The 144,179-nt window shown below is 37.9% G+C and overlaps 1 protein-coding gene across 1 annotated transcript; it reads left to right on the top strand.

Annotated features, from left to right (window-relative positions):
• The first annotated feature begins 118,785 nt into the window (after nucleotides 1–118,785).
• On the top strand, nucleotides 118,786–121,088 carry LOC149257026 (GDSL esterase/lipase 7-like). The gene is made up of 5 exons (XM_089368943.1): nucleotides 118,786–119,124; nucleotides 119,229–119,356; nucleotides 119,453–119,698; nucleotides 119,941–120,199; nucleotides 120,282–121,088. The coding sequence occupies exons 1-5, from the start codon at nucleotides 118,893–118,895 to the stop codon at nucleotides 120,503–120,505; spliced, it is 1,089 nt and encodes a 362-aa protein (XP_089225069.1). The 5' UTR covers nucleotides 118,786–118,892; the 3' UTR covers nucleotides 120,506–121,088.
• The last annotated feature ends 23,091 nt before the right edge of the window (nucleotides 121,089–144,179 follow it).

Here is a 144,179-nt window from a genome sequence, read left to right as displayed (position 1 = left end):
GTAAATGTAGTCCATGACAATATAAAGTGGTATTGCTTGTTCTTATCACTTGTTAGATTTCTTCCAAAAATTTTTGTAGTGAATTATAATGTGGATGAAACTATCTAGGAGAGTAGAGAGCATTGATCTAGGGGAGAAAGAAAAGGGAAACTTTAAAACATTAAGTAATTTGACTCATATCAAACATTAGGAGAATGCAAAAGAGAATTTAGAGGTAACATTCGTTCTACCATATTTGTTGACAACCAATTCTATTTGTACAATTGCTGAAGCTAATAATAATTTAAGGTTGAAAGACTATAAGCACAACCATAGATTATATCATTAGAAGTACCACATTAGTTTATGTTTGTTCACATTTATTTGGAGTTGTCTAGCAACATATAAATAAAGAACATGATTTTTCTGAGTATAAAGTACAATTTGGAAATTATGTTAGCATCGATTTTGAACAGAATAAATGATTTCTCAAATTATAAGACAACAATCACTAAATATATTCAAACATTTTAAACCAGTGAAGGCACAAACATAAATTTTCTAAAATTGCAAAAAATTGAACATGGAAAAAACATACATTTCCCAATTCAATAAATATTTAAATGTTTCTTTTAAGAATCTACATTTAACCTAGTGAATCTCGAGTGATTGTATATAAAAACTTATTGGAGAGGCCTATATTCTTCAAGACATTGTCACTTGTTCATTCATTCTTAGCCACTCTACTATAGTTGTTCCAAATATGTCGTTAATGATGGGAATGCCCATAAGAAGTAATATAATCAAGAAACAACAAAGTCTGAATTTTCATGACAAGCTTTATTCATAGAAACCTTTTAATATCTTCCATCTCACCAAATAACAATTTCTAGTAGTAACCCATCTTGGTTCATGCCATGCCATAACATTACTAACTAACCATTATCTTTTCCCAAGCTAGTTCTCTCTTGAGCATTTTCTTACCTTCTCGAAAACATGCAACAACTAGTTCCCTCTTGAGCGTCTTCTTAACTTCCTGAAAGCATGCAACACATTGATATGCATCCAAATCGAATAATTTTGAGTGGTTAGTTAATCAAAAGAAGAAATGTTTCATTGTATAACAAATTTGTGAAAATGTATAGCATGGCAGGACATGCAATCAATTCATTCACATGTTTATAATAATCACACACAACATGGTAGCAACACCACTTGAAGGACATTCCCCTCTAGTTGACGAGGCGTTTGACATAGATTCTCAACTTTTGCAACATTTTGCAGATGCAATTTCTCTAATATTGTTTTCTCCTACTAAATAGAGTGGAGTTGCTATAGTTTATTTGAAAACAATAGATGAGTTGATCTCAATACCTATCTATCCATACATTCAAATCCACCTTTGTTGAGATTATGTTTGTGGGATTGTACTACAACATTTCCTGCAAACCATCACAAAGTTTGTTTTTATCTTAATATCTTAAAGGGAAACAAGAATTTAAAAAATATGAAAAATATCATCGGTTTGACAACAAGAAAATAATATTGAGAAGATGGAGACCACTAGCAGAAAGATTTGGAATTTGTGAAACAAGGTCCATAAGCTTCCATTGAGGACATTCATTTTAGTCACTTAGAATTTTTATACTAGGCCACATTTCCTCCATTGGAGCTACAAACAAAATTTCATACAAACATGAAATTCAACTTAGTTCATTTTGTGATTGAATGAGTTGGCACTCTAAAAAAATAAATTCCAAACCATTTTTAAAAAATATTTGAACATATAAAGGAGTTGTTTCATATTTGAATGCTCAAGAAAAAAGTGGTTTCTCACCATTTTAGCTAAAAGTGTCTAAACAAAAAGTTGGTTATTAATTCTACAACTTAATAGCAAATTGGAAATAATTATAGGGGTGAGACTATGCAAAAAAGTGAAAATGTGAAACATCCTACTGAATGTTTCTTGTGTAGTTCCATACTCACCAAAAATGCATCTAACTGATCAAATGTCCACAAGGATAGAATAGTGGGTGGAAGATCAAAAATATATCTAGAGCTCTGTACCATAGGATGACAATTTGCAAATATAGAAATCAAAGCCTAATTCTAGATCTCAATTAAGAACCAATAGCTTAAAGGATGGTAACTCAAAAGAGGTTTTCTTTATCTAATGGCAAACAAATAAGGAAAAGCCCAATTCGTATAATTTCTCATAGGCATAATAAAAGCCCTCACAAGTCCTAGATTGGTAATTTTAAATAAGACTTTACTTTTCTCCACCAATAAGTTATGTGGCCTTGAGCTACTCCTAAACCCATATACACAAATTATAGCCTTGCCTTTAGAGAAATAGAAATACAATGCAACACTAAGAATAGAAGAGAAACATACTCAATGAAGGAAATACTTAAAACAATATTTGGTGGGAAATTACTACCACTGACATTGTAGTGATCATAGTGTATGAGTTTTTTGAAATTTGAGAAGTAATCTCGCCAACTATAAAAGCAACAAAATAAACCATTTCCATGAATTTTGAAATAAATCTAAATATCACTAGATCCCGCCCTTAGGCAATTATAAATAAGACAAACACATTCCAAATGTATTTTTGAAAATACATTAAGCAAATCCTAAACACAAATAAATTCCCCATAATACAAAATAGAGATGCAATAGAGGATGTGTACAATATAAGTATAGATATCATCGTAGGTGGAAAATCGGAACCTGCACTCAACGTGAGAGAACAACCATGTTTTTGATCACTGAAAGGGTTTTGTCTGCCCTTTCGTGCGTTGTGAAGCCAGGAACATCCGTTAGTTCTCTAATGAGCAAGGTTGGAATTTCAAAACAAATTTATCTGACGATTTTCACACTTCCCTCACTGGTTTTCACAATTTCAAAAAAATTATTACCAAAATTATAAATTTATAAATTGTATTTGATGAGAAAATCACACTGTAAGCAAAATTTACCTCTCAAATTCCATCCTAGTTGATGGGTCATGCAATGCAGTCCTCTGTTTATTGTGATTGACCACAGGGTTGACATTAAATGTAAATTTAATAGTAAGAATAAATAGATAAATGGAAAAGGGCATATCATGCGTCCTTGATGAGATGCCAGCAGTTTGGTAAGTCTCCCACCCATGTTTAAATCTTTGGAGGCAACACCCATACGGCCGTAGTGTAGGAGGATATAAGCAATATGAAAGAAATTCCCATCACCAACTCTAGCCTCTGGAGTTTTGGTGTTTGGAATCGATTTGCAGTAGTCCCACCCATGTTCAAATCTCTGGAGGCATCACCCATACGCCCATAGTGTAGGAGGATACAAGAAATATAAAAGCAAGTCCCATCACCAACTTTGACCTTTGGAGTTTTGGTGTTTGGAATCGATTTGCAGTTGTCCCACCCATGTTCAAATCTCTGGAGGCGTCACCCATACACTAGTAGTGTAGGAAGATACAAGCAATATGAAAGCAAGTCCCATAAAAAATTTCAGCCTCTAGAGTTTTGGTGTTTGGAATCGATTTACAGTAGTCCCACCCATGTTCTGCCTTATTTTCAACAGAATCATTTTGTCGCTTCGTGCGTGTGTATGTTAAGGAGATCACATAGAGAAAATAATGTGATGTCTTATTAATAAGAGAGGCATATCATCTCATGTACTTTGTTGAATTTCTCTTATATTCGTGTGTTAAAAAACTATGATGAAACTGGTACTAGATGATCCCTTGTGAATAATCATCCCTTTTGAATTTTAATGGTGAAAAATAAAGAAAATGAGGGAACTGAAAAGAGGTGGATGAACCTAACATTGTTTTGGAGCATTCCATGGATTGTAGGTGAAACCAATATAAGTTTTGAAAGGGACTATACTCCAATTTAGTAATCTAACCCTTAATGAAAGGTAAGGTAGGTTATGACATCACAAGGCAACCCATGATATGGTAAAATATAGTGTAGAAATAAATTTAAGGTGGGGAATAATTAGAAGAAAAAAACATGATAAAACAAAAGTGAAAAAATAGTTTTGTTTTAAACCACAAAAATCAATAAATTATTGGAGTGATGTAGAGATGAAACCTATATGTTTCCACTATAACCCAAGAGTATATCCAACAACAACTATAACCAAAGAGTATATCCAAAAATACACATTAAAGTGGACCTGTCATAGACATTTTTGGGCACTGCAACCCCAATCATAAATGTCCATAAACCAAGGGCTCTTAAGTCCCTAAAAGTGTTGTTCCAACCTCTAAAAGAACAAGAAAAGAAAAAGGTCAACTGATTACATCTTCTCCCAGAAGTTCTCCATGAAAAATTACTCAGAACTGGTCAAAACTGGACCATCTCACCTGCTCCATGGTCAAAGTGTGCTGCATCCCACCTAAATACACACGGGAGGTGCGATGCATACTGAAAAGCCCTTCTATGGGATGCGATGGGCGAGAGTGGACAAATGGCAGGGTCAATCTGCAAGGTGGAGGATCATGGAATCTTCTAGAAACTTCTCCTGTGACACTTGCCTCTCTGCATTCGCCCAGGGATGAGTAAGAGATCATCAATCTCCAAGTGGAATCAAGAACTATAAGAAAGAGGACACTAATCAAATCTCAAAAGCTGACTCACCCCCCTTGCAAACATCTATATATGGATCCCTCATCCCAGAGATCTAGAGGCTGGAATTTTGTATCTTGTAAGGAAGTGCTGCTAGTTTCTTGGTGTAACATCATAGTGTTGGGTGATCTAAGCTTTTCATGAGGTGAAGAAGGGCTTTCTTGCTGAGAGGATGATGCTGGGTCAGAACAATTGGTTGTAATCCTCTTTGCTATTCTTGATTATTAATAAAGCTATTCAAGTTTTCCTCCACATTCTTGTATGATTGATGATATATGCATTTGTGTGGTCAATATATATCTGGTCCTTTATTGTTTATGATAGTAGACCTATGTTCTTGGATATCGTTATGCTGCTTTGATTCTACAGGTGCTCTTTGAAGCTGGGTAGACGAGGAAGCGAGTGGCAAAGATCTATCAGAAGGGAGAGGAATCAAGCAAGGAACCAAGCGCAAGACAGAGGTTGGTATCCTTATTTCCCCTCTTATCTACTTCTCATAAAGGAAAACGAAAGTGGTTTTAGTTTGTTTGCTTCTAAGGTAGCTACCAGCCTTAGTGGGACTAGCAGCTTTGCATAGACACTAGATTTTCCAATAACAAAATGGTGACTCCGTTGGGGAGTGAATAGATTGTTTGTTTGTCTATATTTGTTTACTTTATAAACTTACAGACGGAGCTTGAAGTCAAGCCAGCTAGCCTTCGAATTGCATTTGCTATGCAAGTGCAAAGTAGATCAATGCTGCTTCAGTCTATCTCCGGGTTTTGTTTATGAACTGAACAATCGATTTACAAGCTCTCTAATTGCCCTTGTGGTGGCTCTAGTAACCTCCTTAGATCTACCCCTGTGATTTATTTACTGATTACCACTTGCTCGGCCTAAATCCCTGAACTGAGCTACAAACTGTGACCCGGAACCCAGTTGAAGTCTCGTCCCTGGACCATCGCACTGTCTCTTCTTTGGAAGCTGGATGCATCACACTTCCCGTGTGTAGTAGGTGTGCTGCATCTCATTTTCCCTGTGTTACAGGTGCGCTGATTAGACAAGACCTCTTCTGCTATTAGATTTTGGTTTCTGTGTTCACTCTTTTCAGCTCTATTCAGGAGTTTTGCTGTCTGTAGTCAGTATACATCGGTTGAAACCCCATTCCTTGCCATTATTCCACCTCCATTGTGCAATGAAATGTAAATGTTTTTATGTATTGTGATCCATTTTCAGTTCTCTTTACAAAGAAGTAGCGTAATTGAACTATCGTTTCTTGATTTGAAAGTGTCGCAAGTGTCATTTTCAGTTATAGAAGAGAATCCGATTGTTCTTGATAGTCGATTACACTATTACTCTTGTATTTGATTTGAATTAGTAGTTTTTCAAGGGTCGAAAGCAAGTTTTCAATTCCAAATCGCAAAGTGTCATCATTGCCTTCATTTTGTCTTGAAAAGAAACTTGTTAGTAATGTCGCTTTGAAAATAATTCAGATTTGCGCTTCGCTTTCTTTTTATCATTCACACATTAAGAAGGCTGAAAACAAATACATGCATGTGCATTTGCATTTAGACTGTTTGTTGGTTTGATTTAGGACAGTGCATATAGTGTGTGTTCTCTGCTCTATGTTGAAAGAATATCGTCTCTCTTTCCTTAGTAGCTAGGATTTTCATTGCAAAAAAGAAGATTAAACAATTGTTTATCATCTTAGATTGCATTTTAGGGATTGTATATCTACATCAAGTGGTGAACCTGAAAGGAAAATTTCTTAAGCAAGATCAACTGTAAAATAAATTTAATGAATCTAAAAACGCTTCGGAACCTAACACACAACATTTAGAAGTCTAGGCTAGAGACGTATTCTGGCGTCGTAAAGCCTGGTAACTGTTGTTTTCATTGCTGGTTGGGTGATCCCTCCACTTTGAGACGATAAGTGTTGGTACGGACTTGTGCTCCCAAGTACCGTCGAGTATACATTGGGAGACCACAATAGGCTTTATCCTTTATCCATAGGAAGCCGTGTCTGCCGCCCTATCGATCGCAATGCACTGAACACAACATTCGGGAAGATTGACTGCCGTACCGTGAAAAGTATTCTGCAGTTTTGCGATTGGTTTGGTAATCCCTCTGTCTAGATTTTCAGAGTAGTCTCTTTCGTTCCTTTTCAGACTCCTTAAAGGAAAAGGTCCATCTGAGCACTTGTCACTTCAGGCTCATTAAAAATTGAAGGCGACTAGAGTCATCTTTTGTTTTTTCTCGACTCTTAAAAATTGAAAAAACAAGTCGTGTCAAAGCGTCTAAAATTTATTTTAATCGGAATAAACATCACCTTTCCTACGTTGGTCTTAGGTTGAGAAAAATGGAGTCCACCAACCAAGGATTTCCCCTTGGAGGAAATCCTAGTCCTTTCTCCTCTTGTGGAGATGTTGGTGCACCCCACATGGCCACATTGTCGCTTCCAGGATTGACAATCAGCTTGCCCGTATGGCTCTTCTCAACCTCCGTCGTTCAGAACACCGTGATTCTTGAACAATCAAGTCAGCAACTAAATGATGCCAAAGTTATCCCCCAACCTTCTACTTCGTCCAGTTCTCCCTCTCCTCCTTCCTCTTCGCTTGATAAAGCTGGTAAAGCCAAAAATCAAGTAACTGAGAAGAAGAAGGAGAAGAAGAAGAAAGAGAAGAAGAAGAAAGAGAAGAAGAAGAAGGAGCCAAAGGCGAAAAGGGGTGACCAGGCATCGTCTAGCGAAAATCCACACACTGCACCGTCCAGGCCTAAATAGCCATGTGTCACTTACAAAGGAGACCACTATCATTGAGATTTCCCTTGCATCCCTCGGATCTTAAGGGACTGGTCTCCTTGTTTGCATAATCCAGTGTCATCAACCTCTGATGATCATGTTGAAAATACACTGTCAACTAGTGAAAGTGAAGCACCTGGACAAAAAGGAAAATGTAAATTTCCTTGTAAACTGTGTGAAGGCGATCACGTCATCCACCGTTGTCCCTTCTTAGACGAGGCTAAAAGATTTTTGGACGATCTTCTGGTTTCACCGTTATGATTTCCTCCTGGATATAAGAAACTCTTGCCGAGTCCGTCACTAGTTGAAAATCCGGCTGACACGCCATTGTGGTCGGCCGAAGCGTCTATCAATGAAGATAAACCATCTGAATCCACACCAGGCGAAATTCAAAAGGTCAAGGCGACAGTTGACCCGGTCTTTCCTTCAGAGGATCCATCTTCAGATGATACAGTCACCGGAGAGAACAAGAACGACACCGTCCAAATTCTTTTCGTAAGCACAGACTCCGATGAACATGGAGGCAGTCTACCCATTCCTTTACCGCAGGAAGGAAGTTCGTCAGAGTCATATCCAGCCATCTATTTGGTCCCACCTCCAAGCAACCTAGTTGTTTCCTTCGATTGGAATCTACTAGGTAGACCCCACTTACCGGCTAGTGTACCATTTCGAAACATTGCTCAAATATATAGAATGGTCATGGCTGGTACCATCATAGATGAAGGAGTTTCTGTGAGTATCCTTTCCTCAACGGCTTGGAAAGCACTTGGTTCGCCATCGCTTTTGCCTGAAATGAGAAATCTAACAGTTTTTGACAAAGGAACCAGTCGACCGTTAGGGATCCTTCCTAATGTGCCGATAACATTGAGAAAGAAAACCGTTCACATGAACGTAATGGTAGTCCAAGGACCCCTGGATTATAATCTACTCCTTGGACGTGACTATATTTATTGCATGGGAGCCATTGTCTTCTCACTCTTTAGAGTAATGTGTTTTTCGCATGAAGGAAGAGGGTCAAGCTCGTAGACCAGCTTTCATTCCCCAGTTCACACATCAAAAATAGTCAAATACCATCCCTGAATGGTCTTTTCACGCAAGGAATGTCTCATCAATCCCCAGTCCGTCCACCTGATGAGCGCGAGTGATTCAGAGGACATGGCTGAAACCCAAGGGGCATGCACCCTGGCCTGTTTCGACAGGAAAACCTTGGGTGTAGGGTAGGTTTCCGCGAAGGATATATGACTAGTTTATGAAATTAGACTAGAATAAGATTCCTTCATCAAAGTTATGTGAGTGGATCCAGTTGCGCCACTCACCTTTGTTTATTTCGGTAGACATCGCCGAGGAAGTGTTTTGCCTGAAGTATAGATAGAACAATCTTTGGTAACCTGGAAATTTTTCGCTATACCTGGGGGCATGCAAACCTTTTGGCATACAAGCGAAGAGCGACCATTTATTTTTTAAATTTGTAGGTCCTCTAACCCTTTAAACTCATAGGATTGGTCATTTCCTAACTTGCATAAAGAAAGGATGCGGGGCAAAGCTTTGAAAAAATGCCTGTTATATGAGACATCCTTATTATACGATTGGATCGAGCAGTTTTAACGCGGAATTCAAGCTCGTTAAAAATAAACATAAGCAATGAGCAAATGTTCCCCCAGAGTTTAAGCTCATTATAAAATGAACCATTTTCTGGTAAATAACCATCGTGAATGTATTATCATCAGCCTTTGAAGCCTTGGTCGTGCTCTCATCATCACCTCCACTCTGTATTGGCCGATCATTCACCTCCATTTGATTGTTTATCCTTTTTGAGGAACAACTGCAAAGAGTGATCCTGTTAGCCATCCTTGTGACACTGCCGTGATTGGAAAATTCCAAACCTTACCTGGAATCAGCGGCTACCCGAATTTATCACTCGTTCCTCGAAAAACGAGTCTCCTTTAAGCTCTTTTCATCTGACTCGTAAAATATGAAAAGATTGCCGAGCAATTGGCCTCTCTAGCTCGTTAAAGTGACCGGAAGTGCTATCCCTCCTTTATATTTTAATATTTTTGGACTTGAGGGATTATTACACAAAAAGATCGAGCGCTTGTTTTGTTCGGCTCGTTAAAAGTACCGAAAATTCATCTCTTTTGTATTGTTTTATACTTTTTCGGACTCAAGGGATTATATGATGAAAAAGGATTATTGGAGTTTTCTTTACATCCCTTTTTCAGACTCTCTAAAATTGAAAAGGACCGAGTTATCTTTGTCGTTAAACTCGTTAAAACTCAATAGTGACAAACTTGTCCATACAGACAAGAACGAGTTTCACTATCGCTAGGCTCGTTAAAACATAGCGATGGGTTTGCCCGAAGGGAAAATTATAGAACAAGCATATGTTATCCTCCTCAAGCTTGACAAAAATAAATAGGTACTGGTCAGCAATGACTAGGGAAAAATTGGGAAGAAAACTTGAAGAAACTTTATTGGTAGCAAGTCGCTCTTGAACATGACACTTTCACTCCGCATCCGAGTCGGGTTGGGTTGTTCCGTTCACTGGTCATATCACCATGGGTCCATCACACCATCCATATTTGGGGTTAACGCTACCAATCGATCATGTCAGTGTCGCCGATATGTTCAAGAGAAGTCGCTCAGAGAATTCACCTGTGTCTCATCCAATGCAATACATTTACACTCCATCCTTTCATGACCGCCTCCCTGAACCTTATATCATCAGATCATTTTCACCTCCATTAAAATCATTTGCTCCGTTCCGTGTCATTGATGTGGGATTCACTAAGGCCCTTCTATGACGGATCGCTTCTTGTCGACATCAACTCATTATCCAGGAAGTCGATCTAGGAACAACCCTTTCAGTACTTTGAAGCTTGCATGCCTCAATGACAAGTTTCTCACTTCCGGCGACAGGTTTACATCAATGGCCTTTGACCGAAAGATTTTGTGTGGTGTTCGACGCCAAGTCCCTTATTCACACCACGTAAATTGTATTGTAGTACCTTGAGGGTCATCATCATTATCGGTGATTCCTCTTGCGCCTGTTAACAACTTACATCATTGGCTAGTAATCAGGCGATGTCTTTCCATGTTCGACTCCAAAACATCTCTCACATGGATCGACTTGTACTTTGAGTGAAGATCGAACGAGATTGAAGACCCCGGATCTAGTTTCATCCATCCGGGCTGCGATATATATTGAAGAAAATAAAGACATCAAATGTACATCATTACTGCACAGATAATCATCCAATCCAAAGGATGATGGCTCTACCAGAATCATCAGTCTGCACTCAGACGATTGTTTGTCTTATGTACATGAAAATGAATTTATAAAGCTGAGCATGGGAATGCCCGCCTCAGCTAGATCATGAAAATATTATGAAGATAATGTATTGTATTGTATCTTATTACAGGTCGCCTTCCAGCTCGAAAAAACTTCAGATCCTCATGATAAAGCATTTCACCCGACATCAACAGATTAACGACCTCATGCTTTAGGGGGCAACTGTTATAGACATTTTTGGGCACTGTAACCCCAATCATAAATGTCCATAAACCAAGGGCTCTTAAGTCCCTAAAAGTGTTGTTCCAACCTCTAAAAGAACAAGGTCAATTTATTACATCTTCTCCCAGAAGTTCTCCATGAAAAACTACTCAGAACTGGTCAAAACTGGACCATCTCACCTGCTCCATGGTCAAAGTGCGCTGCATACCACCTAAATACACACGGGAGGTGCGATGCATATTGAAAAGCCCTTATATGGGGTGCGATGGGCGAGAGTGGACAAATGGCAGGGTCAATCTGCAAGGTGGAGGATCATGGAATCTTCCAGAAACTTCTCCTGTGACACTTGCCTCTCTGCATTCGCCCAGGGATGAGTAAGAGATCATCAATCTCCAAGTGGAATCAAGAACTATCAGAAAGAGGACACTAATCAATTCTCAAAAACTGACTCACCCCCCTTGCAAACATCTATATATGGATCCCTCATCCTAGAGATCCAGAGGCTGGAATTTTGTATCTTGTAAGGAAGTGCTGCTAGTTTCTTGGTGTAACATCATAGTGTTGGGTGATCTAAGCTTTTCATGAGGTGAAGAAGGGCTTTCTTGCTAAGAGGATGATGCTGGGTTAGAACAATTGGTTGTAATCCTCTTTGCTATTCTTGATTATTAATAAAGCTATTCAAGTTTTCCTCCACATTCTTGTATGATTGATGATATATGCATTTTTGTGGTCAATATATATCTGGTCCTATATTGTTTATGATAGTAGATCTATGTTCTTGGATAGTGTTATGCTGCTTTGATTCTACAGATGCTCTTTGAAGCTGGGTAGACGAGGAAGCGAGTGGCAAAGATCTATCAGAAGGGAGAGGAATCAAGCAAGGAACCAAGCACAAGACAGAGGTTGTTCTCCTTCTTTCCCCTCTTATCTACTTCTCATAAAGGAAAACGAAAGTGGTTTTAGTTTGTTTGTTTCTAAGGTAGCTACTAGCCTTAGTGGGACTAGCAGCTCTGCATAGACACTAGATTTCCCGATAACAGGACCTCTAACCCAAGGGTGATCTACCCTTCTAGCCTTATCACGGTAGGCCAACACTTGAGAATTGAACGCATGCGGGGAAGAGAATGAAGAGTCATCCCAACCACCTTATTTATTAACCCTAAATAATTAATTTATCAAGTTAAGGCAAGGTAGGTTATGACATCAAAAGAAAACCCATGATATGGTAGAAATAATTTAGAAATAAATTTAAAGTGGGTAATAAGTAGACTTGGAAAAAAACACGATAAAAGAAAAGTGAAATAATTGATGTTTTTTTTAACCACAAAGACAGATAACTTATTGGAGTGATCTAGGCTAGGTTTGAGATCAAACCTATATGTCTCCAATATACCCAAGAGTATATCATACAACCACTATAACCCAAAAGTATATCCAAAAAACACATTAGGGTGGACCTCTAACCAAAGGGTGATCTACCCATCAACCTTATCACAATAGGCCAACACTTGAGAATTGAGCCCATGTGGGGAGGAGAATGAAGATTCCACTCAATTACCCTAGTTATAAACCTAAATAATTAATTTAACAAGTTAAATTTTAATTGAAGGAATTATGGATCCAAAAGAGTTCAAAATTGAATGATTCACAATTAGAAATACAAAATCCAACAATAATCACATAAATCTACCTTAACTTTAAATTTGTTTAACATTAATAAAAATTAAAAATTAAAAATACTTTATCAAAATTGAAAAGATTGAAATAAGATAAATAATAATAATAACCCATGGGGCTAGGCCAACCATGGATGGCATTTTCCAAGCAATATAGGGACCCACCCAAATCCGAAACTCGGTTTATGTTATATACCTAGGGGGGATAATATGGGGTACGAAGGGAGGTACCTAAGGTAATAATGTAATAATGGGATGGGCCATAGTAATAAATAAGGTGGTTAACCCATATCATGTAAGGGACCACAAGTAGTTAGTAATAAGGTAATGGACCCATGGTATTATTTTGATGGTATGAGGGAACCATGGTAATGACCCATGGTATTGTATGTATGAGGCCTATATAGAGGCTAGATACTCCACATGGAGATTGTCAAGGATTATTGTATGAACATGCATATGGCTTGTGGAGTGCTCTCCTTCCTTAAGGAGTGAATGTATGGTGTTGCCCTACCTTAAGGGTTTGATGAATAAAGAATCATTTCATATTATTTCTGGGTTTATTTGCATTGTCTTATATTTTCATATCAGATCTATAATATCTCTGGTTAGATCATAACAAGTGGTATCAGAGCACTTTCTTGGGAAAAAGTGGAGTTTTTTTTTTTTTGCAAGATTTCGGGGGCGGCGAGTTTGCAAATCAAATCTATATGTTTTGGAGCAAGATATAAAAAATATAATTGTATATTTGGATTCTTTGTGAAAAAATAGCCGATTTCAAAAAAAAAATCGGTTGAATCGGAGTCCGGATGAAGGAGATATTGCTGATCTAAAAATCAGTGGGGTTGCAGACAATTTTTCAGGGCAGCGAGTTTGCGGCGGAGATCTGGACGTCTTGGTGCAAGATCTGCAAAATATAATTGTAGATATGGATTCTATGTGAAAAAAAAGTTGATTTCAAAAAAAAATCGGTCGAATCAGAGTTCGGATGAGGGAGATATAGCTAATTTAAAATCAGCTCTTTTTGCAGAAATTTTGGTGACGACGGGAGAGTTGCAGCACATATATGAAATTCCAGTGCCTGGATCAAGATTTCTATCATATGGGTAGATGCAGAATGATTGTTCCATTTTTTAAAACATTTCATAATAGGGATTCTGAGCAATATTGATTAAACTGTGACAACTTCAAATTTTTGCCAAGTTTTTTCAAAACCCTCTTCATGGCGGGTCTAGGTTTTACAGGAAAAGATAATGGTCCTACTATTGAAGAATACATAAAAGAACAGAAATCATTAGGGAAAAACAATTGGAAATGGTGGGTAGTGGAGCTATTTAGAGAGGAGGTAGCCACATGGTGGGGATTACTTAACAAAACGAAGTGTTACAACCTGCCCGATGAAGAATTTGAAAAATTACTTTTAGACCGATGGTCTCATGCCAGAAAACAAGATAAGGAGAAACATGTGGGGCTATTTCATACTGGTATATCCTTATTGCAGGTTCATGGATTGATTCAGAAGGAGAAGATCATTATTTCTATAAATCCTAGTTGCAGGCATAATTTCATCAATGTTAATTTGGCAAAAAAATTGCAAATTCCAGCAAAACACATTGAAAACACACAAGTGGATAATGATGATGTTCTAGTGTATAAGGATTTGAAGATTTCTATGGATAAGTATGTGTTGCATGGTGATTTTTATACTTCAGAGATGGATGATATGGATGTTGTTTTGGGATATACTTGGATGGAATCTGCGGGTACTATCAATATTAATGTGCAGAAGAAATTCCTGAAGCTCTGGCATAAACATAAGAAAATTACATTACAGGATATTTCCATCAATAAAAAGGTAGAGTACATGGAGGCTAAAGCAGCAGATGTTCCAGGGACTGACATATCAGATGATGAGCCTTTGATGATCGACAATCAAACACAAACAGAGGCTGAAGAAGAAAATGTTACAGGTACATCAGATGAGGGCTCAGTGGTTGAAGTCATATTGGAAAAGAAGACACCACAACAGGCACCACAGCAGGGTGAATTAAAGAAAAAGACACCGTGGGTTAAAACTTCAACATATCATCACCCACATCACCCCGCAAGAAAACAACCAACAAGATGGAAACCAATTAGCCACAAGGACAACAACCCCCGTATGACAGATAGCGAGGAGCGAAGATCCACCTACTACACATCAACACAGAAGAGCTGCCATGGTCAACTTCCATCTCAAGCGAGCGAGGCACCAGCAAGATCAAGGGTTCACCTTTCTCTTGGATGGCTAGATGCACGTGCATGGTACCAGTGGACTACTCTTTTGAGTAGATCTTATTATTTGTGTTCTTCCCATGTTTCGGGGATGAAACATGCTAAAGGGGGTGGAATGTTATATACCTAGGGGGGATAATATGGGGTACCAAGGGAGGTACCCAAGGTAATAATGTAATAATGGGATGGGCCATAGTAATAAATAAGGTGGTTAACCCATATCATGTAAGGGACCACAAATAGTTAGTAATAAGGTAATGGACCCATGGTATTAGTTTGATGGTATGAGGGAACCATGGTAATGACCCATGGTATTGCATGTATGAGGCTTATATAGAGGCTAGAGACTCCACATGGAGATTGTCAAGGATTATTGTATGGACATGCATATGGCTTGTGGAGTGCTCTCCTTCCTTAAGGAGTGAATGTATGGTGTTGCCCTACCTTAAGGGTTTGATGAATAAAGAATCATTTCATATTATTTTTGGGTTTATTTGCATTGTCTTATATTTTCATATCAGATCTATAATATTTCTGGGTTAGATCTATAACAGTTTACTTATAGAGCAAGGCTTGTGAGTGATTGGACTAGGCTTAATAAGAGTGCCATTGACTCAATCCAAGATCTCATTGATGACAAGTGACAAGTCTCTTGATAAATTAAAAATATAAGAAACTAAATAAGAATAATTAATATTATTTTTCATTTGATATATTAATTTTCTCTCTCTCTCACACACACACACATACACACACACACAGACACACACACACATATATCATAAAATGTAAATTTTATATATGTCATCAATTTCTGACCAAAATCTATCGAAGGGTCACTGCTACATACAAGATTCCAAGAGTCACAAGTCTCCAATGTTCCCTAAACAAGGGTAATAAGATTCAACGTTCAGAAGCCTTAAATGTTCCATCAGCAAGGTGTTGGAAAGGAAGAGGAAGTAAGGAACAAATAATTCACACCAATAATTCACACACACAATAACACAAATAATTCACACACACAATAACGCGAGCTACGACTCTTTTATTGATCAAACAAAACTTGATGATTACAATGAACCTGGTGAGGGGTATTTAATATTTTTTTGACCAACGACTTGCCCATAATAACTTAACATGCAACCACACACAAAATTTGGCTGTACCCAAAATATGACTTGACTTGAATCAACTTGACTTCGTTAACTAAATCTCTAATTTTATTTAACTCTTCATGCATGAGTAATTACCCATCTTTAACATTCCCCCTTAATTACGACCGCTAAACTAGGACATGACTCATGGAAACTCAAACATACTTGTTGGTCTATGTCTCAGCTAGGCTTACAACACCCAATTTTGTTATTTGAAACTCAAATACATATTTTGCTAATGGCTTAGTGAATATATCATCTAATTGATCACTTGATTTACAAGGCTTCAAGTGGATTTCTCCATTGTTCACAAGTGCTCTAATAAATGATATCTAGTATCAATATGCTTGCTTTTTTTATGAAACACATTATTCTTGGATAGTGCAATAGTTGAGGTGTTGTCATAATATATTATTGTTGATCCTTGTTGTTTTTGCTTGAGTTCATCCAATACTCTTTTTAACCATACTGCTTGACATGCTGCTGATGTTGCTGCTACATATTCTGCTTCTACTGACGATACTGTCACAATAGGATGCTTCTCAGATGCCCATGAAATCACACCTAAACCAAGATGGAACATATAACCAGAATTGCTCTTCCTATGATCCAAACTGCCTGCAAAACCACTATCTGTATATCCAATCAAATCCTTCTTCTCTGTGCTTGCATACATTATGTCACAATCTGTAGTTCTTGCTATTTATCTCAGAATTTTTTTTCCTACTGGCTAATGTGAGTCTTTTGGGGTCTCCATAAATTTGGAAATCAAACTAACTCCCTGCATAATATCTGGTCTTGTAGTTGTGAGATACATGAGGCTTCCAACCAATCTTTTAAATAGAGTTGGATTGAAATATGATCCTTCATCATCCTTGCTTAACTTTGTACCTGTTGCAACTGGTGTAGGGGTAGGTTTACAATTTTCCATCTTGAATATTTTCAACAAATATTTAGCATATTTATTTTGAAAAATAAAAATTCCCTTCTCAGATTGCTCAACTTCTATGCCAAGAAAATATTTCATGAGACCAAGATCTATCATCTCAAATTATTTCTTCATGTCTGCTTTAAATTCATCTAATTCAAGATCACTTGTATAAATCATGTCATCAACATATAATCAAACAATCAAAATTTGTCCATGCTCATTTACCTTTGTGTACAAGGTATGCTGAATGATGCTTCTACAAAATCCACTTTTGATCATGTAGCTGTCAATTCTGCTATACCAAGATCTAGGCACTTGCTTGACTCCATAGAGCATTTTCTTCAATATGTAAACTTTATCTTCTTGTCCTTCAACTTCATATCCTAAAGGTTGCTGCACATAAATTTCTTCTTCTAGAATTCCATTCAAGAAGGATGATTTCACATCCATCTGATATACTTTCCACTTGTTCTGAGTTGTTGTGGCTAGAAGTTCTCTTACAGTATCCAATTTGGCTACTAGAACAAACATTTCTACAAAATCTATTCCTGGTTTTTGCGAGAACCCTTTTGCTACAAGCCTTGCTTTAAATCTGTCAATTTCTCCTTTCTCATTCAACTTTTTCATGTACACCCATTTCACACCAACGAGATTTTTATTTTTCGGCAAATCAACCAAATCCCATGTATCATTCTTTTCAATAGTTTCAATTTCTTCACCCATGGCTTGCACCTAATTTTCATCATTGATTGCTTTCTTAAATGAAGAAGGTGGGAATGACAACAATGAAAAGTTTGAACTAACATCCAAATCATCATAAATATCTTTAAGATTTCTCATCTTTCTCTTACAATTGTTTGATTCATCACTTGATTGACTATTAGGAGAATTTTGATTTGTTGATCTGCTTGAAGATCCATGATCAAAATATCTTTGACTCCTTTCTCATCTACTTTTAGATCTACGGTTGACTCAACAAATTGTGACACATTTTGTCGTTGCATGTCACTCCTCCTTGCACCAAATTCTTCCATGCTTCCTTGGAAGTTGTAGCTTTTTCTACCTTGCACAAAAATTTCTCATCCAATATCTGTTTTATAAAATTCAATGCCAAAGAATCACATACGTCATCATATGTGTTATTATACCAATACTCAATTAAGTCTTTAGCATGAAGAAAAGTTTGCATTTTGATAAGCCAATGATCAAAATATTTACCAGTAAACATAGGAGGTGGTAGAATATTAAAGTTACACCAATCACTCTTGATCTCTTCTCCATCTTTTGCTAGACTTCTTATTTCTTCAGCTACGCCCTGAACCTCTCAAAAGATGGCAACGTTTTTTGCTTCTTCCTTTCGATTTTTTTCTTAATCTTCTTCAGTCGTGCTTTGCGACCTGTTATATTCCTATACCAATAGGAGTCATAATTTTTGAATGGCTGAGGTCAAATCTGTAATATGTACATACCTTTTCTTTCTGCAAATGTTTTCCATATTCAAAAAATACAAAAATTAAAAAATGTAAAGAGGGTATATCCTAAAAGAAAAATCAAAGGACAAAAAGAATGAAAAGGTCAAAAAAAAGATGAAAAATGAACCCCAAGAAACAAAAAGACCATGAAAGTGTGCAAGTACAAATTCCACTACTATTTACTTTTCTGCATAATAATGATTTTGTGCAACTTGTTATTCATGCCACAATCCATGGTAATCAAACAGTTTAATCTTGGTTATTCCATGCTTTGAATTTCATGCTTAGAGATAGAGAATAAAATCTGACCAAATTGTTTAATCTTGGTAGACAAGTAGATAGGTAGAATTAATAAAGGAGCTTAACTGTTTAATCTGAGCCATTTGATGTAATAAGGATGGACTTAGATAGATTCCTATTCTAAAAGAAAAGAAAATGTTTTGATAAGCTTAAGTGCACCCTAATAAAGAGTAGAAAAACTGGTAGGATGAGTAGATGGGTAAGCAGTTGCATGGTTGCAGAATTATGATGATTGATCAGATAAAATCATATCATTTACTTTCATCATCTTGTTGCTAAAGTATGGATGAAAATGGAGCATCTACACAAAGTCAAGTGATTAATTTCCCCATTCATTTTACCCCTAATTTTACTAATTTCCCATAAGCAAAGTCAAAAGTGCCTAAAACCTTAAGTTAAAGGGGCTCAGAGCATTTCTTTGACTTCTGGAGGGACCGGACCCTCGACCCAATAACTTGTAGGTCCTAAGTACTAAAAGTCCCCTCACAAACATTCACCCCCTTCAATTCATTCATTTTCCCCTTAAAAATCCCTTTTCCTAAGGTAAAACCATCATTTGCCTAGGGAAAGTAATCACCCCCAAGCAAACCCCTTTTTCACAAAAACCCACAAATGCACATTTAGCCTAAGTTATAATGTTCTATGTGAAAATGTAAATAAACTTAATATACATTATACTTAGCGCACTTCGTTTTCTGCTCTCATTTCATATTTACTTCTAACATTATTTATTAATTCCCAAAGAATCAACCCTTTCCCGTATATTTTATTTAAAACCCATATGTTAATATCCCGCCCCAAAGTTTGAAACATAAACTTATTAATAAACTGATTAATGGGATTAATTAAGTTGATCAGCGACTAATTAATAACCATGACCCACCGTCGAAATAAAAAGATTAATTAGTCAATTAGTGATTAATTAAATCTGTCCCCGCCAATGAAATCATTCCCGACGTCATTAAACCTTCGTAATCCTTCATTAATTAATCCCTCCGCACATTAAAACCCCGTCGGGCCCCTCCATTAAACCTCACATCAAATCATCGCCCCGATCACCGTGTGATCTGACCCCAATTGATCCAACAGTTGACACTCATATCAGGCAGCCTCCAAAGGCCGACCTTTACCCGCCCGATATGGGTGGTTTTACTATTCACCCCGCCACTACGTGGCACTCGATGAATTGCATCGGGCATCCTCCCCCCAAAACCACTTCATTCCAAAAGCGGTGCGATATGATCCCGCTTACTGCCTCCCACTAAATGACAAAATGTCACATCCCCCGCGTAACTCCAAGTGTCCTTTTCCCTGTGTACCTGCCAAAATCATTAACTTTATGAATAAAACTAAAAAACTCATGGTTTTTGTTTTATTGTGAAAAAAGAACACTCTGACCTCCATGCAAGCACCAGAGTACGTGCAACCGTCAACCTACGTCCAACTACCAATTTACCGAAGCTGCTGAAACTCCAGACCACCTTGCAGTCCTGTGTGCTTCCAACAAATAGTGCACAGTTGCCATTACTCCGTCCAAAAGCCGAAACCAGGTATTTATCCCAATTCACTGAGAAACCCTATTTTGTTCCACTTAGACTAAATTGATTCCAATTCCTAAGTAATTTAGTACGAAAAATTGCTTGGTGACTCCAAAACACCTGAATTATGCTAGTTTTTCCCAAAATTCACTAAAAACCCTTTGCCCCCATCCTTGAATCCATAAGAACCAAGGATGTCTGCCCCAATTGCATTGAATATCATGCCCATTTCTACTCCTCATAGGGATTTAGATCATCTCCCACTGGCTGATAAAGATTTCCATATTAAAGATACCTCTGTCTCAGAATCCCCTTTGAAACTATTCTGCAGGTGCAAACACCAATACCTGAACCATGCAGACTATATACGGCTTTGGGAATCAAGATTATCCAAATACCAATTCCCCAGAGCTCACATCTTCCGAGGGATTTTGCATTACTGCCACATGAACTATGATCCCAGCCAAAGGGCAGTGAGAACCCCTGACCAGTCTGTATTATTTACCATCACTATTGAGTCCATAAATGAAATGCTGCAATTACAACCAAGCCAAAGCCTAACTCCTCTTTATATTGGGGATTTGCTGAATAGATACCCTACACTCACCTCAACCAAACTTGCTCGGTTATACCAAAACTTCATCAGGGAAGAACAATACACTCCAAAAGACTCTCCCCCTTACCTGTGGAATATATTCTCTGACCTTGGCTGAGACACCATAGACATGATATCCAGTGTGTTAGGTTATACTACAAGTGAATTTGTTGATGAAATCATTATAGCCTTTATGTCAATCTACTCTCCTGGGCAACCACCAGCCATCATGTTTAACTATGCTAAGTTCATTGCTGATAAAATGCATGATTGTTTAGGAACAAATTCCCTTAGGGTCTTGGGTCGATGCCCTAGCAGATCGGGGGTTATCTACAAAGAAAAACAAGCATTCCACACAACCATGATGATAATATAAACAATCTTCACAAAGAGAGGTGCACCTGGGGGTCCTTCGTTTGGGAAGATCCAGCCAGGGTCCAAACCCTCTTGGAGTTCTTTTTGATCCTTCAACCTACAAAACAACCAATTCAAGAAACCATAGCAGTATATGGACCAAGCATCATAAGTAAATCAACTTCACAGCATATTGAAAGGTAGTTAGTTATACAATTAAAACAACCATTCATATGTAAATCATAACATTGGTACCATAAGCATGAAGAAGATCAATATCAGGAACAATACAAGTGTTTCTTTTATTATAGATAACTAAAGTACAGAAAGGAATGATTTCACCTAAGTCTTCCTTTCACAGGCTCCAAGCGGAACCGTCCTCCGGATTCGTCCAGTCTCAAGCCTTCAACAAACTCCTTCCATGACTCACTCCAAGATATCTCAACTAATGGAAAGACATCATAACTCAAGGAAACAAGGGTTTCCTGTAATGGGGGAAGTGCTGGAAGCACAAGGATCTTTAGACCTGGTCAGGGATAATCTCAGTAGAGTGATTTTTCTCTCTCTTCTCTCCTCCTTAGGCCTTCCCATTGAAGCCTTTTTATACTTCTCCCAAAGTAGTTTTTTAGTTGGGAATTCGTTGGGAATAGTTGGGCCACAAGCACTAATAGGTAATCAACAGGTAAAACCCGTGATCTCCGCCCAAAATTAAGGAGATTTAATTTTTTTAAGTGTTTTAAGACATATACACAGGTTGGGTATACACAGACCCACGTACACACGCATTTAGCTCAGGGCAATGTCGCGTATAGGGAGTAAAACACTATTTTTTAAGTATTTGGACTAGGTCTGGAAGGAGGGGTTGCCCTAGGCCATGAGTGCAGCATCAAAAACATCAAGAGTGAGATTTGGAGCTATAACAATGATCAATTCATGAGGTTGGATAATTAAAGAGTATTTAAATATTCTTCAGTTCTATATCATTTGTTCTTGTATTATCAAGCTGATAAATTTCCAATCACCCTCCAAAAGCTTGATACCAAAGGCAACCCCAGATCAGTGGTCTTCTGGACTTCATTGATCCACCAATTTGACTCTCAATATTCTTATACTGATTTCATAGATCTCTTTGTGTACCCAGTAACAACTATGCTATTAGGAAGCCCTCCCCCCAGAATCAGTGTAGACATCAGGAGGGTCCTTTAGTTATCAAAACAGTATAGAGTGGGGGATTGGTACCTGTACCAAAACCACACTGAAATCAGAATCTATGGATGTGAGTTGGCTCCCTACAAACTGCCCAGATACCTCCCTATGAGATTGTTTTCCCTGGAGTACTATAGAAAAATGATCAATTCAGATGAGGTGCATTTTGTGAAAGCCAAGAAGAAAGCTCAGCTTAGGATAAAAGATCAGCTTGGTCCTTTCATATGTAACAGTAGAGAAGCAGGAAAGGAAGCAGAGGAAATCCTCCAAAGGTTGAGACTGAAACAAAGTTTCATCTGGAATTATGACCCCTTAGAGTTCATTTGCAATAGGAGGCAAAAGAATAAATTATCTCCTTATATCCACCATAGAATCCCTGAAATTGAACAATATGCAAATCAGTTTGAATGGGTGGAAAACACTTTGGTAGACTGGGATAGCATAGAAACTGTTGTCAACAATGTATTGATTGATTTAGATAGAAGACTTGATGAGGATTCATTTGTATAGGTGTTAGGAGAAACTCAATCTCAAAGACAATCATAGGGACATAGTGGGAAAACAACAGAAGAAGGACCTTCAGAGCAACCAGAAGCATCAAAGCACCCAGAGGGAACAGAGCAGCCAGAGGAATCTGAACAGCCTGAGATTTCAGAAGAACTTGCTCAACCAGAGAAAATCATGAGCAATCCTCCCATTTTGCAGACTCCTCTAAATGAGGAGAGGAATCTAAAAAGAGATAGAGAGGAGGCCACCCCTTCTAGTAGACCTGTTGCCTAGACCTATGTCAAGAGGCAAAGGTTGAACCCATTTTCAGAACAGGAGTTTACCGAGGAGACAACAGGAACTGTAGGAGCAGAAAGCAGGCATACCACTCCTTCAGGAGGCACACAAGAACCTTCCACCTCACAGACTCAAATGCTAGAAAGGAAATAGAGTGTGGAAGTATCCTCCTTTAGGGCTCCTAAGATATCAAAGGGAAATACAAAGAAATCAAAGCAAGAAATGAAAGATTAAAAGCCCAAAGTTATGCACACTACCTGAAAATGGCTCCAACAAATCAAACAAGGCTAACGTTAGCCTTTGACATAAAGGAAGGTAAAATGCAAATGAGTTTTTTAAAACCAACTACACAACAACCTAGATCAATGGAAGATTATCTGAAAACAGACTTTGAAGTATTGGCAAAGGATATCCATCCTATTGACCAAATTGAGTTACATAAGCAGACTGGCGAAATGGTTTACTCCACCTTGACCAGCAAGGAAATTGCATCCCACTAGCTCCAGAATTTGCTAAATAATATATCAGCACAATTCCAATTGGAGAAGGACTCTTCACAGGCCAAGGACACTAGAATAAAGTCTTTAGAGGACTTGGTCATAGAACTGGGACATGATCCCAAGGATGTGAAAGCTACAGAAAATCTTATCAAGAAGAAAAACGATGACATAGCTGCATTGAAGAAGCAGCTCAAAATTCCCCCACTACATCATCCTCACATAGTTGAAGTGTTGAAAAATCAGGAGGAGGGAGAGCTTATGTACTTAGTCCTAAAGCTGAATGAGAAATTGAAAGAGATAAAGAAATAACTAGATAACTTAATACAGTCTAAGAAGAGTGAGTTGGCCACCACTCCTCAGACTGTAATTCATACAGTCTCCACTACAATACCCTCCACATTGGCCACTGCCTTAGCACCCACACTTCCACCAACTACAACTTTTCCAGTAATAGGTACATCGGTAGGCATAGGGGCATCTACAAGCGCAGGTACTTCCACAGAAAAAACAATTGAATTGGTAAGGGCCATGGAGGAAATGAGCATCCAGGCCACTGAACTTAAGAAACTTAGAGAAAAAGTGTCAAATTTGGAGACTGACTGTAAACTTGCCCAGATACAACAAAAGGAAGAAGTTCAGAAAAACCAAAGAATGGTAGAAAGGATAAAAGTCCTTGAAAAGGACTTAACATTGCAAGAACCACTTGGAGATATGAAGGAAATTCTTTGGGCCAACATCATTGATTCCATCAATGATGTTTGGCCATCTATTCAAGTTATTTTTGAACAAACTGAACTAGTGAAAGTGGCTACAGAAGCAGTCCACAAAACAAGAGAAGAGATGGGAGATAAACCTGAAGAGGCCAACTTATTGATCATATTTTTGAGCAACAGAAATGGGTACCAGCTGGATGAACTAGAAATAGAGGATAGAATGACAACCATCATAGGAATAAAGAAGGTTCTCACAAAAAGGAACCTAATGCTCAATCTAGAGAAAAGGTGTCAAAGCATTCAAGCAGACATTGACAATTTTATGACAAAGTATGGAATTTTGAGAGAAAAAGGACTTCCTAGTCCTATGGTAATAAACGACAAGATGATGACTCAAGATGATTATATTGAAAGGCTAAACAAGATGGCCAGAAGCCAAACTAGTACCTCAGGAGTAAAATCTATACCCACTGGAAAGGTACTATATGATAGTTTGGAAAATCTGTTTTACATAGAGCATGAGGTAAAACACTTGTTTACCAGCAGACAAAATTTTGCTAAGTATACAAAAGCTGATAAGATATACAGGAAAATGATAAGGATAAAATTACCTGACAGTGAATGGTGGACAAATCTAACTGATTTACTATAAAGTTACTGCAGTAAATCTATATAGTAAAACATTGCTGCCAGGTGAAACAGGTAAGACAGAGTCAAAGTAGAACAGGTAAAGAGTATCAGTGGGTAGAAGATAGAAGTGATTCCATCACACAACTACAAAGCAATTGAAAGAGCCAAATCTGAGTTAGAACAACCAGCACAGTCATAATAAAAGGGACAACAAGAAGACAGTTCTCCATCTGTCTCTATCTTCGTGTTGAAGATATTTTTTGGTTTCCTAAAATAATTCTCATATTGTTATGAGATATTTTGTAGCATATTTTGTATAAATACTTCATATTTTGAAGTAATGAGTGTGGATTAAAATACATTTCTGTAGACATTTTATTTTTGGGCCAAGGAGCTATTGTACTCAAGGCTGGACTGGTTTTGCTGGATATGAAATAAAGCTAAGGACATTTCACTGGATTCTTGTGCATAGTTGGAACAAATAAGTATTATCTCTTCGTGTTTAAATATTGTTTTCTCTTCATGTTATGAATATTCATATGTGTCTCTTATAAAATCTATAAAGTAAACAAGGAATAATATCTCAGAATTAGCTTAAATGCTCTCTGTTTTAACTGTTTACTTTTTATATGTTTTCTACTAAACTATCTTGGTCTGGGAATTCTTAATTGCTCCGTTACTTCCGTAGTTTACCCCCCCCCCCTTTGGTCCATAGTAAAGGATTTTTCATTGCCCTTTGCTACTGATCATCCTTCCTTTCTTCATCTTAATCTCGGTTAAGGATTCTTCATTTCCCTTTGCCCTGGTTAGGACTACTTCATCCATTTGAACCTGTAGATTTTCTTTTTGCTGTGCTAGCCTGCCCTGTGAACTCTTACCTTAGTGATTGATCAGATCCAGTTAAGCCACTCTTGATTGAATCCATAGCCCAATGGCCTGAATACTTTCTCTGCTCATTTGTTTTCTTAATTCCACCACCCAATCAAAACAAAACCCCTTGAGCACTAATAACTAGCCTGAAATCTACCCAAAACAAAGTTAAATTCTAAAGAGAGAGCCCTCTCTGGACTTAGGTTGGCTAGAACCTGAGTCTAAAAGATTAGGTTTGTGGTTACCTCGGACTCTTCCTTCTTTGATAACTTCTAGGGAAAAATCTGAGTGATAACACGACCCATGACCGTTGTCTTTCCTTTGTCTTATAACTGCTTTCTTGATTGCATGAGGTTATCTTCGATATCGCCCCCAAAATAAAATATGATTTTTAATATGCGCCCTCGTAAAGCACAATTTTCACCCAAAACACTGTCACGCTTAACAAAACAACAGATTTTTTTGTAGACTAACGAACTTTGCAAAACCTTAAACACCCTTTTGAATAAATCTCTTTTCTCACTCCACTTTTTTTAATATATATTTTTTTAAAATAAACCTTTGTTTTAAAAAATCCTTCCAAACATTTTAAAATACCCTTTCAATAACTTTCGGCAACCCATTTAAAAAAATACTTTAATTATGCCTTAAGGCATTTCCCTTTGAAATGAATTATCCTCTAGTCCTTGTTGTCCTCGCTATGCACCATCAGATTAGATGTTATATGACTGAAATGATTCCCTTTGTTAATCTCATAACTAACTCCTTACAGCTCAACTGACTCACTCATTAATCTCATAACTAACTCCTTACTGCTTGATCCGAGTTGACTTAACTTCCGGATTTAACCAAGATCTTTTGCTTCTGTGATGTAGTTAGAATTGCATTTTAACATAGCATAAATGAAAATATATGCATGCTTAAGAAAATGGAAACATAATGACAATCAACAAATCATAGACATGAGACGTTGATAACAGAGTTCATTCAGTGTGGACTACATCTCTGGGCTGGGTGTCAAGATGGTGTTGATCGCTTCATTCAGTGTTGGAAATGGTGAAGGTGTACATGGACTATGTTTTCTATCATACAAGGACATGTGCCCTCTACATGAGTGGCAAAGTCTCTCCACGAGACATTCCGCTACAGGAACTATCACTCACTCAGTTCAGTGTTATCGCATAGTACTATATATGTATTTTTATGTTTTAATGTAACTATACTATGATATAATGAAGATCCAATTCATCTTTATTTTCATTGTAGTTTCTAGAATATTCTAGAAAGTGGATTGACAGAAATACAAAGTGAACTGTTTGATTTAACTCATTCAAAAATATTTTGAAATCTGCAATCTAATTAAACATGATTATGCTTAAGTAATTAATACTTCTCAATCTAAATGCTGGAAAATTTAACTTGCAACCAAAAAATCTTATTCAAAACAAAATTAACCGGGCTTACCCAAATTAGAGTCATCTATAGTGAACTACTTTGGCCATGTTTTCTACTAGTCGTGAGACAGGCCATAGAGCTTTGTTATCTTTTCAAAATGGCATTAGACCTGAAACCAATTCTAGAATCAGGTGTTACGGCTCCTCCTCTTCTCTCACATTTTTTTAGTAGTACTACTTTAAAATATACCAAGTTGAAAAGTAAATATATTTAGGACTATTTCATACATTAAAATGTCTTAGGTTCGTTGATAAATTTTAAAAAAATTCTAAGTAATTGGGGTGTAAAATTGCCCTCAATATGCATTTTGAACTCAAGGTTGATGCCCACTGATGAAAGATTCATTTTTTTTTTATCCCAATGAAATCAAGATGCCCATACTTTCTCTTCCAAACTATAGCATAAAAATAGGAAACCATAAGTTGAGGCTATAAAAAACAATTTTTAATAAAGATATCAAGGCCGACAAATAATTCATCGTTCCAATCGAGTATGAATACATCCATGGGAAGAGGTTATCAAACTCATAGTTTTTTATTAAAGATATCAAGGCCTGCATGACCTAAATGTAAAAGCAAAAATATAATTCATTATTCCAACTGAGTATGCATTCATCTCATCTTTTGATTTCACTATGTTTTATATTAATAGCCTAAACAAATTTAACATTTTTTTAAGTAATGCTTTGAATATCATGGAAATTAATCAATGCTATAAGATTATCTCAAGTCTTAATCTAAATTTAAATATTTTAAAGAGTAGTTCTTTTATCTTTAAATTTCATGTATTAGTTCTTTTATATTAAAAAATAAAAAGAAATCCGTTGCATTATTTAATAAATCTATTAAAATAAATTTATACTATAATGATTTATTTTCATTCAATTTAATTTTTCCAGTTAAAACAACATGAGAACGTCCATTCCACTGTAAAACACCACCTCTATGAAATCAATCGTTGTTGACATGGTGGAGAATCTATTGAACATAGCAATCCATGCCATGATAGAAAAAAAACTTCCAAGATGAACATTATGGGTCTTTTCCATATGTCAAGCATAAGGTGTTACCATTTTTTGATCTTAGTAAATGGTATAAAGCATAAGTTTTATTTTATTTTTTTAGCTTTCTGGGTTTTACCTAAATCTCTTTTAAGTGGTTGGAAGATTTTGGCTACCTTATCATCCTGTGTAGTGTGTTTTCTAATAAGACACTGATTCCAAATTCCATTATACATGAATGTTTTTTTCCATTACAAAGGCTTAAGATGTTAGTGCAATGAGATAAATTTAGGCTAATGTGTTTTCTAATAAGACACTGATTCCAAATTCCATTATACATGAATGTTTTTTTCCATTACAAAGGATTAAGATGTTAGTGCAATGAGATATATTTAAGCTAATGTAAAAATTCAACAGGTCTAGGATGGATCTTTATTTATTTATTGACCTATTTTTCCTAGACACAAATTCTGATTAGATAATGGACAAATTTAGAGCTTGTTTTCTCACTGTAGATGGATTTCATCTTGTCGGTTGTCAAGAATCTTGTGCACTTGATGATGCAGGTCTATTTTGGACAAGAAAATTGGTGTTGGCCAGCCAAGGTGCATCGAGAATGCAATAATTTTGGTGGAAAATTCTGCCATGGATACTGATAAGATCAAAATTTATGGAGCTCGTGTACGGGTAGATTCGATGGCAAAAGTAGCATAGATTGAGACAACAGAGAAAGAGAAAATGAGGATGAAGGCGCAAAAGATTATTGCAGATGGAATTAATTGCTTTCTAAACAAACAATTAATTTATAATTTCCAGAAGAGTTGTTTGTTGATTCTGGAATACTTGCCATTGAGCATGCTAATTTTGATGGAATTGAATGGAGCTCTTGTAACTAGGGAGAAACTGCTTCAACTTTGTACAACCCAGAATCGGTTAAACTTGCAAACTAATTGAGGAAATCATGATCGGGGAGGACAAGTTAATTCACTTTTCAGGAGTTGAGTTGGGATAAGCTTGTACTATAGTCCTGAGAGTAGAAAAGTAATTATATAACATCAATGAACACAATTCAGAGGGAAAACAAGTAGCAAATCTAGGTGCAGATACGTTGAGTGATCGAGTTGGAAATTCTTAACTTAGCAATTGGGTGTAGAGTCCAAGTACTATAGAGCATCACTATAGAGAAATGATGTTCAACAAGCAGACTCCTAAATTACAAAGGTGTTTCCACTCCAGAGAAATGATGTTCAACTTACGCACAATTTTCTTGCAATTAAACCAAGAGTTGTCAATTTTAGCAATTACATTAGTTTCATTTGATACCATGCCCTGCAACCAACCAATTTTGACCAACAAATATCAACAATAATCCTACTGTAAATATATCCTCTAAGGGAAAAGCCAACCAAAAGACAATTGTCTGATTATTGTTACTTTAAAATATGGGTATATTCTTTGAGGCCTTGCCTGAATATATTTGAATAGAATATTGACCCTCAAGGACTCATATGTTGCACTTTTCAGGGGAACACCTTCGGGTACAAAAATACGATGATAATTCTTTGTAAGCCCATTTTCCAGAGTCACCTGTTAGGTTGCATGAGTATGGTTTTCTTCTTTTTATAAAGCAATGAATATCCCACTAAACTATAGTCATTAAAAATAGGCCCTCCAAATAAATATGCATCTGTAGACTCAACTATTTTAGCACAGAATGCAATACTTGTTGCACCCTAGTAAGTCCCTATGAAATGAGGGTGTATCTCTAGAAAAATGCAATACTTGCTGCACCCCAATAAGTTCCTATGAAATGAGGGTGTATCTCTAGAAAAATGTAATACTTGTTGCACCCCAGTAAGTCCCTATGAAATGAGGGAGTGTTTCTATAGCTTGTCCCTTAGTAGCTGGCATTACAACCACATCATAAGCCGATGCATATATGCCAATTCCATAAATAAACCAGATTCTTGTGAATGAAATGGTCCAGCTCAAATAATGGCTAAGGCAGTAAAACACCAATGCAAACAAAAAGTGCAAATTCACGAGAAAATTGTTTAGCCAACAAAAAAATGGACCAAAACCTAGAATGTAACAAATTAAGAAATATCAAGAACAATACAATTTATTTTGCAGGAAATGGTTGGTCAAATACCCTGGATATGAATGCAAATCAATATATTGTTATAAGTTGTTTTTGGAATTATTTTTATAAGTTGTTTTTGGAATTAAACCGTGAGAAAGTGAAATGTCTAAAGTGTCTCGTGAACAGTCTATTATATGAGAAAAATTATGAAAATAGCTCGTAGCTTTATAAATAATTACAAAATCTTACATTCTTCAAATCATAACTATATAACTTACTTTGTCAAAATCAGTATGAATGTTAAAATCCAACTTCCAAGAATACCAAAACTTTTCAGATGTTAGCATTGGAAAAAGGAGATCAAAATCATTTGTCACTATTAGTCCTCTTAGAATTCAGAAAGTTATTTGACAACAAACGATAAATAAGATAAAAACTATCCATTCAAAGACCTAGAATGCAAATTTCATAAATTGCATATAAAGTCGTTATTGGTGCTAGATCATCTGGACTGGCATTGTAATTGCTTAACTTGGACCTAGCCCTGGAACCGTAGGAAGGGATGACTTTGCAACTCGAAGGGATGCTTTCTCTGCTCGATCAACTTACACCCTCTATTTATTCCCATAAGCACCACAACATTTACTCCAATTGAATCAAAGGAAAATGTATACTCCACATCATAATCATAAGCATCAAGATATCGCTCACCACGAAGGTCAGACTCTGGATCACGATCTCGAAGTCGAAGCTCACCATGAAGTTCAGACTCTGAAAATCCTCTATCATGCTACAAGAATAATATCCCTAACATGCGCGATATCCTAAATGGTCTTCCTCCTTTGATCTCTCTAAGAACTCCCATGAGGCCCAGAAAGTCGCGTAGAGTGGTTTAGATATCACTATTATGAACCAAATATAGAATCTGAACTGTAATTGAAAATATGGCCCTTACGTACCCTTAATTGAAAACATGAAATTGGGGCTACCACATATCCTTATCCAAAGAGTCGGGCCTTTAATTGCGCTAATGGAGACGTGTATAAATAGAACACCTTTGGAGATTACTCCCATATAAATTTGATCTAGAACCATTACCATATGAGGGTGAACGATTCAGTCTCGCTGAGGTGATAAAAGGAAAAAGTCTAGTCTGGGATGCAATTGTTAATAAAAATAAGCTCTTGGATTGAGCACTTACTAAGGAAGTTGCATATGCCTCTGTTTTGAGCAAATTGTTTGATTGTATTACATTTAACATTAACATTCTTTTTTTGTTCAAATTAAACTATAGTTAGATGATATAACATATGACATCCTTTTTCATCTATACTCTTTCTCTATACACACTACCTTTTTTCTTTTTTCTTCTTTTTTTCTTTTTTTTTTTTTTTTTTTTTTTTTTTTTAACCGAAGGTGGCAAAACCTATCAAACTCAGGTGTCAAACCAACAGTGAGGACAACCATCTCTGGCTGCTATCCGCAAATGTAGATTTGACTCATCACCGTTATCAAGGAAAACCACGCCACCTGTAATAACCCGCTGGTGGTCCGTAAGGGAGCAGGCTTTCACTCCTGCCAGATGCCTCTGGGTCTTGGGCCGTTAACCTGTTTCCTTACGTCCGAGGAAGACGAGCTCTTAGCCAAGCAGAAGCAGTTTTACGGCATACTCCAGGCCGATCTATACACACTACCTATATGGCACTACCTGCATTTAATATAATACTAACATATATAAAAATTAAACCTAACAGAAAAACAAACACGCAGTCATGCGTAAAAAAACCCACTTGACTTTTCAAAAGAACCTTTCGTGACGCGCGTTGCACTTGAACTTGAACTCTCACGGGCTCCATGTTTTTTATTTAATACTTGCCCACGTGGTCTTCGGGCTTTTCCCACTTTGACCGACGCACCTGGTGTTCTGTGCGATTAACACGACTGCTGAATTTCTACTGTGCGTTGATAACGTGCGGCTTCTGTAGGTTGTGGGCGCGTTAGTCGTTTCACCCTTCACGAAAAAAAATTATTCCCATGACTTTTCTCTCACCCAGTGCGGCTCGCGGCTCTGCACGCTGTAGTTGCAGGCTCTCTCACTCCTGAAATCTTCTATGACATCAATTTCCGACCAAAATCTAACGAAGGGTCACTGCTACGTACAAGATTCCAAGAGTCACAAGACTCCAATGTTCCCTTAACAACGGTAGTAATATTTCAACGTTCAGAAGCCTCTAATGTTCCCTTACCAAGGGTCATTGGATTCCAACGTTCACGAAGCAACCCTTTTTTCGTAAGTGAACAACTAATCGAAAATGTTGATAAACCTTGGGAACCTTCTGCCAAAAGAAATTACTTAGAAGTTGTTAATAATGATATTACTTATTTGGCTCAAGAATCTTGCTACTGTGACGCAGCTTTACTCACGTATTTTGAGTTAAACGGAACACTTTCATTAATGTCATGGAATTCCATGAGGGGTTTTAACTTTTAGCACATTAATGTCATGGAATTTAGGGGTTTTGTATCAGATGTCAGCCATAGCGAGCCTTGTGATGAGCTTGGTGACGTGGTTGTTGTTACCTGTGTCCAAAAGTGAATATCGAAGATGAAAATGCAGGAGGTAGACATAACAGTTAATGAATGTAAATGAAATGAAATGATATTTTAATGTCTACGAGACTAAAAATAGTCTATGAGACCATTAGTTCCCTGTTTTTCAGTTTTTGCAATTCAATCATTTTCCGATTCAAATTGATGATAAACTGGGCCAACCTTCCAACAATCCCCTCGCTAAAAAGACAATCCCAAGAAACTGATGCTAACATGTTCTCATAACTTTCTCTGATGTCTTTGAATGCATCACATTCCAAAATGAATTGTTTTTCTGATTCCACAGCCCCAAATATACAAAATGTACACACCCGTTCTTCCCAAGCTTCTTTAGGCCTTTTCCACCATTCTATTTCACACCAAAGTTGATGTGAGATGGTCTTTAATTGAGAAATAAGAACCTTTGCCCTCCATGAAATGCTAGCTCCAATGAACTCTTTTTGTTGTAGATCACATGTAGGGTTGAATTCCTCAATGTAATATTCCTTATTTCTACCCAACTCTTTTCCCCATACCCTTTTATGAAACTTCTCCATAACAAAATCCTTTATCTCCTTGCTATCTGTGGGACAGGCATTGAGGTAGATATTCCATTGTTGCATCCATGTTCAGTTTTGTTTCATCCATGTTTTCTTTCTTTCACTCATGCCTTCATTGAAGATAACATTAGGCCATCTACCTACACTCTTTTTTTTGCTGAAGCAAGCGCCGATCCTTCTATTTCATTAATTCAAAAGAAAAATTACATATTGTACAAAAACTCGATTCTTTACAAGAACACGGGAAAAAAGAATCCTTGCCAATGTCAAAGACCCCCACCCTACTACAATGTTCACCCATCTTAAGAGAAGCTGACGTGGAAAGGCTACAAGAACCCCCACCCATTAGGGAAGTTCTGTACAAATACATTCCCCGAAGCTGACCAACAACCACAGACATCCCCAACCGCGTGAAACCCACACCCCACAAGAGAGGGAAAAGACGTGCCAAATAAGCGTAATGTATAAAGCCCACCTGGCCCCACAAAACCAAACGATCTATCCCTGCCGTTGATCCTGGCTGCTGGATCCAACGGCCAGGAATCATATCGCGCATCCGAACATGCCTGAAAGATAATGTGCGATCAAGGGCGGTTTTCAAGTCAATCCCTCTGCCACGTGTAGCAATCCCAATGGGATCGCTCCTGAAACTACAAAACCACAAACTGCTCATGAGTCGTGCGATCACCGGAGAGCCGACCCGGGCGTGGTTTTCAGACCTGAAAGCTGGAAGGGGGAGAATACCAGCTGCCGGAAAAACCATTCTCACTTTTTGTCTATTCTTTCTACGGAGCCTGTCCCCGATACTGAGCTTGTTTGAGAAAAGACCCAGTAAATTGTCTTCCGAGAACCTAGGGACCCCATTCAACTGACTTCGGTAGAGAGTGAGACATAACCTAGCTTGCCTTTCTACCATATGCATTCAGATAGGTTGAGAAAAAACTTGCCAGATAAATCAATTCATGCTTGTTATCCGGGTCCGATAACGAAACACTTCTCTGTCTTCTGCAGCTTGTTCATCACAGAGAGCCTTTAAACGGTTTTGAGGAATCTCCTGCCACTTGTTCGCCATCCCACAATCTGCATTGTTCACCCCTTGGTTGGCCAGAAGGTCCGCTAGTTTATTGGCCGAACGTTGAACATGGTTGAAACTCACCGTTCGAAGCCCCTGGAGGTGAACTTGGATTCTTTGGTAAACCAGGATTAGTTTCCAGTGATTAGAAACTTTCTCTGGCCGAGTACCACAATTAATTCTTTTCACAGAGTTAATGGTAATCTCCGAGTCTGCTTCAACAATGACATTTGAGCAATGGTTATGGATTAGAAACTCTAGACATTGTTCTAGAGCCATTAATTCTGCCATATTATTTGTGGCTCTACCTAGATGATAGTGGAAGATAAAAATAATTCTGCCCTCTTCATCTCTTAAAACTCCTCCAAAACCAGTTGTTCCCGGGTTGCCTTTTGAAGCCCCATCAATGTTGTATTTCAGATAACCTTTCGGTGGAGGTTTCCAGAACTCCTTCTCTATATTCATAGCTGTGTCCTTTCTGATTAGACCTTGGGGAATAATCTCTTTCATTCCCAATTGTCTGAAAATTCTTAGCTCAGACAACGAGGGAGGATTTTTGGGGAGATTGCAAACAGTGGTACCAACCGTCTCTCGATGCTGTTTCAGGATCAGTTCAAATAGACAATGAGGGGTGGACTTTTCATTTTTAAAAATTATTTTACTCCTTTCTTTCCAAACATTCCAGATAATGAAGTTTGGCATGAAGGCCCAGGCCAGATTAATGAACTCATTCTCCGAATAGTTTACTCTCCATTTGTTTAGGGTATTAGTGATACTACTTTTGTCCCTATTTGATTGATGGAAAATGGAAGAGAAGGAATCCCATAACCAGGTGGTATAAGCTGTTAAAAATGTGCTCCATATTCTCCTCCTACTCTTCAAAAAGCTAGCATCTGGAAGGCCCCATAACAACCCTTTTCCTAATGTTGTCCCAAGTTAAAATTTTCTTATGATGAACCAACCACATGAAAAGCTTGAGTTTCATCCAGCCATGGTGCTTCCAGAGGTGTTGCCATGTCTTGTTTGGAACACTAGAATCAAGCCCAAGGAGAATACTTTTAGCTTCCTTAAGATTAAAGGTGCCTTTATTGTTATTGCCCCATCTCAATTGATCTTGCCCGTCTGTAACTAAAATCATCCTTTGTTTAAGCAAGCTCCCAAGAACCCCTGCTTTAATTTTAACGGGGCTATCATCTCTGCAGTCAATTTTTCTCCAGCTTTTCCACTTTCCGGAGGTCTGAGCAAGATCCCAGAAATCCTTGACTTTGTTTAACCCTTGGTGTCTGTTTCCTGTTTGATGCTAACAAAATCCTCTGTTAACAGCGTTGGTTCTTGCTGCCACTTGTCTTCCCAAAAGAGTGCAAGATCTCTTGCTTTGATTTCCCAGAAGCTATTATTTTGAACTAGGCTTCTTTTTTCCCAAGCTCCATTCCAAATGTGAGAACCTTTTACATTACTAGACATTCTTATGAGATCCTTAGTGTGCCAAGAGCTGGCATATTTCTCTTTCCAGATTCTTGCCCACTGTGCTTTTGGCTCTTGAACCCAGCACCACCAAAGCTTGGCTCCTAGAACTTTATTAAGAATCTCCTGATCATCCAAGCCTAGTCCCCCCTGTCTCTTGGGTTTACAGATTTTGTCCCAAGAGACCAGGGCCCATTTCTTCTTAGTTTCTTCCTTACCCCAGAGGAAATCTCTTTGTATGCTCCTGAATTGCTCTAAAACACCTTTGGGAGCTGGGAGGGCAGATAACATGAAAACCGGGATAGATTGCAGGACCGCCTTTGTCAGAACCAACCTGCCTACTAGGTTCAAGACCCGGAAGGTCCAATTTTTGACTTTGTCTTGCAATTTATTAAGCACCGGTTCCCAGATACTCTTGTGCATTGGTCTGGCTGTGAGAGGAATTCCCAAATACTTTGTGGGGAGGGAATCCCTTTGGAAGCCCAGAATTCTTGAAATGTTTCTCTGAATAGCAATGTTAGTGTTTAAGAAGAAGATTTTTGACTTAGAGAGATTGACTTCCATACCTATAGCCAAGGCAAATTCCTTCAGGATTTGATTGTAGGTTGAAGCTTCTTTGATTGTGGGGAGCCCTTGCAGCATGGTATCATCTACAAATTGTTGGTGAGTCAGAGCTTGACCATTCTCAGATAATTGAAGACCTTTGATTTTGCCCATTGCCTTGGCATGCTTAATGGATCTTCCAAGTCCCTCCATCATAAGAATGAAAAGAAAGGGAGAGAGCGGGTCTCCCTACCTGAGGCCTCTAGAAGGAATGAAGATCTCTGAGGGAGAGCCATTCACCAAAATTGAAAAGCTGGAAGAGGTCACCAGAGCCATGACCCATCGGATCCAGTTGTGGTCGAACCCAAAAGTAGTGAGAACCTTTTTGATGTAGATCCAATTAACTTTGTCATAGGCTTTGGCTATATCCAATTGCATGATCATCCCTGCCTGCTTTTTACTGGTAAGCATGTGGACCACCTCATGGGCTTGAATAATGTTATTTAAGATTTGTCTGCCCTCCACATAACCTGATTGTTCCTCTGAAACTAAAGAAGGAAGGAGAGGTTTAAGTCTATTAGCCACTACCTTGGAAATTATCTTGTAAACCACATTGCATAAAGCTATGGGTCTGTATTTGTCTGCAGTTTGAGCTGAGTCCTGTTTGGGGATCAGGGAGATGAAGGAGGTGTTGAGGGCTTTCAGGATCATTTTGCTGCACCTGGAATCCTCCACCACTTCCAGAATATCCTGTTTGACAATATGCCAACAAGATTTAAAAAAATCCACATTGAAACCATCCGACCCTGGTGCTTTGCAGTTCTTCTTGTCTTTGAGAACCTCGCTGACTTCCTCTTTAGTAACAGGTCTGTTGAGGTTAAAATTGTCCTCTCTAGACACCAACTTAGGGATATGCCTTGTAATTTCCTTGATGGAATGTTCCATGTCTAGATTGTTTTCTCGAGTGATGTTTCGGAAATACTGAATAAGAACGGCTTCAATATTCTTATGGGTGTTTTTGAGCTTTCCATTCTCATCATTTATTGTATAGATTCTATTGTATGCTCTGTTAGCCATAGTGGATCTATGGAAGAATCTTGTATTCCGCTCTCCTTCCTTGAGCCATTGAACCCTAGACTTCTGCCTCCAAAATGTTTCCTCTTGTTTGCATAAATTATCCCATTCTTGGTGATGCATATCAGCCTGATCACTTTTGACTTTATCAAAGCCGTCTTTGATCAGAGCCTGGTTGAGTTCCTGTATTTTGATTTCCAATGATCTTTTGTTTACAAAAATGTTACCAAAATCCTTTCTGTTCCATTCTTTTAGCCTGAACTTGACATGCTTTAGTCTTTCATGAAGGAGGTACATTTTTGAGCCTTGGAATTGCAAGTCTTCCAACTACCATTTTTCGATGTTACTAATGAAATCTAGGTGGGAGAGCCAAATATTCTCGAATTTGAAGGGCCTGTTCCTGGGAGAAATCAAACCCTTGATTTCTAGTTGAATCGGCCAGTGATCGGAACCTCCAAAGGGAAGGACTTTTGCTGTTATTTCTTTATCTGTAAGCAAAAGCTCCTTTGATATCATGAACCTGTCCAATTTAGAGGCTACCTATGCCTCACCTCCTCTTTTGTTGTTCCAGGTAAAAAGGCCATTGCTCAGGTCTGAATCAACCAATTTCATATCATCTGTGAAAGTCTGGAATGCTAAGGAGTCTTTGTTTAGCGCTCTGGTGCCTCCTTTTTTTTCCGAAAGAGATTTGATCATATTAAAGTCCCCTCCCATGATCCAAGGAATCCCAGCTTGTCTGTTCCTGAGATCAATTAGGGATTCTAACAATTTGAGTTTGTCATCTATTCTTTGAGGACCATAAACATTTGTGACCAGGAAGGTTTTTGGATCCCCCACTGGTTGAATGACCACTGATAAGTAGTTTCTAGATGCTTCTGCATTTGTTATACTGATTTTCTGGGGATTCCAAAGAGTTAGAATGCCCCCCGCTGTGTTTTCAGCTTTAACCTCTAGGAACTCAAATCTATTGAGCCATTTGCTGTGAATTTGTTTTATTTTCTGAATGGAACATTTTGTTTCCTGGATGAAGATAATATTCGACATTTCCTGTTTCATTCTATGACTAAGCATTCTTTGTTTTCTTTTACTACCTAGACCTCTGATATTCCATGATGTGAACTTCATATTTAAAGATTTGTAAATGAGTAACTGGTTAGGTCTTTCATCTTACCTGAGTCTATCATTAACTTTCCACACTCCATCAAGAGGTCCTTCTGCTTTTTCCTGCCCCTCTTCTTTCCTGCATTTCTGGTAGCTAATCCTGGAGTTGATTTCATTATTTTCATGCCTCTGTATTCCTGCTTTTCAATGGTTTTTCCTTTATCTAATCCTCTTTCCTGAGTTTTCCATAAGAACAACTGCTGAATTTTGTTGCAGTCTTCTTGGGGTAGTGAGTCTATCCCTCCCGTGGATCCCTGCATCAAGAACCCTTCTAGATCTAGATGTTCCTTATCTAGAATTTCCTGAAGTTCATGATCCTCCAGATCTGTTTCACTCTGGGTCATTTCCTGATCCATCTCTAGTTCTGTTTCACTCATTATAGTTTCTTTCTTATTATCAGTCTCTTGTGTTGGGTAGCAGTTTTCTTTCGTTTCTGTTTCCTTTTCATTAGGGCCGTCCTCCATAGATTGGTCTTCATTTGCCATTTCTACATTCTCTTCCAGTGCTTGATACCTATTTTCACTGACCTTTTGACCCTCATTACGAAGTTGCCTTGGTCCTTTTTTGCCGCCTTTTCCTCTACTTGTAACTTTCTGGAAGTTATCTGTGTCCTTCATTTCCTTAGGTTTGCCCTTGTTGTCTTCTTGACTAAGAGGGCAATATCTGAACAAGTGTCCATGTTCATGGCATTTACGACATCTGAATGGGATATGCTCATAGTCTATGGTTTGCACCAATTCCTCATCAAAAACTTCCAGGATGACCTCATCCGGAAGAGCTCCTGATAGATCCATTTCTACACAGATCCTTGCATAGGAAGTGTATTTGCCTCTTTTTGTGGCTTCCGAAGCTTTGACAAAATGTCTTAGTTTGTTGCCAATGGCAGCAAGCAATTCAGTTTGTCAATAATCAAGAGGTAGAGAATAGAGCCTTACCCAGACCGGTATCGAAGTGAAAGTTTCCCACTATGGAGCAAATTTCATCTTCCAAGGTCGCATATAGAGGCCAGCTGCTGCATAAAAGTAGGGTCCTCCTTCAAATATTCTGTCTTTGTCTTTGATGTTTGTGAACACCATAGTGAAAAATCCCTTTCACCCAAGATGAAGTTCTATACTTCCTTTGGGTTTCCAGTGATACTTGCTCCATAACTGTAAAGCCTTTTCCATGGGCCATAATCCCATAAACTTGCAGATTATAGTGTAGGTCCCCATATGTTCCCTGTGTGCCTGCAGTGCAGGATTGTTTAACACTACTCTAGGAGTAATCTCCATTTTGGGTCTGCACGGTCCCTTTTGTTTATTGTTCCTTGTGCCTTGGCTTTTATCTTCTTCCTCCTTGTTTTTAGTTCTGACATTTTCCTTGGGCCTACCCCCGTCTGTCTCCTTTTCAGTATTACTCTTTTCCTCTTCCACAGAATCTTTGACTTTACCCAGAGAGGACTTGCCTTTGCTGGCAACAACACTTTTGTAGGAGGGAGGGGATCTCCCTCCTTTGCGTTCCTCCATTAGGAGCAAGCACTGAACTTCTTCGAAACCCCGGCTGCGTGTTTTTCTCCCGCTCTCCCAAAATCCTCCGACATCGCTTTCTCAGGCCATCTACCTACACTCATTTGCTCAATTCTTTTTAGATATCTTATGAGCTGCACCATAGCAATTGTTTCAATGGGAGTTGCTCTTGCTTCAGTCAACATTATCTCATAAGGTATTGAAGTTTTTATTTTGAACTTGCCCATGGTCAAACGTTTTTGTATTTTCTCAATTTTTTTCCATTTTGAGATGGGAGTGCTGCTAGCCCACAATTCACACCCATATATCATCGCTGGACAAACTAGGGGACCAAAAAGCACTTTAATCATTTTCCAATCCCATAACTCTGCCTCTTTACATCTGTTTTGAAGAGCATATAATGCTTTCCACCCTCCTAAAATTCTCTTCTTTCTGCAGTCCTCCCAATTGAGTTTGTTGTTAAATCAATCCAAGGTACTTGTACTCATTTACTTATTCAAGAATGTTTCCTTCAAAAAAGAAAGTATGCTCGCTTTGCTTCCTTTTATTAGAAAAAATCATTATTTTGGTCTTGCTAGTATTGACTTGCATCCCCACTACTCTACAAAAATGCTCAAGGGCATATAAGTGCATTTGCAATCCATGGGCCAATTTAGAAATCAATACAATATCGTCAGTGTATAAAAGAAGTTTTATCACAAACTCCCCCAACCGAACACCATCTCCACCTTGCAAATTTAGTCACTTTTCTAATTTATCAATATATAGACCAAAAATAGTAGGGGATAGAGGGCAACCTTGGTTGAATCCAATGTCACTTCTAAAGATTTATGAAATACCTGTTGAGGTTCTAATTTTAACTTTCACTTCTTCATAAAGTCTATGGACAACTGCTCTATAATGCACATGAATTTCAAGTTCTTCCATTCTATGCCACAACTTATCCCTAGGTACGGTGTCAAATTATTTTTTGAAGTCAACAACACATCAAAATACTTCTTCTTTTTCCTCCCAAACCTTTTCAGCAATGTGTCTCAACATGATGCCATGATCCACTGTAGAATGTTTCGGCCTAAAACCCGCTTGCCCTCTTGCCCTCTTTTATTTTACGTCTACCCACTTACTAATTCTATCTTCTACCATGCTACCGAAAAGCTTTGCAAACAAAGGATTGATCATAATTGTTCTACAGTTGGATGGATTATTAATGTATCCACTTTTAGAAAGGGGTATTGCTATGTTGGTTGTCCAGTCACTTGGGAATCCTTGCTGAATGATGTTGTTGAATATTTCCATGATGTGTAGCGCAAGAGTGTTCATTCCCAATTTTAGATACTCTATTTGAAGTTCAACCAAGTCCTTTGCATTTCCCATTTTCAGTTTCTTAATTCCATTCTCCACCTTCTGTAATGTTAAGAGCTTTGAATTTGTGTTGGGGACTCCGCCTCAGATTCTTTCTCATAGATTTGCCTTGCATATTCAAACCATTGATTGGCTATAATATTATTTTCAATTTGTTTCTTCCTTGGTTGCAATTCCTGCTAGAAAAACGTCAGATTATTCTTGCTTAAATATATTAACTCTTCTCTCCTTGTTTGCATGAACCCATCCTTTTTCCCTTTAGAAATTATCACATCCATGTTTGTTGTTATTAATCCTTTCATGCTTTTCCATTCTTGTTTTCCTGTCTTTAAAGCCTCTTGTAACATTGTTACCTGTTCTTCCTATTCTTTTAAAATTCTATTACCTTCCATTAGACATCGGTTTGCAACTATGATCTCTGAAATTTTGCGGTCCCTTTCTTATTCTCTAGCTTCCAAAATCTCTAGCCTTGTCTTAGCCTTTATAAGTTCTTGGACATATAGATCTTATGAATAAGTAAGAAGTGTAGATGTGGGAATGTAAATGATTGATTCTTCTTATTTTTGTTTCTCTTATTTATTTTCTTTCTCTTGATCGGTTTTCTTTACATTTGCCCCGTTTAAGGCGAGCAAGCCTACACCTTAAAATGCTCTCATATTGCTTTGTGTTTATCCAAATCCACTTTCATGTTTTGTTTGTTGAAGCAATTCTGATTTAACCAAAATGATTTGTTTCCACAAAATATAAAATTCCCTTACTCTTTACGCCTTGACTCTTCCGAGCGTTTTCCATGTTCAGAGCACCGATGGATTCCCGGCGTCATTCAAATCCTCAATGGATTTCGAACCACAGAAGCAATTTTCGATTTAATAACTGTTATTTCTGGAATTCCTGGTATATGGATAGCAATCACCAAACAATTCGAGAGGTTTTCCTGTAAATCGCCAAACTATGGATGCTGCTGCCAGGTCATCGTCTTACGTGTCCTTCACATACGTTGGAAACTCAGGCATGTACTGCCCATATCATCTGCTAATTCATGTCGCTGCTATTGACATGCCTAAGAATTGATCTCTAGACCTCAAGGTTCCTTCAGGTCAACCTTCGGTATCCTCCGCCGACTTACGCCTTCAGATTACGGCCCTGAGCGCACGCAAGGATCCGAGCAAACACCATAGCTGGAAAGCAAGAGTGCTCGGGTTTACAAGCAATGGTGCCCGCCATTATAGTACCGGCTGAACGGTTACTGCATGTTACATTACTAGCAGTTCCACTCCTCTAATTGCATCACCACCACCAACGTAACAAAACTGTGTCCACGAGCGAATAGTCGAAGATGAAAATGCAGGAGGCAGACAAGCAGTTAATGAATGCATCGTCACCATCAGTGTAACAAAACTTGCCGATGTAAAACGTGACATACTTTAGCCGTGGAGGTCATTAAACTATTCAATTAAAATGACGATAAATTAATATTTTAATTATTATTTAAATATATTATATAAAATAAATATTTAAATATTAATTTGGTTTAAGTGGGAAAGAAGGTTGTTAGGCTATTCACTGGGTTTAAGTAGGAAAGAAGGTTATTTACATATTTTGTATGATTTGTATTTTTGGGCCGACATGAACAAAATTTCAACTTTGATGGTTTACAAGGTTACACATCATACTGGTTGTAGAATGGTCTTTTTGGCTCAATTAATTCCTAAAAATATTATTATTTTATTTTAAAAAATTGGTGTAATTAAATAACATTTATTATATCGTAAGGTGTTCCTTTTAAGAGAAACTTTCTTCCTGCGTTCCTGTCGTCACCTCGCACCATTGGAGGATGTTCAACCATTGAATCATCATAGACAAAGGTATTTGGAAAGGAATCAATACTCCATTAGATTGGTTGTTTATTAATAACTTTAGCATTGTAGTTGGAAGGAATTGAAAATCCATAATAGGTGTTCAAACGTCACGACAAGATTTAGAAAGCATTTGAAGGCATGTGTGGACACAATACAGGTAAACTTACCCTCATGGTAGTAGTTTCTCATGTGACTTACCCTTTTTCTCACGGTTGAGCATCTTTCTCTTGGTCGGATTATCTCTTGGTGACTTCTTACAATAGTCTTGAAATTTCCTGAGTTTTCCTAGTAGTTTTGAAACTTTCTGATTGACACCAATTTTATTAGAGTTAACTCACTATTTTATTCACGGTGGTTGCAGGTTTCCCAATGTGGTACAGGGTACTATGCTATCTACCATTTTGTCTAGGGTTTTGAAAGCCTTTGCGCAAGACAACTATCTGATTCTTGCTCTTTTTCCACAAAGGGTTGTTTTTTGGGTTATTGCAAAAGAATAATAAATTTTGAGGTTACTTCAAGGATCATTCTAGCAAATGAGATAATAGAATCAAAGTTCTTAATCTCTCCAAATTCATAGTAATATTTTTTCACTAAACATTGTTCTATTTATTCTCTCTTAGTTTTGTTTCAAATTATGGTTGTTAATTTATTGGATTAGTTGTTTGTTTTCGGGTTATGGTTTACAGTTTTAATGCAATTCTTTCCCCCATTTCAAGTATTCAAGAGGGTTTCACAAATTTACCATTACAACAACCCTAGCCAAATGAAAACCCTCATCTGCGCTATCTTTCACAAGTAAACCCACCAACTTATCCACTGCTCAGACTACACAGCCATATGAAAACCCTCATCTGCCTTGTCTTTCACAGGTAAACCCACCAAGCCACTTCTCTGACTACACAACCGAATGAAAACCCTCATTTGCATTGTCTCTCACAGGTAAACCCACCAAGCCATTGCTTTGAAATCTGTGTAATTTCAAAATAGTAAAGAACCCCAAAATCTTACCAACTTGTTCTTACTAGCAAAGGAGCTACCTACTGTAAGTCCCAGAATATTGTTGTCTGGCCTTGCAGGTCTGTTGTCTTTCTTTCTTACCAGACAATTTCTTAGTATATTATTATCATTAAGTTATGTATTCATTTTATCTAGTATCTTCTCTTATTTTTAACTCTTATTGCAGGCTCCAAGACATATGAGGAGATGCTAGTAAAGGCTTTCACGAATCATTTTGATGCAAAATTGCTTATTTTTCATAGTAGTTCAATGCCATTGGTAAGTTGTTCAATGTTATAATGTCAATCAAGGTGGACTATTATTATTTCATGCTCACTATAGTATATGAGTTTTTTAATTGAAATGGAAGCAGCAGATGATTTTAAATGAGCTATTTTTCTTGAGTGTAACAAGAGTAATTTGGGCAATTAGTGTTTTACTTTTTTGAAGTACAAAATTTCTTGTTCCATTTTGGTTACTTTGCGAAAAAAAATTACTCATTTGTCTCTGTCATAGTGATGTTCATTCATTTGTATTATTTTGTAGGGCTCATAATGAAGGATGCAGAGGTTTTCAAGGAAGGCTTAAGATCTGAAAGTAACTGTGTATGCTTTAAGTAAAACCCAGTACATGGTGATAATTTGCAATAAAAAAGTGGGGCTTCAACAGGCATTGAAGTTGACATAGCATGTTGTTCTCAGCCAAGCACTACATTAAAGTCATAAGCAATGCCAAAGCAGGAGACGTTAGGTGCGCCTTCCTTTAGAACTACTTCAAAATTTCATTCGTTTAAGACATGTAGGTGATTTAGATGACAATGCTCTTCTATGGTCTCATTCAAATTCACTTGATATTTTGAAGTGTTTGTTGAGTAAACTATTAATTTTTTATTAGGTGATCACATAAAATATACTAGATTTCCTCAAAATCCAGGTCATCCTTCCCCTATCCAACCTCCTTCCAGGTAAGGGTTTGGGTTTTGTTCATCTTAGTTTCTAGATTCCGCTACTTGTCAATCTCTGTAGCAGCTAATCCTTGGACTAATTGTAGGTATGTTACATGTTTCAGTTTACATTGTCATGTATTAAGTGGTCTTGAGAAGATAGTCCAACAATGAAAAATCTACCAAGTGCCCCACCCCCATAACTTGCTCAATCTACACACAAAAATGGCTATTTAATAAATTCTCAAACCCTCAAATTATGAAAGATTTATCTGTTTCCCTTCTTCCCAATTTCCCCATTCCCCATACTTCGCTCAATTTGCACACATAAATTCCTATTCAATAATTTCTATTGATGCCACTATTAATTTAAGTTGAAGTTCTCTACAAGGGATGTTTGGTCTCTATAGGGCTCTTAACACAAAACACATAAGCTATATACATAATCCATGCATATAACACATAAGGAAAGATTCTCGTGCTAAGTATCCCTAGATGTTCTTTTACTAGAATTTGGAACTACTAATGAAAAGAGAGTACTGAAAACACTACCAAATTTGGAAATAAGAACTCACTACAATCACCATATTATATATTCTTGATTTTGTTTTTCACTCCATTGCTAAGCATTTATTCAAGTGAGAAAATCAACATATGATCCAAATGGCACAATTGATATTCCAATGAGTGACAAAGCAACCATTATTTTGTCTGCAAATATAACAACAAAAAATGAACATTTAAATCTTGACAACTCAGATGTTGTGCTTGAGACAAATATTGGAAAGTATTTCGTGTTAAATGAATCATTGAGACCTCTTTTGAAATTTCTGACAACATCAAATCACTACAACAACATGGATTTAAGTGGACATATTTTTTAATAATTTTGTGAAGGGAGGAGAGAAGGTGGAAGAGATGTTGACTCGTCGATCATGTCTACTAAATGCAAAGCTTTGAAGGAATATTTATGAAGAGGGATTATTGATGGAAAATGCACCAATGTCTCATTTGATAACTCCCAGTATTACCTGAGGTAAATGGGATTTTTTTTTACTGTCACATTTCATGATAATTATATGGTTTGGTCATGGGTACTCACACAAGAAAGTGTCATCAGATCTATATTATACCTCATTTATATTATGTGTTTCTAAAAGAAATCATTTGGTTTTCCCAATGAAAATATATTGTCTTTGCAAAGGTTTGAAAATTTGACCCTTATGTGATGCTTGTGTTTCCTTGTGTGCTAATTAGATTTTATGTTGGTTTTTGCATATCCTCCATTGGATTCAAAATGTTTTTAAAATGAGTTTTTTTATTAGTTGAGATCCCACACTATTGATTGGTAGCTAAGACCAAGAAAAGCAAAATTCAAGTGACTCATGGTCAAAATATATTCTGATTTTGAACTTTGTTGTCTAATATTTATTTTTTATTTATTTTTGTTTTTTTTTCTCTCAACTATACATATGTTTGAACACTGATTCCGAAGGATAATTTATATATTATTTAGCTTTAGAATTTCTTCAAATTATGTTAATCATAGCTTCTAGAATGTGGCATAAGAAAGAGAGGCAAGTCATTTCTGGTAGGTTGTTACTATAGAAAAGGAAAAGTGTCATGTTCTACATTGTGATGTATTTTTCATTAGCAAAAGCTTGGGTTTCTTGTCATATATTGTCAATGTTTTGATTCTGAGCTTTAGCATTGAAGTCTGGTTCAATTGTTTGATTGGCAAGCTGCTTGAAATCCTTTATAGTGAGAACACAAAGAGTGTGTTGATTGCATCAACCTTTATCCATTTGAAGCGTAGATAATTCAAAAAATTTGATCATGTAAGAGGAATGCACGAATTCAAACAAACTAATGCAAGTATATAAAGAAAATTACCAACTTCAAACAAACAAGACAAGTCCAAGGCTTTTTTCTAATAGATACAACATATCAACGAACAATAGCAATTTCACAACATTTCTCATTTGAAAATTAGACAAAAATTGCACCTCTTATAAAAACTTCAATTGCCACACAAACAATTTAGCAGGCTAAAAAATCCCTGAGATTTCACAACTCAAATAAAATTGCAATTCCAACAAATTCTTGACAACTAGAAACTACATTGGAAAACCTCCAAAAATGTCATAAAAATAGACCACAAAATGTAGAAATATTGTATCGATAAAGACAATGATACTTCAATACTAAATGTAAAGATAATTTGAAAGAATGTGACCCATTTTTCAACAGTTGCATCCCCAAATTTGACCCATGAACCCAATGAAATACCACATGGTATAGAACCCTTGCACTCTTAAATAGAACATTAAAATCCATTCAGTATGATGCATGACAACAACCATTACCCCCAAATTATTTCTAACTGTAGAACATGAACAAAAACGTTGTGGTCATCCATGTGTGGAGATACACCCCAGGCCGTCTAAAAAGACTTTATCCTTTCTTCTAGTAATGTCCTTATGATTTTTTTTTTGTAGAAAGGTGATGAATGTACATTCACTTTTTGGTAGCTTTATATTGAACAACATACCAACGATAGTTACAATGATGTCTTGAGTTGTTTTGATACTCTGCCGATATGAATGCATCAAGATTCCAGTGGATTCATTTTAACTAAGTACTTTATCCCCTAGGTTTGTACAATACACTTTCTTTATGCCATTCCTATTCAAATAATTGAATTTTATTGAACCTCTGAAACTTATAATCCTTTTTGTCTCAGTAACATTATTTTCAGAGAACTCAAGTGACCACTCGAAAAATTCAATTTGAGGGAAGCAAGAAAGAAATCATGATGGAACCTATTACACTGTGAAGACAGAGGATAATAATAAAAATACATTTGGATTTGTGGTGGTGTTAGTTTTGTCAATCTTTTTCATTGCACTCAACCTAAATTTGTGACCTTGTTGTCTTAGAGAAATTAGGGTTCAAGGCTTACAGTAAAAAAATAGGAATGGAATTTTTTATTCTCTTGGTCTCTTGCGATGGAGTTCCTTATTATTATTGATTTGGTTTGGGGGTTTTATTATAGCATAAAGAGAGGTTAGGTGCATTTTAGAGTGTTTGTGGGGGATGATCAATTTGTATTCATTTAATCTATAGAAGCACATTGAATGAATTTAGATGGGTTTGGGTTAGTAACTAACTGGATCAAGCAAAACAGAGTAAATTATGCAACCTAGGGTGGTGATGATCCATCAACTTTGGCATATGTATGAAATTTAGAAAGGACAAAGTGAAAATAGATGTATGTTGGGAATACCCTCAAAGTATTTGTTCTTGCATGTAGAAGTATAGAGAATGAGGTTTAAATCTTTAATTATACCATGTAGATTGCAATGAAAAAGAATTGTTGAAATCTTTCCTCTATTAAAGTGGGTATTTGTATGCCACTCATTTCAGTGGGCTTGTAGACTCATTCCATTGGACTTACACTTTCAAATAATTAATGGGTTTTTACCATTCATCCAATTTCATGGAATTGCTTAGTTGTTTTTTATTTTATCCCGAGATGATTGGAGACTCATCCCATGTTGAGAAATGTAACTAGTATGGGTCTTCATGATTATATTTGAGTCATAATGTAATGAACTTGTCAAAATAAAGAAAAATAAAATTGATTGAAAAAGAAATTATTTTTGGCATGGGTTTCATGCTCATTGTAGGTAAAGCCTCCATTGTAGGCTTATAAGGTTGTGTCAAAATTATAGTAATATTCAATACCCTTCTTGGGTTCCTTGTAGGTTTTAACCCCGTACAGAAATTACCTGCATACGAATTCTAAAACACAGAAAATAAACAATGCTAGAGCATAATACATAAAACACATATACACAGAGATTTTCCCCTGGATCCCAAAACCGGGACTACCAGCTTGATTTTTCATTATGTTCCTTTCAATGTTACAATACATATTTATACATGTTGAAGCATCCAATACCATGGACTGAAAACCATCGCGTCCAAAATCATCGCATCCAAAACCATGGACCGAAAACCATCGCATCCAAAACCATGTGCAAATAACATGCACAAAACCATAGGTAGGTTCGCCCAACCTAATATAGGGTCCAAAACCAAAATTTTCTGAGGTGTTTCCATGAACCCCGTAGAGTGGGGTTACCTACACCCCTCAAACCCCCTGTGACTCCCCCAGCTACACAATCGGTGCAACGAAGGGGGGGCTCTGCCCCCCTTCTAACCCCTTGGTTAACTACGTGGGTTAGTCATGGAAAGAACATAACACAACCCAACATTCTCCCACTTGTTGTTTTCTTTCCACAGGGGGCCATAAGAGAGCTTAGTCATTTATCCATCCCTGCAACACCCATTGTTTCTCTACACCAATAGAACTTCTCAGAGCTCACAGATTTTGTCAATACATCTGCAGTATTCTTCAAAGTTTCCACCTTTACCTGCAACACCTTTTTGTCTTCTATCATATCCGTGACAAAGTGATACTTGAACACAATCTCTGCAACCAAACTTCTTCCTTGCTTACATGAGTGGGTGCCATGTATTCTGCCTCTGTAGTTGATAGTGCCACCACAGATTGTTTCTTACTCATCCAACTGATTGCACCTCCAAATAGGTTAAACACATACCCACTTGTAGATCTTCTTTGATCCAAATCTCCAGCGCAGTCCGCATCAACAAAGCCACATATATCCAAAACCTCTGTCCAATACTGGTCTTCCTTGGTAGCACAAACCATAATCACTAGTGCCATGCAAATACTTGAAAACTCGCTTCACTGTTGTCCAATGCTCCTTCTCTGGTTTTGACATAAACCTGCTCAATACTCCCATTGCATGTACAATCTCTGGTCTAGTACAGACCATCACATACATCAGGTTACCAACTGCACTTGCATATGGAACACGAGACATATCCTCTTCCTCTTCTTGTGTCTTGGGACACTGTTAAACAGATAACTTTACACCTACAAGAAAGGAACCTTCACCGGTTTACAATCCTTCATATTAAACCTCTACAATATTGTCTCAACATACTTCCTCTGGTTTAACCAGAGCTTCCTCTTTGTCTAATCTATTTTAATTTCCATGCCCAAAATATAGTTTGCAGCACCAAGATCTTTCATGTCGAATTTGGAGGACTTGGGTCTTCAAATCCTAGATAATTTCTTTGTCATTTCCAACCAGCAACATATCACCCACATACAAGACCAAATAAATATCATGGTCACCAATTAATTTAAAATACACACAGTGATATTCTTTGCTTTTGGTGAAGCCAAGTCCTCATATAAATATATCAAATTTTTGATACCACATCCTTGGTGACTGTTTTAACCCATACAGAGACTTCTTTAACTTGCATACCAGTTCTTTGTTACCCTTCACCGAAAAGCCTTCAGGTTGCTTCATGTAGATCTCCTCTTCTAGATCCTTGTGAAGAAATGTTGTCTTCACATCCATCTGTTCTACCTCAAAATCAAAAGGAGCAGCAACAGATAAAAGTAATCTAATAGAAGCTACCTTGGAAACAGGAGAAAAAATATCACCAAAATCAATTCCCGACACCTGGGAATAACCTTTTGCTACCAATTGAGCTTTGTGTTTCTCCACCTTTCCTTCTGTATTTGTCTTCTTCTTGAACACCCATTTGCTGCCAATGGGTTTCCTTCCAGCCAACAACTCCACCAGATCCCAAGCCTCATTTTTGTGTAAAGATGCCATTTCATCAACCATGGCCTCTTTCTAGAGTTTTCCATCCTCTGAATCTATTGCTTCCTTCACAGTTCTGGGATCATCATCAGTAATAGATAAAGAAAAATTTGAACAGAAAGCATATTGACTATACCTTTCTGGCTTCCTTCTTTCTCGAACTGATCTTCTCACACCCGAAGTTTGTGGCTCTTCATCTTTTGATTCCTCCTCTTTTAGAGTTTGATTCTTCCTCCTTTAGCTCAAACTCTATCTTCTCAGGTTCCTTTGGTTGGACTTCATGTTTAATAACACCTTTCACCTCTTTGAACACCACATCTCGGCTGTACACAACCTTCCTTGTTACTAGGTTCCAAAGCTTATAACCCTTTAAACCATCCTTATACCCAATAAAGATGCACTTTTCAGATTTACTATCCAACTTGGTTTGTTTCTCCTTTGGAACATGTACATATGCATCACATCCAAATACCCTCAGATGTGAAAGAGAGGGTTTCTTACCAGTTCATACCTCTTGTGGAGTCTTATACTCCAATGTTGATGAAGGTGATATAATGACCAGGTAACATGTTGTCTCCACTGCCTCTGCCCAGAATTCCTGTCCTAACCCGGCACCACTGAGCATGCTTCTTGCCCTTTCCATCAACGTCTTGTTCATTCTTTCTGCAACTCCATTTTGCTGAGGTGTATATGGAGTAATCTTCTGCCGTGCTATACCACACTTCTTACAGAATTCTTCAAATTCCTTATTGCAAAACTCTCCACTATTATCTGTCCTCAGCACCTTTATCATCTTCTCTGTCTGGTTTTCCACCAGAGCCCTAAATTCTTTAAACCTGTCAAAGACTTCAGATTTCTTTTTAAGGAAATATATCCATGTATTCCTTGAGAAGTCATCTATAAATGATACATAGTACACGGACTTACCCAGTGATGGAACCTTTACAGGTCCAAACACATCACTGTGCACAAGCTATAATTTCTGTTTCGCCCTCTTACCACCAGAGGGGAAACTCACCCGATTCTGCTTCCCATATACACAATTTTCACAAAAGTCAAAATCCAGAGAGCTATTACTCATACCTTCTACCATACCTTTACCATGAAGTATTCGAAGGCCCTTCTCTCCAATATGTCCAAGCCTTTGATGGCACAACATGGTCTTCTCTCTAGAGACCACTAGATTTTCTACTCCACTTTCAGGAACCACAGAACTGTTGCACCCATTAACAACAGTGCTACCTTGCAACTTGTACAGAGTTCCAATCTAAACTCCCCACATCAACACCAATGCTCCCTGAACTGTCTGCAGGTATCCTTCTCAAACACTGTTTTTACACCTACATCATCCATCTTGCTTACAGAAATCAGATTTCTGGCCAATGCAAGAATATGTATAACACTCAGAAGTGTTCTAACCCTTCCACCTTGCAACTTCAACTTTAATTTTCCGCGACCAACGATTCTAGCCTTCCTTTCATCCCCCAAGAAGACATCACCACCATCATATTTCTCATACTCGCAGAACCACTCTCTATGGGGAGTAAAGTGAAAGGATGCACCTAAGTCAATCAACCATGCCTCATGATCTACATGTGTACTTGAAGAAGCCAAGTACACATCCCCACCTTCATCTGAGGTGGTTTTCGCCTCTACAGAAGGAGCATCATCAGATCCCTTTCCTTTGTCAGGAGCTTTAGATTTATAGTCCCTTTTGTAGTGCCCTTCCTTTCCACATTTCCAGCACACTACCTTTACAGGTTTTCCTGGAGATTCAGATCTCCCTCTAGATTTAGACCTCCCACTCGATGACTTATTTTTGTTTCTGTTCTGGGACCGTCCTCGTACAGACAAGGCATCACCGTTTTGGATCTCCATATTTTTCCATCTCATCTCCTCCGTCAGCAAGGATGAGACTATTTCATCAAATTGCAAGGCAGTTGCATTGCTACCTATTGCAATAACCGGACTATCCCACGAATTTGGTAGAGAACACAACAAAATGATGCACTTATCTTCATCTGCAATTTTGACATCAATAGATGATAACTGACTTACCACAATATTAAACGCATTCAAATGCTCTATCACTGAGTCTCCATCTTTCATCCGCAGGTTATACAACTTTTTCCGTAGGAACAGTTTACTCACCAGAGGCTTAGATTGGTACAAAGTCCCTAACTTGTCCCACAAAGCCTTCGTCGTGGCTTCCCCTGATACATTCAACAATACTGAATCTGAGACATATAATTGTATTGTGCTCTTTGCCTTCCAATCCAACTTCTTCCATTCTTCATCAGACACTCCCGTTGGTTTAGTACCTGGATTTACCACGATCCACTAATATTTATCCACCAACAGATCCTCCATCTTGAGTTTCCATAACTCAAAACTCTGACCATTAAATTTCTCGATCTTTGTCTTTCCACTGCTCGCCATCTTCTTTCACCACCAAAATCGATCTCGTAGATCTCCCACAGAATAGGGTCTACCACAGGCCTGAGCGAAACCCCTCAGCAACAAAGGAATCTCCTTGAAGCCAAAATAGCTCTGATACCAAATGTAGGTTTTAACCCCATACAAAAATTACCTGTATATGAATTCTAAAACATAGAAAATAAAAAATGCGAGAGCATAACACATAAAACACATATACACAAAAATTTTCCCCTGGATCCCAAAACCGAGACTACCAGCTTGATTTTTCATTATGTTCCTTTCAATGTTACAATACGTATTTATACATGCCAAAGCATCTAATACCATGGACCAAAAACCATCACGTCCAAAACCATGGACTGAAAACCATCGCGTCCAAAACCATGTGCGAAAAACATGCACAAAACCATAGGTAGGTCCGCCCAACCTAATATAGGGTCCAAAACCAAAATTTTCCGTGGTGCTGCCCCAGACGTAATCAGCGCAACGAAGGGGGGGCTTTGCCCCCTTCTAACCCCCCAGTTAACTACGTGGGTTAGTCGTGGAAATAATATAACACAACCTAACATTCCTTATGTCAAAGAATAAAATTATTTTTTTGTGTCTCAAACCTTCATCCTACAAATTAGCTCCATCTTCTACAAGCCAACTCTACAAGTCTACCTCCACATCATCATGTCGGCCTAATATAAGATATTGAAACAACTATATAATGGAGAATTTAACCTAGTTTAAGAGAGGATAGCAAGAAAATTTGGTTTTGCAATTACCTACTGAAGGAAAAGGGATACGAGGAAGCCTACAAGTGAAGGAAATACATAGCAAAAAAGTGAATATATCTGTCTAATGAATGGGAGCCAAAATATTAGCTTGTTTTTCCCAAAACTAAAGTATTGCAGGGATTTTACAAGACAAAAGTTACATATATGATGCAAGTTTGAAGTCACTGACTTGTTGCAGGGATGAAGGTACATAATTGCAGAGAGGTACAAGGCTCCAGTTCACTCTTATTATTGAAGAATTGATCTTGACTTGCGAAGAAACAAATCAAAAGTTGACTTATCTTCATGGAGGCTAGCTTGATGGATGCAGGATGGTATAGGTCTTGGTCAAAGTGCCTTGATTATCTCATTTGATTTGGTTCTTAAAGAAGAGAATAAATTTCCTTGTCTCATTTGATTTGGTTCTTAAGGAAGAGAAGAATTTTCCTGGCTGAGAGCCTAAATATTGTGTCCTTGATCTTCATGTTTTGTTTTGATAGTTGCTTAACGATAAAAGTAATTATCATGTTAAGAAAATATTTTTTCCTTTATGATTTTCCAAGATGGAATCATAGCTAAGATGAAGAAGAAAAAGGAAAAGGCAACTTGAATATTTCCGGGTTGTCATCATCCTCTTGAAATGAACTCGATGCCCTGTATTGAACAAGAATTTTGGGTATCTCAGGGTGTTGGTATGCAACATATGTGGAAGAAAATATGTGAATGTTTGTGGCTTGGTAATCTGATACGATAAGGAACTTTATTCTATAATAGACGAGAAAGATGAGAAACTATTGTTTGATCTAAAATTTAAATATAATGTGAGTTCCAGTATTGGTACAAACTTGAGTGATGCAAGTCTCTGTAATGTTGATGAAATTTACTACTATAACTACGATGCAATCTTGATGATTAGATAGAAAAACACATTTATCAATCTCATGATCTGAGTACTGTTCATATGATACAAGACTATGAAATCCAAATGTGATTCAACAACTCTCATTCCCATATTTGAATCCTACATTCACATGACACTCATTAATATGACCTTGTTAAGAAAGAATTACAAAGTGGATAAGGATATAACATAGACCTAACATATGCAGATGGATTGTTGATTATTTCTCTAAGAATGGCGTAGTTTTCGCTCACAACAAATCGTTCGTCAGAAAACTGATTCTGCAATTTATTTTTGACCATATTTTCCAAGCCTCTGTTTGTTTTTTTTCAGAGGAAAAAAACACAAACTTTATATTATGAAATATAAGTGAGTTACATCATTCTTGTTTCTGTTTCTACCAGATTATTCATGTTCTAAACATAGAAATTACTATCTTTCTTTTTATCCCTGTGAGTTTCTCCTTTTTACATAAGTTTGTATGTCCAACAAAATACCTTCTTAGTACTGTGACTTACATTTCAAAATGTAACAAAAAAAAACAATACAATTTTTTCATCATTTTGGAAACTTGTTTTGTCTTCTAGTAATAACCTGTTATGTCTTCTAGTAATAATCTATGCTGCCAACATTGGTGAGGATGTCTTGCTCATAAAAAACGAAGAAAAACTTACCTGGAACCATAGTGATGCCCCTTTTTGATAGGTTGTCTGCGATCATATTTTTTTCTCTATATATGTGCTAGAAAGAGATGTCTTGGAAGGTGCTTACCAGTGTCCTAATGCGTGACATCCAATTTGATAGAATTGGAGGGTTAAAATATGTATAATCCTTTACCCAGTCTATAATTCCCTTTGCGTCACCATAAATTTGTAGATGATCCAAATCCAACCATTTTTCCATTAAAAGGATGCCCCATAGTGCAATGATTTCAACCCTGTTATTTGTCCCTGTACCCCCCCTCCCACTAGTAGTGGTAGAAATGGACAGTTTCAATTATGATGTATGCACCACAACCACATTTCCTCTGTTGGCAAGCCCCATCAAAAAAACATATGGGGAATTTTATGTTAATATTCTTGAGCTTGGGCATACTTTTATAAGTGTTTTTTGTCCTGATTCCACATTCTTCGTAGTATGCCACTGATTGAAGAGTGGATTCCTTGACCACTGGCTCTTTCATATAAAAAATTTAGAGTTCCTGAACCTCCAAATAGTCCATATAATGAAGAATGGAAGGTAGCGGTGTGATGATTTTTTTTTAATCCAATGTCCCATGCATTTTTCCAGTGTAATGTGCACCTTCAATGTGCCAATGTTTAGTGTGTCCAACACTCCATCCCATACCACCCTTGCAAAAGGACATCTTAATAGCAGATGATTTATGTCCCCAGCTTCCATTCTGCACATGTGACAAATACTGGTACCATTGAAATCCCTATGCTGTAGCTAATCCCATTGTGGATACGGCCATGGATGGCCAACGACCTGAAACATATGAGTTTCTGAGGTATTCCCTGCTTCCAAGCAATATTGAGCCATTTGTAACTTGTGTAACTTTCGTTTGATTTTGTAATATTATGATATATCTCTTTTACCATTGGTTGTTTTTTCTTATACCTGCCATCCCATATCATCCTATCCTCCCTTTATGTAATGCATATTCCTGCTGCTTGTAATTTGTATGTTTTCCTTTCAATTGCTTGATTTCCCATGAAGCCCAAATCTGTTGTCCTATACCAATTTTGTATGAAAGTTAATTGATTTTGGTCCTTCTTGACCTGAGAAATGTATTTGATATCACTATTATGGAGGGAAAGTATTATGTTTGTCGATAAAATGTGATTCCCCATGATGCCCTTAATGGCATCCAAACCAATCTCAATCATATGACTGTTTCCTACTTTCCACTTCAGAAAAATCACCATCCAATTACAGTTCTTTAACATGTTGTTCCAGATATATGAAGTTCCCTTCTATCCTTTGGCTCCTTCCCTGATCCATATGGTAAAATGTTGTCCATTCATATATTTGTCACTTATAATCCTGGACCATATGTTTTCTTTTGACATCACCCTCCACATGTTTTTGATGATCAGGGCCCTATTAAAATGATGAGTGTCCAGAATGTCCCATCTGCCATCTGCCCTGATCCATAGGCCTAGTTATCTTTTCCCATCTTACCAAATGAAACTTTTTCTCTTGGTAGAGGCCCGACCATAAAAATCTAGCCATGATAGAATCCACCTTCTGCACAATGGTTTTAGGTAACATGAACAAGTGCATCCAGTATATGGAGATGCTTTGTAGAACCGACCGGATGAGAGTCAGACACCCTCCCATAGTCAACCATTTTAGAGTCCATCCTAAAAATTTATGTTCAAATCTTTCTATTAGCCAGTCCCATTCCTTTATTCCATATTTATTTGGTTTAAGTCTAAAGCCTCCATCAAGATGTGTGGAAGTTATTTCAAATAGGTTGCATATTTCCCTGCACATACTGCCCTCCGGGTCTGCAAAAACCATTACTATTTTTGTCTTGCTCATTATCAGTCTCGTGGCCTCCCCAAATTCAACCATAATTTGATATATGTACTCCCATTCTTGTCCGTTTTCACTTCCCCCGAATAAAAATTCATCTACAAACATCAAATGAGTGATGTTGATGTTTCTAGATACCTATACACCCGATAGTAAACCATGACTCCTCGCTTGTCGTATTCGACAACTCAGCCCATCCATGATAAGAAGAAATAGGAGTGGGGATAATGAACAACCCTGTCTCAATCCCCTGAAATCCCTGAAGAAAATAGTAGGGGTTCCATTTATGAGGACTGCATAATTTGTGGTGGTGATACATGCCATTATCCATTTAATGCTGAAGGGGTCAATGCCAACCTTGTGTAACACCAACTTCATATATTCCTAGTCTACACAATCATATACTTTTACCAGATCAATATTTAGCATGCATGCTTTTCTCCTACGAGTTTTAATAGTGTGAAGACATGATTTCGCAATTTCTACGACATCCTGAATTTGCCTTCCATCAAAGAACACAAACTGTTCGGGAGTGATGTGTTTAGAAAGGGACCTTTTAATCCTGGTAGCTATCAATTTTGAGATCATCTTATATATCGTATTACAGAGTGAAATGGGTCTGTAATCAACAAATGAAGAAGGAGTATCCTTTTTGGCTATTAGTGCAATGAAAGTGGCGTTCATGGCCCCTGAAATGTAACCCTTGGTCCTAGATTCTTCTGCCACTGCGAGGAGATCGGGCAACATCAATTCCAGAAAATGTATGAAGAGTTCAACTCCCCAACCATCTGGACCCAGACTTTTGTCCTTTTCACATGCCTTTAAAATTTTTGTCAATTCCTCTTTAGTTATCGCCCCCCCCAGGACAACATTATCTTCTTCAGTGAACATGATAGGTAAATTTGAGATGAAATTCATTTGAGCGGAATGTATATTTGTCTGCTCTTCGTATTGTCTTTTGAAATGATTGACTGCCTCCTCTTCAATATCCGACTGTGTGTTTATGACATTTCCCTCCTTATCCTTAATACTTATGATAGATTTTTTTAGTTTCCTCTTGTTTGCATACATGTGGAAAATTTTTGTGTTTCTGTCCCCCACCTTCACCCATAGAGAGCGACTTTTAAGCCTCCATTCCTCTTCCTCCTCCAAGAGTTTTTTCCTCTTTTCACCCTCCAGTTTCAAAATTTTTTCCCTATATGCTACAGAGAAATATAAAGGGTCCAAGGGGTTGTTATAGTAACCCAATGTCGTTTCATAATCCACCAACATCTTGATTCTGGCCCTCTTCTTATTCCTGGCCCATTTAATGGCTTCTTTCTTGAGGGCCCTCAACTTCTGGCATATGTAGCCCATATGGTCTCTCAGGTGAGGAGTGATTTCAAGGATCTATACCTTGGATACTAATGTCACAAAATTCGGAGCTTTCAACCATGTTGCATTGAATTTAAAGGGATATGGTCTCTTTAATGCAACTCCTTCAATAGTCAACATGATCGATAGGTGGTCAGATGCAAAGGATGGGATGATATTAGATAGTGATTCTGAATGGGACTAAATGCCCACGGAATTTAGTTGAGCAATTTAATATTGCATTGAAATTATTATATGCATTGGAATTTCCCTCCATTTTTTAAAATTATGACAGATGCATTGAGTTTTTGTAGCAACAATTAAAGGGTTGTAATTTGCAGTTATAGTCCAACAAATTTTGTGCAGTTTCTAGCCTAAGGTATTAATTTTAAGATTGGAGAAAATGGATAGGATTGATGATGCAATAGAGTTGTTGAATACTTTAATACATTCCATTTTTTATGATATGGTAAACATTAGTAGACACTCTCTTTGACATTCATACCTGTCTGCATAATGCACAAGAAAAGATAGAATTTTTGTAGCTCGAATCTCAGCTTCAACAAAATGAATTAAAATAGAAGAATCATCATTCTGAACCTATTTCTATTCAGAACATTGAAATAGACTCCCATAAGCAACAAGTTGATTCAAATTGAGTACCCAATGAAGCAACAAAATTGCATGCAGAAGCAGAAATTCAGCCTGCAATTCCCAAGCCAATCATGAGGTCTTGAGAAGAACTTGTACATAACAAGCACAAAACCAGTCTTGGATATGAAAATGATGTGTCCTTTCACATTCCATATTACTCAAATCCCATTCCGTTTCAGAGTGTTGGATTCCTTTACGACAATACACCTTCAGATGTTTCAGTTTCCGCTCCTCTTCCACAACAACAACAACATAATGTTAAATGCCAACATTGTGACTGAGTTGGCTATATGAAAGATCATTGTTTTGATATTCATCCATGAAATATTTGTGGTCATCATACTCATTCTTCAAACAGATGCTTCAAAAACAAGCCTCTTGCAAGAACAAAGATTCATCTTGGATGGATCGCTTCTTGGCAATGGGCTTCAACAGCCAAGAAGATATTTCAGTCATATGTCAGAACTTGTTCTAGAGTATTGAACAATATTGTAGTTGAGTTTTAGCCATCTTCTCACCTTGTATCTAACAAGGAAGGAAGTGATGGTCATCTACAAGTTTCAAAGCCACATCAAGCAAGCCTGAGCCACAACCTACCATACTGGATTCAAAGTTGTAGTCAAAGACATAGATGCCACTGAGCATGCCTTCAATTGGTGGTTAGCCTTAAACCATCTATGTGGGGTTGAGACCTCCCTTTTTAGGTTGAGCTTCTCCCGATTCAAAGAATCGGGGACACTTCCTCTAGCAAAAGACTTCAACTTCTTGCAAGTTTTGGAAGAGTTATGAGAATCACACTAAGCGTTCCTTCGGTTGGTGGCATTCCTCAAACCACAACAGGTTGTAGACCTTCCTTTTTTAGGTTGAAGGTCTCCCTCTCAAAAGCATTAGGGACACTTCCTCTAGCAGAAGATTTCAACTTCTTTCCAGACTTGGAAGAGTTCCAGGAACTGTATTAAGCATTTCAGCGTTAGTGGTAATCCTTAAACCACCCCCTTATACCAACATTTCATAGAGCACATTCAACCTAGTGCTGCCATTCATTTTTTCACATTTTGTATTATAGATATCTTCTTGGACTCATACATACCCCTTCGGATTAAGGGGGGAAACGTTGGACACCTAATCCTCTATGGGTTGGTGTGGAATGTGAACAACCACCAAAGTCCAAGCTACCACTTGGAATATGAATCTAGGGGTCACATCATGTATATCACATCAATAATATACGAAATCTAATGCTTATATTTCACATTCGTTGTTTTCATTCCATGTGAGTTTAGCAATCCAGACTCTTTGGATCATCCCCAATGCAACCATTCCACCAAGTGGGGGTGATGGGTGTTAGGCCCCTATAATACTAGTGATTCCCCCATTACTATTGTCATTGTATTCCTGATTGTTATTATTGTGCCCCTATTGTCCCCATATTGTTATTAGTATACCCCATAGACACCGACTATTGTTATTTTTGTACCCTTATGTCATTACTTTTATGTCGGCTTGATTACATTGTGACCCCTTAGACTCCTATATATAGAAGGGAGGTTTGGTCATTTGTATCATCCAAGAATTGTTCATTTGTGTAATGTAAAGGAGGTTGCCCCCTCGAATAGGCTTCATTCTAAGGCGTTGATCTATCTTTTCTATCTTTTTGTGCGCTGGTTTCCTAACATTTGGTATCAAAGCTTTGGATTCTAGGGTTTTGCTACTCCAAATAGGTCATCGTGGAATTTTCGCTATAACTTTTTTTTTGCGACATTTCAAAAGCTAAACAAAAAAACCCATTTGGGCTGAAATCGTTTTGAACTTTGAGTCTAAATTCCAGAGCTTGTCTCAGTATATTCGCAGAGATATGAATTGAGGAAGTTGGCATTTTTGCAGACTCCCAAATTACATTCCAAACAGGTGACCTGGGGAAAATTGTCATAACTTTTGTTTTGAGCATCAGATTGAAATTTCATAAGATGTTTCAGAAAGAGGACGGCATTTAGTTTTCTGTTCATTAGTTTCAGGTACTAGGGTTGAAACAGTGACACGTGGCACATCGTACAAGTTCGCTCTACTGAACTATTCTATAATCAGGTCACCGTGGGAGATTTGGCATAACTTTTCCTTTGAGAATCCAATCTTGATCAGACTTGTGGGGTTAGAAAGAGGACTGAAAGGGCTATCACAAGACGAGATTTCAGATATTTGATATCCGCAGTTATAGAGATACAACAGATTTAATATCGAGCTCTTACAAAGTGAAAAAAAGGTGTGTAGTTTTTTTGAATTTTGCATAAGATTGGTTTGAAAAATTAGTTTGAAGGAATTTAAAGGGAATAGTGAAGAATTATTAGCATTAATTAATTCCCCAGAGAAAGAGAATGAAACACTGTTAGGACCTCATATTTTCCCTTTTTGACCATATATTTTGCTATGATATCATCCCTTTCAACTTACATTTAAAAGCCTTTGTTAGTATTTTAACCCAATTATCTCAAAGGTATGTAATGATTCTTCTCATCACTATATGTTTAATTATTTAGCATATAATCACGACATCTTCATAGTTAATCTTTGAATTATTAAGTGCTAAACAGTTAAAGAATGATGTGCAGTCCGCGTTGCTGAAACAACTTGGAAGACTATTTTTGCAGTTGCTGAAACAGGAGAAACGACACGCGAATCGTGATGCTGAAACAGTTGAGATTTGCGTTCTAAATTTGACAACAGCAAAGGAACCAGAACTGATCACCGAGGAAGCTGTTACACTGGATATAACGCTTATAATCTAAATACAGCATTACTGTAACAACATTTTGTTGACAGGGAATTGATTTCCCTATTTTGTATAATGGGTTAAGACAATGTAAATCTTTTGTAATAGATGTCTCCTCTTTAAAAAGAGGAGACATCTACATTAGAAAGGGATGAACAGATTGTGGAAAGGGGCTTAGCTGAAGGAACAGGACTGGAATTCTTTTTGTAAAATGACATAGTGATGGATGAATAAAATTTGGTTCTGAACATCTTTTTCTAGTTCTTGTTTCCTGGGGAATCTTGTGAGAAGGATAGGGCCCACCTTCATCACAAGATTCACCCATTATATTTCTGCAATGTGTCAAGTGTGTCTTATATTCATGCCTTGTTAACAAGTACTGTTTGCTGAATATTGTTTATAATACCTTTGCTGAAACTCTGTTTCTTTCTCAATTGATTGCTGTGTTATTCAAAGTTAATTTATGAGTGTTTCACCGGTGATTAAGTTACAGAGTGAATTGGCAAGCTAGTTAATCAGAGGCAGGTGCTGGAGATTCCCGCTCTAGGGATAGGGTCCTGACTCTCTGTTACAACACAACCATTGTTTTCTTTTGTAGATTGATTCTTTTCCATTATCTGATTCTTTGAGTGGAATTAAGCATTCTCTGATAGTTATCTGCAACAGAGTGTAATTGCTGTAACACAGAGTGGAGCTTCAAGCTGTTAATTTAAGGCGTGATTTGTTTGTACTACGACTTTTGTTTCTTTTAAAATTGAGTGCATATAGTACGTAATTTCCTTTGAAATAACAAGAATTCCCTGGGTTAACAATTAATGTCGCACTTTGTTGTTTAATTTAATAAGCAATTAAAGTGACCAACATTTTGGCGCCGTTGCCGGGGAAGGCAATTATAGATTTTAAAAGTACTGATGATTCTCTTGTAGATATGCAGGATGCATGAGAGGACGCAAGAAAACTAATCCTATAGGTGGCAAGGGCAAAGGAAGAGGAGGAAGAAAAACTTTCATCGATGATATTATTTCAAAAGTTGAGACATCCCAGAGGTTAAGCTCTCGGAGGCCACAGACTCAGCACTCTTTCCAAACGGACCATCAAACGGAGGAAGTAGTGGGACCTGAAAGGATTATAGAAACAACAGAACATACTGAGGAACCAGTGGAGGAAGTCGAAGGACTAGTAGAAGATATTGAAGAACCAATAGAAGATATTGAAGTTGAGGAACCAGTTCAGGACATTGAGAGTCCAACAGAAAACACTGAAGACCGGGAAAGTGCATTAGGAAAACAACCAATGGAGGACAACAATGAAGGACTCTTTGGTGGAGGTCGTAGAGGAGAAGGAAGAGGAGAGAATTCTCTCTCCACCTTGGAATTCCCTATTGGGGAACTCCCTAGAGGAGCAACTTCTATGAAGAATATCCCACTTTCAGCATTACCCAACTTCCATTGTTTATCCTCTGAAGACCCTGATGAGTTTTTGTTCGAATTTGATATATTGTGTAGAAGCTATGATTATGTTAATAATGCTCAGAAATTGAAGTTGTTTCCAACAATATTAAAAGGAAATGCCTTGGGAGGTCATGTGATCACAACATGGGATCAGATGAAGGAGAAATTTCTAGCCAAATACCAAGACTATTGCCGGACAAGAGAAAAAAGGGAGGAATTATTCAAGATGGTTCAGAAGGAGGATGAAAATCTGGAGGACTTTGTGGAAAGACTCCAGTATAATCTGCAGAGATCTGAGCACCCTGATGTAAGTAAAGATATTCTCAAAACAATATTATTGAAAGGGGTAAGGGATGATTGTTTAGATATGTTAAATATGCTTGGTAAAGGGGATATATCTAAAGAATCGTATGATGAAATTGTTAACCTCTGCAAGAGGTGTTCAAGAGGAGCTGCAAATAAATCAAAGAGCAGGGATAGTACTTATTCAAGGGTCTAGAAATCAGCTAGTGGAGGAGCAACAAGGGCTGAAATAGGTAATCTACTTGAGGAATTCAAGACTGAAATGTTAAGTTCTTTTGCTTCACAGATTGATACCTTGCAGGTTAAAAAGAAGCAGGCAGAGGCAGAAGCTGCTTTGGCCATCTTCTACTCTAAATGCAGGGAAAAACATCCATTGAGGGAATGCCCACTGGACAAGGTGCCAATCTGTACCATTTGTGAAAAGGACCACGAAACTCAACAATGCCCCTCTTTACCAGGGATAAAGGCAGTGTTACAACCAACTGAGGAGGAAGCTGAAGTAGTTTATTTGCTAACACAAAGGAGGCAATGGCAACCACGAGGACAAGGTATGAATTCTAGTATGCCATTTAATCGTTGGAATAATTATCCTTCTTTTAATCAAGAAAATTACCCGCCATTTAACCAAATGAAATACCCACCCTTTAATCAAATGAATTTCCCACCCATGCAGCAAACAAACCCTCCCTTTGTAGACCCTGCAATGCGGACTCCTTGGCTTCTACAACAATCCTATTTTAACCAATGGAACCCAAACTGGAGAGCTCAACAAACTCCATTCACAAACCAATTTCCTCAGTTCCAGCAACAACTTTCTCTCTCGTCAGGTACCCCACCAAATAATCAGACCATGAAGCCTCAGCTGCCTGTACAACCGAACCCTAACCCTAATAATAATAAAGTTGTGCAAGTCATCGACATTCAGAACCTGTCTACATCTCCTGTGCAATGTAATATATTCATTTACCTCTTTCAACTTTGATAATGAAGAGACAGAATAGAGTAAATCATCTAATAAGGATGCTGAAACAGTCAAGCCACCCTCTAATAAAACTGCTGAAACAGTCAAGCCATCCTCTAATGGAACTGCTGAAATAGCAGAACCACCATTCCCTGAGCGCTTGGCTCTCACTAAGACACCTAAGCCGCCTGCTTTTAACCTTTTAGGGGAATTGCAGAATCTGTATGTTAAAATTCCACTTTTACAAGCACTCAGAGATGTACCAATCTATGCTAGGACCGTCAGAGACATTTGTATCAAGAAACCTCATAGGAAGGCTAAAGATCCCCTTACAGTTCATGTGATGGGTGATCTAGCTGCTTTAATGTCAGGAAAAGTTCCTCCTGTAAAATATGGTGATCCTGGTCACCCTACGGTCACAGTGCAGGTCGGAAAAACTATTGTTTCGCGAGTTCTGGTAGACCTAGGGGCTGCTATAAACATTATGACCCTTGAAACTTCACAGCTGTTACAATTGAAAAATGTAATTAGAGAAACACCAACCATCCCGGATTTAGTTGATCGTTCCATAATCAAACCAGAGGGGGTTATTGAAAACCTGATCATTTTAGTTGAATCCTGGAATTACCCAACTGACTTTGTGGTGTTACAGACTAAAGCAAAGTTGGGGGGGCATCCTCTGATTTTGGGGAGACCCTGGCTGGCTACAGCAGATGCTTTTATCAGCTGTAGATCAGGTTCAATGACAATTTCTAATGGTTGTGAAACTAAGCAGCTTATGCTGTACCCTCATGCTACACCTATGATTAATAATGATGATTCTATATGGTTAGACTATGAGGATAATGATACTCAACCCATTTTGACCATTGGACAAGCCTTAACTCTTAAAGATACCACAGAAGATGAAGTAATTAGTAATTTTATTTCTGAACCTTCCTCAGTTACTTCTGAAGCACATAATCAGTTAACTGCAATTCTGGATCCTGAAACACAGCAAAAGCTTAAATCTAAAGATTTACCTCAAACATCAACTGCTATCTCCTCTAAAAGCATAACAGTAGAAACTGAACCTGGAAAAACATTGTGTTAGCGCTTGAGATTTCACCTCAGGCTGAAAAGGTAAATCATCAAGGCTACATCAAACCATTTCACCTCGTAGCTAGCCCTACGAGGTATGAGAAGGCTCTCTCGGGTCAGATTTGATAGATCTTTCAATATGATTAGGCTGACCAATTAAGAATAAAGATTTTAGGCTAGTAAATTGATAAGGGGGGTTGATTTAATGACTTTTGGGGTTTTTTAATGGAATGACGGGGCTTTTCTGGGCTGCATGGGCAAAATCACAGCTTCAAACAGAGAAATATAATGACTACACAGGTTATCAACTGAGGCAAGGTAGGCATGCAATTTAACACCAAATCTGGTTTCAAATGGGATGGCAAGACTGGTGAGGAGCTAAGGAGGGCAAATAATACTTCGAATCCTCCTTAAACAGAAGAAAACATAGAATTGAACAAACTTATAGGAGGAGCATATAATACTATGAATTCCTACCTAATCACTTCATTTGCTCAAATAGATATGATCATGAGGTGAATGAAACAAAACAGTTTACAAGGGAAAAACTTATGCTAAATCAACATACCACATGAATCTCAGCAAACAGAGCTGTGAAATTCCATTCAATTCTCTGTCATAAAACTGTACAATAAAAAGCTCTCTGCTTCTCCAGCAGCTCCCAGCGCTCAGAAAAACTCCTCTCTACACTCTTTTTTATAAATGAATTTTTTAATACATCAAATAAAACTGCTGCACAAAACAAAGGCGTTGTTTTAACTAACACTTCATAAATTAGAAAAGAGCGTTATATTCTATCCTAAAGTAAGGCAACCTTCCTCTAAATCTGCTGATGATTAACCAAAACTGGAGCGCATATCTAGTTTGCAATATTAATTAAAATCTGGGAAATAGGAATCGAATCCTATTTTGTTGTTCTGGCACCGTTTGAATAGCGGTGGCATTACACGTTTACCCTTGGCACTCTTCTGCTTCTCGTAAGAATCTAGTAACTTTTGGTGTGTAAACAGCATCAAAAACAAGATCGTATGCCACCTGGAGCTCCACATCAACATAGTCGGCATCCAATTCTATAGCCAAACGAAGTACATCAAGGCGTGTTGCTTCATCAATACTCCAACGCTGCCGTTCTACCGAGATTACAGCAGGAGGAACAAATAATGCAGGCCTTCCATTGGTTTTGGAATTATCACCATAACGATATCTAATGTGAATTTTTAACGCAGATGACAGTAATTATTTCAATTGAACAAGTTTTGATGGAAAGGATATGGATTTACATCTGTACAATACGTATATCCTCTGTCTTTAACGCCAATATTGAGTCCATCTATGAATTGTCTCCACCATTTGGGGGAATAAGGCGCTGACACTCTCATTGATAAGGGTCTGGAAGAACTGTATTGCATCCGCATCATCCAAAGAAGAGTCTTCATCATCAACAGGTTCAGTGGACACATCTAAAAAGCTATCCAGGCCACAAATTTGTCGTGCTTGCTTATCTGCTTCTTCTATAAGGTTTAGCTCCTTCAGCAATTCATCAATCTGGAGTTTGACAGACTTTCTTTTCCGACCTGAATTTCTGAGGTCCTCATGGTTTCCCCTTAATGGTATCAATATATTCTAGCTCTTCACGGGGAGTTAGCAGGCCACTACAGATATCACCCTTAGGACAGACAGACACAATCGACTTCAGCTCTGCCCCTTCTGTTGCTAATGGAAGTCCATAAATGTAAGCTTCTCCTGATGTGCAACAAAAAAGTCGAGAGAGCATATAGATGATGGAAGACTTTCCAGATCCACTGTGACCAACAATAGCAAAACGTTCTCCCTCATAGAGTTTCAGGTTGAGGCCCTTTACTGCTTCAACTTCCCTATGGACTCTTTTAGTTCTTAGACTCGTTCCATGGTCAAATGACCAAAACTCCTACCATTTCCTGGGTGTAGTATAGACTTTCCTCAGATTTTTAAGCTCCACAACAACTTTAGATGCCAAACCTGGATCAACTCGCTCTATGTTGGAGTTGTCATCCTCATCTCCTCCATCAGAACCAGCTGAAACTTCTTCAGGCACATCAATGGATGTATTTATACCAAACCTTGACTCATTTAATTGTTGCCCTGACAAACTGCTGCCCTGATCAAAATCTGAGTAGGGAAATTTTTCTTTGTAATTAACCCAGAAATTTTTGAAAAAATAAAACTCCAGGGCTTCTTTGAACCTCTCTGTGGATGCGGCCATGTATTATCTAGATACCATGCAGTCAAAATGTAGAAGATGCTATCCATTGCCAGAATGCAAATTAGTGCACCCACACTCAAATGAGTGCCACCATCACCTGGCTCTTTTCCTATGGATGTAGACCATAAGTCATTAAGATTTAAGCCCTTTCCACTGCCTTCAGCACGTACAATCACATTCATTGCAAGTGCCAACCCAACAGGCGAGAACAAAGAAAGAAATGAGCATGTTATACGTGTCCATTGCAACAACTCTACAGGTACTATGATAAAGCTACCAAGAATCATGAGAGCTCCAGAGACACTTATTGCTGTCCTGACCTTTGAAAACATTGTGCTTAATGCAAATGCCATAGTAATCAGAGATAATGTGAAAGAATAAACAAGTAGAAAAGTCACTTTTGTATCTGATACAGCAAAGAGTCCAGTGACTTTGGCCATCAAAACCAAGATCAGAGAGGTGAAAGCACCCATTGCGGCATATGTCAGCAACCAACTCGTCCAATAGACAGATTCACGCAATCCCATAACTAAAATACAGTCCTTTATCAGGTCCTCTTTCTCCTTTACGATATGATAGAGGACTGTCTGTAGTTGTGGAATAAGTGCCCACACTATATACATGGCAGTGACTTGGAACAAATTGGATCACAGAAATTCTAACTTAGAGCCAGCAGAACGTTGAATGCGATATGGACTATCCTTTAACACAGCTGGATGGGAGCAATCAATATGACATGATACAGCCATATTTGACCATTAACCCACCTACCAAAATCTAATGTGCACACCAATATAATAAATATCAGCATCCACAGCACAACCATACAATACCCACCACAGTCCCGTCAAAATAAATAGCATTAGCTCCCCAGATCTCAACCCAACTTCGCCCAAATATTGCAGAACTTTGTAAATAGCTGCAATCCTGTAAAATTAGCGCGCATTTGAATTCAATGTTGGCTTGGAGGTTTTATCCCACTAACTTGAACACATGTTGCATGTCAGATTTGGAACCCAAGAAGCCGACCCAACAACATTACATGAAATGTTTACAGTTTCAATTCGGTCATCACCTTTGCTGTGGTTTCCAACAAACTCGGATATATTATGTTGACCATGGTATCTAAGATCTCATCTTGATAGGACGAAGAACCACCAGAAACAATACTTTCGTTATTTCTCAGAGTAAAGTGTAAGCAAGGCGCTTCAAAACGAAGGCCTTTGCAGCACTGTGAGAAGTTGAACTGAATTTAATGGAGGCCTTCAAGAGAGGATAACAACAAGAAGGGCAGCATAATATACAGAAATAAATTGCCAGACTTTGGTTGCTGATAATGTTTCAAATTATGCTTGTGCAGATAGGAGTTTTGAAGTCGCTGCTGTCTTAAGAAGAGCCGAAGATAAATCACATAATCTGAAAAGCAACTTAATGATTTCTTCTTCAAAACCCTGTTTTGAAGAAGAATCAATCTCTGATATAAGACAGAGTCTAACATCGGCTCCATTTGGGATGGCAGCTGCCGCTCCGTGGAGGTGCCAAGAACCGCAGAACTTTGGGAGAGCAGACCGTGCCTCCACCATTGGGCAATGGAGTCATCATCAACAAATCAACACAGCTGAAGACTTATTTTCACACTGAAACTGAACTCAAACAAACTAAAAGCCAACTGAAACTAGATGCTGCCCTTATGGCTGCTTATTTATTTACAACATCTACTCTAATCTGCTGTACAAACAATAGATCAGGTAATGCGATAATGCCAAATTAACCATGCTAGTAAATCTGAAAATGATGTAGGTTGAGAATGCTGCCACGAAGTCACAGATGCAATTGCTGGCAGCCCTTCATGCTCATAATGACCCTGGTCACGGAAAATACAGCCAATACAGCCTGATTTATCAATCAAACTGAAAAATGTGTCCATGTATACCGCAATAGGATCACGGACACCGGACTCTGTTGGCTGCCCCAACTCTGCAACACATGCTTCCAGCTGCACATTGTCAATGCATACCTCTATAGGCAAGTCTGTTATTGCTTGTTGTGAAGGAGGGAGGATTTCCAAGAACTTTTTAGGGTCTTGGAAATCATAAGACTGAATTTGCTCGTCGAGATACTGAATCTCATTTTCAACTCTTTCAACAACTAACTCACAAAATCTAGTTTTGCCTTCAAGATGAAGCTTCGGAGATTTCAAACATTGAAAGAAAATACTGAAAAATTCTTCATTAGTTTCAATATCCGCTAACAACTCTCTAACGCCATCTAGAGCTTCACAAAGTGCAGGGTCTGCCACATACCCTACCATTGCATGAACAGATCAACAGGCACTGGAATGTCTGATCGAATTGGAGTCGCCAGGTGAATGATTCAGCCTGCATAAGTATCTGACTGCTGTCCACCATCAACATCAGATCTGAACTTGATACATGTACTGGGGTAAAATGCAATCGAAGTGTTGTTTTCACAAGCTCACGGAGATTGACTGAAGCAGCGTTTATCTACTAACGCTGATGTAAAACAAGAGCGTTTTCGAAGGCTTCTGGCGTAACTTCAGGCTCCGTCTAAGACTTATGAAATAACACGAAAATGAGCAAACGATTAATATGTTCTCCCCAGTATGGTCGCCACTATGTTAGCGCTTGAGATTTCACCTCAGGCTGAAAAGGTAAATCATCAAGGCTACATCAAACCATTTCACCTCGTAGCTAGCCCTACGAGGTATGAGAAGGCTCTCTCGGGTCAGATTTGATAGATCTTTCAATATGATTAGGCTGACCAATTAAGAATAAAGATTTTAGGCTAGTAAATTGATAAGGGGGGTTGATTTAATGACTTTTGGGGTTTTTTAATGGAATGACGGGGCTTTTCTGGGCTGCATGGGCAAAATCACAGCTTCAAACAGAGAAATATAATGACTACACAGGTTATCAACTGAGGCAAGGTAGGCATGCAATTTAACACCAAATCTGGTTTCAAATGGGATGGCAAGACTGGTGAGGAGCTAAGGAGGGCAAATAATACTTCGAATCCTCCTTAAACAGAAGAAAACATAGAATTGAACAAACTTATAGGAGGGGCATAGAATACTATGAATTCCTACCTAATCACTTCATTTGCTCAAATAGATATGATCATGAGGTGAATGAAACAAAACAGTTTACAAGGGAAAAACTTATGCTAAATCAACATACCACATGAATCTCAGCAAACAGAGCTGTGAAATTCCATTCAATTCTCTGTCATAAAACTGTACAATAAAAAGCTCTCTGCTTCTCCAGCAGCTCCCAGCGCTCAGAAAAAATCCTCTCTACACTCTTTTTTATAAATGAATTTTTTAATACATTAAATAAAACTGCTGCCCAAAACAAAGGCGCTGTTTTAACTAACACTTCATAAATTAGAAAAGAGCGTTATATTCTATCCTAAAGTAAGGCAGCTTTCCTCTAAATCTGCTGATGATTGACCAAAACTGGAGCGCATATCTAGTTTGCAATATTAATTAAAATCTGGGAAATAGGAATCGAATCCTATTTTGTTGTTCTGGCACCGTTTGAATAGCGGTGGCATTACACGTTTACCCTTGGCACTCTTCTGCTTCTCGTAAGAATCTAGTAACTTTTGGTGTGTAAACAGCATCAAAAACAAGATCGTATGCCACCTGGAGCTCCACATCAACATAGTCGGCATCCAATTCTATAGCCAAACGAAGTACATCAAGGCGTGTTGCTTCATCAATACTCCAACGCTGCCGTTCTACCGAGATTACAACAGGAGGAAAAAATAATGCAGGCCTTCCATTGGTTTTGGAATTATCACCATAACGATATCTAATGTGAATTTTTAACGCAGATGACAGTAATTATTTCAATTGAACAAGTTTTGATGGAAAGGATATGGATTTACATCTGTACAATACGTATATCCTCTGTCTTTAACGCCAATATTGAGCCCATCTATGAATTGTCTCCACCATTTAGGGGAATAAGGCGCTGACACTCTCATTGATAAGGGTCTGGAAGAACTGTATTGCATCCGCATCATCCAAAGAAGAGTCTTCATCATCAACAGGTTCAGTGGACACATCTAAAAAGCTATCCAGGCCACAAATTTGTCGTGCTTGCTTATCTGCTTCTTCTATAAGGTTTAGCTCCTTCAGCAATTCATCAATCTGGAGTTTGACAAACTTTCTTTTCCGACCTGAATTTCTGAGGTCCTCATGGTTTCCCCTTAATGGTATCAATATATTCTAGCTCTTCACGGGGAGTTAGCAGGCCACTACAGATATCACCCTTAGGACAGACAGACACAATCGACTTCAGCTCTGCCCCTTCTGTTGCTAATGGAATTCCATAAATGTAAGCTTCTCCTGATGTGCAACAAAAAAGTCGAGAGAGCATATAGATGATGGAAGACTTTCCAGATCCACTGTGACCAACAATAGCAAAACATTCTCCCTCATAGAGTTTCAGGTTGAGGCCCTTTACTGCTTCAACTTCCCTATGGACTCTTTTAGTTCTTAGACTCGTTCCATGGTCAAATGACCAAAACTCCTACCATTTCCTGGGTGTAGTATAGACTTTCCTCAGATTTTTAAGCTCCACAACAACTTTAGATGCCAAACCTGGATCAACTCGCTCTATGTTGGAGTTGTCATCCTCATCTCCTCCATCAGAACCAGCTGAAACTTCTTCAGGCACATCAATGGATGTATTTATACCAAACCTTGACTCATTTAATTGTTGCCCTGACAAACTGCTGCCCTGATCAAAAGCTGAGTAGGGAAATTTTTCTTTGTAATTAACCCAGAAATTTTTGAAAAAATAAAACTCCAGGGCTTCTTTGAACCTCTCTGTGGATGCGGCCATGTATTATCTAGATACCATGCAGTCAAAATGTAGAAGATGCTATCCATTGCCAGAATGCAAATTAGTGCACCCACACTCAAATGAGTGCCACCATCACCTGGCTCTTTTCCTATGGATGTAGACCATAAGTCATTAAGATTTAAGCCCTTTCCACTGCCTTCAGCACGTACAATCACATTCATTGCAAGTGCCAACCCAACAGGCGAGAACAAAGAAAGAAATGAGCATGTTATACGTGTCCATTGCAACAACTCTACAGGTACTATGATAAAGCTACCAAGAATCATGAGAGCTCCAGAGACACTTATTGCTGTCCTGACCTTTGAAAACATTGTGCTTAATGCAAATGCCATAGTAATCAGAGATAATGTGAAAGAATAAACAAGTAGAAAAGTCACTTTTGTATCTGATACATCAAAGAGTCCAGTGACTTTGGCCATCAAAACCAAGATCAGAGAGGTGAAATCACCCATTGCGGCATATGTCAGCAACCAACTCGTCCAATAGACAGATTCACGCAATCCCATAACTAAAATACAGTCCTTTATCAGGTCCTCTTTCTCCTTTACGATATGATAGAGGACTGTCTGTAGTTGTTGAATAAGTGCCCACACTATATACATGGAAGTGACTTGGAACAAATTGGATCACAAAAATTCTAACTTAGAGCCAGCAGAACGTTGAATGCGATATGGACTATCCTTTAACACAGCTGGATGGGAGCAATCAATATGACATGATACAGCCATATTTGACCATTAACCCACCTACCAAAATCTAATGTGCACACCAATATAATAAATATCAGCATCCACAGCACAACCATACAATACCCACCACAGTCCCGTCAAAATAAATAGCATTAGCTCCCCAGATCTCAACCCAACTTCGCCCAAATATTGCAGAACTTTGTAAATAGCTGCAATCCTGTAAAATTAGCGCGCATTTGAATTCAATGTTGGCTTGGAGGTTTTATCCCACTAACTTGAACACATGCTGCATGTCATATTTGGAACCCAAGAAGCCGACCCAACAACATTACATGAAATGTTTACAGTTTCAATTCGGTCATCACCTTTGCTGTGGTTTCCAACAAACTCGGATATATTATGTTGACCATGGTATCTAAGATCTCATCTTGATAGGACGAATAACCACCAGAAACAATACTTTCGTTATTTCTCAGAGTAAAGGGTAAGCAAGGCGCTTCAAAACGAAGGCCTTTGCAGCACTGTGAGAAGTTGAACTGAATTTAATGGAGGCCTTCAAGAGAGGATAACAACAAGAAGGGCAGCATAATATACAGAAATAAATTGCCAGACTTTGGTTGCTGATAATGTTTCAAATTGTGCTTGTGCAGATAGGAGTTTTGAAGTCGCTGCTGTCTTAAGAAGAGCCGAAGATAAATCACATAATCTGAAAAGCAACTTAATGATTTCTTCTTCAAAACCCTGTTTTGAAGAAGAATCAATCTCTGATATAAGACAGAGTCTAACATCGGCTCCATTTGGGATGGCAGCTGCCGCTCCGTGGAGGTGCCAAGAACCGCAGAACTTTGGGAGAGCAGACCGTGCCTCCACCATTGGGCAATGGAGTCATCATCAACAAATCAACACAGCTGAAGACTTATTTTCACACTGAAACTGAACTCAAACAAACTAAAAGCCAACTGAAACTAGATGCTGCCCTTATGGCTGCTTATTTATTTACAACATCTACTCTAATCTGCTGTACAAACAATAGATCAGGTAATGCGATAATGCCAAATTAACCATGCTAGTAAATCTGAAAATGATGTAGGTTGAGAATGCTGCCACGAAGTCACAGATGCAATTGCTGGCAGCCCTTCATGCTCATAATGACCCTGGTCACGGAAAATACAGCCAATACAGCCTGATTTATCAATCAAACTGAAAAATGTGTCCATGTATACCGCAATAGGATCACGGACACCGGACTCTGTTGGCTGCCCCAACTCTGCAACACATGCTTCCAGCTGCACATTGTCAATGCATACCTCTATAGGCAAGTCTGTTATTGCTTGTTGTGAAGGAGGGAGGATTTCCAAGAACTTTTTAGGGTCTTGGAAATCATAAGACTGAATTTGCTCGTCGAGATACTGAATCTCATTTTCAACTCTTTCAACAACTAACTCACAAAATCTAGTTTTGCCTTCAAGATGAAGCTTCGGAGATTTCAAACATTGAAAGAAAATACTGAAAAATTCTTCATTAGTTTCAATATCCGCTAACAACTCTCTAACGCCATCTAGAGCTTCACAAAGTGCAGGGTCTGCCACATACCCTACCATTGCATGAACAGATCAACAGGCACTGGAATGTCTGATCGAATTGGAGTCGCCAGGTGAATGATTCAGCCTGCATAAGTATCTGACTGCTGTCCACCATCAACATCAGATCTGAACTTGATACATGTACTGGGGTAAAATGCAATCGAAGTGTTGTTTTCACAAGCTCACGGAGATTGACTGAAGCAGCGTTTATCTACTAACGCTGATGTAAAACAAGAGCGTTTTCGAAGGCTTCTGGCGTAACTTCAGGCTCCGTCTAAGACTTATGAAATAACACGAAAATGAGCAAACGATTAATATGTTCTCCCCAGTATGGTCGCCACTATGTTAGCGCTTGAGATTTCACCTCAGGCTGAAAAGGTAAATCATCAAGGCTACATCAAACCATTTCACCTCGTAGCTAGCCCTACGAGGTATGAGAAGGCTCTCTCGGGTCAGATTTGATAGATCTTTCAATATGATTAGGCTGACCAATTAAGAATAAAGATTTTAGGCTAGTAAATTGATAAGGGGGGTTGATTTAATGACTTTTGGGGTTTTTTAATGGAATGACGGGGCTTTTCTGGGCTGCATGGGCAAAATCACAGCTTCAAACAGAGAAATATAATGACTACACAGGTTATCAACTGAGGCAAGGTAGGCATGCAATTTAACACCAAATCTGGTTTCAAATGGGATGGCAAGACTGGTGAGGAGCTAAGGAGGGCAAATAATACTTCGAATCCTCCTTAAACAGAAGAAAACATAGAATTGAACAAACTTATAGGAGGGGCATAGAATACTATGAATTCCTACCTAATCACTTCATTTGCTCAAATAGATATGATCATGAGGTGAATGAAACAAAACAGTTTACAAGGGAAAAACTTATGCTAAATCAACATACCACATGAATCTCAGCAAACAGAGCTGTGAAATTCCATTCAATTCTCTGTCATAAAACTGTACAATAAAAAGCTCTCTGCTTCTCCAGCAGCTCCCAGCGCTCAGAAAAAATCCTCTCTACACTCTTTTTTATAAATGAATTTTTTAATACATTAAATAAAACTGCTGCCCAAAACAAAGGCGCTGTTTTAACTAACACTTCATAAATTAGAAAAGAGCGTTATATTCTATCCTAAAGTAAGGCAGCTTTCCTCTAAATCTGCTGATGATTGACCAAAACTGGAGCGCATATCTAGTTTGCAATATTAATTAAAATCTGGGAAATAGGAATCGAATCCTATTTTGTTGTTCTGGCACCGTTTGAATAGCGGTGGCATTACACGTTTACCCTTGGCACTCTTCTGCTTCTCGTAAGAATCTAGTAACTTTTGGTGTGTAAACAGCATCAAAAACAAGATCGTATGCCACCTGGAGCTCCACATCAACATAGTCGGCATCCAATTCTATAGCCAAACGAAGTACATCAAGGCGTGTTGCTTCATCAATACTCCAACGCTGCCGTTCTACCGAGATTACAACAGGAGGAAAAAATAATGCAGGCCTTCCATTGGTTTTGGAATTATCACCATAACGATATCTAATGTGAATTTTTAACGCAGATGACAGTAATTATTTCAATTGAACAAGTTTTGATGGAAAGGATATGGATTTACATCTGTACAATACGTATATCCTCTGTCTTTAACGCCAATATTGAGCCCATCTATGAATTGTCTCCACCATTTAGGGGAATAAGGCGCTGACACTCTCATTGATAAGGGTCTGGAAGAACTGTATTGCATCCGCATCATCCAAAGAAGAGTCTTCATCATCAACAGGTTCAGTGGACACATCTAAAAAGCTATCCAGGCCACAAATTTGTCGTGCTTGCTTATCTGCTTCTTCTATAAGGTTTAGCTCCTTCAGCAATTCATCAATCTGGAGTTTGACAGACTTTCTTTTCCGACCTGAATTTCTGAGGTCCTCATGGTTTCCCCTTAATGGTATCAATATATTCTAGCTCTTCACGGGGAGTTAGCAGGCCACTACAGATATCACCCTTAGGACAGACAGACACAATCGACTTCAGCTCTGCCCCTTCTGTTGCTAATGGAATTCCATAAATGTAAGCTTCTCTTAATGTGCAACAAGAAAGTTGAGAGAGCATATAGATGATGGAAGACTTTCCAGATCCACTGTGACCAACAATAGAAAAACATTCTCCCTCATAGAGTTTTAGGTTGAGGCCCTTTACTGCTTCAACTTCCCTATGGAATATTTTAGTTCTTAGACTCGTTCCATGGTCAAATGACCAAAACTCCCACCATTTCCTGGGTGTAGTATAGACTTTCCTCAGATTTTTAAGCTCCACAACAACTTTAGATGCCAAACCTGGATCAACTCGCTCTATGTTGGAGTTGTCATCCTCATCTCCTCCATCAGAACCAGCTGAAACTTCTTCAGGCACATCAATGGATGTATTTATACCAAACCTTGACTCATTTAATTGTTGCCCTGACAAACTGCTGCCCTGATCAAAAGCTGAGTAGGGAAATTTTTCTTTGTAATTAACCCAGAAATTTTTGAAAAAATAAAACTCCAGGGCTTCTTTGAACCTCTCTGTGGATGCGGCCATGTATTATCTAGATACCATGCAGTCAAAATGTAGAAGATGCTATCCATTGCCAGAATGCAAATTAGTGCACCCACACTCAAATGAGTGCCACCATCACCTGGCTCTTTTCCTATGGATGTAGACCATAAGTCATTAAGATTTAAGCCCTTTCCACTGCCTTCAGCACGTACAATCACATTCATTGCAAGTGCCAACCCAACAGGCGAGAACAAAGAAAGAAATGAGCATGTTATACGTGTCCATTGCAACAACTCTACAGGTACTATGATAAAGCTACCAAGAATCATGAGAGCTCCAGAGACACTTATTGCTGTCCTGACCTTTGAAAACATTGTGCTTAATGCAAATGCCATAGTAATCAGAGATAATGTGAAAGAATAAACAAGTAGAAAAGTCACTTTTGTATCTGATACATCAAAGAGTCCAGTGACTTTGGCCATCAAAACCAAGATCAGAGAGGTGAAATCACCCATTGCGGCATATGTCAGCAACCAACTCGTCCAATAGACAGATTCACGCAATCCCATAACTAAAATACAGTCCTTTATCAGGTCCTCTTTCTCCTTTACGATATGATAGAGGACTGTCTGTAGTTGTTGAATAAGTGCCCACACTATATACATGGAAGTGACTTGGAACAAATTGGATCACAAAAATTCTAACTTAGAGCCAGCAGAACGTTGAATGCGATATGGACTATCCTTTAACACAGCTGGATGGGAGCAATCAATATGACATGATACAGCCATATTTGACCATTAACCCACCTACCAAAATCTAATGTGCACACCAATATAATAAATATCAGCATCCACAGCACAACCATACAATACCCACCACAGTCCCGTCAAAATAAATAGCATTAGCTCCCCAGATCTCAACCCAACTTCGCCCAAATATTGCAGAACTTTGTAAATAGCTGCAATCCTGTAAAATTAGCGCGCATTTGAATTCAATGTTGGCTTGGAGGTTTTATCCCACTAACTTGAACACATGCTGCATGTCAGATTTGGAACCCAAGAAGCCGACCCAACAACATTACATGAAATGTTTACAGTTTCAATTCGGTCATCACCTTTGCTGTGGTTTCCAACAAACTCGGATATATTATGTTGACCATGGTATCTAAGATCTCATCTTGATAGGACGAAGAACCACCAGAAACAATACTTTCGTTATTTCTCAGAGTAAAGTGTAAGCAAGGCGCTTCAAAACGAAGGCCTTTGCAGCACTGTGAGAAGTTGAACTGAATTTAATGGAGGCCTTCAAGAGAGGATAACAACAAGAAGGGCAGCATAATATACAGAAATAAATTGCCAGACTTTGGTTGCTGATAATGTTTCAAATTGTGCTTGTGCAGATAGGAGTTTTGAAGTCGCTGCTGTCTTAAGAAGAGCCGAAGATAAATCACATAATCTGAAAAGCAACTTAATGCAAAACCCTGTTTTGAAGAAGAATCAATCTCTGATATAAGACAGAGTCTAACACATTGAACATAAACCCCAATTTATTAGATGCTGAAACACAACAGCTAATGAAATTTCTCTGTGAGAACAAGGAAGCATTCGCATGGGACTACACAGACATGAAGGGGATCTCTCCTGAATTATGTACTCATCGTATCTATATTAAGGAGGGAGCCCGACCAGTCTGTCAACCCCAACGGTGAATGAATCCCAATTTGAGGGAAATTGTTAAGGAAGAACTTCAAAAGTTGCTTGATGCAGGGTTTATATACCCCATATCTGACAGTGAATGGGTTTCTCCATTGGTAATAGTACCAAAGAAAAATGGGAAATGGAGAGTGTGTGTAGATTATAGAGCCTTAAATAAAGCTACCCAAAAAGATCATTTCCCCTTGCCATTTATTGATCAGGTGTTGGACAGTTTGTCAGGGAAGAAATTCTTTTCCTTTTTAGATGGTTTTAGTGGATATAACCAAATCAGAATTGCACCCCAAGACCAAGACAAGACCACTTTTACTAGTCCTTGGGGAACTTTTGCTTATAGAGTTCTCCCATTTGGACTATGTAATGCTCCAGCAACGTTTCAAAGAGCAGTAATAGGAATTTTTTCTGATATGCTTAATGATTCTTTGGAGATATTTATGGATGATTTCACTCCCTATGGTGTGACTTTTGAAGTTGCACTGCAAAACCTTGAGAAAGTACTTAAACGATGCATACAAGCTAATCTTTCCTTGAGTACCGAAAAATGTCATATGATGATGAACGAAGGAATTGTACTAGGACACTTCATTTCATTCCTTGGGATTCAAGTGGATCCATCCAAAGTACAGGTAATTCAGACCCTTCCTATTCCTAAAACACAAACTGATGTAAGAAGTTTTTTAGGACATGCTGGATATTACAGAAGATTTATCAAAAATTTCTCTAAAATAGCTTCTCCTTTGTTTGTGTTACTTATGAAAAATGTTGAATTTAAGTGGACTGATGCCTGTCAGAAAGCATTTGATGAACTTAAGCATCAGTTATCTACAACTCCTATTCTAAGGGGACCTGATTGGGCACTTCCATTTCATATATCCTCTAATGCTTCAGATACTGCAATTGGAGCTGTCTTGGGTCAAGAAGAGAACAATCTTCCTTATGCTATCTACTTCATTAGTAAGAATATGACCCCTGCTGAACTTAATTACACAGTTACCGAGAAAGAATTTTTAGCAGTTATTTATGCTATTAATAAATTTCGACATTATATTACTGGTTATCCTACTTTTGTTCATACTGACCACTCGGCTATCAAGTATTTAATGAATAAATCTGTTACAAATGCTCGAGTTACCAGGTGGTTATTGTTACTACAAGAATTTGATATTACAATTGTGGATCGACCAGGTAAAGAAAATGTAGTTGTTGATTTCCTTTCTCGGATAAAAACTGATGATAATACTCCAGTAGATGATTCCTTTCCTGATGAATATTTGTTTGCAGTATCTGCTCACTCACCATGGTATGTAGACATTGCCAATTATCTGGTTGCAGGGAAGCTACCATCACACCTATCACATAGGGAGAAAAGAAGGATCATTCAACAAAGTGCTAGGTATAGCTGGATAAGTGGGTGTCTTTTTCATACAGGACTTGATTAGGAGATCCGAAGATGCATTAGAGAAGACGAGGTTTATGATATATTAAAGGCTTGCCATGATGGCCCTTGTGGTGGGCATTTTGCTGATAAGAGGATAGCACATAAAATTCTCAGGATGGGTTATTATTGGCCCTCACTTTTCAAAGATGCAAAGAAATATGTCAGGGCCTGCGACAGTAGTCAGAGAATGGGCCAACCTAATCATATAGATGAAATGCCACTAAACCCTCAAGTAATACTTGAACCCTTTGAAAGATGGGCTATAGATTTTGTAGGGCCCATCAATCCTCCATCCAACCAAAGAGTTTATATATTGGTTTTTACAGATTATATGACTAAATGGGTGGAAGCTAAGGCACTAATCAAAGCTAATGAAGAATCTGTTTCAACCTTTTTATTTGAAGAAATATTCGTTAGGTTTGGGGTGCCTAGAGAATTTGTCACAGATGGAGGACCTCCTTTCAATTCACATGGTTTCAAAGATATGCTTCAAAAATATCATATCAATCATAAAATGAATACACCTTACCACCCCCAAGTTACTGGTCAGGTGGAAAGTACAAATAAAGTCATAGATGCTATTTTAACAAAAACTGTGAAGGAGAATAGGAAAGATTGGTCTCAAAGACTGCCTGAGGCATTATGGGCTTACAGAACTACTTGGAGGAACACTACAGGTTTTTCACCCTATGAATTGGTTTATGGTAAAAGTGTTGTTTTTCCTGTGGAATTTGAAATTAAAACCTTAAGAACTGCTTTAGCTGTTAACCTTGATTTGACTGATGCACAGACAACTAGGTTGTAGCAGCTGCAGGAATTGGATGAAAAAAGGTTGGATGCCATCCATCAAACAACTATGATTCAGCAGCAAAGAACCAGGTGGCATGACAAAACTATTAAACATAAGTAGTTCCAAAAAGGTAATTGGGCTTTACTATATGATTCCAGGTTTGAAAATTTTCAAGGAAAACTACGAACAAGGTGGTTGGGACCTTACAAGATAGATACTATTTTTCCCAATGGAACAGTAAGGCTCCTAACAATTGATGGTTCTAGAACTCCATTGCTAGTAAATGGGTATCAGCTTCATCTATACCAGAAACCAATTTCTAAGGAGGATTTTAAGGCCACTTGCATGGCAGATTCACATTACATCTTTTTGGGGGAGCCTCTTGCCCCTCATTGCACTTAATCTCTGCATTATTTTTGTATTAGTATTAGATTAGATTACTTAACTAATAATCCCTGTCAAGGGCTGCCATATTACAATTTATTTTGCAGGTCTTAGATTCGGAGGCTGGTTGAAGGAATAATTGCATTACAAGCAGGATCAAGTTTCAGTTTGGGAAACATGGCCATTCCACTTCAATTCCTCTTTAATAGCAGCATCTCTTTTTCCTGTTGTTGAAACACCAGTTTTGGCCGTTGCTGAAACACCAGCTTCTGCTGTTGTTGAAACACCAGCTTCTGCTGTTGTTGAAACACCAACTTTCCCCAATTTTCCCCGTTGCTGAAGCACCAACTTTTCCCCATTTTCTCCATTGCTGAAACATCGAATTTTCCATTTTTCCGAAAAAGCGTCAATTTTCTCATTTTTTTTCGTAATTAAGGCATCAACTTCTCTAAAAAACGATCAATATATAACACTTTCCATTTGAGAGAATCAGCCATTCATCTTGATAATTGAGTTCCTTCACCATTACCTCCTGTGAATAGAGAAAGCCTTTTATATAAATACCCTCATATCTTATAACCCTTTCCAATAACCATTGGTGATCCACTAAACGACGAAAATATACTTTCAACACAGCAATCGAAGGTAAAACGTGAGGTATGCGTGTTTATGTGTAAATATTAAACTATAGTTAATGAGAAGATTATGATATGATTGTCGAAATCGCTGTACATCCAAAACTTATCATTTTAGCCGCAGTTGGGGGGAATATCAAAGTTTTGCAATCATTACCCGATATGCCAATCACCGTCGTTTTTTAACACGATCGAGTCTCGTCACCCCGTCTCTGTTTTATTATGTCATAACCCCATTTGCAATATCTTACTCTGTCTCGGCTGTGGTAACTCGGCTCTGTATTGTGCATTTTACCGAACCAGTAACTATGGGAGGTAACGCTGTCCGAAATGAACCTGGTTCAACGGCTCTATTGGAACTATACCCAGAAGCATATCAAATTTTTCTGCAAGTGGGCTGGGTGGATTACTTCCGGAGGCTCTAGGAATTTGATTCTCAGCAAGTCCTGGAATTCGCACGTAATTTAAAGGAAGATTATTCTACTGTTCGGGGAGTGCGAATTCTAGTAACAGAGGAGGATATAGCGTAGGTTTCAGGATTACCAGCCAATGGCATCCGTTGGTTCAGCCGTAAACACATAATTTTGAACACACAACAAGATTTTCTTCTACCTGGGGAGTGGGTCGAACCTAAAGGTAGGGGTGTTGCACTGCATTCATTACCACCTCCATGGCCAAAGGTTGCACAGTTTGTCAAGCACTACCTCACCTACGAAGGACGTTACCAGGTATGTACTAGCATGACTTTTTGTTGTTGAATCATTTAAGACATGGTTGTTTATTAAATATGCCATACTATTTGCTTGGGTGTCTAAAGAATATGTCACATTATTCCAAGGATGCAAAGTACCCACTCCTCTCCCTTACTCACCATCACCTGGTTCAACTTTTAATTCTGAGGGGCTTTGCCCTATAGAACCCTCCTCTCCTTAACAACCCACCCCAGGAAGCTACTGAAATCCCTCAACCAACAGCTAAAAACCCCCAGGGAGCTGCTGAAGTTACTCAACCAACAGTCGAAAACCCTCAAGAAACTGCTAAAATTTCTCAAGCAGCAGACGAAACTCCCCAAATGAATGCTGAAAATCCTTAGTCATCCCTGATAGCTAGTCTAATTGACCCCGCTATTGCATCAACCTCGTCCCATAATTTACCTGAATCATCCATTCCCACTGTCCATATCTCCAGTGGTGATTCAGACGACGACATTCCCCTAGCTAAGTTGAGAAGGAAAAGGAAAAGGCAAGAAACGGTTGTTCCTTCATCAAAAAGACGAACAAGGGCTCAATTAAACAAGCTATTATCTTTGGTGTTCCTCCTACCCCAGAAAAGGCCATTCATAAAAGAAAAAACACTATTTTCCTTGCCTCCTTACCTCGAAGATGAAGGAGGACGTCCTCCGCAGCAGCAACAAAGACCCCCACCCCAAATTCACCACCCATTATCCTAAAACCCCATACCCCACCAAACCTCAAATCCTTACCATCCTCACCCTTGGGTACTGAAATGCAAAATGTCCAGGATTTTGTGACATCATTCCTTTCAAAAGACGCAGCTGTTACATAAGAACCAGCTGCTAATTTATCAAAAGTAGACACCTAAGACGATGTACAACATGTAGCTGTTACACAAGAACCAGCTATTGACTCAACACCTGCCGAGGAACAAAAGATAGATGACCTAGAGGTAGCTGCCCCACAAGAACTAGCTACTGACTCAACAGGTGCTGAGGAGAAAAAGTTAGATGACCAAGAGGTAGCTGTCCCACAAGAACCAGCTACTAGTCCAGCAGGTGTTACACAAGAACCACCTGCTGACGATCATGATCTGGAAACACATCAGGACATAGTAGCTACTGATTCAGCATGTGTTACACAAGAACCACCTGCTGACGATCATGATCTGGAAACACATCAGGACATAGTAGCTACTGATTCAACATGTGTTACATAAGAACCACCTACTGATAAACAGGAAATGGATAATCAACATACATCTGAATCAGCTACTGTCTCAGCAAGTGTCACACAAGAACCACCTGCTGATGACCATGATCAGGAAACAGAGCAAGACTTGGCTGCTACTGACTCAACAATTGATACACAAGAACCACCTGCCGATGAGCAAAGTGTAGATACCTAGGATACTACACAAACTATAGCTGCTACAAAAGAACTAGCCACTCAGTTGGTTGATATGCAGAATTTGCATGTTTAGGAGGATATAGTTATTACAAAACTAGCTGATGGTCCAGTAGTTGTCACACAAGAACCACCTGCTGGAGATATAAGTAATGAAGCTGCCACCAAATAACCATCCTCCCATCCACTTGAACCAGCTACAGAGACTGTAATTGCTACAAAAGACCCTGTCACGTTAGCTTCCCTTCAACAAGAGAATGAGTTTCTGAAAGCTGAGATTCAGGCTTATAAGCAGGAGTTAATAATAGCAAGGGAAGCTTATGAAAAAGAACTTAACTTGTATACTTTAGCTCAGGTAGCATCTACAGCCGAGAAAAGTGCAGATAAGGATCAGTATGATGAATACATGTGCAGCCAATGTGGTGACCTCTATTCTCGAGCTGGTTATAAGGTAATCGAAGTCCCATTGACTGGACCCACTCCTGCATTTACTCCTGTCATAGCTAAAAACGAACGCCCTGCTGTTACACAAGAACCAGCAGGGCCTTCAAAGATTTCTGAAGAAGAGAAACCGCAAATACCCCGACCTACCCTAGTTGTTAAAGCTGAGAATCCTGCACCAAAGTCTGCAAAGACGGTATTTACCCAGACTGAACCTCTCTGTGCAGAGACTGTCTTCACTCAAACTTTAAGCATTCAAGAACTCAGGGATATATGGAAGAAAGAGTATGCCCTGTCGCAAGAAAAGGCATTACAGGAACATAAATCAGTATGGCAGAATCATGTATACAGAAATTGGGAAGTCTTGGAACAATTCCATGCACAGCAGAAGGAAAATAAAAAGTTAAAAACTAGACTGTCTCTTATCTTTGAATTAATTCAAAGACTTCCGGCTACTAGGAAACCATCCTTTAATTATTCTATGTTCCTAGCAGAATGCCTAGCATTCCTTCAGATAAAAGCAGTTAGAGATGGATGACCTCACGAAGTGTCTACATCCCAGCAGTGTATTGAAACTTTTGCAGTAGCGTCAGTCAGTGAACAGAATCTCTTATGTGAACTCTATCTCCATAATGAGGCCATGCCAAAAGATATAAAGCTTAATTTGATTCCTGTGGCTAGTGACATGATTAGAGCCTTGGTCTCTTTTATGGCCAATCAACTCATGTGGCAAAACTCTTTTCTTTCAGCAAAACATAACGAAGAAAATCGCCTTCTGTGGATCCGAGCTGAACCACAGAATGCTGTTGTTTTCATTGCTGAACATCATTGGGTTATAAGAGAACCAGGAATGACTGAGCATATCAGGGAATTACAGGCAGCAGTGTTAGAAGAATTTCAATAGTATATCAAAAAGAAAGGACCTCTTGCCATACAGGCAAACAATTTGTTCTGGGAACATTTCCCTAAGGAGAGAAGGGAATACCATCCCTTTAACCCTCTTAATCTTCATGCAGCAATTTCACGAGTGCCTAATTATGTTAAATTTGTTCACCAGTGTGGTGACAAATGGTTGGATTATCATTTTCATTTCCCGCTTCTCTGGTTTCCAGTACAACAATATAAGGCCTACTTTAAAATGTCCAAAAAGGAGGAGCTTGCAGCATGGCAAAGATTACAGAGCGTCCAGGGTTTCAGAGATTCGACTGATAGCACCTTCTATACTTACTGTATAAGTAATTTTCACTGTACATCCCAGTACTCCGATTCAGACTCAGAGTAGATGTTGCATGGGGACATGCAACTGCTTCAGTTGGGGGGGATGTTAGGACCTCATATTGTCCCTTTTTGACCATATATTTTGCTATGATATCATCCCTTTCAACTTACATTTAAAAGCCTTTGTTAGTATTTTAACCCAATTATCTCAAAGGTATGTAATGATTCTTCTCATCACTATACGTTTAATTATTTAACATATAATCACGACATCTTCATAGTTAATCTTTGAATTATTAAGTGCTAAACAGTTAAAGAATGATGTGCAGTCTGCGTTGCTGAAACAGCTTGGAAGACTATTTTTGCAGTTGTTGAAACAGGAGAAACGACACGCGAATCGTGATGCTGAAACAGTTGAGATTTGCATTCTAAATTTGACAGCAGCAAAGGAACCAGAACTGATCACCGAGGAAGCTGTTACACTGGATGTAATGCTTATAATCTAAAGACAGCATTACTGTAACAACATTTTGTTGACAGGGAATTGATTTCCCTATTTTGTATAATGGGTTAAAACAATGTAAATCTTTTGTAATAGATGTCTCCTCTTTAAAAAGAGGAGACATCTACATTAGAAAGGGATGAACAGACTGTGGAAAGGGGCTTAGCTGAATGAACAGGAATGGAATTCTTTTTGTAATATGACATATTGATGGATGAATAAAATTTTGTTCTGAACATCTTTTTCTAGTTCTTGTTTCCTGGGGAATCTTATGAGAAGGACAGGGCCCACCTTCATCACAAGATTCACCCATTATATTTCTGTAGTGTGTCAAGTGTGTCTTATATTCATGCCTTGTTAACAAGTACTTTTTGCTGAATATTGTTTATAATACCTTTGCTGAAATTCTGTTTCTTTCTCAATTGATTGCTGCGTTATTCAAAGTTAATTTATGAGTGTTTCACTGGTGATTAAGTTACAGAGTGAATTGGCAAGCTGGTTAATCAGAGGCAGGTGTTGGAGATTCCCGCTCTGGGGATAGGGTCCTGACTCTCTGTTACAACACACCCATTGGTTTCTTTTGCAGAATGATTCTTTTCCATTATTTGATTCTTTGAGTGGAATTAAGCATTCTCTGATAGCTATCTGCAACAAAGTGTAATTTCTGTAATGTAGAGTGGAGCTTCAGGCTGTTAATTTAAGGCGTGATTTGTTTGTACTACAACTTTTGTTGCTTTTAAAATTGAGTGCATATAGTACGCAGTTGCCTTTGAAATAACAAGACTTCCTTGGGTTGACAATTGATGTCGCACTTTGTTGTTTAATTTAATAAGCAATTAAAGTGACCAAAAAACACCTAGTAAGCAACCTGAAAGCTCGTGAAGAAGAGGAATAAATGCTATTTGATATATCAAAATTACAAGACCAAGTACAACAAATTTCACTCTCACTAAAGGTAAAAGAAGCCAAGATGAATGGCGTGGAAGATAATATGAATTTCATGCAAGTTAAGATGGATGGCATGGAAGTTAAGATGGATGGTTTAAAGAAAGGCGTAGAAGCTAAGATGAATGGCATGGACGATAAGATGCATGGACCAATAAAAGAAGGGGTTCATAGCAGATCGCCTCCATACTGGACCGATTTCTCATGTCGGACAACACTATTCACATGGGGGGAGACTTTCACGCCTCCATCTTGCCTCAGCTAGGTTCTGATCACTGGCCCATAATGTTACAATGGTCGCGTCTGGGTGCCAAGAGCAACAGACCCTTTTGCTTCGAAGCTTTTTGGTTTTCACATCCTAATTTCAAAGATGTTGTAATCAATGCCTGGAAATCTTACAATCCCCCAGAAGGAGCCAAAATGTACCAGTTTCAGTAGAGGTTAAAATATCTCAAACAAGCGATCAAATCCTGGAATCACACTCAATTTGGAAATATTTTCAACCATCAGAAACTATTGGAGGAGCAAATGAACACATTGCAACAATGGATTATCAATGAGGGCAGAACTGAAGACTATGCGCAACAGGAGGAGTTACTCTTAACCAAGATCGAAACACGCTGGAAGCAAGAAGAAATGCTGTGGCGCCAAAAATCCAGGGTCAGATGGCTCAAGGATGGAGAGAAAAATACCAAATTCTTTCACAGAACCACAGTTCAAAGGAGAATGCACAATCACATCGCCTTCATCAACAATAAGCAAGGAGAACATCTGGAAGCGCATGAAGAAATGGAACAAGAATTCAAAGAGCACTTTCAGAACATTCTTAGAGAGCCCCCAGGTAGCAGAACACAGGCAATACATTCTATCACGCAACATATTCCAAAGATCATCACGGAGGACCACAACAATATGTTACTCCAGCCAATATCCATGCAGGAAGTGGAGGATGCGTTAGCCCAACTGAAGGATGGCAAAGCGCCTGGACCTGATGGCTTTACAACCAATTTTTTCCATGCCTTCTGGGAACACATCAAAACAGAGGTATGGGAGCTGGTGGAAGAAGCAAGATCGATGCACTGGATCCTCCCCTCTCTCAATACCACCTTCATAGCGCTTGTGCCTAAGGTGGAAGATTCCAACACTCCAGACAAATACAGGCCCATCGCTCTTTGTAACGTAATCTACAAACTCATCTCAAAGATCTTGGCAAACAGGCTCAAACCTTTACTCCCTCTTGTCATCTCTCGAGAATAGACAAGGTATGTTGAAGGGCACCAGATTCTGGATGGCATCATACTTTCACATGAAGTGATTCACTCTCTCAAGGTTCTAAAAAAGCCAGGTATGATACTCAAGCTAGATCTTTTCAAAGCATTCGATAAACACGGTTGGTCTTACATTAATCAAATTCTTTTAGCTTTTGGCTTCAGCGCCACTTGGATGCATTGGCTCATGAATCTTATTACTTCTCCTAGTTATTCCATCCTTCTAAATGGCTCCCCCTCCTCGCCTTTCCAACCTTCCCGAGGTATTCACCAAGGTGACCCTCTCTCTCCGTTCCTCTTTGTGCTCATGGCCGAAGGTCTCAGTTGTCTCCTACATGCTGCTATATCGTCTCACTCTCTAAAGGGCATCTCTCTTCATGGACTTTCCCCCCTCTCTCACCAACAGTTTGTTGATGACACTATGCTTTTTGGCCATCCGTCAGTTCATGAGGCCTCCGCCCTCCTAGCCCTTCTTAATCTCTTCTCTAAAGCCTCAGTCACCTCCATCAATGCTGCTAAATCCTAGCTCTTCTTCTTCAATACCTCCACTCTAACTCAGAAGAATATAGCTAGGATCTTGGGTTACCCTATAGCTGTGCTTCCCTCGAAATACCTTGGTGCTCCCCTGATAGTCTCAGCCATCAATCATTCCTCCTGGAGAACACTCCTTGACAATCTAGAAACCAGGCTCTCCTCCTAGACCTTCCGCTCTCTTAATATCGCCAGCAGGCTCATACTTATCAAATCCGTTCTCCAAGCCATGCCTCTGTATTTATTCTCCATATTGGCAGCTCCCAAATGGGTTCTTAAGAGTATTCGCAATCTTCAGAGAAATTTCTTATGGGGCTCCTCAGGACTCAACAGAAAATGGGCGCTCGTCAAATGGACTGAGGTCTGCCTTCCGAAGTCAGCTGGTGGGCTGGGTCTAAGGGATCCCCTTCATAGCAACAACACCATGGGTGCCCGAATCTGGTGGAAATGGGTCTCCAATCCGCACACTCCATGGGCTCGTATCTGGCATGCCAAATATGCTCCAGGAAGCCCCCTAGAGGAGCTCATCCGCATAAGCATCACCAACCCTGGATCGTTAATTTGGAATGCTGCCAGAAAGCACAGTGTCTTCATTCAAGCGCACAGTTTTTGGGAAATACACTCAGGCACCACAGCAAGATTTTGGGAAGACTCCTGGCAGCAACTCCCCAAACTAGCTGCTCTCTTCCACAGACCCAAATGGCAAGCTACCATGCAACATAGTGATCAAACCCAGGTTTTTCAATTCTGGCAACAGCAATCCCTTCAAGGCTTTCAACAATGGAAATCAGCAGACACATGGCAAGCTAATTGGCAAGAGGAATCCTTTGAAGAGATAGATTAAGAGCTCAAACTAAGGAAAATCAAGCTCTCGGATCAGAGGAACAAAATTTGTTGGGGATATACTCCAAAAAGGACATTCACCACCAAGGAGGCATACCAAATTCTCTATCATCCAGAGCAGATAATTAAAGATCCCCTATGGGATAAGATCTGGAAACCAAGCATCTGGCCAAAAGTCTCCACGTCCCTATGGCTTTTAAGCAAACAGAGGATCCTCACTTGGGATAATCTTCAAAAGTGAGGTTTCATAGGTCCTTCCAGATGTCCCAACTGCAACCTCCACCCAGAAACCATCGTGCATCTTTTGGATTCTTGCCTGCTATCTGCAGAACTCTAGGAGAGAATTGCTCCATGTAACAGAAGAACGGGAAGAAGAGAAGGAGACATCACAAATACAATTAGGAATTGGCCTCAGCAACCCTTCCAAAGTTCAGTCCTCAACTCCGTCTGGATCCTTATTTCGGGCTTTGTCTATTGGATCATATGGAAGGAGAGGAATAACAGGATATTTAAAAATCTCCATTCGCCCATGGACTCCCTTTGGCTTCATCTTAAACAGAATATTCAAGAAACTCTTGCTCTGAAACACTGGAAAAATTCAGACCTGCCAGCCTCTCCTCAGGAATGCCTAGTTCTGGAAAACTGGAATCTGAATCTCACTTTCTTTGCTCATGCCACTCTCAATCCCTCCATCCATTCTAATTCCCCCCAACGCTGGTCTCCTCCTCTCTTCCAGACCATAAAGTTAAATTTCGATGGTGCTGCCAAGGGAAATCCGGGACCGGCTGGATATGGAGGCATTTTCAGAAATGTTGAGGGCTCAGCTCTACATATATATCACGGCTCGCTAGGAAGAGAAACCAATAATGTTGCCGAACTTGAAGGTTTATGGAAGGGCATTTGCACAGCTGTAACTAAAAATTTCTTCCCTCTGGTGATAGAAGGGGACTCACAAATCTTAATTGAGGCAGTTTCTCGGATCCAATCAGGCACATTAGCTGGAAAGATCGCCTCTAGCTGGCGGCTCCTAAGTAGACTAGAACAAATTGAAGACTGGCTCAAGTTTCCCCACAGCGTTACCTTCCAGCATGTTCGGCGATCAGCTAACAAAGTAGCAGATAGATTGGCTAATCAGGGGTCTGATCAGCAGCTCCCTTTCTTCTCTGGTCCTCTCAGCAGATCTAATGATGAGCAACTCAAACAAGAATGCACTCTTCTGGTGCAACAAGATCTTTCCTTCTCGGATGCAGGTGAACGGGACGGGTAATGGTACGAAGCCGGCGGGAGGTGCAGGCACGTGGAGCAAGTATTGTGACACCTGACCTCACTTGTTGTCTGTCTTCAATATCCTGGCTAGTTCATTCATGGCTGCGTTAATGTGGCTCAACATTCTACATCAGCTCCCTCGCTCTTATCTCAGGGCGCTCCCCCAATTCAGTCCTGTTCTTATTTCGCGTATGTTTGGCCTCGTCGCAGGTGCAGTGCTCTGCTCTGAGGATGATTCAGGAATCCATGGCGTTCAGGTTCGCGGTGTAGCTTCTATGCAGGATTTCCTGGATCTCCAAAGTCCCCTCAGCATTTTCTTCAGTTGTGTGCTATCCAGCTTTCTCCATTCTCCGGAAAACGTGATAATTCTCCCCCTTCCTGTCTCCCCTGATCTACATAGACTTGCTGTCTGTCCTGCTCTTTTTGCCCTGAGTAGCATGACAATCCTTCGTCAAAGAATGGGTTGCCACAGGGGCGGTGTCCGTGGTCATCCCGTACGCCAGGCTTCTTCCTCTTCCATGGAAATCTTCTCTGGCTCCTCTTCTGAAAGTCATTCTGCGCCCAGACTAGGTCGTGGTCATGGCTGAGGCAACCTGGCCGCATTATCGAACCCCCTCCATACTCATGAGCACTCGACTTGCTTTCAAATCCCCTGCACTCTCAACAATCACTCCTTCATTGCTACTGTTATGATTCAGCTGAGTGATGGCGAAGAAGGCTTGGTTTTGGCAATTCCAAATGCGACTACGAAGCCAGGGGTGGAAGATTTACCAGGAACCTCTCAGAATCCAAGCCAGTAGGGCGGTGTCCCTAGGGGTTCTGCTTCGCAGGATAAGCCTGCCCTGGTGTGTTCAAATATTCCAAGTGAAGAGGGTTTGCCAAAAGAAGAGGGCCATTCCTCCGACGATGACGACTTCTCCAGTTTTGGTTGTAGGATTGTGGAAGAATTGCCTTCCACGGCTCATGATGCTTGATCAGGTTGTCGTTCTCTTTTGTAGTTACCGTGTCTGTTCAAGGGGAAATGTTCAGTCGTTTTCTGTCTATGTTTACAGTTTGGGTCAAATGTATCTGCTCAGTCAAGCAGTTTTGGCACTCCTGTCAGCTTGCATTTTTGACTTGGTGGTTCCTGTTTAAATGTACTGGTCATAGTCTTAGTTCTAGTCGGTCTGTTGCTAGTTTCTTTGGGTCAATTTTCAGATCTATCATGTGAGTAAGCCATCTTCAAGGCTATACCTCTTGATGCAGCTGCCTCATTGTAAAAATATTTTGTATTAATATAGGAGTAGACTTATTCAGAAAAAAAAAATAAAAAAAAATAAAAAAAATAAATAAATAAATAAATAAATAAAAAATAAATAAATAAAAAATAAAAAAAATAAAAAAAAAATAAAAAAAAAAAATTGTAGATAGAATAGTAAATACTATGCACAATAGAAGAGAACCAAGATCAATGAGACATAGTGATTTTGGTCAAATACCAGTGAAAAACCCCACAAGGGGGGAAACCCAACCAAATTCTTCTTCTATTAGTCAATCAATGTTCAGAAAGAGATACATAGTTCATCCATCAATGAGTCAAAGTCAATATTTGACTAATCCAATTCAACCAATCCAAAAACCATTCAAAGATGAGATACAATGTCAAATTTGGTCAAACTATCTGTCTACAATTTTTGGCCCTGTAGAAGTATAGTCAACAGTAGTCAAAAACCCGCCCTAACCAATCAAATTCAATGGTAAAAACAACTTGGAAGACTTTGGAGGGATCCACTTGAGCATATTTTCAAGCCACACATAATAGATTTGGGGAGTGGCACGGAGGGATGGTATCAAACTTGCAAATTGATTTAGCATGAAGATAATCATATGGGGATATAGGAAGGTAATCAAAGTAATCAGAGCATCCCAATTGTAATAAGATAATGCAACATTGACACGATGGACATTTTCTTAGGCTGCTAAGAACTAGTAATAGAGATATTTTCAAGAAGGTCATCGACTCCAAAGGTCTTCTGGGTACCATTGACACATCGTGTGGTAGAATTCCATGGAAGATAGACTAGAAAGAGATTATGAGTTGGTACCCTATCCAGTGGGGAATTTATGAGAAAACACTTCTAGCTAGGATTACAACACAACAAGAGCCTTTTAGTATGGGGGCTGTCAGATTCCTTAATTGGAAGTGGGATCCAGTTGGATCATTCCATTTCATGGTAGATAATGATTGAGATATGGAGTTTAGCAACACTGAGAAGATACATAAAATATATGTTGAATCCTTCCATATACTTGTTTGGGATCCAGGAATTTTTGAGTTGGATGTATTGCTTCACCTTGGATTAGAAGTAGTAGTAGTTATAGGATTTTGTCATGTCCCATTGATGCAATAGAAGCTACGAAGTGCCTTCATCACAATTAGTTAGGATCTAGAACTCTAGAGTTACATATTAGAATTTCTTGGGGACAAGCAGTCTCGGGAAGGGAGGATTGTAATGTCCCTTTTCGAGAACAAAAGACCAACTACATAATTTAATTATTTAATGTAATCTCTTAGATGATATTGAGTAATTATATTAATACAAGTGATTATTAAGTGACTTAAAAAATAATTAAAGAACTTATAAAAAATCACTTTATTAAAAGAACGAAAATATTCCATGGTTTTCCGAAGACCCATGGTATTTTGACAACCATCACAATAAAAACAAAGGCAGAGGAGAATTTAAGGACATGAATATTTGGATTATTGTGAGGTGCATTCGGAAGCTCTAGTAGCTTACTGTGTGAGGGGAAAGCCCTTGTACAGAGCCCAATTTCGAGTTGAGAGACACACCCTAGCTCGCATCAATTAGTTTGAGTGGTGAAAGATTCCATCCTAGCTAGACAAGAGGAAGAACTACTTTAAGTTCTTCAATGGTGCTTAGCAAAGGAAGACTAGATTTTGGAGCATTTGTTGGAAGGTTGAACTAGTATACATTTCAAATAAGGGAGTCCAACCAGAGAAGGATTTTGAAGAACACCAGGTTATTCATGCTTATCTATCTATCATGTTTCCTATTAAATTTGTCACAATTCACTTCTCAATATTAAATAAACAAAGAGTTAGATTTTTTAGTTTATTGCCTACAACCTCTATCAAATTTCTTGTTAAATTTTATGAGTAATTTGTGGAGTGTAACTTCTCGGTAAAATTATACACTGCATCATCCAAATATTTGAAAGTTTTAATTAAATAAATAAGAGATATTACAAGGATTCTTTACTTTTGAAAAAAAATAACTAGCTTAACCACATAAGTTAAATGATTGGTAATCTACTATAGACATCAAAACATTTACTTCATAATACATCTCACATTGTTGAATTTAAGCTTTTGTGATCCATATCAAGTTTTTTGAGAAGATTTTCCAGCGTAAATCACATTCGAATGCATTTGTCGACGCGTTTTGAACCAATGAGTGTGGTTCATCGTCAGGACAAGTTGAAGATTCAGATCCAGACTGCATGTTAAATAGATAGAGCAGAACATCCAACGGCTATATTTGACGAGGCAAGGACTATATTGAATTGGTCATCTAGAATGGCTAACAGCTATATTTGAGTGGGAAACGGGTGACTGGACTTGAACAAGGGATATGGACAGGAGAATATAATGGTTAAAAAGTTAATACTGCATATTATCATTTTTAAATCTAAATTAATTAATGGGAAATACTTATTTATTGAAATGACCTATATTTAAGTAAAATAGATAAATCTTTAGTTTGTTAGTTTAAAATCAAATATAAATTAGATAATGTATTTATTCAGAATGAACTAAACATATAAAAATTTTACATATATATATAAATTATATATATATATATATATATATATATATATATATATATAGATAGATAGATAGATAGATAGATAGATAGATAGATATTACATAATTAACTAATTAGTAAACTAACTGTAAGTTAGTTTTAATTATATTAAATTAAAAGGGGGTAATATTAAATTTACATATACTTAAATAGTTAATATAAAGTTAGTTTAATATCTATATAAATAAGGTAACGAATTACTTAAAATTAAAAGGGTTGGCATTAAATTTATGTAAGGGTTATATACATTTTTTTTTTAAAGTATTATATTAAAAACATATAATTAAACATTTAGTTAATTAATTGTAAGAGAGTCTTTATTCATATTTAATCAAAGAGGTTAATATTACATCCATATATAATTAAAAATTAATTGTAAGCCAATATTATTAATGTTATTACCATACTGTTAAATCTATTAATGGATCTCATTAATAAAGCTATTAAAATAAATATAAACTTAAGTTTTATCTAAATATATTAATAAGTTATGATAAGAAAGAATCCTAAAAGGATAACTCAATAAGTTAGGGGAATCTGGGACCAAGGATAAAAATTAATTAAATCAATGGGAAGAAAGTAAGAGGATTGTTTTAAACTAGGTTAGTTATTAGATCTTATCTTAAAAAGATTCATCAATAATAAGGAAAAGAAAGAATTTATAAAAGGAAATTTATTTCCTGAGCAACGATAAAGATTATAATATTAATCGAGAAGAAGGGAACGAGAACAGGCGAATAAAAATATAAAATCAAAGGGACGATGAAACTGGAAATATCGACACTCCAGAAAAGAACATTAAAAGAGTGGGGGCAGGGGGGAAAATGGCTAGGAGGAGAGGGCAGGGATCCAACAACTGCTATTTTTATAGTCATCATCTCTATTGAGATTGCTTGGCTTTTTTTTGATCTCAATGGCTTCCCTAAATTTCCAGTGATGAAACTGAGCAACCCTAGTAATAACATGAGCCTCCTCAATACACACATGATGTTTTGTCTTTTCAACATGCTTTGCTAAGGCGAAAGACTGAGTCCTCCCATGTTTTACGTCGGTTGAGTGCTCATTAATCCTCTGATTAATAGAATGACCAGTCTCGCCAATGTAGGGGGTCCCACAAGAACATGGAATAACATAGACACCTTTCATGTCTTTGGGGTTGACCGGGTCCTTTACCGACTGGAGGGAGCTACGGATTGTGTTAAGGGGTCTAAAAGTAGAGGGAACATTATGCTTCCTAAAAATTGTGGCAATCTTATCAGTAGTCCCTTGGATGAAAGGGAGATGAACCCCTGAGATTCGATCTTTAGGGTTTTTCATGATCAATGAATTCTCGCTGGCTTTAAAGAAGGCTTTCTTACCGAGGTGCCCAATATATCCATTATTAACAAAGACATTAAGGAGGTCGCCCTTCTCTTTATCGAGGCTCTTTTCATCAGAGATTCTCAGCGCACAAGTGGCAAGTGTGTTGAGAACGCCCAACTTTTGAGCTGGGAAACAATGGGAGCTGGCATAAAGATGATAAAAATTAACTAAAGTATAACTTTATTTTAAATTTATTATTATTATTAATTATTAAAAAAATTAATATATGAGTTCAACGTATATACATTTAAAAAAAAACATGTAACAAAATTCTTAACTATGGATATTCAAACCCACTTTACCATGGAGATTTTTAACCACTAAATAGATTTTGTTACAATATTATGGACCAATACCATGGTTTATCAATGCCAAATGCCCAAAAACTTAGCTATCTAAATTGTCAAGATAAAAAATAAGATATAAGTCTATATAAAGCATTTATAAGTTAAAAAATACTTATAAATGTCCACATGTATAATCATAACTTAGTTATTCAAATCCTCTTTAAATAAAGTAAGTGTTTTGATAAAAGTTTATCAGCCATATTTATATGGTTAAACTAATTAATAACTAAATTAAAATTCTAAAAAATTAATGCAAAATACTTATCAACATAATTATATATTTATTAAAAGTGCGAAAAAACAAAAAAACAAATCATTTACCTTCCCTTACATCCTGTTCTAACGAGCAGGTAAACCCGTTGTTCATGCTGAATTCTCAGGTTGATATTGAATAAAATGTGCATTTTATTCCATACATGCAATAAAGTAGGTTCCCCGATCTAGTTACTTGATATTTGGAGGAATATTGGTATACAGAGGCTCATCATCATTATATGAAGGCTGTTCCGGGGAGTTGGACAGGCTAGTAGTCTCGAATTCATAAGACAGACAGATTCCATTAGCCTCTACTTTTTCTTCAACATTTTTTTTACAGCTGCTTTCAATTTATATTGAATGGAAGGCAACCATAATATATTAATATAACTCAACTCCTTTTTTTTATTATTAAAATATGTTTCATAGGGATCTATTCTTAAATATATGATAAATTAACTTTTCTTTTTTATTATTAAAAATAAATTTCATAGGCATAGATTCTTAAATATATGATAAAAATTTTAATCCAACTTCACTCCTAACCAGCCTTTACGCCCGATTACTGAATATCTCCTATGAAACTAAGTTGTGAATAAACACACGGAATGACCAACCTGGCTTTTGTTGTTCTTGTAGGAGGATTATTGGCATGCTTTTCTTCGTTGGCCATATTTGTACAGTGGTTAGAGGTTGGTTATGTTAGAGGATTGGAGGTTTTGGATATCTATCTGTTTTGAGTAAATTTATTTTTAGTTATTTTTATTTTCAGTTAAAAAATTCCATTAGAAAAGTTTTTTCATTAGTTTGTAAATTTATCTTGAGTTATTATCATTTTTAGATTGTGGTTGGTAAAAAGAATTTATAATTAATTATTTTAATTTAGAGTAATTAAATAAATATATAATTATAAAGTTATTATTTTTTAATTAATTATAATGTATTTTAACAATTAAATTTTGTATTAGATATGATAACATTATTCTTTGTTCATCTTATTAGATATGAAAATCTTTTATAATAACAACACTATGTGTTTAATTCATTTGAAAAATAAAGTGTTTTTTTGTTTCTCTTAATCTTTTTATTAGATAGATCAAAGCACAATATATTTAAGGTAAGGATTAGCCATTATATAATTATTTCCCTTGTTACGTCAAGTTGTTTTATGAAAAATGTTGAAATAGCTTGTGTCATTAAGAATTGTATGTTCTTGTGAAAGTACAAGGATTGAAGAAATGGAAACATTAGCTCTTATGGAAACATATATCAATTCACGTTATCGTGAAATTAGTTCAATTGTTTAGGAGTTGAAAAGGAAATATAGGCAAAAAAGGTATGAATATGAAATAAAATGGTGAAAATTCATGTAAAGGTGGAGGAGCAGTTTAAGAAGAATCAAGAAACACAAACCCTCAAGAAACTGCTAAAATTTCTCAAGCAGCAGACGAAACTCCCCAAATGAATGCTGAAAATCCTTAGTCATCCCTGATAGCTAGTCTAATTGACCCCGCTATTGCATCAACCTCGTCCCATAATTTACCTGAATCATCCATTCCCACTGTCCATATCTCCAGTGGTGATTCAGACGACGACATTCCCCTAGCTAAGTTGAGAAGGAAAAGGAAAAGGCAAGAAACGGTTGTTCCTTCATCAAAAAGACGAACAAGGGCTCAATTAAACAAGCTATTATCTTTGGTGTTCCTCCTACCCCAGAAAAGGCCATTCATAAAAGAAAAAACACTATTTTCCTTGCCTCCTTACCTCGAAGATGAAGGAGGACGTCCTCCGCAGCAGCAACAGAGACCCCCACCCCAAATTCACCACCCATTATCCTAAAACCCCATACCCCACCAAACCTCAAATCCTTACCATCCTCACCCTTGGGTACTGAAATGCAAAATGTCCAGGATTTTGTGACATCATTCCTTTCAAAAGACGCAGCTGTTACATAAGAACCAGCTGCTAATTTATCAAAAGTAGACACCTAAGACGATGTACAACATGTAGCTGTTACACAAGAACCAGCTATTGACTCAACACCTGCCGAGGAACAAAAGATAGATGACCTAGAGGTAGCTGCCCCACAAGAACTAGCTACTGACTCAACAGGTGCTGAGGAGAAAAAGTTAGATGACCAAGAGGTAGCTGTCCCACAAGAACCAGTTACTAGTCCAGCAGGTGTTACACAAGAACCACCTGCTGACGATCATGATCTGGAAACACATCAGGACATAGTAGCTACTGATTCAGCATGTGTTACACAAGAACCACCTGCTGACGATCATGATCTGGAAACACATCAGAACATAGTAGCTACTGATTCAACATGTGTTACATAAGAACCACCTACTGATAAACAGGAAATGGATAATCAACATACATCTGAATCAGCTACTGTCTCAGCAAGTGTCACACAAGAACCACCTGCTGATGACCATGATCAGGAAACAGAGCAAGACTTGGCTGCTACTGACTCAACAATTGATACACAAGAGCCACCTGCCGATGAGCAAAGTGTAGATACCCAGGATACTACACAAACTATAGCTGCTACAGAAGAACTAGCCACTCAGTTGGTTGATATGCAGAATTTGCATGTTCAGGAGGATATAGCTATTACAAAACTAGCTGATGGTCCAGTAGTTGTCACACAAGAACCACCTGCTGGAGATATAAGTAATGAAGCTGCCACCAAACAACCATCCTCCCATCCACTTGAACCAGCTACAGAGACTGTAATTGCTACAGAAGACCCTGTCACGTTAGCTTCCCTTCAACAAGAGAATGAGTTTCTGAAAGCTGAGATTCAGGCTTATAAGCAGGAGTTAATAATAGCAAGGGAAGCTTATGAAAAAGAACTTAACTTGTATACTTTAGCTCAGGTAGCATCTGCAGCCGAGAAAAGTGCAGATAAGGATCAGTATGATGAATACATGTGCAGCCAATGTGGTGACCTCTATTCTCGAGCTGGTTATAAGGTAATCGAAGTCCCATTGCCTGGACCCACTCCTGCATTTACTCCTGTCATAGCTAAAAAGGAACGCCCTGCTGTTACACAAGAACCAGCAGGGCCTTCAAAGATTTCTGAAGAAGAGAAACCGCAAATACCCCGACCTACCTTAGTTGTTAAAGCTGAGAATCCTGCACCAAAGTCTGCAAAGACGGTATTTACCCAGACTGAACCTCTCTGTGCAGAGACTGTCTTCACTCAAACTTTAAGCATTCAAGAACTCAGGGATATATGGAAGAAAGAGTATGCCCTGTCGCAAGAAAAGGCATTACAGGAACATAAATCAGTATGGCAGAATCATGTATATAGAAATTGGGAAGTCCTGGAACAATTCCATGCACAGCAGAAGGAAAATAAAAAGTTAAAAACTAGACTGTCTCTTATCTTTGAATTAGTTCAAAGACTTCTGGCTACTAGGAAACCATCCTTTAATTATTCTGTGTTCCTAGCAGAATGCCTAGCATTCCTTCAGATAAAAGCAGTCAGAGATGGATGACCTCACGAAGTGTCTACACCCCAGCAGTTTATTGAAACTTTTGCAGCAGCGTCAGTCAGTGAACAGAATCTCTTATGTGAACTCTATCTCCATAATGAGGCCATGCCAAAAGATATAAAGCTTAATTTGATTCCTGTGGCTAGTGACATGATTAGAGCCTTGGTCTCTTTTATGGCCAATCAACTCATGTGGCAAAACTCTTTTCTTTCAGCAAAACATAACGAAGAAAATCGCCTTCTGTGGATCCGAGCTGAACCACAGAATGCTGTTGTTTTCATTGCTGAACATCATTGGGTTATAAGAGAACCAGGAATGACTGAGCATATCAGGGAATTACAGGCAGCAGTGTTAGAAGAATTTCAATAGTATATCAAAAAGAAAGGACCTCTTGCCATACAGGCAAACAATTTGTTCTGGGAACATTTCCCTAAGGAGAGAAGGGAATACCATCCTTTTAACCCTCTTAATCTTCATGCAGCAATTTCACGAGTGCCTAATTATGTTAAATTTGTTCACCAGTGTGGTGACAAATGGTTGGATTATCATTTTCATTTCCCGCTTCTCTGGTTTCCAGTACAACAATATAAGGCCTACTTTAAAATGTCCAAAAAGGAGGAGCTTGCAGCATGGTAAATATTACAGAGCGTCCAGGGTTTCAGAGATTCGACTGATAGCACCTTCTATACTTACTGTATAAGTAATTTTCACTGTACATCCCAGTACTCCGATTCAGACTCAGGGTAGATGTTGCATGAGGACATGCAACTACTTCAGTTGGGGGGGATGTTAGGACCTCATATTGTCCCTTTTTGACCATATATTTTGTTATGATATCATCCCTTTCAACTTACATTTAAAAGCCTTTGTTAGTATTTTAACCCAATTATCTCAAAGGTATGTAATGATTCTTCTCATCACTATACGTTTAATTATTTAACATATAATCACGAGATCTTCATAGTTAATCTTTGAATTATTAAGTGCTAAACAGTTAAAGAGTGATGTGCAGTCTGCGTTGCTGAAACAGCTTGGAAGACTATTTTTGCAGTTGTTGAAACAGGAGAAACGACACGCGAATCGTGATGCTGAAACAATTGAGATTTGCATTCTAAATTTGACAGCAGCAAAGGAACCAGAACTGATCACCGAGGAAGCTGTTACACTGGATGTAATGCTTATAATCTAAAGACAGCATTACTGTAACGGCATTTTGTTGATAGGGAATTGATTTCCCTATTTTGTATAATGGGTTAAAACAATGTAAATCTTTTGTAATAGATGTCTCCTCTTTAAAAAGAGGAGACATCTACATTAGAAAGGGATGAACAGACTGTGGAAAGGGGCTTAGCTGAATGAACAGGAATGGAATTCTTTTTGTAATATGACATATTGATGGATGAATAAAATTTTGTTCTGAACATCTTTTTCTAGTTCTTGTTTCCTGGGGAATCTTATGAGAAGGACAGGGCCCACCTTCATCACAAGATTCACCCATTATATTTCTGTAGTGTGTCAAGTGTGTCTTATATTCATGCCTTGTTAACAAGTACTTTTTGCTGAATATTGTTTATAATACCTTTGCTGAAATTCTGTTTCTTTCTCAATTGATTGCTGCGTTATTCAAAGTTAATTTATGAGTGTTTCACTGGTGATTAAGTTACAGAGTGAATTGGCAAGCTGGTTAATCAGAGGCAGGTGCTGGAGATTCCCGCTCTGGGGATAGGGTCCTGACTCTCTGTTACAACACACCCATTGGTTTCTTTTGCAGAATGATTCTTTTCCATTATTTGATTCTTTGAGTGGAATTAAGCATTCTCTGATAGCTATCTGCAACAAAGTGTAATTTCTGTAATGTAGAGTGGAGCTTCAGGCTGTTAATTTAAGGCGTGATTTGTTTGTACTACAACTTTTGTTGCTTTTAAAATTGAGTGCATATAGTACGCAGTTGCCTTTGAAATAACAAGACTTCCTTGGGTTGACAATTGATGTCACACTTTGTTGTTTAATTTAATAAGCAATTAAAGTGACCAAAAAACACCTAGTAAGCAACCTGAAAGCTCGTGAAGAAGAGGAATAAATGCTATTTGATATATCAAAATTACAAGACCAAGTACAACAAATTTCACTCTCACTAAAGGTAAAAGAAGCCAAGATGAATGGCGTGGAAGATAATATGAATTTCATGCAAGTTAAGATGGATGGCATGGAAGTTAAGATGGATGGTTTAAAGAAAGGCGTAGAAGCTAAGATGAATGGCATGGACGATAAGATGCATGGACCAATAAAAGAAGGGGTTCATAGCAGATCGCCTCCATACTGGACCGATTTCTCATGTCGGACAACACTATTCACATGGGGGGAGACTTTCACGCCTCCATCTTGCCTCAGCTAGGTTCTGATCACTGGCCCATAATGTTACAATGGTCGCGTCTGGGTGCCAAGAGCAACAGACCCTTTTGCTTCGAAGCTTTTTGGTTTTCACATCCTAATTTCAAAGATGTTGTAATCAATGCCTGGAAATCTTACAATCCCCCAGAAGGAGCCAAAATGTACCAGTTTCAGTAGAGGTTAAAATATCTCAAACAAGCGATCAAATCCTGGAATCACACTCAATTTGGAAATATTTTCAACCATCAGAAACTATTGGAGGAGCAAATGAACACATTGCAACAATGGATTATCAATGAGGGCAGAACTGAAGACTATGCGCAACAGGAGGAGTTACTCTTAACCAAGATCGAAACACGCTGGAAGCAAGAAGAAATGCTGTGGCGCCAGAAATCCAGGGTCAGATGGCTCAAGGATGGAGAGAAAAATACCAAATTCTTTCACAGAACCACAGTTCAAAGGAGAATGCACAATCACATCGCCTTCATCAACAATAAGCAAGGAGAACATCTGGAAGCGCATGAAGAAATGGAACAAGAATTCAAAGAGCACTTTCAGAACATTCTTAGAGAGCCCCCAGGTAGCAGAACACAGGCAATACATTCTATCACGCAACATATTCCAAATATCATCACGGAGGACCACAACAATATGTTGCTCCAGCCAATATCCATGCAGGAAGTGGAGGATGCACTAGCCCAACTGAAGGATGGCAAAGCGCCTGGACCTGATGGCTTTACAACCAATTTTTTCCATGCCTTCTGGGAACACATCAAAACAGAGGTATGGGAGCTGGTGGAAGAAGCAAGATCGATGCACTGGATCCTCCCCTCTCTCAATACCACCTTCATAGCGCTTGTGCCTAAGGTGGAAGATTCCAACACTCCAGACAAATACAGGTCCATCGCTCTTTGTAACGTAATCTACAAACTCATCTCAAAGATCTTGGCAAACAGGCTCAAACCTTTACTCCCTCTTGTCATCTCTCGAGAATAGACAAGGTATGTTGAAGGGCACCAGATTCTGGATGGCATCATACTTTCACATGAAGTGATTCACTCTCTCAAGGTTCTAAAAAAGCCAGGTATGATACTCAAGCTAGATCTTTTCAAAGCATTCGATAAACACGGTTGGTCTTACATTAATCAAATTCTTTTAGCTTTTGGCTTCAGCGCCACCTGGATGCATTGGCTCATGAATCTTATTACTTCTCCTAGTTATTCCATCCTTCTAAATGGCTCCCCCTCCTCGCCTTTCCAACCTTCCCGAGGTATTCACCAAGGTGACCCTCTCTCTCCGTTCCTCTTTGTGCTCATGGCCGAAGGTCTCAGTTGTCTCCTACATGCTGCTATATCGTCTCACTCTCTAAAGGGCATCTCTCTTCATGGACTTTCCCCCCTCTCTCACCAACAGTTTGTTGATGACACTATGCTTTTTGGCCATCCGTCAGTTCATGAGGCCTCCGCCCTCCTAGCCCTTCTTAATCTCTTCTCTAAAGCCTCAGTCACCTCCATCAATGCTGCTAAATCCTAGCTCTTCTTCTTCAATACCTCCACTCTAACTCAGAAGAATATAGCTAGGATCTTGGGTTACCCTATAGCTGTGCTTCCCTCGAAATACCTTGGTGCTCCCCTGATAGTCTCAGCCATCAATCATTCCTCCTGGAGAACGCTCATTGACAATCTAGAAACCAGGCTCTCCTCCTAGACCTTCCGCTCTCTTAATATCGCCAGCAGGCTCATTTTTATCAAATCCGTTCTCCAAGCTATGCCTTTGTCTTTATTCTCCATATTGGCAGCTCCCAAATGGGTTCTTAAGAGTATTTGCAATCTTTAGAGAAATTTCTTATGGGGCTCCTCAGGACTCAATAGAAAATGGGCGCTCGTCAAATGGACTGAGGTCTGCCTTCCGAAGTCAGCTGGTGGGCTTGGTCTAAGGGATCCCCTTCATAGCAACAACACCATGGGTGCCAGAATCTAGTGGAAATGGGTCTCCAATCCGCACTCTCCATGGGCCCGTATCTAGCATGCCAAATATGCTCCAGGAAGGCCCCTAGAGGAGCTCATCCGCATAAGCATCACCAACCCTGGATCGTTAATTTGGAATGTTGCCAAAAAACACAGTCTCTTCATTCAAGCGCATAGTTTTTGGGAAATACACTCAGGCACCACAGCAAGATTTTGGGAAGACTCCTGGCAGCAACTCCCCAAACTTGCTGCTCTCTTCCACAGACCCAAATGGCAAGCTACCATGCAACATAGTGATCAAACCCAGGTTTATCAATTCTGGCAACAGCAATCCCTTCAAGGCTTTCAACAATGGAAATCAGCAGACACATGGCAAGCTAATTGGCAAGAGGAATCCTTTGAAGAGATAGATTAAGAGCTCAAACTAAGGAAAATCAAGCTCTCGGATCAGAGGAACAAAATTTGTTGGGGATATACTCCAAAAAGGACATTCACCACCAAGGAGGCATACCAAATTCTCTATCATCCAGAGCAGATAATTAAAGATCCCCTATGGGATAAGATCTGGAAACCAAGCATCTGGCCAAAAGTCTCCACGTCCCTATGGCTTTTAAGCAAACAGAGGATCCTCACTTGGGATAATCTTCAAAAGTGAGGTTTCATAGGTCCTTCCAGATGTCCCAACTGCAACCTCCACCCAGAAACCATCGTGCATCTTTTGGATTCTTGCCTGCTATCTGCAGAACTCTAGGAGAGAATTTCTCCATGTAACAGAAGAACGGGAAGAAGAGAAGGAGACATCACAAATACAATTAGGAATTGGCCTCAGCAACCCTTCCAAAGTTCAGTCCTCAACTCCGTCTGGATCCTTATTTCGGGCTTTGTCTATTGGATCATATGGAAGGAGAGGAATAACAGGATATTTAAAAATCTCCATTCGCCCATGGACTCCCTTTGGCTTCATCTTAAACAGAATATTCAAGAAACTCTTGCTCTGAAACACTGGAAAAATTCAGACCTGCCAGCCTCTCCTCAGGAATGCCTAGTTCTGGAAAACTGGAATCTGAATCTCACTTTCTTTGCTCATGCCACTCTCAATCCCTCCATCCATTCTAATTCCCCCCAACGCTGGTCTCCTCCTCTCTTCCAGACCATAAAGTTAAATTTCGATGGTGCTGCCAAGGGAAATCCGGGACCGGCTGGATATGGAGGCATTTTCAGAAATGTTGAGGGCTCAGCTCTACATATATATCACGGCTCGCTAGGAAGAGAAACCAATAATGTTTCCGAACTTGAAGGTTTATGGAAGGGCATTTGCACAGCTGTAACTAAAAATTACTTCCCTCTGGTGATAGAAGGGGACTCACAAATCTTAATTGAGGCAGTTTCTCGGATCCAATCAGGCACATTAGCTGGAAAGATCGCCTCTAGCTGGCGGCTCCTAAGTAGACTAGAACAAATTGAAGACTGGCTCAAGTTTCCCCACAGCGTTACCTTCCAGCATGTTCGGCGATCAGCTAACAAAGTAGCAGATAGATTGGCTAATCAGGGGTCTGATCAGCAGCTCCCTTTCTTCTCTGGTCCTCTCAGCAGATCTAATGATGAGCAACTCAAACAAGAATGCACTCTTCTGGTGCAACAAGATCTTTCCTTCTCGGATGCAGGTGAACGGGACGGGTAATGGTACGAAGCCGGCGGGAGGTGCAGGCACGTGGAGCAAGTACTGCGACACCTGGCCTCACTTGCTGTCTGTCTTCAATATCCTGGCTAGTTCATTCATGGCTGCGTTAATGTGGCTTGACATTCTACATCAGCTCCCTCGCTCTAATCCCATGGCGCTCCCCCAATTCAGTCCTGTTCTTATTTCGCGTATGTTTGGCCTCCTCGCAGGTGCAGTGCTCTGCTCTGAGGATGATTCAGGAATCCATGGCGTTCAGGCTTGCGGTGTAGTTTCTGTGCAGGATTTCCTGGATCTCCAAAGTCCCCTCAGCATTTTCTTCAGTTGTGTGCTCTCCAGCTTTCTCAATTCTCCGGAAAACGTGATAATTCTCCCCCTTCCTGTCTCCCCTGTTCTGCATAGACTTGCTGTCTGTCCTGCTCTTTTTGCCCTGAGTAGTATGACAATCCTTCGTCAAAGAATGGGTTGCCACAGGGGTGGCGTCCGTGGTCGTCCCATACGCCAGGCTTCTTCCTCTTCCATGGAAATCTTCTCTGGCTCCTCTTCTGAAAGTCATTCTGCGCCCAGACTAGGTCGTGGTCATGGCTGAGGCAACCTGGCCGCATTATCGAACCCCCTCCATACTCATGAGCACTCGACTTGCTTTCAAATCCCCTGCACTCTCAACAATCACTCCTTCATTGCTACTGTTATGATTCAGCTGAGTGATGGCGAAGAAGGCTTGGTTTTGGCAATTCCAAATGCGACTACGAAGCCAGGGGTGGAAGATTTACCAGGAACCTCTCAGAATCCAAGCCAGTAGGGCGGTGTCCCTAGGGGTTCTGCTTCGCAGGATAAGCCTGCCCTGGTGTGTTCAAATATTCCAAGTGAAGAGGGTTTGCCAAAAGAAGAGGGCCATTCCTCCGACGATGACGACTTCTCCAGTTTTGGTTGTAGGATTGTGGAAGAATTGCCTTCCACGGCTCATGATGCTTGATCAGGTTGTCGTTCTCTTTTGTAGTTACCGTGTCTGTTCAAGGGGAAATGTTCAGTCGTTTTCTGTCTATGTTTACAGTTTGGGTCAAATGTATCTGCTCAGTCAAGCAGTTTTGGCACTCCTGTCAGCTTGCATTTTTGACTTGGTGGTTCCTGTTTAAATGTACTGGTCATAGTCTTAGTTCTAGTCGGTCTGTTGCTAGTTTCTTTGGGTCAATTTTCAGATCTATCATGTGAGTAAGCCATCTTCAAGGCTATACCTCTTGATGCAGCTGCCTCATTGTAAAAATATTTTGTATTAATATAGGAGTAGACTTATTCAGAAAAAAAAAATAAAAAAAAATAAAAAAAATAAATAAATAAATAAAAAATAAATAAATAAAAAAAAAAAAAAATAAAAAAAAAATAAAAAAAAAAATTGTAGATAGAATAGTAAATACTATGCACAATAGAAGAGAACCAAGATCAATGAGACATAGTGATTTTGGTCAAATACCAGTGAAAAACCCCACAAGGGGGGAAACCCAACCAAATTCTTCTTCTATTAGTCAATCAATGTTCAGAAAGAGATACATAGTTCATCCATCAATGAGTCAAAGTCAATATTTGACTAATCCAATTCAACCAATCCAAAAACCATTCAAAGATGAGATACAATGTCAAATTTGGTCAAACTATCTGTCTACAATTTTTGGCCCTGTAGAAGTATAGTCAACAGTAGTCAAAAACCCGCCCTAACCAATCAAATTCAATGGTAAAAACAACTTGGAAGACTTTGGAGGGATCCACTTGAGCATATTTTCAAGCCACACATAATAGATTTGGGGAGTGGCACGGAGGGATGGTATCAAACTTGCAAATTGATTTAGCATGAAGATAATCATATGGGGATATAGGAAGGTAATCAAAGTAATCAGAGCATCCCAATTGTAATAAGATAATGCAACATTGACACGATGGACATTTTCTTAGGCTGCTAAGAACTAGTAATAGAGATATTTTCAAGAAGGTCATCGACTCCAAAGGTCTTCTGGGTACCATTGACACATCGTGTGGTAGAATTCCATGGAAGATAGACTAGAAAGAGATTATGAGTTGGTACCCTATCCAGTGGGGAATTTATGAGAAAACACTTTTAGCTAGGATTACAACACAACAAGAGCCTTTTAGTATGGGGGATGTCAGATTCCTTAATTGGAAGTGGGATCCAGTTGGATCATTCCATTTCATGGTAGATAATGATTGAGATATGGAGTTTAGCAACACTGAGAAGATACATAAAATATATGTTGAATCCTTCCATATACTTGTTTGGGATCCAGGAATTTTTGAGTTGGATGTATTGCTTCACCTTGGATTAGAAGTAGTAGTAGTTATAGGATTTTGTCATGTCCCATTGATGCAATAGAAGCTACGAAGTGCCTTCATCACAATTAGTTAGGATCTAGAACTCTAGAGTTACATATTAGAATTTCTTGGGGACAAGCAGTCTCGGGAAGGGAGGATTGTAATGTCCCTTTTCGAGAACAAAAGACCAACTACATAATTTAATTATTTAATGTAATCTCTTAGATGATATTGAGTAATTATATTAATACAAGTGATTATTAAGTGACTTAAAAAATAATTAAAGAACTTATAAAAAATCACTTTATTAAAAGAACGAAAATATTCCATGGTTTTCCGAAGACCCATGGTATTTTGACAACCATCACAATAAAAACAAAGGCAGAGGAGAATTTAAGGACATGAATATTTGGATTATTGTGAGGTGCATTCGGAAGCTCTAGTAGCTTACTGTGTGAGGGGAAAGCCCTTGTACAGAGCCCAATTTCGAGTTGAGAGACACACCCTAGCTCGCATCAATTAGTTTGAGTGGTGAAAGATTCCATCCTAGCTAGACAAGAGGAAGAACTACTTTAAGTTCTTCAATGGTGCTTAGCAAAGGAAGACTAGATTTTGGAGCATTTGTTGGAAGGTTGAACTAGTATACATTTCAAATAAGGGAGTCCAACCAGAGAAGGATTTTGAAGAACACCAGGTTATTCATGCTTATCTATCTATCATGTTTCCTATTAAATTTGTCACAATTCCCTTCTCAATATTAAATAAACAAAGAGTTAGATTTTTTAGTTTATTGCCTACAACCTCTATCAAATTTCTTGTTAAATTTTATGAGTAATTTGTGGAGTGTAACTTCTCGGTAAAATTATACACTGGATCATCCAAATATTTGAAAGTTTTAATTAAATAAATAAGAGATATTACAAGGATTCTTTACTTTTGAAAAAAAATAACTAGCTTAACCACATAAGTTAAATGATTGGTAATCTACTATAGACATCAAAACATTTACTTCATAATACATCTCACATTGTTGAATTTAAGCTTTTGTGATCCATATCAAGTTTTTTGAGAAGATTTTCCAGCGTAAATCACATTCGAATGCATTTGTCGACGCGTTTTGAACCAATGAGTGTGGTTCATCGTCAGGACAAGTTGAAGATTCAGATCCAGGCTGCATGTTAAATAGATAGAGCAGAACATCCAACGGCTATATTTGACGAGGCAACGACTATATTGAATTGGTCAGCTAGAATGGCTAACGGCTATATTTGAGTGGGAAACGGCTAACCGGACTTGAACAAGGGATATGGACAGGAGAATATAATGGTTAAAAAGTTAATAATGCCTATTATCATTTTTAAATCTAAATTAATTAATGGGAAATAATTATTTATTGAAATGACCTATATTTAAGTAAAATAAATAAATCTTTAGTTTGTTAGTTTAAAATCAAATATAAATTAGATAATGTATTTATTCAGAATGAACTAAACATATAAAAATTTTACATATATATATAAATTATATATATATATATATATATATATATATATATATATATATAGATAGATAGATAGATAGATACATAGATAGATATTACATAATTAACTAATTAGTAAACTAACTGTAAGTTAGTTTTAATTATATTAAATTAAAAGGGGGTAATATTAAATTTACATATACTTAAATAGTTAATATAAAGTTAGTTTAATATCTATATAAATAAGGTAACGAATTACTTAAAATTAAAAGGGTTGGCATTAAATTTATGTAAGGGTTATATACATTTTTTTTTAAAAGTATTATATTAAAAACATATAATTAAACATTTAGTTAATTAATTGTAAGAGAGTCTTTATTCATATTTAATCAAAGAGGTTAATATTACATCCATATATAATTAAAAATTAATTGTAAGCCAATATTATTAATGTTATTACCATACTGTTAAATCTATTAATGGATCTCATTAATAAAGCTATTAAAATAAATATAAACTTAAGTTTTATCTAAATATATTAATAAGTTATGATAAGAAAGAATCCTAAAAGGATAACTCAATAAGTTAGGGGAATCTGGGACCAAGGATAAAAATTAATTAAATCAATGGGAAGAAAGTAAGAGGATTGTTTTAAACTAGGTTAGTTATTAGATCTTATCTTAAAAAGATTCATCAATAATAAGGAAAAGAAAGAATTTATAAAAGGAAATTTATTTCCTGAGCAACGATAAAGATTATAATATTAATCGAGAAGAAGGGAACGAGAACAGGCGAATAAAAATATAAAATCAAAGGGACGATGAAACTGGAAATATCGACACTCCAGAAAAGAACATTAAAAGAGTGGGGGCAGGGGGGAAAATGGCTAGGAGGAGAGGGCAGGGATCCAACAACTGCTATTTTTATAGTCATCATCTCTATTGAGATTGCTTGGCTTTTTTTTGATCTCAATGGCTTCCCTAAATTTCCAGTGATGAAACTGAGCAACCCTAGTAATAACATGAGCCTCCTCAATACACACATGATGTTTTGTCTTTTCAACATGCTTTGCTAAGGCGAAAGACTGAGTCCTCCCATGTTTTACGTCGGTTGAGTGCTCATTAATCCTCTGATTAATAGAATGACCAGTCTCGCCAATGTAGGGGGTCCCACAAGAACATGGAATAACATAGACACCTTTCATGTCTTTGGGGTTGACCGGGTCCTTTACCGACTGGAGGGAGCTACGGATTGTGTTAAGGGGTCTAAAAGTAGAGGGAACATTATGCTTCCTAAAAATTGTGGCAATCTTATCAGTAGTCCCTTGGATGAAAGGGAGATGAACCCCTGAGATTCGATCTTTAGGGTTTTTCATGATCAATGAATTCTCGCTGGCTTTAAAGAAGGCTTTCTTACCGAGGTGCCCAATATATCCATTATTAACAAAGACATTAAGGAGGTCGCCCTTCTCTTTATCGAGGCTCTTTTCATCAGAGATTCTCAGCGCACAAGTGGCAAGTGTGTTGAGAACGCCCAACTTTTGAGCTGGGAAACAATGGGAGCTGGCATAAAGATGATAAAAATTAACTAAAGTATAACTTTATTTTAAATTTATTATTATTATTAATTATTAAAAAAATTAATATATGAGTTCAACGTATATACATTTAAAAAAAAACATGTAACAAAATTCTTAACTATGGATATTCAAACCCACTTTACCATGGAGATTTTTAACCACTAAATAGATTTTGTTACAATATTATGGACCAATACCATGGTTTATCAATGCCAAATGCCCAAAAACTTAGCTATCTAAATTGTCAAGATAAAAAATAAGATATAAGTCTATATAAAGCATTTATAAGTTAAAAAATACTTATAAATGTCCACATGTATAATCATAACTTAGTTATTCAAATCCTCTTTAAATAAAGTAAGTGTTTTGATAAAAGTTTATCAGCCATATTTATATGGTTAAACTAATTAATAACTAAATTAAAATTCTAAAAAATTAATGCAAAATACTTATCAACATAATTATATATTTATTAAAAGTGCGAAAAAACAAAAAAACAAATCATTTACCTTCCCTTACATCCTGTTCTAACGAGCAGGTAAACCCGTTGTTCATGCTGAATTCTCAGGTTGATATTGAATAAAATGTGCATTTTATTCCATACATGCAATAAAGTAGGTTCCCCGATCTAGTTACTTGATATTTGGAGGAATATTGGTATACAGAGGCTCATCATCATTATATGAAGGCTGTTCCGGGGAGTTGGACAGGCTAGTAGTCTCGAATTCATAAGACAGACAGATTCCATTAGCCTCTACTTTTTCTTCAACATTTTTTTTACAGCTGCTTTCAATTTATATTGAATGGAAGGCAACCATAATATATTAATATAACTCAACTCCTTTTTTTTATTATTAAAATATGTTTCATAGGGATCTATTCTTAAATATATGATAAATTAACTTTTCTTTTTTATTATTAAAAATAAATTTCATAGGCATAGATTCTTAAATATATGATAAAAATTTTAATCCAACTTCACTCCTAACCAGCCTTTACGCCCGATTACTGAATATCTCCTATGAAACTAAGTTGTGAATAAACACACGGAATGACCAACCTGGCTTTTGTTGTTCTTGTAGGAGGATTATTGGCATGCTTTTCTTCGTTGGCCATATTTGTACAGTGGTTAGAGGTTGGTTATGTTAGAGGATTGGAGGTTTTGGATATCTATCTGTTTTGAGTAAATTTATTTTTAGTTATTTTTATTTTCAGTTAAAAAATTCCATTAGAAAAGTTTTTTCATTAGTTTGTAAATTTATCTTGAGTTATTATCATTTTTAGATTGTGGTTGGTAAAAAGAATTTATAATTAATTATTTTAATTTAGAGTAATTAAATAAATATATAATTATAAAGTTATTATTTTTTAATTAATTATAATGTATTTTAACAATTAAATTTTGTATTAGATATGATAACATTATTCTTTGTTCATCTTATTAGATATGAAAATCTTTTATAATAACAACACTATGTGTTTAATTCATTTGAAAAATAAAGTGTTTTTTTGTTTCTCTTAATCTTTTTATTAGATAGATCAAAGCACAATATATTTAAGGTAAGGATTAGCCATTATATAATTATTTCCCTTGTTACGTCAAGTTGTTTTATGAAAAATGTTGAAATAGCTTGTGTCATTAAGAATTGTATGTTCTTGTGAAAGTACAAGGATTGAAGAAATGGAAACATTAGCTCTTATGGAAACATATATCAATTCACGTTATCGTGAAATTAGTTCAATTGTTTAGGAGTTGAAAAGGAAATATAGGCAAAAAAGGTATGAATATGAAATAAAATGGTGAAAATTCATGTAAAGGTGGAGGAGCAGTTTAAGAAGAATCAAGAAACACAAAAATTCACCATGACCAACTCATCACAAACTTTATGTCATAGATAAAGTTCGGTTTGTAGTGACGAGTAATCGCAAGGGAAACCCAAGACATTGAAGTCATTTATATAAGGACCATTTGAAATCACTACATAGTGACAATTCATCCATGTCAAGCGTACCTCCATGCATGGGGATGTATTCAATAGTCAATGTGGAAAACTAACACTTGTATGAATCATCTTCATTGGATGGAGAAGAAGAGAAAGGACTATCATTAGTTAACTATGTGACATCAAATGCACTTGGAAAATTGCAGAAGGATATGATGTTGTAGAAGAAGGTTCAAACAACTCATAGAAGTCAGCTAGAACTTTGGAAAGTGGTATGAAAATAACAAATTTGTGAAGTGTTTCTTCACATCCTTCCAATAGGTTTCGGGACCAAAAGCCTTCCATTCGAGATGTATGATCTAAATGGACCGATGAAGAAATGAAGTAATAATGCAAGGTGAAAAAATATGATTTAAATCAGTGGTTTTAGAAGAAATCAGGTAGTTGAGTTAACCAATGATTATGTAAGTTTGAATGGAGACAAGTGATCTTAGTACCAAGTTTGAAAGTCCTTAACATTGGTGGTGTGGAAAATGTATGGTTCCAAACTAAACCCACAATGCATATGCTAAACCTACAAAGTTTCATTGAAGAAGACATATGGAAATTTTTGGACACATAAATGAGCGTATCGCAAAGTCCCTATGTGGAGGAGAGTCAAATAAATTTTGTGTTCACAATTCAGTCAGTTTAAAATTGACAATCTATGCACTTCTTTGATGTAGTGAGAGTTCTCAAACCATTGAGTTGTGCAATATGTCGAATGTAATTTATATAGAAGGGCTCTTATTAACATGAGAGTATTGAATTCTACCCTAATGTCATTATCCTATTACCCATATCATCCATTGAACTCATTGCAAGTGGTAGAGAAAACAATGTAGGACTAATGCTCATAGGTAAATCAAATGTTGAGGCTTGCTCCTCACCCTTCCACAAAAGATGAATGTTGGTGGGATAAGTGGCCTTTCCACCCATCTCAATCCAGAATTCATATTATCACAATGGAGTCCAAGGAATTATGAAGTTTGGGCAAGGTCTACTCCACCATGGCATACTATTTCTACATAAAGACTATATATTAGTGTCATTGATGACTACTCACGGAGGAAAATAAAAATAGAAGCAAGAATGAGTAATAAAAGATTGAATAAAAATGTCACTGAGACATAAAAAAAATAAAAAAGTTAAGAAAACAAGATAATTACCCACTATTAAAAAAAACTAATAAAAAAGATGTGAAAAACACCTAATAAAAATAAAGATAATTAATTTAAGATACTTGTATCATTTCCATAAACTAAAATTTCATTACAATTTTTATTAATAAAAAATTATAAAAATATTAATCTTTTTCACATAAAATTTATATTCATAAATAATAAATAAATAAATGTAATTTAATTATACTAATTTTTTACCCCGATGTGGGTGCACAAACACTTGGCCTAACCACCTCGGTGTTCACCTCACGAGGCACGCGGTAGGTGAAGGCATTATGAAGCATAAGGTGATGTGACGAGTTGGTGGTCAGTCGAACTCTCCAGGCTCACCTCTCGTTGTTATATTATGTAGCGTGACAGTGCAACGATTGTCGTATCTTGGTTGATGAATTCAACGTGTAGGTTGGTGGACGAGAGTGTTAAAGGCCAAATAAGCTTGTGAGGGCCATCGGGTAATTGGACTTCTACGGAGTGTTTCGACTCTAGTACTATGGCTTCTCTGATGAGCTTTTGTGCATTTATATGGGATCCTGGTTCATTTGGAGGTTTCTCTCTTCTCTGGGGTGTTAAGGTTGGTTATGCAAGGTGGAACTCTGGGTGCCGCCGAAGGAGGGTTGCTCTAGGCTGGTGGGTACTCGACAGTCTCCAGGTCATTTTACACATTGGTTATGGCCTTCTCCTATGTTGTTGTTGTCAACGGTGGCTAGTAAGTCGATGTTGCCCATTTCCCTGTGGAGGAAGTGGCCCTATCTATGGCAACACTTTCTTTTTGAAGACAAATTTCTTACATACAATTAGGGTCTACAGTGGCACCAGCTTCTACTGAGTCCCTCTAGCAAATTCCACGAAGAAGGGGGTGTTTCTGGCACTGGGGTAGTTTATAATTTCCTTGTTATCTATCTCCTGGTTGTGTATGTTGAGGTATTGAGTGAGCCATCAGGAGTGTGGTTGTGTGCTTTTGGGTACATAATTACAACTAGCCTTCCCCTATTATGGCTGAGGATTGATAGAGGTATAGGGCCATCTAGGGGCTTCTGTGAAGTGGTAATTGTGCAGACTTGTTGGGTGGCCTGGCTTGGTCAGAGTTTTAAGGCCAAAGCGAGCGAGTGTGGCATTGTTCGTGGTTGATCAAGGGTGTGTAGGTGGTTGTTTCCTTCTGGAAGGTTGTATCCTCTTTGGTCATTCTAGTTTGCAGTATTTGGGAGTGGCTAGCCATGCCCCGCCATTGTGGGCATCCTTGTCATGGAGGTGGGCATTAGGGCCATGTTGGACGAAAAATTAGCAATTTGAGCTCAGCTTTGGAGAATGCGGTCAACAGAGAATGGGCGGATGAGGTCGCTCGAGCTCACGAGCATTTTCCAGGTAGAGTGGAGGCTCCAATCTCGCTGGGAACCATTACAGATCAACTGAGAGGCATCAATGCCAACCTGGACATCATGAGAGAGCATTGTTATGAAAACTGGAACGAATTGGTGGCCTACTTTAATGACATCCAATTCTGCCTCAATGAGACTCTTGAGTTGCCCGAAAGTATCCGCCAAAACCAAATAGGCCTCAATGATTGCCTTAGTGATTTGGAGGCTCGAGTGGAACACATTGATTTCCATATGCATGAGTGGGTCGACTTCCTTGCAGGTCCTCCTAGACTTCTGCCTCACCACCCTCCATGACATGATTATTTCAGGTTCTTGGTCTTTTTTGTCGTCTTTTTGTTATGTAAGGCTAATAAGAAATAATGGTTGCATCTTTTGTTATCTGTAACACCCCTTCCTTTCCCCTCTAAATGTAACGAAGCTAACTAATTTTTATACTATCGATATTACTCATAATAATATAATGTCCTTTTGATTAACAAAAAAATTATACCAAATTAATATATATATATATATATATATATATATATATAAATGTGATTTGATTATTCTGATTTTTTAAAAATAAAATAATAATATTTTTGGGAATTAATATTTACCCGAAATTCTAAGTTATCAGAGCACGTGAATAGCATAACAACATAATAAATTATCGGCATTTAAATAGAATAATTTAATTATCCCCACGGTCGATGTGAAAGTTTATTCCATTTAAATTTATAATCATATGAACCAGGTGAATAACAATCCCATCAGTGGCTGAGTGGAAATGCACCGCTTATAATTTTAGGGCAGGATAGACGCATCGCATAAATTAATATTTTTACGAATCATAATCCATCGTAATTAGAAGGCCGGCATTCACGTGACTCTGATAGTCACAGTCTCCAAGGCAACTTTTTTCTCCACTAGCATCTATTAAAGCAAGCATAGCTCAACAAATTACAGCACCCACAAGATTGGTAATTTAGTAGACAGTTTCTCGTGAGTCTTTGTTTGCATTTCTCTGTGGAGTGCTCCTTCCATAATTCGAGTGATAACTGATAACAAAAGTATGGCATGTTTTCCATCTGCAATTTTTGTTACAGTGGTGGTGATGATGCACTCATTAATTGCTGTTTCTGCATCTTGCATTTTCATCTTCGGCGATTCGCTTGTGGACACAGGCAACAACAACCACATCACCACGCTTGCCAGGGCCGACATCTGGTACAATGGCATCGACTTCGCTAATCGCTTCCCCACTGGCAGGTTCTGCAATGGTAGAACTGTTCCTGATTTTCTCGGTATGAAGTTTGAACCTTCATATATTTTCGTTCCATTCTTTCTTGTTCTGTGAAATTTCATCTCTGCAGTGAATCGAATAACTGTGTTTTCATTTTGGTTGCAGCCCAAATCATGGGGTTATCAATTCCAATTCCCTATTTAGATCCCCAGGCAAATGGGACCAACTTACTCGGAGGGGTTAACTTTGCTTCCGGAGGTTCTGGAATTCTTCCATCCACTGGCTACAAATATGTGAGTAGAGTCGAGTCTAGACTACTTCTGTAACTCATGTTTATGTTCCTGCAAGTACTGTAAATGTAAAAACTCTGATGCAATACTGGTTTGCAGATTGGTAGAACTCCTTTCGACAGGCAGATCGAATATTTTGAAGACATTAAGACAAAGTTGGCTTCCATGATGGATCCTCAAGCCGAAAGTTCTCATCAATTTATATCTGAAGCTCTCTTTTACATCAACATTGGAAGCTTGGATTACATTTCTAACTACTTTCTCCGCGACTCCAAAGTTTCTCAGCTCTATAGCGCTGCCGAATATCAACAGCTGCTCCTCAGAAGGTTTGCAGATCAGTTCAAGGTAGGTTCTTTAATTTTTTTGGTCTCGACTTTTTATTTTATTGGTCGAATGTGAATGTTGAATTTCATTGTTTACACAATACTTTATAGCATAATTACCGACTAAATATTATTTCTGATATAAAATGTATATTTTATAACGATGAAAAAAACTTTTTCTCACCTACATATACATTCTCAGAATAACCCAAACCACCTGTCTATAAAACCCTAACTTACTAAATATGGAATATTTGGGTGCAGAAAATATATGAATTGGGAGCGAGGAAATTTCTAATATCGAATCTAGGACCTTTAGGCTGCACACCTTTGATGATTAGTTTAGAAAATCTCGATAATGGTAGCTGCGTCGGTTACGCCAATGGCATCATCTCAGATTTCAACAGAGGCTTGGAAAATATGGTGAGAAATAAATTGCAGAATCAGTTTTCTGACGCACGATTTGTTCTGAGCGACAACTACGCCATCTTCAGTGAAATAATCAACAATCCATCTGCACATGGTGGGTCTATATTATATGCTTCTCCACTCTCTAATTTGTTTTCTTATTAGATGTCATATTTATGAGCTTGTGGTGAATGCAGGATTCAAATATGTGAACGAGAGCTGCTGTGGACTGGGACACTTGAGAGCGGAGTTCCCTTGTAGTCCAATTTCAGGATTGTGTTTCCACCGTGGAGACTATGTCTTCTGGGACGCTTTTCATCCCACAGAAGCCCTTAATGCCATTCTGGCTGCAACTCAATATGCTGGTTCACCTCAATTCATAAGACCTGTCAATCTCAAGCAACTAATGAATATATTGTAAGATGCAGAAGATCCGAATGGTCTACATCTGTGTAATTTCAATTCCAGTCTCCGTTTTAGAGCTGTTGGGGATGTATGGGCAATATTGAGTCTCAATAATTACATAATGTGGCTGTTGAATTGACATTCAAAAATTTGAATCAGCGTATTAGTGAACTTAATTAGTAGATATGTTTAGGATTGCTTCACTTCCTCCTGCAATCACAGAAGTTTGAAATTAAAATTTGATGTAGCGGAATCCCCAGAGGCGGAGGAAGAGGCCATATTACTCGAAATGTTGTATGTTACATGAAGCATAGACAACAACGTACTGTGTAGCCGTAGGAGGGCCTATTGGTGTTCACGGGCAGGCATTTCCTTTAAACGAAACGCGGTGGTCCGCCCGATACTTGCCATTGCAATACAACTGGCTCTGCTTACTAGCGATAGGCATCAGGTGAATACATACAAATTATCACGGAATCCGTACTAGCAATAGGCATCATGTGAATATTAGGAGATTTGAGATTCGAACCGTAATGCTCGTGGCTGCAGAGCTTTAAATATGCCCGGCATGCTCGGGTGTGGGCCGTTGGATACGACACCAGATGATGCAGAGAATTTAAAGCTTTGCAGCCTGGTTATTGTCAAACAATATTTGAACTTGAGCAATGAGCTCATGAGTGATGAGTCTTTTCATCTTTTATCGCATATGATAAAAACCCTAAATTCCATGACATTAATACGTGATTGAGGCTGAGTCAGAGTGGTAAGATTCTTGAACTCTTTTGGTCAATGAAATATTATTCCATAAGGTAGATGACATATATGGACTCAAATAAGTTCCAAAAAGTCAGTCAAATAAGTAATATCATTATAGACCTAACAAATTCGAACTAATTTCTTTTTGACAAAAAGTTCCCAAGGTTTTTCAACACTTTCTATTCCTAAAAAGGTTTATCGAATGACCCTAGTTGAGGGAACATTGAAGCCTTTTGAACCCTCGAATCTTATTAGCCTGGTTGAGGGAACAATGGAGGCTTGTGACTATTGGAATCTTGTATATAACACTGACTTGTCATTGCATTTTCGTCGCATTACATAAATAATAATAATAATAATAATATTTTTTATTTAGGACAAATAATAACAATAATTGTTTATTTATTAAGGATTTATAGTTTGTAACTCATAATATTTTGGATTGAGTTAGTGGTATTGTCATTGACTTGTTAGAAAAGTAAATGAAGTTTTTACCTTGGTGGTGTCAGAAAATTATAAAGATTACAGAGTAATGGTACAAATAAAATATTATAGAAACACAAACACAAAAACACATAAAACAAGAGAGACACAATATACCTGGTTCACCCAGTTTGGGCTGCGTTCACGGTGAAACAGTCAATCCTTCTTTTTATATTATCCAATAAAATGAAGAGATACAACCTACAACAAATTCGTTGTAATTTCCTCTTCATTCTCATACAGTCTCCTTTCTCTTTCTCACTTTGAATACACATATACAATTATAATACAATTCCCTCATATAAACTGAGGGTTGCCTTCTAGGGAAAAAACCCTAAATTAACATAACTTCTACCGTCATGTCATCCGCCTAATGAACGACCTAGATTGACTATGAAATTACAATATTTTACAGGGCAATTTTACATCTATTTTTAGCTTCGGGGGTGTTGCCCCGAATCCCCACTAGGGGGGCCTCATAAAATTGTTGCCACCCCCCTTGGACCCCTTTGACGAAGATTAAACGGATGGCGTTGCCACCCCGTTACAAACTGGGGTCCAACACGGCGATACCTCTTAACAAAGAAGATAATCAAGCTCAACACCCAACTATCTCCCACTTGGAGACAGATTATAGCAACTCCATCACAGCTTTATTTGTTGGACAATGCTTCCACTTTGGACCTGGTTGTTTCTCATCTTCATCATCATACTTGAAGACCAACTGAAACTGAGTAGAATCTCAGTTTCTCCCTGGTTACAACTTTTTTTAACAGGTCTGTAGGATTCTGCCTAGTGTGTATCTTTTCCAGCATCAACTGTCCATCTTCCAACACTGACCATATGAAATAGTACTTGAGTTGTAAATTTTTAGTCTTGGAATGTATTGTTGAGTTCTTTGCAAGATGAATGGCACTCTGGTTGTCACTATATAACCTGCCCATCTCCTCCTTCTTACCCAATTCATCCTTAAACCTTTGCAACCAAATCATTCCTTTACTATCCTCTTTAGCAGAAACATACTCCACTTTCCTGTTTGAAAGTGAAACAACACTTTGCATTTTTGAAACCCAACTGACAATCATTCCACCTACAATAAACACATACTCTGTGGTACTCCTCCTGTTATCTCTATCACCTTCCATATCTACATTAACATCTCCCTGTAGAGTAATGTTTGAACCACCAAAGCATAATGCTTGATTTGTGGTACCTCTCAAATACCTGAGAATCCACTTCACTTCCATCCAATGTTCTTTTCTTGGATTGTTCATGTACCTTCTTACAACTCCCACTACATGTGCAATATCAGGCCTTGTATAGACCATTACATACATTAAACTTCCAATTACTGATGCATATGGAACTTTAGACGTTATCCATCTCTTCCTCAGTCTTGGGACACATCTCTTTACTTAATTTGAAATGGCCAGCCAAAGGTGTACAAACTGGTTTTAAATCTTTCCAACGCCTTTTGTATGTACTCACTTTGAGACAATGTTAATTTGCAATTTTTCCTGTCTCTAGTTATTCTCATGCCAAGGATTTATTTTGCAACACACAAATTCTTCATTGCAAATGAGTTTGCCAAGTTTCCTTTGAGCACATTTATTTCCTGCATGTTAGACCTTGCAATAAGCATGTCATCTACATACAATAGCAATATAATATAGCTGCCACCATTTTGCGTTTTGAGATAAACACAATGATCAAAGTGACATCTAGTATAACCTTGTTCATACATAAACTTGTCAAAATTTAGATACCACTGACTTGGAGCCTATTTTAAGCCATATGAGCTCTTCTCCAACCTGCACACTAGTTTCTCCTTCTCTTTGACCTCATATCCTTGCGGTCGCTGCATATAGATCTCTTCCTCCAAATCCCCATGGAGAAAGTCCATATTTACATCTAACTGCTCAAGATGGAAATCTTGTGCTGCTACTAGACTTAAAATAGTTCTGATTGAAGTCATTTTAACAACAGAAGAAAATATTTCATGAAAGTCTATACCTTTTTTCTATGCAAACCCCTTCACCACAATTCTATCTTTATACCTTTTTCTACCTCCATCTACTTCCTTCAACTTGTAAACCCATTTATTCTACAATGTTATTTTACCTGTACTAAGTCCCAAGTCTAGTTATGTACTAAGGAGTCCATCTTTTTTTTCATGGCTAGATCCCACTTCTTCTTGGTTTCTACCTGCATTGCTTCTTCATAATATTCTCATTCACCATAATCAATCAAAATAGATAATATAATGAAGGAGAGTATTGATCAAGGGGTCTACTTATCTTGATAGATTTTCTAAGACCACTTTTAGGTGTTTGAGGTGCATTTTGTTGTTGTGGTTGTTTGATCATTTTGATTTTCAGACACCTTTACATTTTTTGTGATCTCATCAAACACTGTGTATTCTCTATTTTATTTTCCTACATCTGATCCTTATACAAGACCCTTTCATTGAATATGACATCTTTACTCCTAATGATTTTGTGATTTTCATAATCATATAAGCGATAACCAAAATCATTAACAACATATCCAATAAAGGTACATTTATTTGATTTTGCCTTAAGCTTTGTTCTATTTTCTTTATTAATATGGACAAAGGCTTCACAACCGAAAGTATTTAAAAATGAGTAGTTTACCTTTTTACCTGTCCATTCCTCCCATGGAATACCACCATCCAAGGAACTTGAAGGCCGTCTGTTTATTAGATAAAAAACAATATCTACAACACCTACCCAAAATTTTAAAGGAAATCATGCATGCAATCTCATGCACCTTGCACACTTCATGATTTTCCTGTTCATCCTTTCTGACACACCATTTTCTTGTGGTGTTCCTGGAACCATCTTCTCTTTGCGAATTCCATGCTTTGAACAGTACTTATCAAACTCTTTGCTGTAATATTCACCTCCATTGTCTAATCTAAGACACTTTAATTTTTTTCCTGCCTCATTCTAAACCTTAGCTTTCCATTTCTTGAAAGTATCAAATACATCATATTTATTTCAAATATTATAAATCCATGTTTTCTTGATTGCATCATCAATAAAAGTAGAAAATAGCGAAAGCCACCGAGAGATGATACCTTAGCAAGTCCCCATACATCCGTATGCACAAGATCTTATTTTTTTCTCTTCTTTTCTTTCCCAACTTTGAGAATATGACTCTCTTTTGTTTCCATAAACACAATTCTCATAGAAATCCAAATCAACATGCTTCAAACTTGGCAACAAATTTCTTGAGTGAAGAATCTACATCCCCTTCTCACTCATGTGCCTGAGCCTATGATTCCACAATGTTGTATCTCCTCTTGTAGAGGTTAAAGCATTAACAAAATTGGAAATACAATTACATAAATACAATGTACCAACCTTTTATCCTTTTGCTATTACGAGGGCTCCTTTAGTGACCTTCCAGGTTTTATCTGTAAAAGTAGTTACACAACCTTCACCTCGCAATAGCCTTGTTGAAATTAAATTTTTCTTCAGATATGGAACATGCCTTACCTCCTTCAATATCCATTGGTTTTCATTTTATTGTTTAATGAAATCTCTACCCATTCCAATGATTTCACAGGGTTTATCATCACCCAAACGAACCTACCCAAAATCTCCTCAAACATAATCATGAAAATGTTTCGTAATGGGTGGTATTGCCACCCCGTTACAAATTGGGGTCCAACGCAACGATACCTCTGAATAAAGAAGATAATCAGGCTCCACATCCAACAGGCAGGGCTCTTATATTGGTTGAAAATGCCTCCTGGTGCAGAACGTATGTTTCGCCTAACCTAATGGGATATTATTATTTATCTTATTTCAATAATTTCAATTTTGTTAAAGTATTATATTTATTTATTAATTTTTAATAAATTTAAGGTTGAGATAAATTTACATGATCATTATTGGATTTTGTGTTTCTAATTTTTAATTATTAGTCCCTAATTTTTAATTTGGTCAATGAAATATTATTCCATAAGGTAGATGACATATATATATATATATATATATCTATATATATATATATATATACATATATATGTATATCTATATAGATACATATATATCTATATAGATACATACATACATACATATATATATATATATATATATATATATATATATATGTATGTATGTATGTATGTATCTATATAGATATATATATATATAGGTCAACTCCAATGTGACTTATTGGATATAATGTTGTGTTATAGTGATTGTTGGATATACTCTTGTGTTATAGTGGAAACATATAGGTTTGATCTTAGTGCTAGCTTGATTTCTATGGCTTAAAAAATAACCATTTATTTTAATTTTGTTTTCGTAATGGGTGGTATTGCCGCCCCGTTACAAATTGGGGTCCAACGTGACGATACCTCTGAATAAAGAAGATAATCAGGCTCTACATCCAACAGGCAGGGCTCTTATATTGGTTGAAAATGCCTCTTGGTGCAGAACGTATGTTTGGCCTAACCTAATGGGATATTATTATTTATCTTATTTCAATATTTTCAATTTTGTTAAAGTATTATATTTATTTATTAATTTTTAATAAATTTAAGGTTGAGATAAATTTACATGATCATTATTGGATTTTGTGTTTCTAATTTTTAATTATTAGTCCCTAATTTTTAATTTGGTCAATGAAATATTATTCCATAAGGTAGATGACATCTATATATATATATATATATATATATATATATATATATATATATATATATATATATATATATATATATATATATATATATATATATATATATATATATATATATATATATAGGTCAACTCCAATGTGACTTATTGGATATAATGTTGTGTTATAGTGGTTGTTGGATATAGTCTTGTGTTATAGTGGAAACATATAGGTTTGATCTTAGTGCTAGCTTGATTTCTATGGTTTAAAAAAATAACCATTTATTTTAATTTTCTTTTATCATGTTTTTTTCAAATATGTATTCATCGCCTTAAGTTTATTTCTAAACTATGTTTACCATATCATGGGTTCCCTTGTGATTTCATAACCTACCTTACCTTTCATTAAGAGCCACATTACTAAATGGGAGCATAGCCTCCTCCAAAATTTAAATTGGTTGCACCTTCAACCCATGGAATGCTCCAAGATAATGTTAGGATCATCCACCTCTTTTCATTTTCTGCATTTTTCTTCATTAAAATTCAAAAATCTCCCCTTCATCACGGATGTTTCTTCACACGGAATCATCTAGTACTAATTTCATTGTCATTTTTTCACAGAAATATAAGAGAAAATTAATAGTGTAGGAATTCCCTCAAAACAATCACCCAGAAATCCATAGTGCATGCCAAATTTTATAATATTCAATGAATTTGTGACATCGAGGTCATATCTTCATATGTAAAGGAAAAAAACGATTTTACCTTTTGTGATGTCAAGGTTTATGTCTTCCTGCTTGATAAAGGTAAAATGCAATTTATCTTTTGTAGTGTCATGGCCTACATCTTCTTTCTTGACAAAGGATAATAATGATTTTCCATTATCCCTAATTCCCACCTTTTATACACAAGTTTTTATTGTTTTGTGATCTTCATTGCCTCTATATTTTTTTGACCTTTCAATGAGATATGAATGGTAAGTTTCTCATGCTTCATGTACCTTTGCCATATTATATCCTCTTGTTTCAAATATCACTCATACCAATCTAACATATTCAAGGGATTATTTCCTTCTTCTCTCACCTCTCTAGGAGAATTATTTCTTCTCATGTCACCCTTACCTTTACCATCTATTGTAGTGGCTGCAACACCCTCCAACATTTTGGCCTACATTCAAATTTTGAAGCCTTCCTTGTTTTTCCCATGATGGTTGCAAATACCTGGGCTCATTCCATGAGCTCTTGTTGAATCTTTACACCATTCTTGCTTGATCGACCATCGATTGTCTTTTGGCATGTTTATTTCTATGTCATGCTTGTGATCTTGTTCTGGCAATTTTGAAGGTTTTTCTTTGTGTGCATGAGTTTTTTTTACTCCGTGAACATCAATCGTACTCACAAACAAAGTTTCAAGCACTGTCGCGCAAGTGTTGTCACACTTGTTCGAAGATCTATCTCAACTGTCACACTTGTCGCTCTTAACCTTTAAGATAGTCTCACTGATCACATGTTTGTATTTTTGGTTTGAGGTGTCTTGTCATCGAGTCGTGCTAAGTGTGTGATCACAATGTCATGTATGCATAAGTTCACTTGCTCTCACACTTAGCCATTTTTCCTGTAAATATTTCTATCGGACAACACTTCTTCAACTAGACCTCGATTGAGCTGCACTACGCAGTATCAACACTCAGTGACCCTACTCTACTGCCCAAAACTACGCAAAGCTTGAGGTTTTCCTCCAGGGCAGCCTGCACTGTGCAATCCTGGAAGTGAATAAGATGGTTGTCTCCTAGAACTACGCAGAAGTTGTCCCCAAGCCTGATTCAATCTGTGCTTCTCGCATGATCACTCATCAAGCCTCCCTCTAGTCTACTGGAAACCTAAACTTCATTGTGACCCTAGGCTACACTACTCTCCAAAACTTCACAGACATGCCCAACTACCTGCCCTGCATTGCCTACAGAAATTCCACAGCCATGTGAGTCAGGCCTCTGCTTCCTGGCACTACATTGTTCCAAGAAATTACGCGGATTTGATTGTTAGGCCCCCCTGTTGGCTTGCTCTTCTTTGTCCCTGAAAATTGCGCAGTTTTGACAGGAAATATCCATACTGCCCCACTTTGCACTCATCCTAGAAACTACATAGTTGTGTTGAGAAGACCCTTGTTGTCTGTCCGACACTATCCCTCAAAACTGCGTAGTTGTGATCAACAACTCCTCGCAACCTGACCCAACCTTACTCTTAAAAACTACGCACAAATGTCTGCCAGTGCCTCCTATTTCATGCTCTGTCTTCCTCAGAGAAAATGCATAGATTCCCAGTTGGACCTCTAGATGGCCTGTCCAGTCCTCATCCTGAAAACTACGCAGAATTGCCCAACAATTCCTCTTGACACCATGCCTTGTCTTCCTCCCAGGAACTACGCAGTTTTGCCCAACTGTGTTATACCTTGCAGCTGTCACTTCTGTCTCAGATTGTGAAAATCTGCCTCCTAGTGACATCTGCATGGTTTTTCTCTTCACTGCTCTCGAGCCTCTCCTCCCGGCCTGAGCTGTGCTCTGTGCATTTTCAGTGCCTTGTCCTCCCTCTTGGTCACCTGCACCTGAAACAAAAAGCAATGCATCATGTTAGACTAGGAGATTCTTGGATTTGACATCGTCTCATCATGAGTGATTACAGGAACAGGTACAGTGATGAAACATGGCGTGATGATGAACGAGATGAAGAAGGAGCACATGCTAGAAGACTTGCTCGTAGTTGAATGAATGTACGAAGCACAAGGAGCAGAAAACGAAAGGGACACTTACACATGCACCATCAGGAAAAGACCAAGACCATCGAAGATCCCACACACTTTTCCATGCGGAGGTGAAGACATCATACATCGAGAGCACACCCATCACTCAATAGCATAACAGCTCGACACGAGCACCACAATAAGCCAGTACATGTCACTAGTGTCATGTCGAGTTGTGTCATGAGTTGTCTTGGCCACATCACTATTATGGGCCATACTTGTTGTAATAAAATGTAATGTAATGTGAAAGTCTAAGAGACGCACATATGAAGTTGAAGAGTCATGTAAGTCGAAAAGTCATAGGAATTCAAATAGTCATGAGGGAAGTTGAAGGGTCACAAGGGTCAATTTTTCCCCTTGGCTATATATACCCCCTCATAGTATGAGAAAAGAACTTTTCACCTTGGGTCGTCCCACATAGTCTTGAGAGTGTGTAGTCTCTTCTTTAAGGAACGAGGAGTGGCTCCAATGTCCCACTATTGGGGCTAGTGATGTATGGTGTATCGATGTGTCTTGGAACTTTTGCTTAATTTAGAAGCCTGTCTTAAGCTAGCACGTTTTAACACATGTTTTGTATCCATTTGTAAGACTATTCTTTAAACATTTGTAATGCACGTTTGCTTAACTTGTACTAATATAGTTGAACTACTTTGGTTATTTTAGTACTTACATTGTTGAAGATGTGTTGTATTTTTATCATTGTTGTCTCCTCCGTGTGGACTACTCCACCTGACATTAAACATACCATATTTGTTTTCTGGTAATAACGACCATCACATCTATGTGGACTAATCCACTAGGTGGTGTACATGTTGTCCCCTTCACCTTAGTTTTAAAGACTACCACATATGTTGTTAACTACTCTGATGGATGTCAGATAGACCCTTGTTGGTTCACATGTGTCTCTCCATGGGTGGTACTACTAGCTCTCATCTAGAGGCTCACTTTACTCTCTCCCTTTACAGTAGGAGAACCCGGACACAAGTTACATTACACACTCACCAGGCATACTCACCTCGATTTTTGAAGTTACAATCATAACACTCTCATGTGTTGAACATCAAGAGCTAAGGAAAATCTCTAAGATAATGACAACCAAGCCATTGTACCGGATGGTATTCATACAAAATGGTGTGAGATCTAGTTGGGACTTCATACCGGGGAGATCCCTTTGTTGGTGGGTCCATCACCGTCAACACGATCTTGGTATTTGGACTTAGTTAGTTCATTTTATAACTTTTAGGAACCCTCTCCTATGGCCTTACTTATTTCCTTGATACTATCTCACTTTAATTTATCCTCCCATGCTAGATTGTCTCACTCCACGGACATAATTATAAAGCTTTGTTTTTGGGAACTCATTGTATTTTTCTAGTCATTATTAGTTATATAATTTTGACTTGATATGATTTTTGACCAAAAAATATGATTTCTATTCAGCATGAAATTTCACATTACATGGCTTCCTATGAAAATAAAAAAGTTTCTTTAAGAAACCTTTCAAACAATCATTTCAATCAAAGAAGACTAGAGGAGTCACTAAGAGTATTGCTCTTACCATTTCAAAGAGTATTAGAGAGACAAAGTGAGTGGCTATTTTAGGTTCATAGTGACTTATCAAATATTAGAAGAGTATTTGTCATTAATATTACTTCACTTGGATTTAGTTGAAAATGGATATAGTGTTTTAGTTTTTGTATTGGTTAGGCCTTCCTCATTTAATTTTGATTGGTAGGGCTAATTTATTTCCAAATTTATAGTTTGACCTGGCTTATTATCACCCACCAAAATTTTTCCTAGTCACCCATTAAAACTAGAGGGCCCAACAAGATATTGTTAACACACAACTAGATTGAATTCGATTTTGTTTGGATTTTTTTAGGATTCCAATATTTTAGCCTTTTGGGAGCTCATACCAAACTTATCTTGTATGTTTGAAACCCTCCCATTTTAGAAAAATACTTTTCTACCATGATTAGAATATATTTTTTCGAATGTGAGTGCAGTGTGAAAAACATTTGATCTTGACCCATTTCACTTTTCACTAGGCAAGATCCATATGAGCTAGGCTGTGCATAGAATATAAAAGGAATTTAGTTTCCTTTTAAGAATTTATAGGAAGATTTTCAAGAAACCCTCATTTGCCAAAATTTGAGTTTGTATGCCTAATCTACAAAGTGCACAAATAATGTGTTTCTCCACGGCCCAATTTCATAGTTATGACTTCTTTGAACACATATTGTTTTAAATCAAACTCAAAGGAAACATTAGGCATGGTGATGAAATGGTATATGATATATGTAATTTCTACCCTCAATTATTGACTTAATAATGAACTTTCACAAAATCATTATTAGTGGTAGTATAGTAGTTTAATAATAGAGTTTCACAAGTTAAAAACATTATTTATTTTTAACCATAATCGAAAATTATACATTTTAGATGATATCTTATGTTGAGGCCTTTCCAATTGCATAACCTTTCCCTCATTACAATCAAGAATGACTCACTAAGAGTTGTAACAAATGTCACAAATCACTGAATTAGTTTAAGTTTATGGCCTATGCAACATGCCCAATAGATTCTCTATGTAGTTGAGTTATTGCAAAATAAAATTAAAATTCTCATTTGTCATTTTCAGAATAATCATCAACAATTTTGTGATGATGCTTTGTTTAGCTCATTTTGACACTATATGACTAAATGACAACCTCATATATGTGAAGTTAATAAATCACGTCGAAAATAATAATAATAGTTGTTGTTGTTATTATTATTATTTCAATTTTGATAAAATAATTTTAGATTTTAATTTTTATTAATGTTTAGTAGATTTAAGGTTGAGATAAATTTACATAATCATTTTTGGATTTTGTGCTTCTAATTGTTAAATATTCATTTTTGAACTCTTTTTCATCCATATTTCCTTATTTCAATCAAAATTTAAGTTGTTAAATTAATTATTTAGGGTTCATAACTAGGGTGGTTGGGTTGACTCATCATTCTCCTCCCCACATAGGTTCAATTCTCAAATGTTGACCTGTTTTCATAAGGCTAGATGGGTAGATGATCCTTTGGTTAGATGTCCACTCCAATGTGCCTTGTTGGATAAACTCTTGGGTTATAGTGGAAACATGTAGGTTTGATCTCAAGCCTAGCCTAGATCACTCCAATAAGTTATCAATTTTCATGGTTTAAAAAAACAACCATTTTTATTACTTTTCCTTTATCGTGTTTTTTTCCAAGTCTATTTATTCCCCACCTTAAATTTATTTCTAAATTATTTTTACCATATCACGGGTTTCCTTGCGATTTCATAACCTACCTTACCTTACTAAAAGCTACATTACTAAATTGGAGCTTAGTCCCTTCCAAAAATGATATTGGATGTGACTATAACCCATGGAATGCTCCAAGATAATGTTAGAGGGTAACTTGCTTTGATACCAATTGTTGGAAATATTGAGAGGGGGGTAAATCATTATTTCAAAATTTTCAAAATTTTAAGCATTAAAACAATTAAAAATAACATTACATCAAAGGAACACAAGATATATATGAACAATATATTTATATTACAAGGGAAGCTACAACTTCTCATTTACCAACTAAAACTAGAAGGGCTACAAACCCAAGATTTACCATCTCCTACTAGAAGGAGGCAACAACCTCCTGAAGGAAGCTACAAATTCCTTGCCTAGCACCACCTTGCCACCCTCTAGAATGAAATAAAAAATAAAAAAATTCTTGGGCTCCTGTACCAGGGATAGTGACCCAAATACAACAATATACAATCACTACTATCTCTTCCTAAACATATTTAACTTGAGATCTACTCCATTAAGTATGCAATTGTAACTTTGACCTCCAATGCAACAAAATAGATTCTAATTATACCTTGAATCAACTGCATTATATATGCCTTAGAATAGACCACGAATTGTGCTTTTAGTAGCTCAAATCTCCCTCAAAAACTCTGCATCAGAAAAAAACTATTGATTTGCCTTGAAAATGTAACTTGAATATGTTTTAAGACTTCTACAAGGATGATATCAGGGATAGCTCCAAACTTCAACAAGCATAACTTTAAGATCTAATCCAAAATCCTATAAGAATGATTCCAAAAATGACTTCAAAAGCCATGCCAAAATCCTTTAAAAATGTGTTAAAATTCTTTCCATAGATAGCCTCCCCAATCTAGCCTCTCTTTACTTTCATTTCATGAGATATGAACCCTAAAAACACTTATTTTCTTAACTTCTTTCAACAAATCTGAATTTTTCTTGAGCAAATTGCTAAAAAACGTCCTCCCCACACCTATATATAGTGCATTTGGGATCTAAACTAGGCCAACCTATCCACTAGCTGAACTAGCTTGTGCAACTGGTAGAATGTATAATGAATATTCAAAAAAGCATATCTCCTCAACTGCGAGGAGTTAAGGGGAGATCCATATACCATTGGAAAGGCCTCAAAATATTTTTCTAACCATATATGTTATACTTCCATTTGATCTAGGGAAACGAAGTAAAAATTTCATTCAAAGGTAGGGTATACAAATTGAGCATAAACAATCCAAAAATCATTTCTCTTCAATTGTGAGTATTAGAGGGAGTACCATATAGAATTGTGAAGGTCATGATGATGGCTACATGATGATATAGTCCTTCCTTCAATTTTCTTTGTATTTGACGACCCTTTCCTTGATTTTATTTTGACTAATAATTTTTCATTTGAGGGCTTAAACCCTTTTTATCTTTAGGGCTTCTTGAACTATTATCACATGCTTTGATCATCCCAAAGCTAGCCACCCTCCCTAATATTAGGCATTTGACATCAATTACAACATTACTCAACAATGACCCTGTTGTAACCCACTATTAAATGTGTTTTCAACTGTTAAAAGGGCGAGAAATAACAGTGAATTTTGAAGCCATCTCCCAAGCCACAGAAGCTCTCTAAGCTAAGTTGGACCCTCTCTATTGCATAGTGCTCGTGATAATATTTCCAACGGTATATGGAAGTCCAAAAATGGACTTTTGGATTAGACGTTAGAGCACATTAAATCTACCCTTTGAAATGTAGAAAACAAAGAGGAAGAGACCAAGGGAAGGCTAATCACAATCATAGTTTCCTAAGAGTAGCGGCAGGGGAAATGACAGAGAAAATTACAATCAATGATTGCAAACGGCATAGGTCCCAGGCTCATCACAATCGGTGATCAGAGGTCCCATCAATCAAGACATATCAGTGGGGTAAAACAAAGATCGTCGATATCACACTCCGGGAGCACATCACAAATTGTAATTGGTGATTTCAAGGTTTAGGCTTATTGGTGATCGGTAGGTTTGGGGCATCGCACATTGGTGAATTGGTGTGACAGCGGGGTTACAACTCCAAAACATTGCGACATCGCGATGTTGCGATATGATAGTGTAAAGCACCAAGAGGGCTGAAAAATGATTAACAAAGAAAATCAGTGAAAATCCAAGGGCAGGTGGCCCCTTTTCTCTCTCCTCCAGGGGGCATGTGGTAGAGCAGGATTGGTCCCGATAAAGACATGTGGCAGTTGATTTCAACATGACGTGGCAATACGGGGGACACATGGCACGTAGATTTGGCATTTCCAGGGGTCCTATGGGGGCATATCCGAGTGATACGCGTCACCACTCAAGAAGTTCCACGTGAGACTGATGACATCATCAATCTCACAAATCGACGATCAGAGGTATCAGCGCATTGGACATCATAAGGAATGTGCCGATTGGAAACCACCAATAAAGGGGCTCTATTATAGGGGTTAGTTGCGACCACTTAGAGGGCCAAATGACCAAGGGCTAAGCAATAAAGGGGCCAATCCTGCACATTGGTGATCGCACAGGTCAAAGTTCATCCTCCACCAAAAACTCTCCTGACTTGCGATTTCGAGATGCAGGAACTCTCCCAGATGAAATATTTTATATAATAGATTTAAACGGTTGTCAGGTCCGTCCCTTTTCAAAGGTCATAGATTAATTAATCGCACCCCATCTCTGGACAACCCATATCAACTCCACCCAGATCGATGGCTCCCTGGCCTTTTCGCCTCCCCCCCCCGCCATGTTTCCATTTATTAGCAGGGCGGGGGTCTGAAAAAATGGTTTCCCCACCGGGCCACGCCGCTACATGTCCCTCTCATATCATTTCGCACTCCCCCCCCTCACTTTACACTTATCGCTCATGCCCCCCTCTGAAAACCACTCATTCTCACGCTCTCTCCCGCCGACGGTCCTAGAACCCAAGGAGTAAAAGCTTGGTCGTAGCCCCCAGTCAAATGAAGATAATTACAGAAAGGGGCTAAATCATAAGGGGACAAGGAAGATCGAAGCTTGCCAGTTTTGTAATATTTATAAGTGCAAAAGGCCAATAACGAGAACCCCCGATTTAGAGTTAAGGAGATGTTACTGGGCATATCCTCGTCCTAATAGCATTGTATAGAGCTTTAAGGGCGGATGGGTCAGCAGCTAAGACATTGAATGAAGGCATGAGGCAGTGGTACATCGATATGGGTTAATTCTGTAGAAGCCCCTGCAACAAGAAACCTAGGACTACATGGGTCACCAAAATGGATTCGACTGTTTCACTACACATCTGTTGTGAGTAAATGACAGTATGGGAAGCTTAGGAAGACTTAACGCCTCAGCGTGGAGCTCCACTCAGTTGTAAATGTAAAGGACTACCCAGATAAACTCTACTTCTAGTCTGTAACAGACAAACACAGTCGAACCACTCACAGCTTTGGAGGACAAGTGACTCAAGTAGTTAAGGTGAAAGTGAAAGGAACCTGTCGAGCAACAGGGGATGCACCTCATGGCAGAGACGTGGTCGGATCAAGGGCGATCACAGGAACAGCATAGGGATACTTCCTCCATCATCTTTCAATTTTCTTTATTTCTGATTATTCTATAATTTCAGTTTATTTCCAATAATGGAATCAAGTCCCGGTTGTAATCATTTGGGCCAGCAGAGTTCTCGCACGCCGAGATAGCTGGAGCTCTGGCTGAGATATTTTTTAACTGTATTCCAATCTCCCCCTCTTCTAATAAATAGGGGGAAGAAACACTTAATAAGGGTTCTAGAATTTTGCAGCCGGCAGTGGTCAATTTTTGTGATTCCACTTTGGTTCTAAAGGCTTGTTCGTGAGGGACTTGAGTTGTAGATTGTTGAATGTAATGGACTAATTATTAGGACCCTTCAAGTATTAATGAATCTATTATGGTGATTCCAAGCAGATCAATGCGCAATATGTTTCCCCTTTGTAATATCATCTCATATATGTTTTTCCTTCTCTGAAATAGTGTAATGAAACTATCAGTTTCTCCCTGGTTCATGGATTTATCCACGCCGCTAAATAGAGAACAGTACCTATGTATATTACAGATTTATTTGGGTTATTCAATAGCCTATAGTACCTGTAGTAATTACAGATTTACTTGTGTTATTAGATTAACCTGTAATACCTGTATGAGCACATATTTACTCACATTGTTTGGTTAAAGAGGTACCCATGATGTATATGCATGAAACCTTAATTTTCACTCCACAATTTCTGCTCTTTCATCTCCTCCCTCCTCCATATTTCTATCGGAAAATCGTGGCTTAGGATTTTGTGTTGCTAACAACCCTATGCATCAAATTCCACCTTTTTTCCAGAACATTGTTGCTTAGGATTCTGTTCATTTACAACCCTAAACATATATTTCCCTCCTTCTCCTCCTCTCCACCTTTAATACAACTTCAATATAAAGCTTCCTGTTATTGTCTGTCGACCACCAGAGCTAGCCATTTCTCTTTGAAGTTGGCCTAATTTACCCCCTGAGCATTTGGATCCATGTATCAACTTGCGTGATCTGGATTTAAATAGGAACGTAATAAAATACAGAGATAACCATATACACAAAGATGCAGTGGAAATAATACTTCATTTCATTAATGTAAAATACTGAAATATGCTTACAAACAGAAATGGAAATAAACCAGCTAGGGTGATGGTAGCTTATCTCTAAGAAGAGATGTGGCGGCTACATGCCTTTGAATTCTATTACAATGAGGCTCAAAGGAATATTTATTGTTGAGAAACAATGGAAAACCCTTAACATCCCAAAACCTAACCCTAGAAGATGAAACGCCAAATCGTGGTCCCCATTTGGGTAAATTGGTACATCAATTTACTGGGGTCGTAACTTTGGCACCCGATCTTTGTTTGACACGTACAATAGCTCGTTAGAAAGATCTATCCAAGAACTATAACTTTGGGAACCCAGATTTCCCAAAAAATGTCTTTTAGGGCCCCAAAACGGACCTGGAAGTTCAGGACCTGAAAAACTCCTAAAAATAGTAAATTGTGCTAAAATTACGGAAACTGAAAAACTGAAAGAGACAGTTGTGGGGGTCCAAATGGGATAGGTGGGTGGCCACCAACATCCACCTGGATCATTCCTCCCCCCTTAGGAAGCAATGGTCCCCACTGCATTGAGTTCCTCCATCTGCTGAACTTCGTCCCTGGTGAGTTGTTATGTAATCTCAGATGTGTCCAATAATTATGGGAAGCATGGTCGAGGGTGGTACACATTGAACACTTGGTGCAGGCGAAGGAATGGAGGAATGTTGTGCTCCAAAGAATTATTTCCCACAGACTTAGTAATGGTGTAAGGACCATGTCGGTGTGGTCGGAGCTTCTGATGGGCTCTTGTAAGACATTCTTTCTGCAGATGCAACCAGACTTTGTTGCCCACCTGAAGATTGTGTGGTACCCCTATGGGTGAGGAGAAGTTGTTCCTATGTTCCGTCATGACCATAATCCTTTGCTGCTGCTGTTGCGTGGAGGAACCCTTCGTAGGGGTCATGGATGTGGTGACGATCTTCCCCTTACTTTGGGAGAAAATCAGACAGAAAATGAATTTCCTAGTCTGGGAGATGAGCTTGTTGCCTTTCTTCGTAGAGATCAAAGAGGTGGTGGTAGGTGGGGCTATCTCCGGTATCCTATATAATGAATTATCCAAAGAAACAATGACAATGCAAGGCTTCGACTCATACACAACATGTCACTTCCACAAGTATGGTTGGCATAATAATACATCACAAACATCCAAAGGTGTAACATCACACAATACCTCATCTGTGAAGGGCTTGATGCTATAGGGAAGGCGGCACTGCTGGAAAACTTTGGGATCTCGTCCTTCATGAAGCCACCTGATACTGTACCGTTGATGGTGTGGTGTAGTCAGTAGGCCCAACTGCTTCATGACCTCTACTGAAATGAGGTTCTTTTGGCTGCCACTATCGACAATGAATTGTAGCAGCGAACCCTTCACCCACATCTGTGAGTGGAAAAGATGTTCCCCCTCCTTTGGATCTTCGAGCTCATTCTTTTGGATCTCAGCGATAGCAACAGTGATTCTAGGCTCCGCATCAATGATTTTCTTCCCTTTTCCATTCCCCTTGTCAGGTTCTGACTCAAGGTCGGAACATGCACATGATTCTGAAGCCTTCAACTTGGCCACCAACGACTGCTTGATATGACACTGACTTGTGTTATAAGTGGGACTCTTGTGGAACTCACACCACTTTCCTCTGTCCTTATTCGATTTTGTGGTGTTGTTATTTTCTTGCGGCTTCGACGAGTTGCCTTGGGTCACCCCACCTTGGCTTTTTCCTTTGGTCTTCGGATTTGCAGATCCAAAGTCTCGCTTCTTTTGTTTGAAATTTTGCTCAATTTTGACAGCGTATCGGTACGTTGTGCTGAGCGAGGAGATGTTCAAGAGCTCCATCTCTTCCTGGATGTATCTGTGTAGGTAGTCGCGGTATTTGAGTACCAAATGCAGCTCAGATTCCTTGATACCCAACTGTGTGTGAAGGGTATGAAAAATGTTTATGAACTCCAGCACATCTTGGTCCCTTCGCTGCCGCAATGTGGTCCATTTGATGTATTTGTCCTCATAGCTTTTGACAGGGTAGTACTACTCCTTGACGACATCCCAGAATGAATCCCAAGTGGGTGCGGCTGAAAATAGTGAGCCTATACTTTCATTCTTCTACTCGTAGTATGTTTCCCACCAGTCCTTGACATGGGGGGCTGCTTTGAGAAGAGCAAAAACAATCATTTCTCGACTCGAAAATTCATGAACATAAAAATACCCATCTAGCAGATTTAACCATTTATCTATGGCATCTGCATCTATTTGACCCTCAAAGATGGGGATTTCAAAATTAACTTGTACCTTAAACGGTGTGGCATTTCCAGAGTAGCTGTTGGAAGCCGATGCATCTTCTCTGGGTAGCAGCTGAAGGATCTGCACAAAGCTATCCATCATCATGTTCCTTTGCCACTCGAGGGCTTCTTCGAGCAAGATTTTGATAGGATCTCCTGACCCCTCGTCTTTCTTTTCATCTGCCATGGGAGGCCATCAGGATTTGCGAGGCTGGTCTTGTAAAAGTTCGACCAGTTCAAGCCCTAACTCTTTATATCCCGACCTCATAGGGGACATGCAAAGAAAAACAGAGAAAAAGCAGACCGCTCTGATACCACTAATCTGGATTTAAATAGGAACACAACAAAATACAGAGATAACCATATACACAAAGATGTAGCGGAAATAATACTTCATTTCATTAATGTAAAATATTGAAATATGCTTACAAACAGAAATGGAAATAAACCAGCTAGGGCGATGGTAGCTTATCTTTGATAAGAGATGTGGTGGCTACATGCCTCTGAACTATGTTACAATGAGGCTTGAAGACCTATTTATTGTTTAGAAATAATGGAAAACCCTTAACATCCCAAAACCTAACCCTAGAAGATGAAATGCCAAATTGTGGGCCTCGTTTGGGTAAATTGGTACATCAATTTCCCGAGGTTGTAACATTGGCACCCGATCTCCATTTGACGCGTACAATAGCTCGTTAGAAATATATATCCAAAAAATATAACTTTGGGAAGAGAAACATTAGTTCATGGACCCATGTTGCTCCTAGGTTTCCAAAAAAATGTCATTTAGGGCCTCAAAACGGCTCCGGAAAAAACCCCTAAATTAACATAACTTCTACCGTCAGATCATCTGCCTAATGAACAACCTAGATTGACTATGAAATTACAATATTTTACAAGGCAATTTTACATCTATTTTTAGCTGCGGGGGCATTGCCCCAAATCCCTGCCAGGGGGACCTCATAAAATTGTTGTCACCCCCCTTAACGAAGATTAAACGAACGGCGTTGCCACCCCATTAAACTAGGGTCCAACATTGTGATACCTCTTAACAAAGAAGATAATCAAGCTCCACACCCAACTATCTCCCACTTGGAGACAGATTATAACAACTCCATCACAGCTTTATTTGTTGGACAATGCTTCCACTTTGGACCTGGTTGTTTCTCATCTTCATCATCATACTTGAAGACCAAGTGAAACTGAGTAGAATCACAGTTTCTCCCTGGTTACAACCTTTTTTAACAGGTTTGCAGGATTCTGCCTAGTGTGTATCTTTTCCAGCATCAACTATCCATCTTCCAACACTAACCATATGAAATAGTACTTGAGTTGTAAATGTTTAGTCTTGGAATGTATTGTTTGAGTTCTTTTCAAGACGAATGGCACTTTGGTTGTCACTATATAACCTGCCCATCTCCTCCTTCTTACCCATCTCCTCCTTCTTGGTTTTGAGTTGGATCCCATTCAGTTACTATGACCATAATATGATCTTGTTCTTAATGCTGGATGTATTGAAGGTGTTCCCTACTTAAAAAGTCAGGGAGACAATTTTCATTACCCTTTATATGTTCCACCTGAAAATCAAAATTTGCAAACAATGCTTGCCATGTTGCGAATTTAGCTTCCCAGGTTTTTTGATATTTTTTGTCAAGACTCTCTTTAATGTTGATGCATCAGTCTTGAGGAGTAATGTTTTGTTGATAAGATGAATTTCAGATTTATCAATGCAATTCCATGCAGCTTTAACTTCTTTTTCAATGGTGGAATAATTCTTCTCAATAGGGTTCCATGTTCCTGAAGCAAATTGAATAATTTGCTCTTCTGACCCTTTTCTATGTTTCAAAATACCTCCCCAGCCAATATTTCTGGTGTCCGACTCCACGATTTTGAATGCAGCATCATCTGATATGTATAAGATGGGGAGAGTTTTTACCTTAGACTTGATATTTTGTACATCTCTGGTATGAGCTGGAGTGCACGGTTTAGGATTCTTGTGCAGACGTTGGTTCAATAGACTTCTGTCCTTTGTGCAATCTTGATAGAAATTACTGATATAATTGAGGCAACCAAGAAAACGATGCAACTGAGTCTTATTGGTTATTATATCTGGAAACTTGCTCGAAAATTCAAGAGCGTGTTTCTGCAGTGAAATTTGGCCATTAAAAATATTGTGGCCTAAAAACTTAATATAGGTTTGGAAAACCTCAATCTTCTTCTTACTTAGGACTAAACCATTTCTTTTGATGGTATTTACAAAGATCGGGATATGCCTGAAATGATATTGCAAGTTCTTGGAAAAGATCAGAATGTCATCTATGTACATGATTAACCAATCAAAGGATGGCTTAAAAATGTTATCCATCACCTTCTGAAATTTTGACAGAGCATGTTTGAGGCCAAATGGCATAACATTCCATTCATAGTACCCTGCTGGGATACTGAAGGCGGTCTTAAATTTATATTTCTTCAAAATGGCGACTTACCAAAAACCTGATTTCGGATCAAATTTTGAAAATACTTTAGCTCCTGCAATTCTACTGATTAGATCACCCTTGTGGGGGATTGGATATGTATCATCTGATAGTACTACATTTAGAGGCTTGTAATTTATGACCAGTCTCGGGATTCCTCTGATTTGTTCTGATCTTTTATTGACATAAAACCCATAGCAGTTCCATGGACTGGTTGATTCTCTGATCAGTTTTTGTCTAGCAGATTCTGGACCTCTTTCTGTCAAAGTTCTCTATATTCTTTATTCATAGGGATTGCCTTTCTTTTACAAGGTCTGCCTGTGTATTCTACTTTGTATGGGAGCTCAACTGAATGTTGCTTCCTGTGCCAAAATGTATTTGGTTCTTCAGCGCAGCATTCATTTTCAATATGGACTTTTAGCTCTGAAATCGTTTTCTGTACTGCTGGAGAAGTTAACTGCTTTGAGATGCTGAGAGTGGATTTCAGATCTTTTAAGTCTAATAACTTGGCTTTTTCTTTTTCCAGTTCTTTCATTGTATGGACCATTGTCAAGATTCTTGGGGTCGATACATATGGCAATTCTATCCTTCTAGATTGGCCACTAGAAGTAGGAAGAGTGATAAAATATCCACCTCTGTTGTTCTTTGTCTTGTATGAACCATGAGGTTCTACAACAGCTAGAAAAATGTTTTCTAGGATGCAATCAACTGGGATGTCAGCAATAGCAAATTTCAATTTTATACAATGTCTGTCAGAACATATAGGAGCTTTGGGCACTTCATAATTCAACGTCTTATTGCCTAGACCAATAACTTCTCTTTTAGCTGCCATCCAAAATTTTGCTAGGATAATTTTTTAGTATATTCGCATCTACTCCAGAATCAATAAGTGCAGTCAAATTAAAAATTTCATTTTGTATACAAATTTGTACCTGTACGTGGTGTTGTTGATACTCGACTGCGAGTATCTGCATTTCTTGAAAACCAGAATCATCATCTTTTATTCCTTCATAGATTTGGACATTTGCTTTATAGTAATATTCTAGATCATATTATTCTTCTGATTTTGTTTCTTTATGTATTTTTCCTTTTTCTAATCCTTGAACCTGAATTTTTAGCTAGGAAATTTCAGATTTGAGATTGTGTATTTCATGGCTTACTTCCCCCAAGGTAAGTGGGGGGACTTTGTCCTGTTGTATTTTGCTTTGAAAATATTTTGCATTTCTTGCATATGAGGCATCAATAAAAAGTGGCTTCTTACCAAAATTTTTGTTGTTATTTGAAATATTCAGCTGATCCATGAAGGCTTCTATGAGGCGGGTCTTCATTTCTCCATCCTCCATTGCACGGATCTGAGATAAGGTTTTTATTTCATCTTCCCTTGTTTGAGCCATAAGAACTTTTTTTTTGAGTTTCTTATATTGTGCTTCTTCTTTTGAAGATGATTCAGTAGAATCAGATTCACTGCTAGTAAAAAAGCATTTACAATTGTCCGAATCTGAGCAATTACACGCATTAGCATGAAGATTTACTTCTTCAAATTCTTCAAATGAATAGATATGACTATTATTTGAATTTGAGAATTCATCAGATGAGTACAACAATTCTTGTTGTTGAATTTGGGGGGCGATCACCAGTTGTAATAGTAGGACAATGGTCTGTCCTATGAGATTTGGACCCACATTTCATGCAAAAATATTGGGTCTTAGTCTTGACTTGTTTTAATTTTTGATTTTTGGCTGAGATTTCTTTCCACGATTCTTTTTCGACTCTTCTCCTACAGAACAGTTATTTGCAGTGTGTCCTAATTGGCCACAGAGCCAACAAGTCATTTTGTTCCACTTTTCTTGTTTATGACTATGTAAGTGGATATCAGATGGCTTGTAATAGTGTGTTTTTGGGATATACCTGTAATATCCCTTTCTTTTCTGTTGTGCATGGGGCCTGGATGGAGGCCTTTTCTTACTGAATCTATTATAATTTTTCTGGTTGTGTGCAACTTTTCTTTCTTAGCTCTTCTTTTGAGCTTCCTTTTCTTAACTAGTGGATCTTCTAGAGATAGGCCATATTTTCTGCAAAAGGATTTGTCGTATGGAAATATGGACAACTTTTCTAATGAATTATTTACTTTTGCACTAGTACAAAGGCCAACCAATGTTTTAGTAATAAAACTGTAAATCTGTCCCCATGTATAGGACTCAAATGGCATTTTGAAGACTTCTTGTAATCGAAGATAGTCTACAAACATTGATGGAAGTGCTGCAAAGTAAACCTGTTTCC

The sequence above is a fragment of the Pinus tabuliformis genome, chromosome 6, assembly GCF_031772625.1.
Source record: "Pinus tabuliformis cultivar Carrire ecotype Pingquan chromosome 6, CPIR1, whole genome shotgun sequence".
Lineage (NCBI taxonomy): Eukaryota > Viridiplantae > Streptophyta > Pinopsida > Pinales > Pinaceae > Pinus > Pinus tabuliformis.
The sequence above is the reverse complement of the archived record's forward strand: the minus strand, read 5'-3'. Positions and strand labels throughout refer to the sequence as shown.

Bases quoted from the DNA above. Each gene is read 5' to 3' on its own strand.
- LOC149257026 (XM_089368943.1), top strand. From the start codon at position 118,893: ATGGCATGTTTTCCATCTGCAATTTTTGTTACAGTGGTGGTGATGATG. The intron at 119,125-119,228 runs GTATGAAGTTTG...TTTTGGTTGCAG, and splicing joins AACTGTTCCTGATTTTCTCG to CCCAAATCATGGGGTTATCA. The intron at 119,357-119,452 runs GTGAGTAGAGTC...ACTGGTTTGCAG, and splicing joins CATCCACTGGCTACAAATAT to ATTGGTAGAACTCCTTTCGA.